The sequence below is a fragment of the Panthera onca genome, chromosome E1 (assembly GCF_046562875.1).
Source record: "Panthera onca isolate mPanOnc1 chromosome E1, mPanOnc1 haplotype 2, whole genome shotgun sequence".
In the NCBI taxonomy this organism is placed as follows: Eukaryota; Metazoa; Chordata; class Mammalia; order Carnivora; family Felidae; genus Panthera; species Panthera onca.
Window position 1 is genome coordinate 10,472,095 of NC_138352.1, and position 125,438 is coordinate 10,597,532.

General features: G+C 54.6%; 4 protein-coding genes and 1 long non-coding RNA gene across 23 annotated transcripts; 3 read left to right on the top strand and 2 right to left on the bottom strand.

Moving 5' to 3' along the window:
• Positions 1-26,592: 26,592 nt before the first annotated feature.
• Positions 26,593-28,424, bottom strand: LOC132687330 (uncharacterized). The gene is made up of 2 exons (XR_013552203.2): positions 28,337-28,424; positions 26,593-28,042 (listed from the first exon to the last, which is right to left on the bottom strand). It is a non-coding gene; the product is annotated as an uncharacterized LOC132687330 (long non-coding RNA).
• On the top strand, positions 27,986-61,771 carry TMEM94 (transmembrane protein 94). 13 transcript variants are annotated; one of them, XM_060645398.3, is made up of 33 exons: positions 27,986-28,121; positions 37,899-38,028; positions 38,363-38,472; positions 47,280-47,399; positions 47,729-47,856; positions 48,064-48,200; positions 49,885-50,087; positions 50,462-50,613; positions 50,990-51,092; positions 51,315-51,401; positions 51,676-51,792; positions 52,104-52,160; positions 52,416-52,520; positions 52,663-52,827; positions 53,049-53,258; positions 53,712-54,027; positions 54,757-54,930; positions 55,326-55,428; positions 55,553-55,770; positions 56,475-56,653; positions 56,743-56,881; positions 57,141-57,256; positions 57,385-57,484; positions 57,737-57,845; positions 58,041-58,230; positions 58,456-58,533; positions 58,822-58,907; positions 59,169-59,250; positions 59,494-59,642; positions 59,732-59,826; positions 59,935-60,028; positions 60,211-60,381; positions 60,548-61,771. In XM_060645398.3, exons 2-33 carry the CDS (start codon positions 37,935-37,937, stop codon positions 60,618-60,620), a joined length of 4,260 nt encoding a protein of 1,419 aa, XP_060501381.1. In that variant the 5' UTR covers positions 27,986-28,121; positions 37,899-37,934; the 3' UTR covers positions 60,621-61,771. The 13 variants fall into 13 exon arrangements, with proteins under 13 accessions (XP_060501381.1, XP_060501383.1, XP_060501382.1 ...); XM_060645400.3 differs by having other exon boundaries at positions 53,115-53,258; positions 56,472-56,653; XM_060645399.3 differs by having other exon boundaries at positions 52,663-52,815; positions 56,472-56,653.
• Positions 61,581-75,180, bottom strand: CASKIN2 (CASK interacting protein 2). Of its 4 annotated transcripts, none has more exons than XM_060645411.3 (20): positions 75,036-75,180; positions 73,345-73,458; positions 69,162-69,213; positions 68,533-68,630; positions 67,990-68,135; positions 67,795-67,890; positions 67,578-67,708; positions 67,293-67,401; positions 66,891-66,999; positions 66,552-66,646; positions 66,103-66,364; positions 65,862-65,983; positions 65,710-65,770; positions 65,541-65,632; positions 65,226-65,336; positions 65,046-65,147; positions 64,795-64,933; positions 63,154-64,629; positions 62,842-63,064; positions 61,581-62,416 (listed from the first exon to the last, which is right to left on the bottom strand). In XM_060645411.3, exons 2-20 carry the CDS (start codon positions 73,436-73,438, stop codon positions 62,326-62,328), a joined length of 3,609 nt encoding a protein of 1,202 aa, XP_060501394.3. In that variant the 5' UTR covers positions 73,439-73,458; positions 75,036-75,180; the 3' UTR covers positions 61,581-62,325. The 4 variants fall into 4 exon arrangements, with proteins under 4 accessions (XP_060501394.3, XP_060501393.3, XP_060501395.3 ...); XM_060645410.3 differs by having other exon boundaries at positions 73,345-73,887; XM_060645412.3 differs by lacking the exons at positions 73,345-73,458; positions 75,036-75,180 and adding an exon at positions 69,318-69,453.
• A 1,000-nt stretch (positions 75,181-76,180) lies between these two features.
• TSEN54 (tRNA splicing endonuclease subunit 54) lies at positions 76,181-83,729 on the top strand. The gene is made up of 11 exons (XM_060645395.3): positions 76,181-76,311; positions 76,437-76,601; positions 76,703-76,766; positions 76,850-76,933; positions 77,256-77,354; positions 78,377-78,429; positions 79,932-80,033; positions 80,252-80,895; positions 82,194-82,254; positions 82,607-82,723; positions 83,239-83,729. The coding sequence occupies exons 1-11, from the start codon at positions 76,262-76,264 to the stop codon at positions 83,387-83,389; spliced, it is 1,590 nt and encodes a 529-aa protein (XP_060501378.1). The 5' UTR covers positions 76,181-76,261; the 3' UTR covers positions 83,390-83,729.
• A 1,076-nt stretch (positions 83,730-84,805) lies between these two features.
• On the top strand, positions 84,806-119,789 carry LLGL2 (LLGL scribble cell polarity complex component 2). 4 transcript variants are annotated; one of them, XM_060645390.3, is made up of 26 exons: positions 84,807-85,015; positions 96,491-96,585; positions 106,094-106,191; positions 107,414-107,495; positions 107,789-107,904; positions 108,344-108,502; positions 110,241-110,403; positions 110,546-110,678; positions 110,992-111,046; positions 111,643-111,797; positions 113,899-114,116; positions 114,189-114,256; positions 114,403-114,556; positions 114,646-114,750; positions 115,140-115,432; positions 115,534-115,684; positions 115,999-116,149; positions 116,782-116,898; positions 117,022-117,188; positions 117,585-117,849; positions 118,120-118,273; positions 118,529-118,557; positions 118,809-118,856; positions 119,050-119,092; positions 119,219-119,280; positions 119,450-119,789. In XM_060645390.3, exons 2-26 carry the CDS (start codon positions 96,511-96,513, stop codon positions 119,455-119,457), a joined length of 3,069 nt encoding a protein of 1,022 aa, XP_060501373.2. In that variant the 5' UTR covers positions 84,807-85,015; positions 96,491-96,510; the 3' UTR covers positions 119,458-119,789. The 4 variants fall into 4 exon arrangements, with proteins under 4 accessions (XP_060501376.1, XP_060501373.2, XP_060501374.2 ...); XM_060645391.2 differs by lacking the exon at positions 84,807-85,015 and adding an exon at positions 96,187-96,288; XM_060645392.3 differs by lacking the exon at positions 84,807-85,015 and adding an exon at positions 96,238-96,338.
• The last annotated feature ends 5,649 nt before the right edge of the window (positions 119,790-125,438 follow it).

Below are 125,438 nucleotides of genomic sequence, written 5' to 3' on the forward strand. Positions count from 1 at the left end.
GCCTGCCAGGTCCCAGCGATGGAGCGTGGAGGAAATATTCAGTTGCACCCTATGCAATGGAAACCCTACTTCCCTGGAGCCAAAACAGAAATCAGGAATGAACAAGACTCCGCTCCCCTCTCACTCTTCCTGACCCCCAGATCTGTAACCACAAGTTTCAACCCCTTGTGGTTACCAAAGGATAGAAGTAATATTTTCCCGTTTATTTAATAAACCCCAAAGCTGCATCCCCCCTCCCTTTTTGTGTGAAACATGCCTTCCGTCTCCGCTAGACTCTTCTTTTGGTTTTATGGCCTGAGGGCAGAGCGTTATGGAACTTATCCTCTCTTCTCAAACTTTTTCAGATTGACATGGTTCCACTGCAAGGTTTGTGGTGTCCTCCCTTCTGGCAAGGATCCTCGGTGTCTGAACATTTTGTCTCAGGAGCCTAGACGTAATAATGCACGTAGTGTGTTTAAGTCAGAGCCTGGCCCTCAGTAAGCTCTTAAGAAATGTTCACTGTTACCGTTATTACTATTATTGTGGCATCTGGACCATGACATTAAGATAATAGTTGGGACTGAGAGGAGCAAGACTGGTTGCAGGGATTCATTGTCACTGCAAAGCCACTCCCAATGTGGCCAGACAGCCCAAACTAGATTGTCACCGGGAACCACTCTCCCTGAGCAGTTCAACCACAGATGCCGTTTACTGGTTGTGTTTTGTATGACAACTAAGGGTTTTAACTGGCAACTCGAATAATGTCAACTCCATGGCTCCTCTAACCTTTCTTATTATCAGCAATATAGTCAGGAAGAGACACAACTTGAACTGAGCACCAACTACGTTTTAGGAGCTTGGCCCATTTTATCTATGAGATAAGCTATCTTATTATTTTTTTAATTAAAAAAAATTTTTTTTAACATTTATTTATTATTGAGAGACAGGCTATGAGCAGGGGAGGGGCAGAGAGAGAGGGAGATACAGAATCTGAAACAGGCTCCAGGCTCTGAGCTATCAGCACACAGCCCGATGCAGGGCTCAAACTCATGAACCACGAGATCATGACCTGACCTGATGTCAGACGCTTAACCGACTGAGCCACCCAGGCGCCCTGAGATAAGCTATCTTATATAGCATAGATATTTCATCTATGACGGCTTTAGAGCCCTCGGCCTTAAGAACGTGGGGTGTTATGAGGACTAGTTGATAAAGTGCATTTTCTTGCTTTCTTTAGGCTCATTTCATTTGGAAGAGGATTGCTTGTAAAGTAATTCTAATGCTTTTTGTTTTTCCGGTTTCTCCTCCTCCTCCTCCACCTCCTCCTCCTCCCCCTCCTCCACCCTCCTCCTCTTCCAACTCCTCCTCCTTCAACTTTGTCTAGCTGAGGGTTTTATGAGACTTTATCCTGTCACAAAACACAGGGGAAGTTTACTGATGCCCTCCTGTTCTCCTGCTCTGAGCCCCAAAGAAATAAAGCAACTCATTTCAAAGTCTTGCTGGCAGCCTTTCTGGGGCTAGGAGTCAACTGCTGAGTTCCTGAGTCTTTGGCTCTGCTCAAGAAAACAAACTTCCATCCTCTCCCAAGTTAACACGAATATTTGGGCTTTAGGAACATGAAATCTCTGTAAGCATCACCGTGAGCTAAGATCAATATAAATACCAGAACTGCCTAGAGACCAGAAGGGAGTGTCTTTATTCACTCACTCCGACATTTCGGAAAGTCAGAAAATCTTTTGCTTTATAAAGCTGTGCTTATACACACACAGGCCAAAGATGAATTCAGACAAGTGGCTCCAAAGGCTTGTAGGATGCAGGGAAAGAGGATGCTTGTAGGAAGTGACAAATAGATGCCACCTCAAGGATCCTTCCCTATGTTCTGTGGAGGGAAAGTTCTTCAGGAGTCCCTGGCCTGTTTCGGAGGCCCTGAAAAGGAGAGAACACGCAGACCTGAACCGAAGGAGTACCTGAGGGGTTAGAAATTGAATGTAGATGAAAGATGAAGGAACTTGGATGGACTTTCACTTAGAATTAAAAGGACAGGAATCCTGGGTGGCTCAGTCTGTTAGGCATCCAACTTCAGCTCAGCTCGGGATCTTGCGGTTTGTGGGTTCAAGCCCGCGTCGGGCTCTGTGCTGACAGCTCAGAGCCTGGAACCTGCTTCAGATTCTGTGTCTCCTTCTGTCTCTGCCCCACCCCTCGCACTCTGTCTGTCTGTCTCTCCCTCTGTCCCCAAAATAATCAACATTAAAAGATTTTTGAATTAAAGGGACAAAAGCTAGTGTCTTCAAGCACACAGAAGACGATCACCACTATTTTCCTTACATACTGGCTACCAGAGGAACTGCAGCTGTAGCAAACTGGGGTTAGATCCAAGTGGGAACTTCCTGACATAGAGTTAAGTACTGGAATGTGTTGCCAAGGTCACAGAATCTCTTTCAATTGGGGTGATTAAATACTCGTTTGTTTGACAGAAGACTGAAGGCAAGTGAGTGAGCTCTCTTAGCTCTATATATACACACACTCACCCTACTAACAGTGTGGCGACAAATAGCCCTGTTTATCCAATAAACAGGTGCATCTTAGGACTTGGGCAGGTTTAAATTCACCAAGTCGACCATGGATAAATATAAGATCTTTGGATTTTACGAAAAGAGACACCGGACTCCAGCAGGCCAGGGAGAGAAGGAAGGGATCCCTGCTCGTTCCACCCGGCCTCTGCCCATTGCCTTCTCTGACCCGTGCTTCGGACCCCCCCGGCAGCTGAGGGCAAAGCTAGGCTACCTCAAGTATCTCTGCCCAGGAGGAAGGCAGAGACCCTAAGCCCTGGGGGAATGTCAGCAATGTGGGCTTGGCAAATGCGGAATGTCGGGAATGAGTCCACAGTGCAGAGTTCAGATCCCACAGTGTGGCTTTGCCCTGCCCTGACGTCCTCCACCGCAGATGAGGGGCTCTCTGCTCTGGGAGCTACGAATCCTGCTTCTGAATCATATTGCTTTTCTGAGCCCATGTGTCTTATTATAGCTAGAAAGACTTTATCCTGTCTGGCTCAGGCTGCAGACAACTAGCTATACTGTCAAAATACTCCCTAAGCTTGGGATCCAACAAGACCACACAGACAGCTGTCTTTATTATCAAACTGTTCTGCCTGGTGTTTAGCAAGGTATTCCATTGCAATGCTCATCAAAACGAATTTCACTCAACTGGGGTGTAAGGTTGGCTCAGTCGGCGGAGCGTGTAACGCTCGATCTCAGGGTTGTGAGTTCGAGACCCACACTGAGTGTCGAGGTTACTTCAAAAAAATTAAAATCTTGGGGCGCCTGGGTGGCTCAGTCAGTTGACTGTCCGACTTCGACTCAGGTCATGATCTCACGGTTCATGGGTTTGAGCCCCACATCGGGCTCTGTGCTGACAGCTCAGAGCCTGGAGCCTGTTTCGGATTCTGTGTCTCCCTCTCTCTCTGTCCTTCCCCTATTCACACTATGTCTCTCAAAAATAAATCAATGTTTAAAAAAATTTTTTTTAATTAAAGTCTTAAAAATAATCCGGGGTGCCTGGGTGGCTCAGTCAGTTAAGCATCCAGCTCTTGGTTTTGGCTCAGGTCATGATCTCACAGTTTATGGGATTGAGCCCCTCAATGGGCTCTTCGCTGACAGCATGGAGTCTGCTTTGGATTCTTTTTTATTTTTCTCTCTCTAAAGAAATAAGCTTTAAAAAAATAAAAACAAAAATCTTAAAAAATAAAAATGAGGGGCGCCTGGGTGGCTCAGTCAGTTAAGCATTCAACACAAGCTCAGGTCATGATCTCACGGTCCGTGAGTTCGAGCCCCGCGTCGGGCTCTGTGCTGACAGCTGGGAGCCTGGAGCCTGCTTCGGATTCTGTGTCTCCCGCTCTCTCTGCCCCTGCCCCACTCACACTCTGTCTCTGTCTATCCAAAAATGAATAAACATTAAAAATAAATAAATAAGTAAATAAATAAATAAATAAAAATAAAAATGAGGGGTGCCTGGGTGGCTCAGTCGCTTGAGCGCCTGACTTTAGCTCAGGTCATGATTTCACGGTTCATGAGTTCAAGCCTGGAATCAGGCTCTGTGCAGACAGCTTGGAGCCTGGAACCTGCTTCGGATTCTGTGTCTCCCTCTGTCTGCTCCTCCCCTGCTCATGCTCTGTCTCTCTCTGTCTCTCAAAAATAAAAATAATAAACATTAAAAAAATAAAAAATAAATAAAAATCTTAAAAAATAAAAACAAGGGGCATCTGGGTGGCTCAGTCTGTTAAGTGTCCAATTCTTGACTTCAGCTCGGGTCATGACCTTGTGGTTTGTGGGTTCGAGCCCCACATCGGGCTCTGTGCTGGCCATGTGGAGCCTGTTGAGATTCTGTCGCCCTCTGTCTGTGCCTCCCCTGCTTGCTCTCTCCCTCTCTCAAATAAAAATAATAAAACTTAAAAAAATAGATAAATAAAAACTAATGTCCCTCACAAGGAATTTTTTCAATAATGACAATTTCTGGGAGGATTCTCAGGAAACTTGTATATTAGCTGCCTCTGGAGAGGGGACCTGGAAGAAAGGGACAGGGCTGGAAAGGGACCTGTTTCTCACTGTCTACCTCTTTGTTTCCTTTGAGTGACTTAAGTTGCATGTATTACCTATTCCAAAATAAATGTGATAATTTTTTAAACATAAGGTTTGTAAAATTCTGTGTGGAATTTAACTTGGCTCCTTCTCTTCCAAAGCAGGTTTTTTTCCCTTTCTTATTCAGCTCCCCATTTCACTGACGGTCACGACAGCCACATCCACCTGGTACCGACCACTTACTATGTACTGAGTGCTGTGCTCAGTATCTCCTGACCATTACCTCGTGATGTCGCTTAGCAAGCTAATGAGAAGGTTCCCTGGTTTTCCAGCTTCTACGGATGAAGAAACTGGGGCTTAGAGAGGTCCCGTAGCCCGTAAGTATCAAATGTAGAATTCAAATCTGGGCTTATCTGGCTAGGCCCAACACAACCCCCAAACATCCTGCCTCAGTAGCAATTAGAACACGGAAGTATAAAGTGCATCAGACATATTGGGGGGGGGGGTGCCGTTGGGTGGTTCAGTTGGTTGAGCATCCCAATTTTTGATTTCGGCTCAGGTCATGATCTCAAGGTTCTTAGAATGGAGCCCTGCATCAGGCTCTGCGCTGACAGCATGGAACCTACTTGTGATTCTCTCTCTCCCTCTCTCTCTACCTCTCCCCTGCTCATGCACACGTGCTCTCTCTCTCTGTCTCTCTATAATTAAATTAAAATAAATAAATAAATTAATTAAAAAATATTTAAAAATATTGTGAACTTTCTCACAAATTCCTTTGTCAGCCAAACCCTTAAAAGGCACAAAAGTGATGAAAAGCATTTAATGCACATTTTTTCCCTGATAGCAAAGCTGGGTTTTTCAGTACCTGTGCCTTTTCATGTTGGGGGCACATCATTCTGCATGATAACTGACTAAGCCGGCTTATCGAAGTATGAGGCCTCTGATCCCCCCCAGCTAAACCCTGAGCGAGGGCCCTCTCAGCGGGACACGTCATAAGCAGCATTCAGATGGGAAAGAGGACACTTTTGGTCTGAGTTAGAAGACACCACCAATAGATACACCAGCTCTATTTCTGGTTTAAGTGGGGAAAGCTCTGGGGTTCAGAGCAAAGCTGTGAGAATCTCCGAGGCCCCTTGAAAGGACAAGTCCCTGCCTTACTGGCAGTTTCTATGGACACAAGAAGAAAGGACAGGATTGCAATGAAAAATAAGTAAGCAGCCAGCAATTTGAGACAAGGCTGCAGAAGGCCAGGTGGAAAAACAGCTGATAATATATCACACGCTCTCATGAAGGCCCTGCCGCCCAAAGATAGAAAAGGGCTTTTATAAACAGTCATCAATTATTTCAGGTTTGTGCGGTAAAAATCAAGGCAAGGATCTGGTCATCGTCCTTAAATAAACATGCCTTCCTTCATGCAGCTTATTCACATAGTTAGAAGGAAGATTTATGATATACTTTAGACTTGGCAGTTCAAAAGCATCTTCACATACAGTATCTCATGCGATCAGGCAAGGGTCCTCATTCTCCCCAGTGCTGGGGTCCACCAACTTCTGTCTCCACACCCGCCCCCAACAAGCAACCACGTTAGGCATGCTGCCTTTATTTAAAAAAATTTTTTTTAAATGTTTGTTTATTTTTGAGACAGAGAGAGACACAGCATGAGCAGGGAAGGGGCAGAGAGAGAGGGAGACACAGAATGTGAAGCAGGCTCCAGGCTCTGAGCTGTCAGCACAGAGCCCGATGTGGGGCTCGAACTCACGAACTGTGAGATCATGACCTGAGCTGAAGTCGGACGCTTAACCGACTGAGCCACCAGGCACCCCTGGCATGCTGCCTTTAAAGAGCAGACCTTGGGAAGCAGCAGCAGGTGAGGTTCTAGGTCTACAGGTTCTAAGGTCAAGTGTTTGGGGCTGTATCCTTGACTTTAATTTGTGGGTTTTTTGTTTGCTTGTTTTTGTTTTTGTTTTTAGACAGAGAGAGAGCACACGAGACAGGGAGAAGGAGGAGAATCTCAAGCAGGCTCCATGTCCAGCATAGAGCCCAGCGGGGGCTTGAACTCACGACCCTAAGATCAAGACCTGAGCTGAGATCAAGAGTCAGACACTTAACGGACTGAGTCACCCAGGCGCCCCTCGGGGCCATATACTTGATTTTAAACAATGTGGCTTGAGGTGATTCAGCGTTGGCACTGGAACAAAATTTAAGAGAGATTTCTCCCACCTTCCTTTTCAAAGTTTGCACTTATGACGTTCTTGCAATTAATCACTTCCAGGTACAAGCAACCACCCAAGTGAGCCATGTGGCTGAGAAGCACAGGGGACAGAGACAAGCCTGAGCCATGAGACATGTTCTTCCCCAGTGCTCACACTTCTCTGCCCAACAAATCCCAACAGACTCCCTGGGAATCTGGCTCCCAATTAATAGTTAAGACTTCTTGGGGTGCCTGAGTGGTCAATCGGTTGAGTATCTGACTCTTGATTTTGGCTCAGGTCATGATCCCAGGGTCGTGGGATTGAGCCCTGAGTCGGGCTCTGTAACTGAGCTTGGAATCGGCTTAGGACTCTCTCTCTCTCTCTCTTTCTCAAAAGAAAGAAAGAAAGAAAGAAAGAAAGAAAGAAAGAAAGAAGTACTAGACTTAAAAAAATAGATAGTTAAGACTTCTAGAAACGATAAGAGCTAATGGTAGGCCATGACTGACGGAGAGTTTGTAGGAGAGAGCAAACCTTCCCATAAAGCGGTGTTTTAAACCTTTTCAGGATTTCATTGTTTCCCCCCAAAGAAAAAAAGTAAATTGAATTCAAATAATCCTTAATGAGGGAAATTAAATACCAAGAAATGAGATTTTGTTGGGCAGAAATGAGCTTTGGAGGCTCACCAACAATTGGAATATGTAGTTTTTTTCATCTTCTGAAAACCAATTTTCTTTATTCCCCTTTAGGGGCAATATTAGTCCTGTGGAGAGAATGCATTTCATAGAGGAAATTCAAATGTTTACCTTTTAGTGATATATTTTTTTCCTGGATGGCCATATCTGCATTCTTTCTTCTTCTTCTTTTTCTTCTTTTTTTTTTTTTTTTGAATTTTAATTTTAGTTAGTTAACATACAGTGAAATATTGGTTTCAGGAGTAGAATTCAGTGATTCATAACTTAGGTACAACACCCAGTGCTCATCACAAAGTATTCTTCTTTTAATGTTTTTTTTTTATTTTTTTATTTTTGAGAGAGAGACAGAGACAGAGCGCAAGCAGGGCAGGGGCAGAGAGAGAGGGAGACACAGAATCTGAAGAAGCAGCCTCCAGGCTCCGAGCTGTCAGCACAGAGCCCAACACAGGGCTCGAACCCATGAACCGCGAGATCATGACCGGAGCCGAAGTCGGACGCTTAACCGACTAAGCCACCCAGGCGCCCCACCATGCATTATTTTTAACTAGAAAATTATGAGCTATACCAAGCAACTAGTATTCTAATGCTGAATGGAAAATGAAGTTTGTATATTTTTTCTTGTTTGAATTTTTCTTTCTTTCTTTCTCCTCCCTCCCCACCCCCGCAAGGTAAATTTGGTCTTAATCAGTTTTTCAGTTTCCAAATCTGAAGCTTACATATCAGCAACATTGGCCAAATTGTAACTCTGCAACCCTGGAATAGCCTGGCATGGCCTGGCTGTTTATCAAGGATGAAGAAAACATACTGTACCTTCAAGTTCAGCTTGGATTTTCCCTTCTAGTCCAGAAGCTGGAAGGGCACGTTCCAAGTGGCTGGGATCCCCAGGCGGCTGTGCAGCAGGCATCTGCCCCCTATAGAACCTGCCCCTCCCCTGGAAAACTCAGAGGCCAGTGGAGAGGCGCTTTAAGCCCACCCGCTGAGGGAAGGGTGTGATGAATGACAAGCTTAGGACTTTATTTTCAGCCTCAACCCACAGCCCACTTATTGTGTGATCCTGAGCAAAACCATTTAGCGTGGTTGTCCTACCATTTTGCCTTGGAGAATATGGCTACGATTTTGCGGACTGCGGCCCATCTCGCGGGGATGTCCTAGGCAGAAGGGAGGTAGGACCTCAGGAAGCAGCTGTGAGAGGACCCCAAGGAAAGGCAGTGAGTGAATTCAAGGCTTTATTACGAGAACAGCAAACAGCTCTGAACTTCAGTCCAATAAAGACGTTCAGGGAGCACGAAAGTTTGTTTGGCGCTGAGTAACACACTAACCACACCCAGGATAAAATCTAAACACAACCAAGGCAACAACCGACATTGGTTGGCCTTTTCACTCAAGATGAACTGCTCAGCTGCAGGGCTGGCTTCTGAACACGCAGAGTGTTGTCCCAGCGAGGCCTCCGGTGTTTATTAGCTGACATTGATCACACAGCCATTACTGCACCCACAGGCCCCCGAGGCTGTCCCCCTGAGGTGGGGAAGATGGTAGTGTAGAAGGAGAGGGGACAGCTGAGTCATCGGTGTCACCAGCCCGGCAAGGGACTTCAGAAGAGAAACCGGAAGAATCTTAGGTGCTGTCCTCTGGCAAGTCCCGAAGCAATCCCCCCTCAAACCTTTCTGCTCTTTGTGTGGGGCTTGTTGGCCACGCAGTTTCCACAGCTAACTTCCATTCATCTGCACGCCCTGAGACAAGTTCCCTGGGGGAGAAAGACCCATCTCTCTGAGCGGACACAGCCTCCAGGGCTGAGGGGCTGGAAAGGGGGTGCACGCATGAGCTGAAGGGCTGGGAAAAGTACTCATGAGACTTCTGTTACACTCGATACCTAAACTGACCAATTATTATTATTATTTTTTAAAGGTTTGTTTTTATTTCTGAGAAAGCGCAAGTGGGGGAGGGGCAGGGAGGGAGGGGGACAGAGGATCCAAAGCAGGTTCTGCACTGACAGCAGTGAGCTGGATGCGGGGCTCGAACTCACAAACTGTGAGATGGTGACCTGAGCCGAAGTCAGACGCTCAACCTGAGCCACCCAGGTGTCCCCTTAAAGTGACCGATTTTGGGGCGCCTGGGTGGCGCAGTCGGTTAAGCGTCCGACTTCAGCCAGGTCACGATCGCGGTCTGTGAGTTCGAGCCCCGCGTCGGGCTCTGGGCTGATGGCTCGGAGCCTGGAGCCTGTTTCCGATTCTGTGTCTCCCTCTCTCTCTGCCCCTCCCCCGTTCATGCTCTGTCTCTCTCTGTCCCAAAAATAAATAAAAAACGTTGAAAAAAAAAATTAAAAAAAAAAAAAAAAGTGACCGATTTTTTTAAAGTTTATCTACTTATTTTGAGAGAGAGAGAGAGTAACTGCGAGCCTGGGAGGGGCAGAGAGAGAGGGAGAGAGAATCCCAAGCAGACTCCACTCTGTCAGCACAGAGCCTGATGTGGGGCTTGAACCCGCGAACTGTGAGATCATGACCTGAGCCGAAGTCAGACGCTTAACCGACTGAGCCACCCAGGGGCCCCAAAATGACCTATTTTTAAACATAGGAATATTCTATTCCTCTGTATTAACAGCACATCCAGACACTAACCAGTCCCCTTGCAAATTTCTGCCCTTGAACAGAAAGGGCCATGGATGAAAGGGAGCAGGTGAACTGATACAAACTCATGTCTCCCTTTAGAAAAGGAAGTGACATCAACCTTGTCGGGGAATGACCTGACATAAGGAATCTACAACTGGCAAGGGTTTTTCTTCTGGGGACATTTTCTGTCATTCTCAGAGGCAATCCCTCACCGCTCGGGTTTTAGGTCACCCAAAAAGGCAGGCGGGTGCCAACTATGCAAAGAATCTCAAGACTGATGTTAACACCAAACTGGTCTTTGATTCATAGGATCCTTCACTACAGGAGGCTCATTAGAGAGGCATTTAAGAAACTTGTCTCTAGGGGCGCCTGAGTGGCTCAGTCAGTTAAGAGTCCAATCTCGGCTCAGGTCATGATCTTGAGGTTTGCAAGTTCAAGCCCCACATCAGGCTCTCTGCTGTCAGTGTGGAGCCTGCTTTGGATCCTCTGTCCCTCTCTCTCTCTCTCTCTGTGCTCCTCCCCTGCTTGCTCTCTTTCTCTCTCTCAAAAATAAAAAAAAAATAAATTAAAAATAAATTAAAATAAAAGAGACAAACTTGTCTCTGTATCCCACATGACCCAGCAATTTTGCTCCTAGGTAATACCCAAGAGAAATGAAAACACACGTTCACACAAAAACTTACGCACAAATGTTCACAGCAGCGTTATTCATAATGGCCAAAGAAAGTGGAAAGAACTCAAACGTCCGTCAATGAGTGAATGGATAAACAAAATGCAGTCTATCCTTAGACTATTACTAGTTATTATTATTATTTTAAATTTTATTTATTTTTGAGAGAGACAGAGCGCGGGTGGGGCAGGGCCAGAGAGAGAGGGAGATACAGAATCCGAAGCAGGCTCCAGCCTCTAAGCAAGCTTTCAGCCCAGAGCCTGATGCAGGGCTGAAACTCATGAACTATTAAATCATGACCTGAGCAGAAGTCAGATGCTCAACCGACTGAGCCACCCAGGAGCCCCGGAATATTACTGGCAACTAAAAAGAATGAAGTACTGGGGCACCTGGGTGGGTCAGTTGGTTAAGCTACTGACTCTTGGTTTTGGTTCAGGTCATGAACTCACGGTTCACAGGTTGGAGCCCCGCATTGGGTTCTGCACTGGGAGTGCAGAACCTGCTTGGGATTCTCCCTCTCTCCCTCTCTCTGCACACCCCTCCCCACTCACTCTCTCTCTCTCTCTCTCTCAAAGATAAATAAACATTTATAAATAAATAAATAAATAAATAAATAAATGGAATGAGGTACTGATACATGTTATAATGTGCATGAATCCTGAAAACATTGTGTTTAGTGAAATAAGCCAGTCACTAAAGATCACGTGTGTTCTATGAATCTACTTATATGAAAAGTCCAGAATAGACAGTCCATAAGATAGGAAGTAGATTAGTGGTTGCCTGAGGCTGGAGGAGGAGGTGGAGGGAAAATGGCCATGACTGCTAGGGAGGATAGGGTTTCTTTTTCGGATTCTAAAAATGTTCTATAGTCACTTGTTAGGATGGTTGCACATATCTATCAATATACTAAAAGCCACTGAATGATAACTTTCTTCATTTTTAATGTTTATTCATTCTGGAGAGAGAGAGAGAGGGAGAGAAACAGAGTATAAGCAGGGTAGGGGCAGAGAGAGAGGGAGACACAGAATCCATAGCAGGCTCCAGGCTCTGAGCTGTCAGCACAGAACTCGTGAAAGTGAGATCATGACCTGAACCGAAGTTGGACACTTAACTGACTGAGCACCCCTACTTTATTCATTTTTATTTTATTTTGTTTTATTTGAGAGACAGAGAGAGAGAGAGAGAGAGAGAGAGAGAGAGGGAGAGAGAGAGAGAGTGTAAGCGGCAGAGGGGGCAGAGGAAATCTTTTTTTTTTAATTTTTTTTACTTTTTTACATTTTATTTATTTTTGATAGGCAGAGAGAGAGACAGAGCACAAGTGGGGGAGGGGCAGAGAGAGAGGGAGACACAGAACCCGAAGAAAGCTACAGGCTCTCAGCCGCGGGCACAGAGCCTGATGCAGGGCTCAAACTCACAAACCGCGAGATCATGACCTGAGCCGAAGTCGGACGCTTAACTGACTGAGCCACCCAGGTGCCCCTAGAGGGAGAGGGGGGAGAGAGAGAGAGAGAGAGAGAGAGAGAGAGAGAGACAGAATCTTAAGCAGGCTCCACATTCGGCACAGAGCCTGACATGGGGCTTGATCCCACGACGCTAGGATCATGACCTGAGCTGAAATCAAGAGGCAGACGCTCGGGGCGCCTGGGTGGCTCAGTCGGTTAAGTGTCCGACTTAGGCTCAGGCCCTGATCTCATGGTTTGTGGGTTCAAGACCCGCATTGGGCTCCATGCTGACAGCTCAGAGCCTGGAGCCTGCTTCAGATTCTGTGTCTCCTTCTCTCTCTGCCCCTCCCCTGCTTTCGTTCTGTCTCTCTCAAAAATGAATACATGTTTAAAAAAAAAGAAGTCAGACACTGAAACGACTGAGCCACCCAGGTGCCTTTGAATAATATACTTTAAATGGGTGAATTGTATGGTATGTGAATTATATTTCAGTAAAGCTGTTAAAGAAAGAAAGAAAGAAAAGAACCTAGCCTCTAGAGCCAGACTGCCTGGTTGGAACCTGGCAAGTTACTTGGACCCTACGGGCCTCATTTTTCTCATCTCTGAAGTGGAAATGATAGTATTTCTAGCCTAATAGGGTTAGTATGAGTTATGTAAAGCATTTAGAAGAGTGCAGAGTACATAGTAACCCCGCATAAAGGTTAACTATTGCTGACACTGTCATCGATCCCGTGTGTCCCCCAGGGCATCACCCAGCTGGTTGAGAACTATTCAGGAAAATGAATCGGAAGGATGCTTAGTAGTCAGTACTCAGTACTTGGTCCTTAATGCTTAGAAAGCACGAAGTCAGAAGCCGGTGGATATTCTTGTGGGTTACTTCACAGCCTTTGGAAGGCCCTTATGCACTCATTAGTCAAAGTCATCGAATGCGGGCTGGGCACTAAGTGTTGAGAAGATAGTAATGATCAAAATAGATACAATTTTCTGCTCACAAGGCCATTCCAGGAGTTCCAGCAGCGGAGTGACATGATCTCACTTCTGTCATGAGGAGGTCCCTGTGGCTACTGGGCAGAGACTGGGTGGGGGGAAGCTGGACAAGCAGCAGGAACTGAGTTTGGCAGTGAATCATGGCAGCCGGACGGCAGGTGCTAGCAGTGGCCTGGACTGCGCTGGTAGAGTTGGGAGTGAGAGAAGTGGACAGATTAGGGCTGGGGGCACCTGGGTGGCTCAGTCGGTTAAGTGTCTGACTCTTGATCTGGGCTCAGGTCGTGATCTCTTGGTGGTGAGGTCAAGCCCCACGTCAGGCTCCACACTGAGAATGGAGCCTGCTTGGGATTCTCTCTCTCTGCCTCTGATCGCCCCCTCTTAAAATATATAAATAGGGGCGCCTGGGTGGTTCAGTCAGTTAAGCGTGTGACCTCAGCTCAGGTCATGATCTCCCGGTTCGCTAGTCTGAGCTCCACGTCGGGCTCTCTGCTGTCAGCACGGAGCCCACTTTGGATCCTCTCTGTTCCCCTGTTTCTCTGCCCTTCCTCCACTCGTTTTCTCTCTCTCTGTCTCCCTCAAAATAGTTAAATAACTTCAAAAAAAAAACGTTAAAAAAAGATTAGGGCTGTAATTTGGAGTTAGAGTCCACAGAACTTGCTGGTAGTTGAATACAGATAGTGAGGAAAGGGCAGGACTCAAACCTGACAGGTTGTGGCTGGAACAGGTGAGTGTTTGCTCATGCTGTTTACTGCAAGGGGGTGGGGGGGAAGGAAGCTGTTCCAGGGAGAGGCCATGAGCATGTTTTGGATGTTCCAAGTCTGAGATGCTTCTTAGACCTCCGGCAGGGGCAGGGGGAGATGTCAAGTAAGCAATTGGCTAAGTGAATCTGGAGTTTAGGGGAGAGATTAAGACTGATACAAGGGGGGCGCCTGGGTGGCTCAGTGGTTAAGGGTCTGATTTCAGCTCAGGTGATGATCTTACGGGTTCGTGAGTTTGAGCCCCACATCGGGCTCATTGTTGTTAGCACAGAGCCCACTCTGGATCTTCTGTCCCCTTCTCTCTGCCCCTTCCCCACTTGTGCTCTCTGTCTCAAAAATAAATAAACATTAAAAAAAAAGACTGATATAAATGTGGATAGTCCTCAGAATATATCCAGCATTCAGGACCAGGGGCTTAGAGAAAAACCTGAGCAGAGAAGAGTGGAGGCCCTCCTCATGCCAATATCCAGAAGGGGAGCCAGCACGGGGACTAGGGAGGGGTGAGCAGTGAGTGGGAGAGGAACCAGAACAGAGCGGTGACCTAGAAGCAGAAGGAAAGTCTTATTAAAAAAAAAAAAAAAACTTTTAAAAGTTTATGTATTTTGAGAGAGAGCGTGAGCACAAGTGGGGGAGGGGCAGAGAGAGAGGGAGAGAGAGAATCCCAAGCAGGCTCCGCACTGTCAGCGCAGCGCCCAATGTGGGGCTCGAGCTCCCAGACTGTGAGATCATGACCTGAGCGGAAATCAATAGCTGCTTAACCGAATGAACCATCCAGGCCGTCTTTCTAAGAGGGTGAGGGGTGGGCCCAGAGTACCGTGTAAGTTTCAGGAAGCTTGTCTGTTACCCTGAAGGAGGGGCGGTGACTGCTCACTGACAAAGAGCACTTCTCTGCAGGAGGTTTGACTGTTTCCTTGATGCTCTGCATCCTGTTCGACTGATGTAGCCTGGTCATGGTCACTTCTGGTCCCGGCTGAACTGCATCAGGGATTCTCCCACAATCCCACTGGAGTGGTGCCTCATCCAACGGCACTGATGGAGATGTGAAACATCCCTTGCCCCTGAATTTTCTCCAAACCAACCCCTCACACAGGCATCTATCTACGTAGATGTCTCCACTGAAGGGTTGGGGAGGTGTGGGGATTTACATTGTAGAAACACAACCTTAAATTCCTATCAGGGACATTTTTTTTCCTGAAAGTCCCTTGCTGTTTCCACAGTTCAGGCTCCAACCCCCGGCCACATTGCTCAGCCTTCCTCTCTGCTCTTTCCTCTCTTGTCCAGCTCCAGATTTTTGGTTCGATTTTCAGTGTAGAACATTTGGGTGCACTCTCTTACCACTTCGGCGCTTGCAGACCTAGGCATTTGGGGCCTCATCTTTCCTTAAAACACATATCAAGTCTTTTCCTAAGCAAAGACAGTGTCCTCACTATCATTTTTTGTGCTACTCTTGGGACACAAACGTATATGTAAACAACCACTCTGATAATCTGCAAGGAACTAAAAGCAGAAGGGCACTGTCTGTGCTCCCAGAGGGCGTAAATGTAGTTAATGAAATTGTCTTTACACCCAAGTGCTAAGAAGCAGTGTAAAAAATGAGTCCCAAATGCCAGGCAGAGAAGTCTGGAGCTGGTGTTTGGGAAATAAAGTGCTGGAGAAGGTTCCTGAAGTTGGGGTGGGAGGTGAGGATGGCTGGCTCCCTGTCTCCATGGGCTCCTCTTTCTAGTTTCTTTTTGTTTTTGTTTTTGTTTTCTGAGAGAGAGTGTGTTTGTATGAGTGTGAGCAGGGAAGGGCCAGGGGGAGAGAGAGAATCTTAAGCAGGATCTGTGCTTATTGTAGAGCCTGACGAGGGGCTCGATCTTACAACCCTGGGATCATGACCTGAGCCAAAATCAAGAGTTGGACGTTCAACTGACTGAGCCACCCAGGTGCACTGTCCTCTTCCTAGTTCATTTTCCACTAATATATCTTTCTTCTTCCCAAGCCTATCTTTTTTTTTTTTTCTTTTAAGTTTTATTTAAGTAATCTCCACATCCAACGTGGAGCTTGAACTCTTGACCCCAAGTTCAAGAGTCACATGCTCTAAGACTAAGCCAGCAAGGTGCCCCTCAAGGTGCCCCTGACTGTCTATTCTCCTTCGTTATGTATGTATGTATGTATGTATTTTAATAATTTATTGTCAATTTAGCTAACATACAGTGTATACAGTGTAGTCTTGGCATTGGGAGTAGATTCCCATGATTCATTGCTTACATACAACTCCCAGGGCTCATCCCAACAAGTGCCCTCCCCAATGCCCATCTCCCATTTTCCCCACCCCCCCCCCCAATCCCCACCCCATCAACCCTCAGTTTGTTCTTTGTATTTAAGAGTCTTTTATGGTTTCTCTCTCTCTTTGTTTGTAACTTATTTTTCCTTCCTTTCCCCTATGGCCTTCTGTTAAGTTTCTCAAATTCCACATATGAGTGAGAACATATGATATCTGTTTTTCTCTGACATATTATTTTACTTAGCATAATACCCTCTAGTTCCATCCATGTTGTTGAAAATGGCAAGATTTCATTCTTTTTCATCTCCGAGTAGTATTCTATTGCATATATATACCATATCTTCTTTATCCATTCATCACTTGATGGACATTTGGGCTCTTTCCACAATTTGGCTATTGTTGATAGTGTTGCTATAAACATTGGGGTACATGTGCCCCTATGAATCAGCAGTCCTGTATCCTTTGGATAAATTCCTAGTTGTGCTATTGCTGGGTTGTAGGGTAATTCTATTTTACATTTTTTGAGGAACCTCCACACTGTTTTCCAGAGTGACTGCACCAGTTTTCATTCCCACCAACAATGCAAGAGGGTTCCCCTTTCTCCACATCCTCGTCAACATCTGTTGTTTCCTGAGTTGTTCATTTTAGCCACTCTGACCTGTGTGAGGTGGTATCTCAGTGTGGTTTTGATTTGTATTTCCCTGATAATGAGCGATGTTGAGCATCTTTCCATGTGTCTGTTGGCCATCTGGATGTCTTCTTTAGAAAAATGTCTATTCTTGTCTTCTGCCCATTTCTTCACTGTATTATTTGTTTTTTGGATGTTGAGTTCGGTAAGTTCTTTATAGACTTTCGATACTAGCCCTTTCTCTGATATGTCATTTGCAAATATCTTCTCCCATTCCATTGGTTGCCTTTAGTTTGTTGACTGTTTCCTTTGCTGCGTAGAAGTTTTTATCTTGATGAGGTCCCATAAGTTCATTTTGCTTTTATTTCCCTTGCCTTCGGAGACCTGTCAAGTAAGAAATTGCTGCGGGTGAGGTCAAAGAGGTTGTTGCCTGTTTTCTTCTCTAGTATTTTGATGGTTTCCTGTCTCCAATTTAGGTCTTTCATCCATTTTGAATTTATTTTTGTGTATGGTGTAAGAAAGTGGTCCAGTTTCATTCTTCTGCATGTTTCTGTCCAGTTCTCCCAGTACTATTTGCTGAAGAGACTGTCTTTTCCCTATTGGCTACTCTTTCCTGCTTTGTCAAAGATTCGTTGGCCACACATTTGTGCATCCAACTCTGGGTTCTCTATTCTATTCCATTGGTCTATGTGTCTGTTTTTGTGCCAGTGCCATACTGTCTTGATGAGGACAGCTTCGTAGTAGAGGCTAAAGTCCGAATTGTGATGCCTCCGGCTTTGGTTTTCTTTTTCAACATTACTTTGGCTATTTGAGGTCTTTTGTGGTTCCAAACAAATTTTAGGATCGTCTGTTCTAGCTCTGAGAAGAATGCTGGTGCTATTTTGATTGGGATTGCATTGAATGTGTAGATTGCTTTGGGTAGTATTGACATTTTAACAATACTTGTTCTTTGAATCCATGAGCATAGAATGTTTTTCCATTTGTTTGTGTCTTCTTCAATTTCTTTCATAAGCTTTCTATAGTTTTCAGTGTATAGATTTTTTGTCTCTTTGGTTAGATTTATTCCTAGGTATTTTATGGTTCTTGGTGCAGTTGTAAATGGAATAGATTCTTTGATATCTCTTTCTGTTGCTTCATTTTTGGTGCACAGAAATGCAACCGATTTCTGTACATTGATTTTATATCCTGAGACTGCTGAATTCATGTATCAGTTCTAGCAGTTTTTTGATAGAGTCTTTCGGGTTTCCACCTAGAGTATCATGTCATCTGCGAAAAGTGAAAGTTTGACTTCTTTGCCAAAATGGATCCCTTTGATTTCATGTTGTTGTCTGATTGCTGATGCTAGGACTTCCAACACTATGTTAAACAACAGCGGTGAGAGTGGACATCCCTGTCGTGTCCCTGATCTCAGGGGGAAAGCTGTCAGTTTTTCCCCATTGAGGATGATATTAGTTGTGTGCCTTTCACATATGGCTTTTATGATGTTATGTTCCTTCTATTGCGACTTTCTGGAGGGTTTTTATTAAAATTTTTTTTTAACGTTTATTTATTACTGAGAGACAGAGAGAGACGGAGCATGAGCAGGGGAGGGGCCGAGAGACGGGGAGACACAGAATCCGAAGTGGGCTCCAGGCTCCGAGCTGTCAGTACAGAGCCCAAAGCGGGGCTCCAACCCACAAACCGCGAGATCATGACCTGAGCAGCCACGCAGGTGCCCCCTGGAGGGTTTTTATTAAGAAAGGATGCAGTATTTTGTCAAATGCTTTTTCTGCATCAACTTCTCTATTTAAAAGTGTTGGGGAGGGGTGCCTAGGTGGCTCAATCAGTTAAGCGTCTGACTCTTAATTTCAGCTCAGGTCATGATGTCACCGTTCTTGAGATGGAGCCCTACGTTGGGCTTTTTACTGGAAGCACCGAGCCTGCTTGGGATTCTCTCTCTCCCTCTCCACCCCTCCCCAACACAAGCGCACGCTCTCTCTCACTCCCTCAAAATAAATAAACATTTTTTAAAAAGTGTACTTTAAAATATATAAAAGTGACAGGGGAAAGGGTGTTTTCCTTTATCTTCAGAGAGTTAATACTGGCTCTTCAGAAAACGGCTCCAACCTCCTCTAGAAGGACTTTCCAAAACAGTCCCTCCACGAAATGCTACAAGCTCTCTGACCACAACAGGCAAGCTAGGTTAGGCTCAATTCCTATCGATGAGCAGTGAAATATGGCTCCTATTCTGGAAGATTAAAAATAGCTGTTTTGCAGCATGCAGAAGACCTGGATGTCAGTGAGATGCTGTTTAGTTATTTCTGGAAAGCAAAGAAAATAGAGGCCCCTCCTACACTGAATCCCAAAGATCAGTGCAAGGTGATACACTAATGGCATCACGGACATTGTGAACCAGATCATTCTTGGGTGGGGGGGCTGTCCTGTGCATTGTAGGGCATTTAGTAACATTCCTGGCCTCTATGCACTAGATGTCAGTAGCAGTCCCCAGTTGTGACAACCAAAAGTGTCCCCAGACATTGCTAAATAACCCTAGGGGCAAAATCGCCTCAGTTGAGAGAGGAGATTGTTTTGTATACATATACATATACCTTTGTCTCTTATTTCTCTCTCTCTCTCTCTTTCTCTCTCTCTCTCTCTCTCTCTCTGCCTTATTGAGGTAATGTATTTTTTTATTGAATTAATTTAAATACACTAAAATACACAGATTTTTTTTAAGGTAGGCTCCGTGCCCACCGTGGAGTCCAACATGGGGCTTAAGGTCACCACCCGGAGATCAAGACCTGAGCTGAGATCAAGATTTGCCTGGCTCAGTCAGAAGAGCATGAGACTCTTGATCTTGGGGTTGTGGGTTTGAGCCCCACACTGAGTGTAGAGATTACTTAAAAATAAAATCTTTAGGGGCACCTGGGTGGCTCAGTCGGTTGAGTGTCTGACTTCGGCTCAGGTCGTGATTTCGTGAGTTTGAGCCCCACATAGGGCTCACTGCTGTCAGCCTATCAGCGCAGAGCCTGCTTCAGATCCTCTGTTCCCCTCTCTCTGCCCCTCCCCTGCTTGTGCTCTCCCCAAAATAAATAAATATTTTTTAAAAAATCTTTGGAGGCATCTGGCTCTCTCAGTCAGTAGAGCACGTGACTCTTAATCTCACGATTGTGAGTTCAAGCCCCATGCTGGGCATACAGCCCACTTAAATAATAATTTTTTTTAATCTTAAAAAAAAATAAAAGAGAGAGAGGTGCCTGAGTGTCTCAGTCTGTTAAGCCTCTGACTTCGGCTCAGGTCATGATCTCATGGTTCACGAGTTCAATCCCTGCTTCTGCTTCTGTGCTGACAGCTCGGAGCCCGGAGACTGCTTCGCATTCTGTGTCTCCCTCTCTCCCTGTCCCTTCCCTGCTCACACTCTGTTTCTCTCTCTCTCTCTCTCTCTCTCAGAAATAAACATTAAAAAAAGAAGAAGTATAATCAACATTCAGGCCATTTCCAGTTCGCAGTCACCACCCCAGAGGCCTGGCCCTGGCATCTGCCCCCTTTCTCAGCCTCTGAGCCATTTCCTCATGGCTTTTTCCTCCCCTGCTATCTCCTTCCATCCCTTCCTGCTGTGCTGTCGGAAGCCCTTGTGTTTTTGTGAGGAAAATCTCCACCAGACTCAGGATCTTCAAAGGACCCTCTTGCTATCTGCTTCCTTGCTCCAAGGAGTGACCTTCCCATTAAAGGGTCATTTTTCGGGGCGCCTGGGTGGCTCAGTCGGTTGAGCGTCCGACTTCGGCTCAGGTCATGATCTCACGGTTCGTGGGTTCGAGCCCCGCGTCAGGCTCTGTGCTGACGGCTCGGAGCCTGGAGCCTGCTTCGGATTCTGTGTCTCCCTCTCTCTTCTCCACTCATGCTCTGTCTCTCAAAAATGAATAAACGTTAAAAAACATTTTTAAAAAATAAATAAAGGGTCATTTTTCCCACGGTCCCTGATCAGAAGAAGCACTTCTGCCAAAGCCAAGTACCTCGGGGCTGGGAAACAGCAGCCCCGTTTTCCCTGCTTTTGTGCCTAATTCCAGACCATTCCCTTTTTTCCTCATGAAAATTCCCTTTCAAAGAGCATGCCATCTGGCAATCATCTGTGACCCCACATGTTCCAGTCTGCTCCACGCTCTACCATGACCCTGTTTGGATAACCCATCCAATTGCTTAGGCTATTCTTGCTTTTTCCCCCTTAAAAGAATTGAGATCCAAGTGGCATATAACATTGTGTAAATTTAAGGTGTACCCACCCACCCACAGCTTTGGAACTATTTCCTAAAGTTGCATTACCATGGAAAGAGATAATCAAGACAGAGAGTTGATCATTTCGTGGTCAGATTGGCCAGCAAAAATATTGTAACCATGTACGATGCAATGCAAAAAAAAAAAAAAAAAAGTATAAACATACAAATTTCACCATAGCCTCAGCGTTATTAAATTTTATTATTATATCTAATAGGTGAGAAATGGCACCTGTGTGTTACTTTTATTTATTTATTATTTTAATGTTTATTATTTTGAGAGAGAGAGACAGGAGCGGGGGCAGGGGAATGGGACAGAGAAAGAGGGAGACAGAGAATCCCAAGCAGGCTCCAAACTGTCGGGATGGAGCCCGAGGTGGAGGCTCTAACTCATGAACCGTGAGATCATGACCTGAACTGAAATCAAGAGTCAGATGCTCAACCAACAGAGCCCCCCAGGCGGCCCTGTGTTTGTTTTAAGGTAATGTTCTTTGCTTATTAGTGAAATCGAACCCTTTCCCCCCAAAACTAATTCCTAATATTCAGTTTCTTCTTCTGTAAACTGTCCTCTCACGTCCTTTGACCCTTTGGTCCACTCTTCCAAAGAGCCTGGAAGTGCCTGGAGGTCTGTCTGAAACTTCAGAGCAATAGAGGTACTTAGCGATTGGCAGGATGTGGACCCCGCCATTGATTTCTGACAAAGGACTCTTGATTCTGATTGCGGTGTTTAGCTCAGTGGAGTTAAAAGAATTTCAGCCCAGAGATCTTCGACCATCACCATCTCATGCTGCCACCTTTAAACAAATGATTAGGTGGAAAGGCCAGGAGGAAGGATGTTCTAGCACAGGGGGAGGGGCTTGTTCAAAACCTGCATCAAGTCCTGCGGAGTCACCCCCGTTCTCTGACCCAGGTCTCAGATCTGCATCTAAATTTTTTCTCTGACCCAGGTCTCAGATCTGCATCTAAATTTTTTTTTTAACGTTTATTTATTCTTGAGACAGAGAGAGACAGAGCATGAACGGGGTAGGGTCAGAGAGAGGGAGACACAGAATCCGAAACAGGCTCCAGGCTCTGAGCCGTCAGCACAGAGCCCGACGTGGGGCTCGAACTCACGGACCATGAGATCATGACCTGAGCCGAAGTCGGACGCCCAACCGACTGAGCCACCCAGGCGCCCCTCAGATCTGCATCTAGATGAAGTGAAGTCTCATAAACAGTCAGAATTGTTTCCTGGATGGTGCTTCTTTGTTCTGTGCTTTGCTCTCAACTGGCTGTTTCGAGGCATCTGGGGCTGAGCAGAAGTACCTTGCCATTAGAACTGATGCCATGTGAGGTCCAGCATGTAGAAACCTAGGTATCATTCGTCCCTTTTTCTCCTCGGACCTTACATCCCATCGATCACTACCTTTTGCCTAGCCTACCTGCTAAATATCTCTTGAACACATCTACCTCTTGCCACGCCGGCTGCTACCCCCTTAACAGGGGCTACGTTGAACAGATTACTGCCAAGCCTTCTCTCTAGGTTTCTCCAAGCTGCTGTTGCTTCTCTGCAATCCGTTCCCCACTCAGCAGCCGAAATGAGTATTTTTATTTTTTTAATTTTTAAAAATACGTTTGTTTATATAGTTTTGAGAGGTAGAGAGAGCACAAGCGGGGGAGGGGCAGAGAGAGACACAGAGGGAGACACAGAATCAGAAGCAGGTTCCAGGCTCTGAGCTGTCAGCGCAGAGCCTGACGCAGGGCTCGAATGTGTGAACTGTGAGATCGTGACCTGAGCTGAAGTCAGATGCTTAACCGACTGAGCCACCCAGGCGCCCCCAAAATGAGTATTTTGGTAAATGCCAATTGGACCGTGGTACTCTTGTTGTTCAACTCTCTTGTTGAAAACCCTCCAAGAGGGGTGCCTGCTTGGCTCAGTCAGTAGAAGAGGGAATTCTTGATCCCGGGCTCGTGAGTTCGAGTCCCACACTGACTGGAGATTACTTACTAACCCCCCTACCAAGAAACCGTCCATGAGTTTTCCAGAGCCCTTAGAATAAAGTTCAAAACCGGCAGCGTGTTGCATAAGACCCCGGATGAGCTGCCCCCCGACACCTCTGGCTTTGTCTCCACCATTTCACTCTCCCCCTTCCCTGATCCAGTCATGCAGGAATCCCCTTCAGTTCCTTGGTCTCATACTTCCTTCCTCAGGGCCTTTACGCCTTCCACCTCTCCCTCTGAGATGCTTGTTTTCATTCCCTTTGTCTGGCTAACTTGTCATCCTTCAGATTTCAGCTTCAACGTTACTTCTTCAGGAAAGCCTGCCCCAGCCAACCGAGATGTTAAGATGCCATGAGAGATGCTTGTTTGCAGCACTTTGCACACTTGTGATGAAGTAATTATTTCTTTAACACCTTGTCTCCTCCACTAGAATATTAGTGACTTGAGGGTGGGATCCTGTCAGTTTTCTTCACCACCGTATGCCCAGCGTCCAGTTCCGGTCCTGGCACATACAAGGAACTCAGCAAACATGTGCTGACCAATTGGCAGGTAGGTCAACATAGTATGATGTCGTTGGTCAGTTTCAAGCTGAGGTTTATTTTGGGCTGATTTGAAACATGTTTCTTAAATTCAAATTACACTGAAATGTTTAGCTCCATCTCTTAAATATTCCACAGGGTCGCAAAATGAATGAAGCAGTGATTTTCTGTTGGCTATACTACCTAAGGTGAAGTCACTAGGTGTTACTACTGGCTAGTATAACAGAGACATTGCATCGCAGAAGGAGAAGGAGCTGGGGCGCCTGGGTGGCTCAGTCAGTTAAGCGACCAACTCTTGATTTTGGCTCAGGTCATGATCTCCCGATTGGGGAGACTGAGCTCTATGTCGGGCTCTGTGCTGACGGTGCGGAGACTGCTTGGGATTCTTTCTCTCCCTCTCTCTTTCTACCCCCCACCTTCTCAAAATAAATAAATAAACATTAAAAAGAAAAGGAGGGGGGAGCGTGGGTGGCTCCATGGTTAAGCATCCGACTTCAGCTCAGGTCATGATCTCACAGTTTGTGGATTTGAGCCCCACGTTGGGCTCTGTGCTGACAGCTCGGAGCCTGGAGCCTGCCTCAGACTCTGTATCTCCCTCTTTCTCTGCCCCTTCCCCACTTGTGTTGTGTCTCTCAAAAATAAAATAAAACATTAAATAAATAAATAAATAAATAAAGGAGAGGGAACTTCCTGCTGGCAGATCCATCCATATGGCAGAGTGTCACATAGGACAGACCATGGAGTATGGAAGGCTTTCATCCTTTCTCCTTCTCTTTTCCCTCTACTGCCTCTCCCCTTTTGTTTTAAGGAGAGAACTATGAGTGTTTATACAGCTGGGGGGAAAGAACTGAAAGGAAGCAACTAAAAACGCAAGAGAGACAGGATAATTGGGCACCAGCTCATTTATTCCACAAGCATCAGATGTTTATGGTTAAACAAAGCCAGGCACTTTGTTAATCAATACTGACACACAGATGAGTAAGACACAGTGCTTGGAATCAAGGGGATCACAGGAAGAGAAATGTCACATAGATAATGCTATTAACTATACGAAACCTAGCAATGGGCATATCCATTCTTTACACAGAATTATATACAAAGAAATGTTAGCTGGCACCCAGAAGTAATCACAAAGCAACTTCAAATATTATTGTATTCTCTTGAGAAAAATGCCAAAGGGGGAATTCCATACATGGTTCACAAGAAACCTTCTTAAACTCCTATTGTTCATTTCTCTTTCCCTCCTCCTGTCTGTTAAGGAGGACTCTGTCTTTACCTATTAGGTTCCCAGATCATTGCATAGTATCGAATAATAGGGGAAGGCATTTTACCTATTCACCTAAGGTATTTCTTTAAAAAAAAAAATTTTTTTTTTTAGTGTTTGAGAGAGACAGAGAGAGAGAGAGAGAGAGAGAGAGAGAGAGAAGCAGAGCATGAGCAGCGGAGGGGCAAACACAGAATCCGAAGCAGGCTCCAGGCTCTGAGCTGTAGTCCCAGAGCCCAATGTAGGGCTCGAACTCGAGAGAACCATGAAATCATGACCTAGGCCAAAGTCGGATGCTTAATCGACTGAGCACCCAGGCGCCCCATCTAAGGTATTTCTCACTCTGCCCTAAAGCTTCTCTCTTCCGTCGCTCCAAACTTCTTCTACCTCTTCTAGAATCCACACCACCTTGGCTCTTCTCTTCGCTTGCTCCTCCCCTCTTTTAAAACCGTCTGCTCTCATCATCTGGTAACTCCTCTTCCTATCCAAACTAAACCAAGTCATTCAAGACTTGGCCCTTCTCAGTCCTACCCTTCTCCTATTAATCTACTGCTGGGCAATGATCTGGGAACCTAACAAGCACAGACAGAATCCTCCTTAGCAAGCAAGAGGAGAGAAAAGAGACTGGAAATACTCACGCATTATTATTACTGTTACTGTTCTTATGAATTGTAATTTCTTAGTTGAAATATAGCTGACACTAGTGCATTATTATTATTTCCTGTGGTATGTGAAGTGATACGGTTATCTAGGGGCATTCGGAACAAACAGAGCAGGACCATCATCATAAAGGATGATAGGGAGTTAGCCAGGAAGAAAGGCGGTAAGAGGCATTTCAGGCACAGTGAACAGGATAAGCTAAGGGCTAGGGATGGCAAATAGCATGTGAGGCTGGGGTAGAGGAAGGGACTGAGGATACAGATGGGGAAAGGAATAGGGGTCTCTCTTTTTTGGAGGCACGTTGAGAAGGAAATAGAAGTAGTTGGAGTAGATGAGAAATGGCCAACTGGAAGGCCTTGGTTTCTTCATCTAGGTTATTTTGGAAAGGAGACAGAGGAGGCTCCAGAACAATGAAGGGTTGGTACAGCTGCCTGATATTGCTAGACAGCCATCAAGACATGACCACCTTGACCTCAGAGCTGCCAAAAGTCTTGCCAGGGTGAACTTAGATTGGGTCCACTGGTATGCTTTGGCTTGAGTGATTTGATTTACTTCTTCAGCAAAGTTTTACGGCTGGGGGTACTGACAGAGGGAATGGTCAGGGGGTAAAAGGAGTATAGCACAGACCCTGAAACTGGTAGGTGCACAGTTCAAGTTTGTTGGGTGATATTCATAAAACACAGTGGAGCAGAGAAACAAGTGTGGCTAGAGGAGACAGGGGTACAAGGTAGAGCAAGGCACGATGACTGTGTTACATTTGTTAACTTTCCAAATGTAGCCACGTAAACCTTCTGGGATGAGGTGGAAAGACGTAAGGTATAGGCAATTGGCTAGTCCAATTCAGCAAACATTTACTGGGCACAAGCTCTGAGTAAGGTGCTGTGGGGACTGCCAGGGTAAGCCGGCTGCCTTCAGGGAGCTTCAGATCTTACAAAAATAGTGCTGTACAAAGCATTATTTTTGTAAAGGCGTCAATGGAGACACAAAGAGGCATAGCACTACACAGAATTTCAATGACCAAAAAAGTCAGGAAAGGCTTTGAGGCAGGGAGCATTGGAGGTGAACTTTCAGGATGTGTGTATATTTGAAGGTTGGCTTTATTTAAGGTAGAAGGGAATCTTTAAAGGGTAGGGAAGCTCTTGGGTTAAAGAGCAGAGAGGTGGGATGGTCTCAGATGCATTTTAAGGATGGAGAATCTGGGGTGCCTGAGTGGCTCAGTTGGTTAAGTATCCAACTCTTATTATTATTTTTTAATTTTAGAGAGGGTGTGGGGGAGAGGGGCAGAGGGAGAGAGAGAGAACCTCAAGCAGTCTCCAAGCTCAGCATGGAGCCCAACTTGGGGCTTGATCCCATGACCCTGGGATCATGACCTGAGTGGAAATCGAGAGTCGGACACTCTACTGACTGAGCCACCCAGGTGTCCCAAGCCTCCAACTCTTGATATCAGCTCAGGTCTTCATCTCAGAGTTATGCGTTCAAGCCCCACGTTGAGAGCCTAAAAATGGATGCTGAATCTATGCAGCTGCAGGATTAGATTGGCCTGTGGGGAATTAGCCTGGTAACCTATATCTGAGTTGATTTATGAGGGGCTTTGAATGTGAAGCAGAGAGATACAGACTTTGTCTATAAGCAAGGATAAACTGCAGAAGATTTTTGTGTGCAGAACGGTAACATAATTCAATCACTGTCTTAAGCAAGGGCTAAAACAGTTGAAACACACATGATTAGGTACCAAAAGGATACCTTTTTGAGAAGGGAGGTTTTAATTACATAATTCATTAACAGGGGAAAGGGGCTCTTACTTCCCAGGGCCAGTCATGACCCTCTTCCGATTTTATAAACAGATTGAAAAACAAAACACAAAAAAACTTAAGTCTCCAGACTTCCATCTCTGGGAAAACAGAAGTAAATACTGACACAGGCTTGCTTTGTTTTCCCAAGAGAGCTCTCCTAGACGATTTCTCTCATTATCTAGGGGGAAAAAAATTAACTTGTTTTTCCCTTTAGAGTACAGCTAAGCTGAAGGGAAAACTGATGTATCGCCTTAGATTCTCCAGCTTTGGTTTGGCTGCAGTATTAGTCTCTGAGCCAGGTGTTCAGCAACAAGAAGGGAGCTTACTTAGAAGAAGTAGGAGACGCGGGTGCTCTGCAAAAGGGCTGATTTTAAAAAGAAAGAAAGAAGGCGGCTGGGGCGGGGCTCTGTCCATCTTTTTTGGATAATTACGTAGGAAAAGTAATTGAGGTGGAAGCCGTGCCCTCGCCTCTAGTCAGGACCTCTGAACCTGAAAGCGCCAGAGCAACATGCCCAAGGAGGGACAGGGGTTTCCTACTCTCCCGCCCGCATCACTCGGCGTTTAATTCCGCCAGGCTCCCAGAGGGACGATTTTAGCTACAGTCTAGCGTGCAGTGCAGCCAATAAGAAGCCAGGAATCTCCACCCGTCTCGGATTTCAACCAATCGGCGTCCAGAACTTTAGCTTGCTAGCGGCGTCCCTGTTGTCCGAGAAAGGAGGCAAGCCCCCTTAGAGTTGCCAGCAACGGACATGGCCGCGGCCCCTGGAGGAGGGGACGTGAAGTGAGGAGGGGGCTGGGAGGGAAGAGGACGCGAGCAAGGAAGACAGCCCCCTGGGCCCCGGTAAGTACGAGAAGGCCAGTGGCCCGAAGCAAGGGGAGCAGGGAAGCAAGGGGGCGTGGGGCTCGGCCTTCGACGTCCTCTGGATTCTTGGCCAAGGAGAGAGGAGTCTGGGGTCTGCACCCAGGAAATGGCCTCGGGGGATCTCTTCGAAGGGGGAGTCAAGGGACGGGCTCTTGCCTCTAGCCCCTGGCCATTTCCTTTCCCCAGGTGCTCACACTTGTCCTTGGTCCTGGCTTGGCCTCTTGGGGGTCCCGCGTCAGATCGAAGCCTCCTGCCAACAAAGAACCCTGCCCCAGGTTTCTGGTGGCTGGGCCCTGGCGCAGGGGGGCTTCCAGCGCCGAAGCCCAGTGTATTTACAGGCCTCTGGGGGCCCACACCCCCAGCCCCAGTTCAGACCGTTGTCCCCGCTGCGCGCGCTCTCTGCTGCCGCCCGGGCCCTCGTGCTGACCGCGTCCCGTGTCCAGGTGGATGGAACCGGATGGGGCTAAACCCTGAGCGGCGACGGTGCAGTTTGAGCATGCCCTGCCTTTTTTTTTTTTTTTTTCTTTTCTTTTCTTTTCTTTTCTTTCCGTCTTTCCAGAAACGTTTAAAGACTCCTTAGAAGCAACTATAGGAACACAGTACTTGCCATCCTGCAAACCGACTGCTGTGCTGTGCCCTCCTTCCCCTGCCGCACACCCCAGAAGTCCAGTCTCGCAGTCCCTCTCGTGCCACGGCGTGAGCCCCTGCCGGGTGCCCGGTGCCAGATGCCAGGGAAACCTTGCCCTTTCATTGGTGTGGAACCACAGGCTGCACTTTGGCGTGTTCGTTGATTTTGGTCACGTGCTGCTACATCCCACCCTCTCTTCCGAGTTTTTGTGTGGCTCTAGGGAAAAAAAAAAAAAAAAGGAAGAAGCCTTGCACTGAAATCTGTTTCCCTTCAGGCATGTAATTTTAGCTTTGGAGATGTTAGTTTTCTCATGCTTTGTTCACACACTCAGCTTCAGTGACATCCTTCAGTTATTCCCCGGGCACCCTTCGACGACGGAAGTGGGGAAGGAGGAGCTGTAATGTTTTTATTTTACAAATGTGGAGAGTAACTTTTGGGAGGGGCAAAGGGGCGGGGCCGGGGTCACCTGGAGCCAGGACTGGAACCCTGAGGTCCAGATGCTTCAGTTCTTTATCCACTACACCAGTTGTTTCCTAGGTGAGAGTGAGAAATCAAGTTCCTTAACTTCTCTGAGCTTCTTGCAGGGTGATGGAGGGCCTTAAACGAGAGAGTATACGGAGGATCTCTATCGATAGGTGTATATGGCATAGGTACCAGCGCTTACTAGGTTGTTAATACACGTTTGCATTTGTTATTTGTAAGTAACCAACAGGTAGTTCACTGGCGGATTTCTTGCATTAATATTTACTGTGGTCTTTCTATATGGGGCCAAATGATTTCAGCGATTCTCAGTTGAGAGAGCAGGAAGGGATGGAGGCAAAGCATCTAACCTCTTCCTCCATTTTGGCGGAACTGTTGTGTTATTGTAGTGTTACTGACAGGGATATGCCTCCTATAAGAAGAACAGTGTAGAGGCAGAAAGAGGTTGGGAACCACTGCAGAAGAAATACTACTGTGGTATGTCTCTGTGGTAATCTTGGCAAAAGAAGGGCTGATCTTCGTATTCCAACAGGTGGTTTTAATTTTTTTTTTTTTTTAAGCAATGGCACAGATAAGGCACATCATCTGAAGAGTCAAATAAAAATGGTCCATGGGATAAAAAAGTTTGAAAATCACTCTAAAGATCAGAACACATCAGAATGTAGCCTATTATGAACCCTGGAACAGGGGCAGCGTGTTCAAATAAAATCCACAAATTATCTGCAAGTCTTATATTGGCTGCCCTGTTAGCTTTAACATCCTTGCTCACTGGTTCTTTTTGTTAGAACTTCAAATAGAGAAACTGGTGGATACCACGGAGCCGCTTCCTTGACCGGGGAGGTGAAGTACAAACCATCCCCTTGATAATCAGCCTCCAAACAATTGAGAGTTAACTGCCCTTGAACTCCCCCCCACACCCACCCCTACCCTGCCCCTTGTTTGTGGTGACCCGACATCAGAAGATTAGACCGGGAGAACCAGGGCTGGGCGGTGAGATGGAAGAAAACAGAAAGCCCTTCACAATTCTATTTTGAGAAGTTGCTAGGGAGTGCCAGCTCCAAGTGTTGAGAATCAGCCTTTTGGAAAGCTTAACTCCTGCTGAACTAATGAGAAGTGAAGGTCACAGTACTTTGGTTCTGTCCCACTGCCCTTTCCCTAAGGTTGGGCTTGGGAAACGGTGTCTATGAGGAGGGGGAAGGGCGCTAATGTAAATACTACCTAAACCCAAGGCTTTACTGAACCTTACCTGGTGAGTTGAGTCTGAGCTCTTACAATAGTGAGTTGGAAAGACACAAAACCTCTAAACCCATTCCTGGTGTTCCAAGTGAGAAAGTCCCAGGTCACGGTTGGCACTTCTCCACTGGTAAATGTGTGTCAGTATTTTTTATCTTGTTATTGTGTCAGTGTCGTTTCCTTGAGACTGTCTTTCTTTAGCTAAAAGCTAGGTTCCTTTAAAAATATTGTTTGAACCCTGGTTTCCAAGCCTGGATTTGTTTGTAGTAGCACAGGTGAGCTAAAGGGTAGGTCAAAGCTGTAACAGGAATGTTTTTCTTCCGGAACTGACCCGCCAGCCAGAATGTGTGGTTTGGTGATCAGGGGTTTGTATAATAATAAGCTTCGCCTGTGGCTGCTGAGACAGTAGTAAACAGTATTGGTCACATGGTGTGGCAAGTAGGGTAAGGTCCAGATTTAAACCGGCCTGATGCCTGCCTCAAGCTCGGCACATTTCACGCTGATTGCTTTGGGTTTCCCTAGCTCCAAAGACCAAAGTGGTGGGGGAGTCAGGGGTGCCCAAGGGAAGGAGACCCTTCCAGGGCTTACAGCAGCCTTTGGGAAACCAGACATCTCAGTGTAATTATATGAACCCAGTTGTTTTTTTCTTTTTAAATGTTTATTTATTTTTGAGAGAGTGAGCAAGAGAGTGGGGGAGGGGCAGAGAAGGAGGATCCAAAGTGGGCTGTGCACTGACAGTAGAGAGCCAGAGAGCCTGATGCAGGGCTTGGACTCGTGAATCTTGAGATCATGACTTGAGCCGAAGGCCGACACTTAACTGACTGAGCCACCCAGGTGCCCCTGAACCCAGTTTTATTAATTTCAGGATCCTTTTGAAAAAGACATTCATAATAGCAATATTCCTTAGTAGGGAGGTGAACAGAAAACTATTGGGAAGTACTTGGAAAAGATATATACTGGAGAGAAAATCAAAGATGTGTTTAAAAGAGCATAAATATCCCTGAAGTTGACATGGAACTCAAAAGGGGGAGTATTGCTTAGTAACATAAGCCAGATCCAATAGCAAAATCAGAATCAGAAGTTGGTGGGGGTTTTTTTATTGTGATAAAATCGATCATTTTACTTTTTATTTTTTTTTAATGTTTATTTTTGAGAGACAGTGCACGTGCACATGTGCACACACATGCATGATTGGGGGAGAGGCAGACAGGGAGAGAGAGAATCCCAAGCAGGCTCTGTGCTGATATGGGACTTGAACCCGAGGCAAAATCAAGAGTTGGATGCTTGGGGCGCCTGGGTGGCTCACTCAGGCGTCTGACTTCAGCTCAGGTTATGATCTCATGGTCCATGAGTTTGAGCCCCACATCGGGCTCTGTGCTGACAGCTTTGACCCTGGATCCTGCCTCAGATTCTGCGTCTCCCTCTCTCTCTGCCCCTCCCCTGCTTGTGCTCTGTCTCTGTCTCTTTCTCAAAAATAAATAAACATTAAAAAAATTTTTTTTAAAAAAAGGAAAGAAATCTAAACCAAAGTCACAAAGATTTTCTTTTATGTACTTTTAGAAATTTTATATTTTTACATTTAGGTGTAGGATCCATTTTTACTTAATTTTTGTATATAGTGCAAGCTGTATTTCCAAGTCCCTTTTTTTTTTTATCTCAATGTTCAATTTTTCCAGTATAGTCTGTTGAAAAGACTTTTCTCCACTGAATTGCCTTTGCAGGCTTCTCAAAAATCAATTGACCAAATATATCTGGATCTATTTCTGGATTCTCTATTACCAGGCCAATACCACACTGCCTTGATTGCTGTGGCTTTACAAACCTTGAAGTTGGATGGTGAAAGCCTTCCAAACTTTGTTCTTTTGCGGTAGTCTAATGTGAATGTCTCTTATTACAAGTAAAACTGAGCATCTTTTCATATGTAGAAGCTGCTGGATTTCTTGATCTCTCAGGGTTAGAAGACATTATAAAAGGTTATTCCTTTCTTATTTGCTCCCTGATGTATTTATTATCTCCATAATTTCCCAGCCTCTGCTTGGATCCTTCTGGTGCTGGGGAGCTCGTTGCCTTTCAGGGCAGCCTGTTCCATTTTTTTATACAGTTCTAATTATGTAAAAGATATCGCTCATGTTGAGTCCCAGTCTGTCCCCCCTGGAGTAAGTCTGGCCCTCCATTCATGTGGCAGCCATTGTGCCCTTCTAGACGGCTCTTACCAAGTGTGCTTTGGCCAAGTGGCTAATCCTTTCCAGCATTTCTCATATCAGAATTTCCTCAACCTTTCTGCTGCTGTCAGAAAGCTCCCCACTTTTGTCAGTGTGCGTGATGGACAAATGAACAAAATATTCCAGGTGTGCTCTGATAGGTACAAAAATCAGACTTACCTCTCTGTTTTTGGGGGATGTGGCATGTTAATTAATTAACATGTCTGTTAATGCAGCCTAACTGTGAATGAGCTTGGGGTGGCCATGTCACCTGTATTGAAATTGCACTTAATTAAGCCACTTTGAGTAGTTTTACACAATAGTTTTTGATGTTTAGTTATTTTTGAGAGAGAGAGGGGGCGGGGGTGGGGGAGGGAGGACAGAGGATCCGAATCAGGCTCCAAGCTATGAGCACAGAGCCTGATGCAGGGCTCGAACTCATGAACTGTGAGATCATGACCTGAGCTGAAATCAGTAGCCAGCCGCTTAATCAACTGAGCCACCCACGCGCCCCTATACAATAGTTTTTGAACCTAAGCGTAGGACATAATATCGAATCTATTACAGTTAAATTAAATCTGTTAGGTGCAGCCTGTTGAGATCTTCTTGGATCTTGACTTTTATCTTGTTTCCAGATTTATGCTATCTGAGATTAGCACACCATCTGTTTTCTCACCCAAGTCATTGATAAAAATATTGATTAGGATGCCACCAAGGAGAGAACCCTGAGGCTTGTTATTAAAAAACCTCCTTCCAGCTGAACATCAATCCATCAGTTAGTACCCTTTGGGCACAGCTATTCAGCTGAATACAAGTCCCCCGCATTGTGTTTTCTGGGTGTTGGGTATGGCTAGAGTATGAGCAGAGCTAATGAAGATTGTATTGGAAGGGATTAGAAGGACAGCCAACTCCTCAGCTCGCCCTCCACCTGAACCTTGGGCATCCACTTAGCTCTTTTTGATGCTGGATCTGAACTTGGCACCAGGAAGCATCCGTCCCTTTGTTTCCATGGCTACTATGCTGCCTTTGTCTAGATACTCGTCATGGCAAACCAAAATTACTGTAATTTTCGTCTACCTCTTCTGCCTGTAATTTCTTTCCCTTCCTCCTCTGATCCGTTCTCTACCCTCTTAAAATACTGGGACCTGCTCAGAAACCTTCAGCGACTCCCCAGGGTCACTTTGTTTTGGCCTTCAAGCACCTATGCATTTCAGCTCCTGATTCCCCTCTCTATGTGGCCTTTCATTTCTTCTCTCTTACTTAGGTCTTCTGCTCTAATCGAACAGATCAGATCACCATCTTTCAAAAAGGCTCTGTCCATTTCTTCCTTGGTGGCTTTGTTGAGACTCCTTGTTCTCCCTCTTCTCACCCTTAAGCTTTCCTGAGTGCACCACTTGGGTCTTGGCTTCTTCCAGGAAGGGATCCCTGGCCCCGCCAGCCCCCATTTGCAATTCTCATTTGGTATTTCAACGCCAGTGTGAATATTTAGTTATGTTTTCTCACAATATTCAAAACCTGGCTATAGTATAAATCCCTCTATGGAAGGGACCATATCTTATACTTTTGTCAAAGCAGGACCATTCCGTACGCTTAGTAAATATATACAGTTATTATGTGCAGTAGGCATTTAATAAATGTTCACGTCCCTCATCAACCCTTCTCTTTTATATCCACCATATCTTGTGTGTGCTAGGCATTTTAGAGCTTGGTAGAGCTGATTAGTTGGATCTCAGATCCCACCTTACTTTTTAGAAATGAACTCTACTGACGCAATATTTCCACAAGATAGGATGCACCTATTTAAGTATGTAGTTCAAAGAGTTTTGACAAAACTATACACCCTCGTCACTGCCACCCACAGTCAAGATATTGAACAAAAGACCCCTGTGCCCTTTGCAGTCTTTCCCTCCCCATGACCCTAGGCAACCCCTTCCCTGCTTATTGTCACCATAGATTAATTTCACCTGTTCTCAATTTTATATAATGGGATCATATGCTATGTGCTCTTTTGTGCTTCTTTCACTCAGCAAATGTTTTTGAGATTCAGCCACATTGTTGTATGTGTCAGTCACTCCTCTGTTTGGTCACTCCTTCTGGGCAGAATTCCATTGTATGGATATACCACAGTTCATTCACATGTGAACAGACATTTGGGTTGTTTCCAGTTTTGGGCTATTTTGAATAAAGATGCTATGAACATTTGTATACAGTTCTTTTTGAAGAAGTATGTTTTCATTACTAGGATATATAGTGAATGTATACTTAACTTTCTTAGAAACTGCCAAAATGTTTTCCAGAGTGATTGTACCATGTTACATTCCCATCAACAATTTATGGGTTCATATCCTCACCAACACTAAATATTGTCAGTCTTTTTCATTTTAGGCATTCCAATAGGGTATGTATGGGTATTAATATTGATAAACATGAATATATTAATATAAATTTTAACATTTAATTATTTAAACATTAAATGTTAATATTGAGTCTTCCAATCTATGAACATGGTATATCTCTCCATTTATTTAGGTCTTGAATTTCTCTCAATAGTGTATAGGCCATATATAATAATTTTTAATGTTTATTTATTTACTTTTGAGAGAGAGAGAGAGAGAGAGAGAGAACAAGCAGGGGAGGGGCAGAGAGAGAGGGAGACAGAATCTGAAGGAGGCTTCAGGCTCCAAGCTGTCAACACAGAGTCCGATGTGGGGCTCAAATCCACAAACTGTGAGATCATGACCTGAGCCGAAGTTGGATGCTTAATTGACTGAGCCAACCAGGGGCCCCTTACATATATATTTTAAAAAGTCATCCCTAAGTATTTTGTGGGGTTTTTTTTTGGTGCTATTGTAAGTGATATTGAAAGTGTCCTATTTTTCTATATTTCATTATAGCACGTACAAATTTAATTTATATTTGTATTTTGTATTTTGACCTGTATCTTGTAACCTTGCACACTTATATGTTCTATTCCTTAGAATTTTTTCATATATTATCTAGCCTTCTGCAAATAAAGGCAGTTTCACTTTACAATCTTTATGCCTTTCATTTCTTTTCCTTTTTTTTTTTTTTTTTTTTTTTTTTTTTTTTTTTTAAGTAAGCTCTAGGCCCAGTGTGGGGCTTGAACTCATGACTCCGAGATCAAGAGTCGTACGCTCTACTGACTGAGCCAGCCAGGCACCCCTGTTCTCCTTACTTCTGAGTCTTTATTCTTCACCTAGGTGGCACTTTGTTCATATTTCTTATTTCTTGGTGATAGTAATGGCAAGTATTTATTAACACCTACCATATGCTAAATACTGTACTAGACCCTTTGCGTATAATATTTTATGTAATTCTTGTTCCTTCTTTGTGAAATAGGCATCATTCTATGAACAAGGACCCTGAGGCTCAGAGAGACAAGTAATTGGCCAAGGTGATTTGGCAGTTGATACATGTTGGAGCCAGGATTTGAACCAGGGGTATTTGGCTTTGAAGCCTGTGCTTTCTTTCACATTGGACGAGGGGTAGAACTGGCCCTTTAAGGATCTAGCTGCTGGTTTCAGATCAGGCAGTTGAGGACCATTCTTTCCCAGAATCCCATGTATGGAGTGATGGGAAAACAGAGGCTCTTAGAAAAATGTCCTGCTCCTGGCTGCCCTCTCTGAACACTGTGGTTCCAGCTGGCCGCAAAGTTATTTCACTCTCGTCGTGTTGGCAGAAGGAGTTAAGCACAATCCCCATCTGGCTTCTGGTGCCTTGTTTTGTGTGGCAGCTACCTCATCCAGCCCCTGCTGGGATGGGGCGTATGGGGAGCTTGCTCTGTACGCTGTACTCGTAAACATGGCCTGGGCTGCGTGAGTCAGAGCGGCCTTGGGGAGACGTGGATTCAGCCGCTCAGGATCCCATTTCAGTTGGCTGCCAAGGACCAAATGTCACTGCACTGCGAGGCCACTTCCAGTGTCACTGTCTGTCTCTGACCCTCTGGGGCTGGCTCACTCGGCTCTGAAAGCCTCGGCTGCAAAGACAGGCGTAGGGAGAGGTGTGGAAGCACAGACGCGTGAGGTCAGCCCTGGTGCTGCCATGAGAGGAATCACACGGGGTCCTAGAGTGGAGTGGGTGACTGCAGAGCCTAGGCCTCCTGGCTGGGGTCCCCTGGACACAGCTTTTTTTTTTGTTTCTAGACAGCTCTTTTATGGATCATTTCTCCCAGGCTCTGACCAGCTCCTCTTAACAAGGCTTTGCTACAGGCCCCAGAAAGAACTGCCCTAGTCAGCAGGTTGGTGCTTACTCCACAAGGAGTCACTGGGCACCGAACCAGATTACTCAGTAGCACCCTACCCAAACACTCCCTGGTCTGAAACCTTTACAGTGTGCCAGCTGCCAGGATGGATGGGTGACAGTCAGGGGTTGTGTGGGGAGATAGGGCTAGCCTTCATTTTCCAGATTGTCGTCGAGATCGGATCACCCGTCCTGGTAGGTGTGTGCCCGGGTGCCCGTTGAGCGCTGCCCTATCAGCAAAGCACACGAGAGGTTCGGCTACGTGACACGTGGGCACGTGTGTGTGGACACGTGTGTGGGCATGTATGTGCGGGCATACATGTACGTGGCGGGGGGCGTGTTTGTGGGCATGTGGGGGGGTTCCGGTTACCTTAATGCTCACTTTTATTTATTTATTTGTTAAAAAAAATTTTTTTTTTTTAAATCTTAAGTAGGTTCCATGCCCAATGTGGGACTTGAACTCACGACCCTGATATCAGCAGTTGCATGCTCTACTGACTGAGCCAGCCAGGCGCCCCCTAACTTTTATTTATTTTTAAAATGAATGAATGAATGAATGAATTTCCCTGATCTTTTTTTTTTTTTTTTAAGGGTTTATTTATTTAAGTAATCTCTACACCCAACGCGCGGCTCGAATTCAAAACTGAGCCAGCTGGGTATCCCTCATCTTTACTTTCTAAAAAGCTGAGAAATCAACGTTTTTCCTGCTTGCCGGAAGTCTGTGAGTTAGAGTACATGCGGAGCAAAACATAGTGTGCCTCCGAAAATGAGGGCTCACAGAGGGGAAACTTCACCCCTCCGGCGTGGCCTGGGCAGGACCGGCCGGGCTCTGGTGCCCGGGGGTCAAGTCTTTCCCACGTAGTGCTCTGTTGTATAGACGACACCGTCGTGTTTCTCAGTAGCTGCTTGTTCAACAACCTGGACTCATGGGATCTCTTCCGTCTTTCTCCCCAGATGCCATGACTGTGACGGAGTCACTGGGCCTTGTACATGCTGGGGAGGAGCCTTCCTTTTGGGGGTGATCACATTCATCTGGGCATGCCTGCAGTACTCTGGGCCCATGGATCTGAAGGAGAAGCACGTGGTAGGCCATGCTCGGTTCCCTTATGGGTATTGTCTGTGTGCCTCTGTTGGACTCTCCCTACTTGTGTTTGCCTGGGGGGTCCTCACTGGGGGAGGCTTTAAGCCAAAAGTGACAGGGGGTGTGTGGCTCTGAGGATTGGGGTACGGGATGGTGACCCCCCCTGAGAGGGTGCTGTCGCTGGGCTGGGAAGCGCTCCGGGAGCCGGGAGCACAGGACAAGGGGTCGACCAGTTAGCGCAGCGGCATGGGAGCAGGTTTCTGATTTGGGTTGGCGCCAAGCCAGTCTTCCACTTCTTGCCCAGGGGTGTGTAATTTCGTTGGTTTGCTCTTTGTAGGGCTCTGCCCCAACCTGCTGAGCCATGTTGAGTACTGTTGGGCACCCTCTCTGTGGTTAGAGAAGAGCTCCCCAGTCAGACTCCAAACACAGCTGCGTAACCAGCTGGAGGTGAGAGCCAGGAGGCCCAGGCATCTGCGAGGTCGGCCCCCCCCTTCCTCCTCATTGCCTGACGCAGGTACACCTCCCAGCCTCCAGGTACACTGCCTTCTCCTGGCATCGGTCTGCCGTCGATCAGAGTATCCCTCTCCCGTGACGGAGACCACCCCGGCAGAGGGCCTTCCGTCTCTTGCCTGGACTTCTGCCACAGCTTCCCACGGGTCCCTCTGTCTCTGATCTCCTTCCTCCACTTGCTGTCAGACGAAGGTATCCAGAATGCAGAGATGGCCTTTTGTCCCCTCTGCTTAAAAGTCACCAGTGGGTCCACACCACCTGCTGAAACCTTGGGTGTGGTGGGCAGAGCCCTCCGTAATCCACTGCTGCCTGTTGGCCCAGTGTCCCTAGCCTCCCCCGCCGTGGTCTTTAGCACTAGTAATTCTGAATGCTTCAGAGTTTGGGCACACCGTCCACGTTTAGGCTCCTATTTTTTTTTTTTTTTCCTGACAAACTCCTGCTATTCTTTCTTCAAGAGCCATCACCTTCTCCTGATAAGTCCTCCCTCCCCTCCAGAGGACCCTCTTTCCAGCAGTCATAGTCCCTCCGCCACTGTGCCCACCACACGGTATCGAAACAACCTGTCAGTCCCACTTGATCCCAGTGTCCCTGGCTCCTAGCATAGAGCCTGGCATGCAGCAAAGGCTTAGGAAATATTTATCAGCTTGAACTTATGGATAGTGATCTTCCTGCCAGAGAGATCTTGGAAGGTCTGGAGAGGGAGCTGTGGGTCTGCACGCTGGGTCCCTGGTGGAGCCTGGCTGACTGCTGGCTTCACATGCCTCTGGGCCAGCTGTGGAAGAGCTTGTAGGCCTGAACTTGAAGCAGGTATGTTCAGCGTCCTGTTCACAGATGCCTCTGGCTGCTCTCCAGGGGTCCATCCTAGTAGGATTGGCACAGAGGGAAAGCTACTAGCCTGGCTGCAAGGGTGCTGTATACAGCTGTAAGAGCTGTGCACTGTTCAATTCCAGGGAGCACCCCCTTGAAGCTTTGATATTGTGTGATATGGTGGCCTGCCTGCGTGAGGCTGAGTGTCTCAAAACAGAGGACGGTGTTGTCCTCTGGTTCCAGCGTGTTGCTGAAACACCAGGTTTCTAGTGAGTTGGGGAAACAAAGTTCTGTGATCCAGCCAGCGGGCTGGCTTCTCTCTCGAGCCTGAGTAAGAACACTTGAGAGCCCAAGATGGTTAGGTCTCAGGGGTCATTTTTCCTAGAGAATTTTTCTTTATTCTCGTCTTTGTCCTTCTGGAGAGATGAGTCCTGTCCTAGAAACATCATCAGCTGCATTCATGGAACCCTTCCTTTGGGTTGGTGGAGCTCTAGGCCGTGGGGAGGTAGCCCCTGGCTTGGAGACGCTTACAGTCCAGCTGAGGAACTGACAGTACAAGCAGTTAAGAAATAGAACTGGACATGGTTTCTACCGGAGGCGCCTCCTCGTGAGTTGTATACATGGGCTTGTAAAGATCACCCCGGGTGGCCTCCAAGAGTCAGGGCTTCTCAGAGGCATGGGAACAAAGAGAGCTGGATGGCAGAGGTTGATGGAAAGGGCCCGTCGTCCCCTGGCTGTAGCCCAGGATCAGCTTGGCTGTTGCCCGTTGATTTTTTTTCTCCCCCCGCTCCCCTTCATGACCTACTGGTCCTCATTGTCCCCGTCAGAACCTTATCTCCTCGGTTCCGGGTCCGCTGTGGAGGAGGTGCTGTGGCAGTGAGCGCCTGGGCTTCTGTTTCTTGGGTGCAGCGATCCCTTTTCACTTGCTGAGGCTGGCAGTGTGGGAAGGGGCGGGGTGGGAGAGGGCCTCATTGGGGTCCCGCTGAGCCGCTGGCTTAGACCCTATGAGCTGTTCTTTCCAGGGCCCAGCGCACAGCAGGGAGAGTGCTTGCTTAGTTGTGGTGCCCACAGAGCAGGGCCCTGGCAGAAAGCAGAAAGGGAAAGTGTCTCCTGGGAGCAGGGGACAGGGGGATGCCAGCCTCTTCCTGGCGGTTTGCTAAGGCTACGGCCCACTGCACTGCTGCCTCCTCCACCCCCTGGCCTGCACCTCGCGGAGACTTCCCGCCCTTAACCTCTGGACTGCCTGGCCCCTCCTTTTCTGCTCCTGTTCAGATCTGGATTTGGCAGAGGAGGGGGGGCGGGGAGGGGGCTGCGCTGGGTCGGGGGAGGAGAGAGGCGGACTTGAACTCAGCCGAGGCTCTCTCTTCCCCTCCCTGCAGCTGGAGATGGTGTTGTTGGTGTTGTTGGTGTTGTCTAGGAAACAGGGCCCTGGAGAAAAGTGTTCAGGCTCTCTAGTTATTGGACCTGTTGGGCTGCTTCGTCTCCCTTGGGGTTTTACAGCCCCTTCCTAAAGGTGGCCTGGACGCAGGCCGAGAAATTTGCGGTCCACTCCCAAGGCCTTTTGAGGGTCTGCGCTGAGAGCTGCCCGTGTGTCAAATTCGGGGGTCCCAGTGCTCGTGGAGCCCCAGATCACTGGCTGGGAGATGAGGGCCCATGTCCGCAGGGGTCTCCTGTCCCAGAAGCTCTTTGGCAGGTATGTCTAAATGTGACTGCGTGATTATCAGCTGCTGGCCCATCTCTGCTGTTGGGGTTCCTCGCCCCAACCTGGTGGGAAGGTGTTAGGTCTTAGGTATTGGAATCCTCAGAAGCCCTTCCTGTCTGCTGGCTCCTCCCCCTTCAGCTGGATTCTCGCACTGGATTCTTCCGCCTGATTCCGGGCCCCGTGCTCTGCCTCTTAGAAGCCACGGCTCCAGGCTTCTCAATGGCCTGTCCTTCCCCTCCACACGGATGTGCTGCTATTAATAACTGGCAAGTCCCCCCTCCCCTCCTTCCTGCAGCTAGAACTGTGGGAAGAGCTGTTGCTGGCGTGGCTCCATTCGGGGAGTCTCTGAGCGTTTCGGGGGAGCTCTCATGGATGGCGGGCGCCCACCTTGCCCAGTGAGTTGGGGGCCAAGGAGAGGTGGTCCGGGGGGAGAGTCCAGGTACCCCTGGGGGCCACGGTTGCCCCCAGGTTCCAGCAGCCACCTCCTGCACGGCCTCTCCTCCCCATGCATGCACAGCCCCTTGGCCGTGGGTGCCCCTGCACTCACCCCTCGGTGGCCTCTGATGAATGGACCAAGCTCCTGGGCATCTGGCAGAGCATCTACAAACTTTCTCCTCTCAGCCCGGCTCCTCCCTCCCCCCTGCTCGCCTCTCCCTCCCTCCCACGGCCGCTGTTGCAGCACTGCCTCCTCCTCCCTCCCTAAATCTGCAGCGTGACTGGAAATAGGCTGAATTAATCAGCAGGCTGAAGCTCCACTCTGCACGGATCCGGATCCGCTGCGGCTCCGGCTCCTAGCTCCCCAGCCCTCGCCTCTCTTTCTCTCTCCTCTCACCCTCTCCCTCTCCCCCTTCCTGTCTCTTCTCCTCTCTGCTTGAGGGTGGTGGTGGAAGTTCTGTAGTTGACTTCTGTGGCTCAGGCTCTCCCCCATGCTCTTTAAGCAGACAGAGCTATGGATGCCCCATCGGGGCAAATGCACCAAAGTGAGTATATGCCAACTTGGTTTTATATTTCTGTTACAAACGCCTTGTTCTCTGCTTTGGGTGCACGGCTTTGACTTAGCAATTTGCGCCAGTCTTGAAGATGGGTGCCGAACCGCAGGCAGCTCAGATTATGAGGTAGCTGGGACTGAGGAAGGAGGCTGAGAATGGGAGCCACAATGCCCGTGTGTCCAGGGAGCTGCCAGCCAGGCTTCCGAGGCACCCAGAGTAGGACTGGAGCTGAGTGTCCCAGTGGGGCATCCTATCGAGTTATGCTGGGACCTGGGTCTCCATGCACAGGTGACGGGAAGCCCTGGGCCTGGAAGCCACCCCTCCTTGGGGCCAGCAAGGGGGCTTTTTTTTTTTTTTTCCCCCCGGATCACATGGGTCATTGAGGTAGGAGCAACCAGGGCCAGGCTGATTTCTTCCTCAGTCTGGGTGGTCGCAGGAGGAAGAAGATGGGTTGATGGGTCGAAGTGCCAAGGTCAGCATGCGCCCGGAAGAGGAAGAAGCTGGGGGCTTTGCTTTGCCTGGCTGAAGACAAGGCTGATTTGTGTCTGGCCATGCTCAGAAGAGATTTATCGTGGCTACTAAAAAGGACCAGCTTCAGTGATTTAGGCACTATGTGGGTCCCCTCCCCACCTGCACAGGCTAAGAAAGCTGTGACCTGGGGACTTGGTTCAAGGGCCAGCCAGTTCTAATTAGTGGCTATCTGCTGTTGTCAAGGCTAAGGGTCCCCGTCTATGTTTGTAACCTATCTACCTGAGCCTCTGGGACCTGGTTTCTGCTCCCCAAATAGGTGGAGTGGGAAGGAAAAGAGCAGCTGTGTGGACCTATGAGGAGTCCTGAAAGGACAAGGGCTGGGGGCCGGGGACTTGTGGCTCCGGGCCACCTGGGAAAACTGACCGAGGTGGTGCGGGAGAGCTCAGGGGTGTTAGTTCTGGAAAGGCTTGTTAGACTGACCCAGATGCTCTGCGTCAGGCCCTGCAGATCTGGTCCTGTTCAGTAGCGGGTTTTTTTTACAGTTCTGATTTGATGGATAGAGTCCTTTCCCCACCCTTCCGCTCCTTTAAAGCCCCATGCCCTCCCCGTGTCCCCCCTTTGATGACGGAGCAGGCAGGAGAAGTCCAGCTCATGAGGGGCATTTGTGGCCAGCATCCCCTGAGCCTGGGTTTCGTAGGGGCTCAAGCTACTCTGTTGGGTCCACTTGAGTCTGACATTTAAAACGGCGGGATGGGGTTGCTTCTACCTGTAAAGCATCGGTGTGAGTGGGGAGGCAGGAGCCTGCCTCTGGTGTAGAGATCTCGACCAGCCATCCTGCCTCACCCTGGGAACGTCTTGGGAGGTGTCTGGCGGTGGGGCGGAGTGGCAGATTTTGAGCATCTGGAAGCAGGAAGAATCTCTTACTCCCTGTGGGTACTTAAGGCTGGGGCAGCTTTCTTGGCCCTGTGGACAAGAAAAGCAGACCTTCGGGTGGCGTGTGTACGAGTCAGGTCCTTCTTTCTCAAACCAACCATACGCATCCGTGTACAGGGTCCCCCCCTGGCGCCCAGGCTCACTCGTGTATTGAGAAAGGCCGGCGGGGCCAGCTCGCGCGTGGCCCTTTCTTAATTTCCCTTGAAGATGCCCAAGTTCCGCCAGGTTCCTCGGCTTTGGCTCTCACGTTGCAGCAGGGAAGGTGCCGTGAGAGAAAACTGATTTTACCTGCAACCGGGACTCTCCCGCTGGAGACAGGGTGAGGTGTTGCTGTTCCGTGTCAGCGAGGGGGCCATGGCATTTAGATGAGCGTGGCTGGGGCCAGGCAGAGGAGGCTGGCCCAGAAGGCTGTGTCCTCGCCCCAGGGCCTACCTGTACGGGCAGGCACTTTCTTCGGGAAGCATGTAATTACAGAATGGCTACTTTTCCCCTGCTGTGCTGTCTTTAATCGCCAGTCTGGAGCTGGTGTTCCTGGCCAGACACAACATGCGTGGGCAGACACACACAGTCCGTTCCGCAGGCCTCTGCTGGCCCTGACCCAGGAGCACTTTGCCCTCTGGCCCATACCTCCCACACCTGGAGACGCCTGGAGAACAGCAGTGTGCAGGTCCCAGGAAGCCGGGTGCAGAGAGAAAGGGAATCAGTTTCTGGGTTGTGGAAGGGGAAGCCCTGGGTTTGGGGGCACCTAGCATGAGGCAGCGGATGTCAGGACAGCCACAGGGCAAGCAGAGGGGAACTGCGGGTGTCCAAAGTCTAAAAGCCTGGCTGGAGGAGGGGTGCCACCCTGGTTCCCTGGTTGCTCCTCTTAGCCCTTGCCTGCCTTCCTGAGCATGGTCCGCCTCCCAGACCCAGCAGCTTCCCATGTGCCCTGCAGCCCCCTGGGATTTATCCAGCCCTCCCTCTGTCCTGCCCAATCCCCATCTCTTTGGCGGGCAGCCTTTCTACCTCTGCAGGCCAGCCCTTCCCTGCCTCCGGGAGGTTTTCTCACTGCAGCGTTCCTGGAGGCCCTGGCCAGTCCATCTTGGGAAGCTTCACGTCTCCCCCTGCGGAGAGGGAGCTCATAAAGCTCCTGGGGGAGAAGTGGGCAGGGGTGGAGGGGTGGTGTGGGAGGCCCTGTGTACCCAACTTCTTCTTCCCTGGCCCAAATCTTCTTCTTCCCTGGCCCAGGCATCACGCCCTGGGCCAGTCCCTTAGACATGAGAAGGCCTCGGGTCTCCTTTTCCTTTCTTCCTCCCCTCCCCCACCCCCGTGCAGGAGTCAGGGAAGCAGATGTACAGACCTCAGCCTTACCTGACACTCATTTGTCCTGGACCACGGCTTTTCAGGAAGGTCCCAGGATCTCTGCCAGAGGGAGGTGGATGCTCTGGAGTATATATTTACCCTTGCTAGGGTACGGGCCCTCTGCCCAGAGGGCCATTTCTTCCTGAGCTGAAATACCCAGTTATCCCCTCTGGGAAGAAGCAGCTCTTATCTTCATAATCCCCCAAAGCCAGCATGGAGAGTGGGGATTAGGGGAGATTTAGGCAAGGGATCTGGGAAGTCTTGGGGCCAGGTTTGCTCTGGAGCCCGTCCTCATTTCTCGGACTGAGAAAGCTGGCAATGGGCCAGTGTGGGGGCTCCACTCAGGTGGGTCCTACCAGGGCGGGTCTGCAGCCGGGGGACACTGCCCCCATGCAGCATCCCATTCTAGTAATGGAGACGTGTGTCCTGTGAAGGACGAGGCTGCCAAGGAGAGGGCTGGATATGGAGACAGGCACAGAGGAGGAAGTCTGGAACATTAGTGGGCAAAGCCAGGGCAGACCCCAGGGAAGGCGGGTGTGGAGTAGGGGAGGGCAATGGGCCGAGGCAGCCAGGGCGTCACCAGCTCAGCCACCCTTGATCAAGACTCAGTAGATGACCTCAGTCCCTTTCTTGACGCCCCAAGTCTAGGGCTTTGCTCCTTTTACTCAAGAACCTTTCCTGGTGGGAGCTCACACTGGTGCTCTTGGGATGGCCCTGGGAAAGACCCAGTTCTCCCCCAGCCCTCCTTTCCCCGGGAGTGTTCTTTTTCCCAGGACCCCCGACCGGGGGATCTGTGCATCAGATTCAATGGGTGCACCAATCCCAACTTCTGAAGTTTTCATTCAGTGGATTTGGGTGGGACCTGGGCATCCACCTTTTTAGAAGCTGCAGGTGTTTCTGCTAGAGATCCCCGGCTGACAACCCCTGATGGAGATGTCACTGGGATCCCAGAATCCATGCGTGCATTCATTCAGCAAGTGTTCACTGAGCTGCTGCCGTGTGCCAGGCCCTGTCTTAGCAGTTGGCTGCAGGGGTGTGTGGAGATGGAAGAATTCAGACCTGTTTTCAGGGAACTGACAGCCAGGTGGGAGAGCCAGACAAGTACATCTATAATGACAGTTCTCCATGACGCAGACTGGGAGCCAGGTTGTCCAGTGTGCTATTGGAATACAAACCTCTCCTGTAAGTGCAGCCCTTGGTTTTGGGAAAATTTCCCAGAGCAGGTGATCTTTGAGCTCAGTCTTGAAGGGGGAGTAAGAGTTGTCTGGGGCAGGCAGGGTGTTGTTGGTAGGAAAATGCAGAAAGGTACTCGCCCATCAGCTAGGAGAGCATGGCTTGCGTCAGGAGTGGAAGAAATGCCGGAAAGGGGACTGGAGAACTAGCAGATCGCAGATCATGCTTTGGAGTCTGGGCTTGATTGGCAAGATAAACGCGGTCAGTTGATCTGATGTCTGCTACTGTGGCTGGATGTCACAGTTGGTTTGGAAAAGGTAGAGACTGGAGAGGGGGAAGGGGAGGTAGGGTTGGGGGGAGGGGGGGTCACTGCAGGAGCTGTGCTGTCTGGGCCCGGAAGGGCCACATTCCAGGGTTTTGGATGAAACCACTCCTGGGCCCTGTGAAACAGCAGTACAGCAGTTGAGTAAACAGGCCAGAATTCAGGGCAGTGGTCAGGCTAGAGGTAAACTTCAGGAATTGTAAGCTTGGTGGTGATGAGCAACTACTCCATGATGGTGGCTGAGGTTGCCCTGGAAACTTATATGAATTTGTTGAGATGCCTTAGGGTGGGCTGTGGGGTTAGATGGACAGGAAAGAAAAGCCAGTCAGAGAAGGAGAAAACAGGAGCGAAACCCAGGAATGGGGCTGTCAATAAGAAGAGGCCAGGCTGGGGTCACACAGGACAACGTGGGTGGTCCCCAGTGTTGCCCAGGACCACCCCCATCCGTGCCCCGTTCCACCACCCTCGGTGACGTGACAGTCGTCCCTTTCCTGGGAGCAGCTGTCTTTTGTCTGAGATTGTGTCCTTCCCGATGCTGGAGCATCCTCCCTTCTGTGAAATGGTGGAAACAGAAGATCGTGGGTTTTTTTCTTAATGCTTTTACTAGGAACAATGAAGAGACAGCGTCTCTTTGTTAGTTATCCTCTCCCTGCTTAAAAACACACTATGTTTCGGCCTGTGAAATATAAAGACGGCAGCAGAGGTAGAGGGGAGGTGAGGGGCCAGATCGGTGCGAGGGGTGGGGAGATGCTGATGGCCTTGGAAGGTGGGTTAGGAAACCCTGAGTAGAGAGAGTTTCGGGTCTGTTTCTGTTTTAAACTTGGCCTTGAGGAGTAGGGGATTTTTAACGTGGTGATTTGAGCCAACACCCTGAGGGCTGGGACTAGTGGAGGAAGAGGAGGGAGGATTCAGGGGGGAGGGATGAGGGAAGGCCACTCCAGGCAGTGACTGGGGTGGGGGTGGGGGTGCCCAGAGAGATGCTGAGGGCCTTCTGCTTCCCTCCCAGGGCGAGCCACCCTTGGCCCTGGGCCTGTCCACCCGGAAGGCCCTCAGCATCCTGAAGGAGCAGCTCGAGGCGGTGCTGGAAGGACACCTGAAGGAACGGAAGAAATGTCTCACGTGGAAGGTGAAGGAAGCTTTTTCACAGGGAGCCCAGAGCCTGAGTGGGATGGCGGAGAGGCGTGGGAGGCCCGTGACTCTCCCGGTGACCCTGGGCTGCCTCGCAGACTCATGTCCTGGGTGCACTTGGCGCAGGAGCCCGGGAGGAGACCGAGACAGCCCTGGGGGTGGGGGGGGGCGGGCAGGGGGGGGCGGCCAGTCGGTCGGAGGGCTGGGGCAGGATCAAGCAGCTGTGGAAGGTGGCCAGATTCCAGTAGGATGCTGCGTCCCGGCTCCTTCCCCGGGCCCTCGCTCCCCGCCGCCCTTCCTCACCTCCTCACCTCCTCACCTCCTCAGGAGATGTGGAGGAGCAGCTTCCTGCACCACAGTAACCGCTGCTCCTGCTTCCACTGGCCGGGGGCCTCGCTCATGCTGCTGGCGGTGCTGCTGCTGCTGGGCTGCCACGGGGGCCAGCCGGCGGGCAGGTGAGCTCCCTCCCTCCTCCGAGCCGCCCCACCCCTGCCTCAGGTTCAGCATGTCTGCCCCCCACCCCACCCCCAAGTCTGGGTTGTTAGGAATCCTCAGTCCCTTGGCTGGCTGCTGTCAGCACCAGAACCAGACACGCTTTCCAGAAGGGACCGGGGCGGGGCGCCCCTCTCCCTGCTAGAACCCCCTTCACTCCTTCCTGCCAGCCACGGGGCCGAGCTGGTGAGCGCCTCGGCGCTGTGCCTCCTGCTCCTTCTCAACCTCATCCTCATCGGGCGGCAAGATCGGCTGAAGCGCAGGGAGGTAGAGCGGAGGCTCCGAGGGATCATTGACCAAATCCAAGGTGAGGCCAAGGGTCAGGCGTGCCGGGCGGGAAAGAGTGCCCTGTGATGCGTCGGAGCCCTGTGAGCTTTTCTCCCGAGTCCCAGCCAGGAGCCCGGCACACGGGTGGTCAGCATTCTGGCGGCTGTTGGCGTCAAGAGAGTGAGAAGGCTCACCTGCCCTCTTTTGAGCAGGACAGTGATAGCCAGGGACAGCTAGGTGCATGCAGGTGGTGGCCTGGGCACGGCACGCAGGCTTGCTAACGGTGGGAGACTAACAGAGAAGACCCTCTCTTGGCAGGAGAACAGTGAGATTTTTCCCTTCCACGTCTGTCTTGTCCAGTGGTACTGGGCCAGGGCAGGTGGGAAGATGGGCCGGAGAAGTCTAAGACCTGCAAGAATCAGGGGTGGGGGCCCGGAGCCGGGAGCCCCAAATGGAGCAGCCCTGATCCTAAAGAAGGGAGTTGCTCAGTCAGATTTCTGCTTGTCCTTTCATTCAGGTAGTGGTTACGCCCCAGCTATGGATCAGGGGTGGTAGGTTCTTCTGAGAGACGGTGGTTCCCACTTCCCAAGGGCATGTGGTCTTGTAAGAGAAACACCTGTTGTCTGAGACCTTTCTCTAACTGTACTGGGCAGCAGACATTTGAATGCTAAATGAGGGGATGCCTGGGTGGCTCAGTTGGTTGAGTGTCTGACTCTTGATTTTGGCTGAGGTCATGATCCCAGGGTCATGGGATCGAGTCCCGTGTCGAGCTCTGTGCCGAGCATGGAGACTGGTTAAAATTCTCTTCCTGTCTCCCTCTGCCCCTCTCCCCCACTTGCATTCTCTATCTAAAATAAAAAAAAAAAAATTTAATTATTATAAATAAATAAATAAATAAATAAATGCTAAGTGAGAAGACGTTGCTTCATTCTGAAATGACCAATGAGTTGCAGCCTTGTGCCAGGGACAGGAAGTGACTGAGAAAGATGGGCCCTGCCCTCCGAGAGCTTAGTCTCTTGCTCAGGAAGCATCCATGGCTCCCTGTTGCTCATCAAAGCATCCCAGAAACTCTGGCCCAGGCTCCAACCTTCCTCTCCAGCCTCTTCTCCTGCTACTCACCCTCACGTGAAAAGTACTCCCCAGTCCTAAAACCACTGCGGACTTCCCTGCTTCTGTGCCTCCATCCTGCTGTCCTGCCTGCCCTGCTCCTCCCTCACTCGGCTCTAACTGAAGTTCTTGCCCCTCCTTCAGGACCCACCCTTTTGCCCTGAAGCCACCTCTGATCACATCAGCTCCTCTGTGCTCCCTGCAGCACTGGGATCTTTCCTAACACTCTGAGCACATGCTTGCCTTGCTTTGGTGTTATCTGCCCACATGCATCTCTCTTTTCGGTTATGGCTCCTCAAGGGCAGGGACTGTGTCTTCTTTGATCTTTGCACCCCTCAAAGCCCTCGGCCATGGTTGTGAAATGTCTTTGAATGGAACGGGGCTACAAAGAAGAAGAGCTTCAGGTGTTCAGAGGCCTTGGCGGTGCCTGGGCTGGAGCGGTGGGAAAGGCTTCACAGGGGAGGTGACCTTGGGCGAGTCGGAGTGAATGGTGTGGGTTGCGGCAAACCTTCTGGGAAAGGAAGGAGAAAGAAGGCCGCGCTCCATGGTGTGTGCTGCTGGGTGGCTGGGGTGTGGGGCTGTGGGTGAGGTGCTTTTCCTCTTTCCATTCTCGTCAGATGCGCTCAGGGATGGCAAGGAGATCAAGTGGCCGGATGCCATGTACCCAGACCTCCACATGCCCTTTGCACCATCCTGGTCCCTGCACTGGGCGTACAGAGATGGACATCTGGTCAACCTGCCAGTTAGCCTGTTGGTGGAAGGAGACATCATAGCTCTGAGGCCCGGCCAGGAATCGTTCGCCTCTCTGAGGGGGATCAAGGTAGCTCAGGACTTTTCTCCTCCCCTGGAAATGCCGTGGGAGCATCCACAGGCAATGGTGGGAGGGCCCCAGGGCTTAATCCTGAAGCTTCCTGGCCAGCTCACGGGCTTCTTGGCAAGGGCTCTTAGGAGAACAGAGAAGGGCTAGAATATTTTTCTCCTTCTTGGCCTGTTCTTTCTTTTCTCTGCCCCTTAAGCTTGTGGGAATCCAGTTCCACAGCTGCCCCCAACCCTCCGCCCCACAGCTGACTCTTTGCTAACTGATGGTCCCTAACCCAATGAACTGCTTCCATTTAGCTGGAATTGTCAAGGAAGGGTGGCTTCCGAATGAACCTGTTAATTGCCCTCAACCTCCTCCCCCTTCCTCCCTGGCAGGATGATGAACACATTGTCTTAGAGCCCGGAGACCTGTTTCCCCCTTTCTCTCCACCCCCTTCCCCCAGGGGAGAAGTGAAGAAAGGGCCACAGAACCCCCAGCAGCACCGACTCTTCCGCGTCCTTGAGACCCCTGTGATTGACAACATCAGGTAGGGTTGCTGCCCTGCCTTCCTTCTGTCCCCTGACTTCTCCTCGTCCCTAGTGGCTCTGTGAGCTGGGGGCAGGGGGTGGGTGACGAGGAGCCTTGTTTACGCTGAGGTTCCCTTAGGGCAGGCACCTCTATGGGGTCTTTTCTTTAGTGTCTCATGAGCATTCCTAGACTGGGTGATTGTTCCTCTCCCCCCTGTTGGAACTCTGAGGGGACGGCTCTGGAGGCTGCCCCAGACCCCTCTCTTGGGGGGCGGGGGACTTGGTGGGGGACAGGGAATAGGAGAGATTGCCTGACTCAGTGATGCCCCGTAAAGGTGCATGTTTCTGGCCTCTTCCTGAGAGTTTGCACAACTGTAGGGTCACCCCTTTCTGCAGGTGGTGCCTGGACATGGCCCTGTCCCGCCCAGTCACTGCTCTGGACAACGAGCGGTTCACGGTGCAGTCGGTGATGTTGCACTACGCTGTGCCTGTGGTCCTGGTGCGTGAGGCGGGCCGCGCGGGGCAGGGGAGAGGGCCAAGGAAAAGGGGGAGCCTCAGGGCCAGATTCAGGTGAGCGTGTGAGTGAAGACAGGGATCCCAGCGTGAGCTGGCCAGTGCTGGGGTTGGGGGCGTGTGAGTGGGCAGAGGAAAGGGAACCTTAGAGCCCGAGTGTCTCTCTGGGTGGCGGGGGCTAAGGCTGCACCTCTCCTGTGCCCCAAAGGCCGGCTTCCTCATCACCAACGCCCTGCGCTTTATGCTGAATGCCCCTGGGGTCACGTCCTGGCAGTACACCCTCCTCCAGCTACAGGTAACCCCCACCGTATCCCGACTGTCGTGCTTTGCACTTTCTGTGGCGCCTGGGTCCCCTCACGGCGCCCTGATTGTTCCTTCCTCTCTGTGGCCCCAGGGTCCCTCAGGCTTCAAACTTAAGAATGCCTGCTTTCCTTCTTCTCTTCTTGCCCTGGACAGCTGTCCCTTTCTACTCAGGGAATGGCTTCAGGGCCGGGGAAGCCCTTCTCTCCCTCCCTCCTTCCAGGCCAGCAGCTCCTTGGGAGCCTTCAGTGTGGTTCGCGCTTTCCCAGGTGAACGGCGTCCTGCCCGTCCTCCCCCTGCTCTTTCCAGCCCTCTGGGTTCTGGCGACCGCCTGTGGAGAAGCCCGCGTCCTGGCTCAGATGAGCAAGGCCTCTCCCAGCTCCTTGGTAGGTTGTTCCAAGGCATCTGGAGGACAGTGCGAAAAGAATACAAACCAGGAGCAAAAAGCGGGTGCCCAGCGAATGGGTGCAGACTGTGGGCCCGGCATGTGGGCAGGACTTGGGCAGCTCTCCAGGCCAGGCCTGGGAGAGGCCAGTGAGCGTCTGTCCTGGCGCTCAGCAGACAGGGGATTCGGGGACTGCCCGGGTGTCCTTTACCAACGGCGTTGGGAGCCTTGCTGGCGTGGGGCCCCCCACCTTCCAGCTCGGAGGCCTGTGTGAGGGTGGCCCCCTGAGCCGGCTCCCTCTTCTCTGCGCAGCTGGCCAAGTTCTCGGAGGACACTCTCAGCAGCTATACAGAAGCCGTCTCCTCTCAGGTATGCTCACCTGGGACACCTTTGGTCCCAGGCCTCCGTAGGCACCGACCTGAGCTCCCTCAAGCTGGCCCCTTGTGGAACCCGGGGGCTCCCCTGCCTTGTGGCCATTGAGTCTCCTGTCTCATGAGGGCAGTGCGCTTTGCCCAGACAAATGCCTCTCCAACCCCAACTTCCTGGCATCCCTGCACTGTTTCCTCTGTTGGCCCCAGAGGCTATCTCTAGGGAAATAATGCTGGACTTTGCCTCTTCCGCCAGGAAATGCTACGCTGCATTTGGGGTCACTTCCTGCGGGTGATCCAGGGGACGTCGCCGACGCTGAGCCATAGTTCCAGCCTGTTGCACAGCTTGGGCTCTGTCACGGTGAGGCTGGGCCCCGTGGGAGGACCCCGCCTCAGCTGGCCTGCCGCCTGGCTATGTGTGGGGTGCCTTTCTGCCACTTACGTGGACCCTGGCAAGTTGGGGAATGCCAAGCCTCCTTCCCGATTCCTGTCTCTCCCTGCAGGTCCTATGCTGTGTGGACAAACAGGGGATCCTGTCATGGCCAAACCCCAGCCCGGAGACCGTGTTGTTCTTCAGTGGGAAGGTGGAGCCCCCACACAGCAGCCACGAGGACCTAACAGATGACCTGTCCACCCGCTCCTTCTGCCACCCCGAGGTAGAGGAGGAGGTATGGCCGGCTCCCGGGGACCCAGCTCTGGGCCCTGCCGGTGGCCTCGGGGAGGGTGAGGCTAAGAGGGAGAAGGACGGCTCGAGCACCATTAGGATCTGCTGGGCAGTTGAGGCGGAGCCCCCACAGCCAGCAGTGAAGGGACATAACCGCCCTGCCTCCTTGGTCTGTGGCAGCTGTTGGGACCCCAGTCCGAGGCCTGTGCTCCTTGTTCTCTTCAGCCCCACGAACGAGATGCCCTCCTGGCTGGCTCCCTGAACACTTCCCTGCACCTTTCCAATGAGCAGGAACGCGGTGACTGGCCCGGTGACGGTCCCAAGCCCCCTGAATTCTACTCTCACCACAAAGCACACGGCCGCAGCAAACACCCATCCGGCTCCAATGTGAGCTTCAGCAGGGACACAGAGGGTGGTGAAGAAGAGCCTGGCAAGGTGAGAGGAAGCTGGAGAGCAGCCGTGGGGTGTCCCGGCCTCCCTGCCGAAGAGGCTATGGGGCGCAGATGTCACGGCCTCCGTTCCCAGGCCACCAGGCTTGGCCAGGCAGGGCCGCCTCCCAAGGCCTCACCTGGGACCCTTCCGGGAAGTAGGCCCTTTCTCCCTTTCTGGATTTCGCAGATGGTAATTGGTCGGGGCGAGGCCCTTTCTCCTAGTTACCACCTTCTAAAGACAGAAAGCTGGCGGCTTCCTCTAAAATATTTCCACCCGCCTGAAAGAGATCCTTCATTGTTCCCTCCCTGGCCTGGGTACTGCCATCGTTGGGGATAGCTACTAGAAGCAGCTGAAGGCCAGCAAGGGCAGGGAGAGGGTGTCGGGGAGGGATGCACAGAGCGTGAGCACGAACCCTCCAGTCTGACGCTGTCCTCTCCCCTCCACGTTTTCCTTGAGGCCCAGCCCGGGCTGGAGGGCGAGCCGTACGAAGCGGAGGACTTCGTGTGTGACTACCACCTGGAGATGCTGAGCCTGTCGCAGGACCAGCAGAACCCCTCCTGCATCCAGTTCGATGACTCCAACTGGCAGCTGCACCTTACCTCCCTGAAGCCCCTGGGTCTCAACGTGCTGCTGAACTTGTGTAACGCCAGCGTCACGGAGCGGCTGTGCCGGTTCTCAGACCACCTGTGCAACATCGCCCTGCAGGAGAGCCACAGCGCCGTCCTGCCCGTGCACGTACCCTGGGGCCTCTGCGAGCTGGCCCGCCTCATAGGTACGCTGGCCGGTGCTTCCGAACCTGCTGGTGCCCCGTGGCCGCATGGAGAGCGCCGTCAGCCCTCTTAGCTTCTTCTTTTTTTTTTTTTTTTACTGTTTATTTATTTATTTATTTTTATTTAAAAAAAAATTTTTTTTTAACGTTTATTTATTTTTGAGACAGAGAGAGACAGAGCATGAACGGGGGAGGGTCAGAGAGAGAGGGAGACACAGAATCTGAAACAGGCTCCAGGCTCCGAGCTGTCAGCACAGAGCCCGACACGGGGCTCGAACTCACGGACCGCGAGATCGTGACCTGAGCCGAAGTCGGACGCTCAACCGACTGAGCCACCCAGGCGCCCCTATTTATTTATTTTGAGAGAGAGAATGCAAGCAGGGGAGGAGCAGAGAGAGGGAGAGAGAATCCCAAGCAAGCTCCGTGCTGTCAGCACAGAGCCTGATGTGGGGCTCGAACTCATGAACTGTGAAATCATGACCTGAGCCAAAATTGAGTCGGACGCTCAACCAACTGGGCCAGCCAGCGCCCCAGCCCTCTTAGGCTCTGACCACCCCCTTTAGCCAGGCACCGTTCGGCAGTGCTTCCTCATCTCGTCTGGGAAAGTAACCAACAGAGGGATGAACAGGGGACAGGAAGCAGCCCAGCCTGACTGGGCTTGTCTCCGTGCCAGGGAGGGCGGTGCAGGTGCTTCCTCCCGGACACTCTGAGTTGCTATCCCTCCCCCTGCAGGCTTCACTCCTGGGGCCAAGGAGCTCTTCAAACAGGAAAACCACCTTGCACTCTACCGCCTCCCCAGTGCCGAGATGGTGAAGGAAACCTCGCTGGGAAGGCTCTCCTGTGTCACCAAGCGGCGCCCCCCCCTCAGCCACATGATCAGCCTCTTCATCAAGGACACCACCACCAGTGAGCCTTCCAGGCTTGGCCAACATCAGGCCAGACCTTCCTGGAGCTTGGCAGGGCGGAGCTTCTTTTAGGCATCCCTCTTTAGGGGCAGCCCAGGCAGATGAGCTCTAGATAACGTCCCGAGTCTTCTTTGCACGTGGCAGGGATTGGATTTGGGGACTGGGGCTGGGATGGCGTGGCCACAGGGGCCGGGACTGTTTGAAGGACGGGCGGCCTAGTGTCTGCATCACAAGCCCGGCACCTCCCACACAAGCCTGGGGCATTGTGTGGAGACCCCCAAGGTCTCCTTAGCACCCTTCTCGAGGATGGCAGGGTGTTCCCTGAGTGAGTGAGCCGGGAGGAGGGCAGCGGTGGCTTGGGGCACTCACGGCTCGGCCTCTTCCTCCCTGCCTCAGGTACAGAACAGATGCTGTCCCATGGCACGGCGGACGTGGTCTTAGAGGCCTGCACAGACTTCTGGGACGGGGCCGACATCTACCCTCTTTCGGGTTCTGACAGGTGGGTGAGGAGGCACACGCCAGTGCTGGTCGCAGACCGCCCTGCCATCTGCCTTCCCGCCGGCCCACGGGCAGGGGGGCATCTCGGGACTGCTCGCCTCACTCCTGCCCTGCTTCCCTGGCAGAAAGAAAGTGCTGGATTTCTACCAGCGAGCCTGCTTGTCTGGCTACTGCTCTGCCTTTGCCTACAAGCCCATGAGCTGCGCCCTGTCCTCTCAACTCAACGGCAAGTGCATTGAGCTAGTGCAGGCGCCTGGCCAAAGCAGCATCTTCACCATGTGCGAGCTGCCCAGCACTGTCCCCATCAAGCTCAGCACCCGCCGCAACAGCTGGAGCTCTGACGGTACCGTGCACGTCCGTCCCTGTGGGGGCCCCGAGTGGGGAGGGCTTCCGGAGGGCCGTGGAGTCCATCATAGCAGAGGGGACAGTGGGCGCAGCATCAAGGTGGCACTCACCGCCTGGTGATGTGGGCCAGTCCCTTAGCCTTCTCGTGGATAGGTAGGTGCTTGCTCTGGTCTCCTCTCCTCACAGGTTTCTTGTGACACTCCGGTGGGATACTGGATAGCAAAGGGCTTTCTTTGAAAGTTATAAAATAGCAGTATTTATAGAACATTGGCCTTACTTGAACCAGACAAAAGGCCAGGTCACAACCCTGCTGAAACAGAGGGACTCAGAGCCACCCTGCCCCTCCCCACTCCACCAAACAGACAGACTCACAGGGGTCTTATGACCCAAAAGACCATGAATTGAGGCCATTGCTGAGAGTGAGGGCAGCCCCCTAGCCTTGGACCAGGGCTGGACTCTATCGTTACTCCTGAGGATTGTCACCTGACTGATGAGTACCTCTCGTTGTCTTTTCTCCTGTGTCCGTTGGCTCCTTTGTATGTCTTGGCTGTGTGTGTGCGTGGCTGTGTGTGGTCCCCCGGGGCCCACGTGCTCATTGATTTGGGTGTGGCATCTGTGTGTGTGGCCTGGGCCGCCTCCTGGAATCTGCTGGTTCCTGGGTGTTCCTGGCCGGGCTCTGTGCCTTGTGCCTACCTGAAGAAGGGATCGGGGAGGTGCTGGAGAAGGAAGACTGTATGCAGGCCCTGAGCGGCCAGATCTTCATGGGCATGGTGTCCTCCCAGTACCAGGCCCGGCTGGACATCGTGCGCCTCATCGACGGGCTGGTCAATGCCTGCATCCGCTTCGTCTACTTCTCTTTGGAGGATGAGCTCAAAAGCAAGGTGGGGAGAGCCACCCCTCTCTGCTGCCCCTGATGCTTTCTCCCATGGGCTTGTGGGCCCATCTGTTCGTGGCCATCTGCCTTTTGCAGGTGTTTGCAGAAAAGATGGGCCTGGAGACAGGTTGGAACTGCCACATCTCTCTCACGCCCAATGGGGACATGCCTGGCTCTGAGATCCCCCCCTCCAGCCCTAGCCATGCTGGCTCCCTGCATGATGACCTGAATCAGGGTAAGGGCGAAGTTTTGTGGTGGGGACGAGATGGGTGTGGGCACTTCTCTCCTGGGAGCTACAGCTAGAAAGAGCCTCCGTAGATCCTTCCTGATAAGTACATTCCCTCGGAAAATGGCTCTCGTCTCCCCGCGGTAACAACAGTTGACAGCGAAGGAGAGGAGACCCAGATGCAGGAAGTTCTCTGCCATCTTCAGGGCAAGGAAAGGCCCCCAGAAAGGCTGACTCCAAGGTGAAGGACAGGCTTTCATCTCCACAGTGTCCCGAGACGATGCAGAAGGGCTCCTTCTGATGGAGGAGGAGGGTCACTCTGACCTCATTAGCTTCCAGCCGACAGACAGTGACCTCCCCAGCTTCCTGGAGGACTGCAACCGGGTATGACGGCAGGGTCTGTGCCCCTTCACCCCCAGAGGTAGCTGAATCGCTGGCCCCGAGAAGGGGGGCAGGGAGGGACGGACCCTTCTCCCCAATCCTGAGGCTCCTGGCATCTCTGCTCTCTCCAGGCCAAGCTGCCCCGAGGCATCCACCAGGTGCGTCCCCACCTGCAGAACATTGACAACGTGCCCCTGCTAGTGCCCCTGTTCACCGACTGTACCCCCGAGAGTGAGTACCGTAGAGGAATCTGGGCTGGACGAGCTGGGGAATCCAGGGGGCTGGAGCTGTGGGTGTGCCCTTTCTAGGGAGTCAGAAGTGACAATCGTTCCATGATATTCATCCTCCTGGGGGTAGGATTGTCCCCAAGAGGGGCCTGCTTCCCCTGTCTCCTGCTCTCCTGCCCCGTGGGTCTCTTCCCAGAGCCTCACACAGGGCTCCGCCTACCTGACTCTTGTGCCCCCTGACTGCACCCCACCCCAGCCATGTGTGAGATGATCAAGATCATGCAGGAATATGGGGAGGTGACCTGCTGCCTGGGCAGCTCTGCCAACCTCAGGAACAGTTGCCTTTTCCTCCAGAGCGACATCAGGTCAGGATGACATCCTAGAGCGGGGGCTTACACGGGCTGGGGCATGTTCCACGGCTGATCTTGCCCTAATTGGGACCGAGGGACCTGGACATGGTGGAAAGAGAGGGAGCAGGTGCTTGCCTAGTCCTATGGGCGATGGGATGGGGTCTTTGCGGAGTGTTGCTGAGGGGTATGCTTTGCCCCTGCGCCGAGCAGCATCGCCCTGGATCCCCTGTACCCATCCCGCTGCTCCTGGGAGACCTTTGGCTACGCCACCAGCACCAGCATGGCCCAGGCCTCGGATGGCCTTTCTCCCCTGCAGCTCTCGGGGCAGCTCAACAGCCTGCCCTGCTCCCTGACATTTCGCCAAGAAGAGACCATCAGCATCATCCGGCTCATTGAGCAGGTGGGGGCTCGGGAAGGCGGTGGGACGTGGGGCCTGCATGGGGTGGGGAATAGTGACACAGGCTCCACCTGGGCTCCCTGGGGCAGATGTACCTGCAAGAGAGCCTTTCCCGGGCACTGTTATTTGCCTCCACCCTTTCCTAGCAGGAGCATCTGGGGCATCTGGCTCTTGGCTGAGATCTGTCAGCTGTAAGCCTGGCCACAATCTGTCCCTCCCGGTCCCTAGGCTCGGCACGCCACCTATGGCATTCGCAAGTGCTTCCTCTTCCTGCTGCAATGCCAGTTGACTCTCGTGGTCATCCAGGTGAGGTGGGGCCGGCACAGGCATTGCCCCTCCCCCGCCCGCTTCCCCCCGCCCAGGGCCAGTTGAGTCTGAGGTGGCAGTTCCGGGGGATGCGGCACAGCCTAGGGGCCCCCGAGCCTCTGTGAAACCCCTGGGCTTTCGGTAATGATCCCATCAGCAGAATAGTGGCCCCTGTGGCCCCGGCTCCCCTGGGCACCTCTCTGGGCACAGGGCCAGGCGGTCCTGGGGCTCCAGGCATCACACTGTTCGCTAGAATCTAATCATGCTTCCTGGGCTCTCCTTGTCCAGTTCCTGTCTTGTCTGGTTCAGCTGCCACCGCTGCTGAGTACCACTGACATCCTGTGGCTGTCCTGCTTTTGCTACCCTCTGCTCAGGTGAGAGTCATTCTGCCCCTCCGTGCCCAGGCAGGCAGGGTTGGGATATCCCCGAGCAGCCCCAGGAGCCCGGGTTCCGTGAGACCCGCTTAGTGCTCACGTCTCCTGGTGCAGAGGGCACTGGGGGGCTCTCTCTCCTTCGTCTTATCCCATCTGCTCAGACCTCCCCTCGCGTCCCAAAACTCCCGAAAGGCTACCCATGTGGGAATCGGGGGACAGAAGGCCACAGTTGCCACGCTTCACCAAGTCCCTGCTTTTCAGCATCTCTCTGCTGGGAAAGCCCCCGCATAGCTCCGTCATGTCTATGGCCACGGGGAAGAACCTTCAGTCCATTCCTAGGAAGGTGAGCCACGTGGAGCCCTGTGAGCCTGGGCCTTTCCTGAGGGACGGGTGCGTGGAGGGGACGGGGCCTCGGGGGAGAGGTAGGGGCCTCCATCAGGACTTCCGCCAACCGCAGGGGAGGTGGCGGTGTGGAGTGGGGAAGCGTCCTCCGCGCCTGGGCCTGCCCGTGTCCTGGAGGGCCCGCCGCGCCTGGTGCCGGAGGGGCCGCTGCCGTGGGGGTGACCGGCCTCCCTCTTCTCTGCAGACCCAGCACTACTTCCTGCTCTGCTTCTCGCTCAAATTCAGCCTCACCGTCAGCTCGTGCCTCATCTGCTTTGGCTTCACGCTGCAGAGCTTCTGTGACAGCTCCCGGGCCCGCAACCTCACCAACTGCTCCTCCATCATGCTGGGCAGGTGGGTCCTGACCCCACCCCCCCCTCGCCCGCCCCCTGCGCACTTTCCCGGGGCCCAGAGGGGGCTGAGTCCACCCCTTGCTTTGGCAGTCATGCCGACACAGCTCCAGCCTGGTTTGACGACTTTGCCAACGGGCTGCTGACGGCTCAGAAGCTCACGGCGGCCCTGACCGTCCTGCACACGGGTGAGAGGCTCCCAGGGAGGGGGCCGGTGGCGGCCGGTGGGGCACCCCGGGGGCAAGGCCTCAGCCGGTGGGAAGTCTAACACCGCCCGCTGGCCCTGTTTTCTCCAGTCTTCATTTCTATCACCCACGTGCATCGCACCAAGCCCCTGTGGAGAAAGAGCCCCTTGACAAACCTCTGGTGGGCCGTGACGGTGCCTGTGGTGTGAGTATCTCCGGGCGGAGGTGGGGGAGGGGCAGGGGACTTTGGCAGAGACTAGGGGGCTCGAAGGCAGGAGTTGAGCCAGAGGTTGAGTGCTGTCCCCCTTGAGCTACTCGTACTGGGAAAAGCAGGGCGGGAGGCAAGAAGAGGCAGGTTCACGCAGGGCTGTCACTTCCCCCCTGCAGCCTGCTGGGGCAGGTGGGCCAGACGGCAGTGGACCTACAGCTGTGGACGCACAGGGACAGCCGTGTCCACTTTGGCCTGGAGGACGTGCCTCTGCTGACATGGCTCCTGGGCTGCCTCTCCCTGGTCCTTGTGGTGGTCACCAACGAGATCGTGAAGCTGCATGAGATTCGGTGAGCTGCCAACTGGGCACTCCCTCCAGGGTCAGGCGCGTTCCCCAAGCCTGTCACCTCCCGGGCACTTGCCTGCTGCCTGGACTTCCATCCTTCTCTGGGGTCCTACCCTGTTCCCGGTCTGGGGTTCTGCTCTAACCTGTGCTTTAATCTCCTGCCCCACCAGGGTCCGGGTTCGCTACCAGAAGCGACAGAAACTGCAGTTTGAAACGAAGCTGGGCATGAACTCCCCCTTCTGAGCCATCGGCCACAGTGCCCATAGTTGCCCTGGTCCTGGGGCTAAAGCCAGACCAGTTTCTGAGTCTGGGGAGTTGGTATCGGGAAGGTTTCAGGGTTTCCTCTTGCGCCCCATGGCACTGGAGGCCCAGCTCTGTGTCAGACCCAGCTGTCATCCTGCCCCCTCCCCGGGGCTTAACCGTGGAGGAGCTGGTGAGCCATGGCCTCGGCATCAGGCCAGTCTGGTCTTGAATGTATGACCTAGTGCACTTAGTAGAGGGGCCCTTAGCCCCCTCCACCTGTGGGCTGCCCCCCTCTTTAGGGGCTCTTAACCCAGGGCCCTCTGCTCTGGGGTCTCCGGGCAGAGCCGTGAACTGTGGGGCCAGGACCTCAGTGGTAGCAGCCGTGGGAGGTCCAGACAGGCCACTGTCGAAGGCAGCGGTGGTGGTGTATCCTCCCTGCACCCCAGCCTGTCTTCCTGGGGCAGGAGCCTGGACGTGGTTGAGTGTTTCCCCTCCCTCCTTCTACGGGGGAGCCTCACGCTCAGACCTGAAGATGAAGAGCCTGCCCCCCCCCCCGCCCCCGCCCCCGCCTGGCCCTGACCCCTCTTCCTGTGCTGCCTTCAAGCTGGCCTCGAGCGTCAGTCTTGGGGATGTGACCCAGGGCTCCTTTTAGCCCCCTGCCGTAGTTCTCGTGTGAGAATGTTTTTACTGGTGTATATTTTTTACTGGAAATGAGCCTTTTAGGAATGAATGTAGACTGGTTTGTATTAAAACTTGTAAATTGCCTAAGAAAAATCTGTGGCTGGTCCATGAGGCAGCCACTAAGGGGCCCGCCCAAGACTTTGGCTGGTGAGGGAGCCCCGAAAGCGAGGGGAGGGCCCGAGCCTTCCTCCTTCCACACTGGCAAGAGCCCTCAGGTCTGGCTCAGGTGAGAACCCTGGGCTCCGAGGTCCACGGCACAGATCCAAACACACAGCCCGATCACGTGGAATGACACTTTCATTGGTGTTAGTTGGGAGAAGAGGTTAATGGTTACAGAGCCGGGGCCTGGGCCAACCAGATCAGGCTTCCGGCCCCGAGGTGGGCAGTGGGCACTCTTGCTGTGGTTCGAAGCCCCTTCCCTTGTGTCCTCTCAGGTGGTTATAGATAGAATAAATTCCATTTAAAATATATGCATTTCTCTCTGCTTAAAAAATAACATTTACAGTTGAAAAAGTTTGGACTTTGGGCATCTGTCAATCCCACTGCCCCCATGCCCGCCAGCTTTTCCTCACTGAGGGCAGGCAGCAGCAGGAGCAGGGGCTGGCCTGGGCACCGCCACTGCCGCTGACAGCAAGCCCCTGGCTGCCTATTTCCATGTCCTGTGTATACCTGTGGGAACTGGGTCAGACACACAGCTTTCTCCAGCCTTTTAGAGTGCCAGGACAGCACGGCACAGCAGGCGTCAGTAGGTCCTCGGCACAGACACTTGAGACATTGGAGGTGGTAGGAGGGCGGAGGAAGCTCTTACCAGGGTCCCTGTCCACGGGGGCAGGGCTGTCTGGCCAGATGACACAGCGGGAGGGAGCCCTGCTGACATGTGAGGTTCTGACAGGTCCCCTCAGCCTGTCATGAAGACCGCCCCCTAGAGCTGCAGTGCTGAAGGTCGCTGGCTTGGAGCAGCAGGGGGGACCCTGCTGGGGGCAAAGGCAACAGACGCTGCACCGCTGACGGCTGCCAGAAAGTCTCAATCAAGCATGGCATCCAGCTGGTCAGCCAGGGCATCAAACATGGTGCTGATGTCATCCAGAATGTGCTTGGTGGAGGTGCCGGGAGGGCTGCAGCGGGGGAAGGACTGGTTCAGATCAGAATGCACCCTGCTGGCCCTGGGCGGGCAAGGGGCTGTTCCTGAACACCTGGCTGGTGCCAAGCACTTTGTGTGCCCCTTGCTTCTCCCAGCCTGCTGAGGCAGCAGGCGCTAGTGTCCATTTAGTGAGAGCTCCGGGGCCCAGGAGGAAGTGCTGTGCTCAAGCTCGCGTGCCTCTAAGCGATGGCCCCCAGGATTCCCCCCAGGTCACATCTGGGGAACTTAAGAACCAGGGCTCCTCCTGTTTTAATAGGGGTCGCCCGGGCCTAAGGATCTGTATGGGACCACGCCCCCTCCCACATTCCCAGGACCCCGGGGAAGAGGATTCAGGGGGAGCTGTTCCTTCCCTGCAGCCTTCTCTCCCTCCCTGCCCACCGGGCACCCAGCACCCCTCACCCTTCTCGTTCCTCTGTGCCAATGCTCTTCTCTGCGGCCCTTAATGCAGCCGCCAGGGATGAGCTGGTCTGTTCCAGTCTCTGCTGGGCCCGGCCAGAGCCCACGGCTCCAGTGCTCTCTGGCCTTGGAGGGGGCACGGGGCGGGGGCCAAGCCGAGGAGCCAGCTTAGGACCAGAAAATGCCAGCTGGGTGCAGGCCACAGACACAGGCTTGGGGGCTGTTCCTGCAGAGACAAAAAGGTTGGCCGTGACTTGGCTGGGCTTGACACAACCCTTGCAAACACTGCCCCCTCCTGCAGACCCTGCCTCGTACCTGCACCCGGCACCTTGATGAGGGCAGCGGGGGAAGCTGGGGGCTCGGTCTCCCCATGCCGCCAACTGCCCGCCGAGTTCTCCAGAGCAGGCCCAGAGCAGGGGGGAGCAGGGGGCTGGGCTGGGGAGCCGGAAGAAAGAGGGGCTGGAGCTCCCTGAGTTGGAAGGCTGCTAGGGTCAGGCCGGGGAGGGCTGGGAGAAGCTGAGGAGGGGGCCTCGCCGGGGGTCTGGGAGGGCAGGGGGGCAGCGGGGCTGGGCGTGGCACTGGCCACTCCGAAGGCCAGAAGTGCCGTCTGCAGCGGCTCTCTCTCCCGGCATTTGGGCCTCCGCTTAACAGTGTCTGATTCTGTGAGGTTGAAATCGAGGCCAGCGGGCACAGGCGTCTCCCGGGGTGGGGGGCCAGCGGGCTTCGGCCGCTGTTTGATAGTCAGGTTCCCCTCCTCGGCAAACGGGAGCCCTTCTCCTGAGCTGCCCCGAGATGGGGGCGTCCCCTCAGGTCCTGGCTCCTCCTCCTCTGTGTCCGACACGGGGCCAGCTGGGGCAAGTGGGCCGGGGGGCTCTGATGGGCCAGTTGGTTCACTTAGTGTTCGCCTTCGGGGCACAGAGGCCCCCTCCTTGGGCCCCGGGCTTCCGTCTAGTGGAGGTGGCTCCGTGGTGGGGCCAGAGACAGAGCTGAGGCGTTTAGGGGGTGGGGGTGGGGGGCCTTTGCGTCGGGCACGAAGGGCAAAGGACTGGCTGCGGGGGGCCCCTCGAGCTGGAGTCGGGCTAGGGCTGGTCCGAGCTAGGGCACTGCGTCCCGGTCGCCGAGTGAGGGTGGCGTAGCTCCCCAAGGCACTGCCCACTGGCCCTTCAGCCTCTCCCTCTGCTTCCCCCTCGGTGGGGCCGGGGCGGCTTAGGCTATGGGACCGGCGCTTGGGCCGAGGTGGGTCTGGAGGAGTGGCGGGGGGACCAGCCAAGTAGGAGAAGGCACGAGGTGCACCAGGAGGTGGCCCCGGGGCTGGGCTGGAGGGTGAGCCCTGGGGATACATAAAAACATAAGGCGGGGGGCCTTGACCAGGAAGTGGGGAACAAAGCTTCGGGGGCCGCTCTGTGCCCTCTGGAAGGTTCCTCTCCTGTGGGGTGCTCGGGTCTCCACCACTGGGCTGGGGGGCCGGCTGTTCCTGGGAGTGACCGGACCCTCGTGAGCGTGCTCCAATGCTCTCCTGGCTGGGAGAGCGGGCAGGGGGCAGGGGGAGGGGCTCGGGGCCACCCCCAGCCATGGCTGCCTGTAGCTCTGGGCTCAGCTCACTGCCCTGAAAGGTGAGGAGGCGTGGGCCAGCTGCAGCCGGACCGTCCCCGTTCTCCAGCCCCTCAATGGCCATCAGCTCCGGGCCTCTGGCTAGACGGCGGCCACCTTCAGCTGGGGCCTCCCCCTGCAGTAGGCCCCGCCGAAGCTCGGCCAGCCGTTTCACTCCCAGCATAAGCTTCTTCTGATGACCTGAGAGGGGACGGGTAGAGGCAACAGGGTTAGTGGGGGTTACAAAGGGTCACCTTGGTCCCCCTGGGATCCCATTCTCCCTTCTGGGCCTGACCCCTGAAATCTTTTTAGAGACCCTGGGAGGCACGTGGGGGCCCGGCCACAAGGCCCCAGGGCAGTCCTCACCGAGCTTGTTGACCCCGATCTCTTGCAGCTCCTCCCAGGTGAGGTCGGCCACCAGCCCCATGGAGTCGTAGCCACTGCTCACCAGCTGCTTGTGGTACTGCGGCAGCCCCAGCGCGCACAGCCACTCCAGCAGGTCCGCCTGGAAAAGGACCCCAGTGGAGCCGGGTCCCCAGCCAGCCTCAGCCCCCAAGCCAGGAAGGGCCCACACAGCCATGGCTGAAGGTGGGTGCCGGCACCAGCCACCTGCTTACCGGGATGTAGTTGGGCAGCCACTCGGCGATGCTGAGCTGAGCAATCTCCGAGGCGATCTTCTTCCTGTGCCCAGGCTTGGTGACCCCGATGGCCGTCAGGTCCTGCCACACAGACTCGTGCCGTTAGGCCCCCTCCGGTACCCACTGGGCCCTCTGCTGCCTTCCTGCTGTGGCACCTACCTCAGGCGTCATACGGCTGATGGTTGGCACGTCGTAGCCGGCCTGCAGGAAGTGGGCGGTGTAGCCTTCCAGCTGGAACTCACTCAGCCAGTTATGAATGGCCTGCGCATCCTGTGGCGGGCGGGCAGAGAGTGAAGTTAACAGAGCGGGGTCTATGGAGGAAGAGCCGAGGCTGGGGCCCAGCCATCAACCCCAGCCTCCCCTCGGGGCCCGGCCAGAGCAGGGACTTGAGTCCATACTGAGGCCCATCCCACGCCGGGCCCACAGCCCACTTCTCATGCGGGGGTGGTGGTGGGGGGGGGGGGGGTGTCACACCTTCCCCTCCAGCAGCTGCTCCGGCCTCACGTCCTGGGTGAAAAGCTGTTCCCCAGAGTGGTAGTTGACCAGAGGGCGGTGGCTCAGGTTGTCTTCAAGAGGGAAAGAAATGGAATCAGGGGTGGCAGGATGGAGGAGTGCCCGCCCGGGTACCATTTACCCTTCCTACCTGCCAGGGACGGGGGGTGCAGTCCTGGCAACACCTGGTCCTCTCCGGGGGAAGGCAGTGGCTAGAGACAGGACAGGAGCTACTCAGCACGTCGGGGAGCTGACAGCGGGGCGGAGGGCTCTGTCCTAGCCCCAAAGCCCCCTCCCTCCTACCTGAGCATTCTCAATAAGAAGGCCGGTGCCATGGCCGTTGGTGCCCTCGGAACTCTGCCCGCTGCCGGCACTGCGGATGCTGCCCACGCTGCCCTCGCTGCCCACGCTATTCCTGTCACCTGCTGCAGGGGCACAGGCAAAGGGGTTAGAGCCCCAGTTGGCCTCACCAACAGCTGACTGGCAGCTTGCCAAGACCAGACACCCACCCCAGTGCCCAGCATTGCCCTCTGGGAGGATGTACCTGGGCTATCTGGGCTGAGGCCCACCCGAGGGAGCTGGCCATAGGTCAGAGAGTGCAGGGGGTCATCGGCAGGGGGCTGCTGTGTCCGAGAGAAGCCTGGGCGGAGGGGGGTGGGCACCGATGGGAGGCGGGGCGCGAGGATGCCCACTCGCTTGCTGACCACCTCCACGATGCCTGGGGGGAAGTAGCCCACACGGTCCGTGCCCCTCTGGCTCTCATGGATGTGGCCCTTCCAGCGGCCGTCGGGATGTTGCTCAAGCACCTGAGGCAGATGGGGCATGGGGGGGTGACGGCATCGATCACTTCCTGCACCAAGCAAAGGCAGGCAGCCAGCCCTATAGCCATGGTCCAGCTTTTCCTTTCCCCGCAAGGAGCTGATGCCCAAGTGCACCCACAGTTCTGCCCTTCCTGCCAGCATCCGGCCCAATCCACCTGTACCGGGGCCTCACCGTGATGACATCCCCTGCCCGGACATTGAGAGCAGTGGGATCGTGGAGGTTCCAGAAGTCCTTGAGCGCTCGGACCTTCAGGATCCCCGAGGCCTCTGAGAGAAGATACAGGGCTGGCATCATCTGAGGGTCCTTAGGGTGTCTTCCCACCCCTCCTGTCCCTTTCACGACCCTCCCCCGGGTTCCCGTTACAGCAGTCCCCTGACCAGCCCTAGGTTTGGGGGTGTGGCATCTTGCTCCTGGGACACTGCTCCTGCTCCACTTCCTCGTACCCACTGGAGTGGCTCTGGCCACCCCCTCCCCCAACCCTGGGCTGGGTCTCCCCTCACACACACTCACCACGCAGCAGCTGCTTGATTTCTCGGCTGGCCTGGGAGGTGGTGAACTGATTCACAATGTCCAGCGCCGTCTGGTTATACGTGTTCCGAATGTTCACATCCACCCCGCCCTGGGTGCACAGTGTGAGCACACACTAAGAGCTTCACTGACCACCTCCCCCAGTCCTCGTGACTACCCAGGAGGCGAACGGTACCCACTACTTTCGAATTTTACAGACGAAGAAATGGAAGCTCAGAGATAGGATCAAGGACGAACTCAAGGTCATTCAGCTAGTGACAGGCAGAAGTGGGGCTTGAACCAGGGCTGTCTGCTTTCCAGTCACAAGGCCACTGCTTACCCAAACACCACCTTGTGGGTGGAGACCCCCTCCCGCGTGCGGGCTGCCTGGGCGCCCACACTTACCTCCAGGAGCAGCCGGACTACCTCGGTCTTGCCATACAGCGCAGCCTCGTGGAGTGCGGTGCCCGTCTTGGTCTGGCGGTTGATCTCGATCCCAGCTCTCAGGAGCTGCCTGTGGCGTAGGGGGGTGGTGAGTCACGGGGGTGGTGGGGGCAGGGGAGGAAGCAGACTGCCCCTGGCTGGGAGAGTGATCCAGAGCGAGAGTGAAGAGGGCGGCAGGGCACCGAGGGGACATCACCCATTCCACAGGAAAGGGATGAGGAAGTGGGGGTGGGGGGCGGTGGGTACCTGATGACCTCCCGGTGGCCGTTCTTGGCAGCCAAGTGCAGGGGCGTGGTGTAGTTGGGGTCGCACGGGTCCTTGGCCTCACCCTCCAGCAGCGCCACACACAAGTGACTGTTCAGTAGTAGCTGGGCCACCTGCAGCAACCAGCACCCAGGTTGGGCTTCCTCCTGAGACCCCACAGATGCCCACGCCCTGGCACCCTAAGGGCTACAGGCCTCACCTTAAGTCGCCCAAACTCGCAAGCCAGATCCAGGGGCGTCTTCTTTGCCTTGTTGACCAGGCAAGGGTTGGACTGATGCTGGAGGAGCATTTCTGACTGGGGTGTAGGGAGCGGAGTGAGGCGTCGGGCCTGGCCAGCGCCCCCCACCCCCACGCCCCGGCCCCAGCGCCCCTGCAGGCAAACAGGCTCTCATACCACTTCATAGTGTCCGTACTGGGCAGCCAGATGCAGCGGGATCTGCCCGTCCAGCGAGGCGGCGTTCACGGCCGCGGAGGCCCGCAGCAGCAGCCTCACGGGCTCCAGCCGGCCTTGCCAGGCTGCGTAGTGCAGTGGGCGCATGCCTGCAAGGAGGGAAGGCGGATCGGGGGAGGTCCTGGGATGTGGTGGGGTCAGGGGAGGGAACTGAGCAGACTGGAGAGCCACCCTAGCTGCAGGGGGAGACGGACCCAAGGGCGGGATGCTGGTCTGGTCAGGGAAGTGTCTGCTTGCATGGGGCTGAAGTCAGAATCCCACCTTGCCCACCATGGGTGATTCCTCACGACAGGAAGGTAACCTCAGCCTCCTCATCTGGAGAATGGGGTGTTAGTACCACCCACGACCCCAGAAGGCTGTGAAGATTAAAGAGGTCAAGCATCTGCAGGCCAGAGAAGCTGTGCCAACACGTATTAGCATTGCTAGAGCGTAGCAGGAGCGAACTCTGAGCACAGGGTCTGGCTAGGGGACACACCGGGGTCTCACCATTGCTGTCTTTGATGTCAACGGTGGCCTGAGCCTCCAGTAGCAAGGCTATGAGCTCCAGGCTGCCCCCCAAGGCGGCATGATGGAGGGCAGAGAATCTGGTGTGGTGGGTGGGACACAGGGCAGGGGTGTTAGCGAGCGGTGCCCCACCCCCCAAATCCTGGTCTTCCACACCAGACTCATCCTGGAGGCTGGCAGGGATGAGTTACTTGCCCACTGTGCCCCCGCTCCCCCACCCTGCCAGCCCTGCCGTGGGAGCGCAGAGCAGCGGGCTACAGCATGAAAGGGCTCAGTGTCTGGGCTGAGAGGCCTGTTTGTCTGGCCTCCCCCCCCAGCCAGCCCAGGGGAGGGGGCCGTGGGAGCAGGAGCCCGAGGGCTCCTACCCTCTGGGGAGAAAAAGGGGGCCTAGCAGGAATCTGACCCAGGAGGCCCCTCAGAGAGGCACCAGGGCTCCCTCCCCTCACTCAAGGATAGCTCCACAGGCAGGAGGGTGGGCAGGAACCAAAGCTCTCAGCAAACACCATTCAAGGGCCAAGTTTGAGAGGGGAAGGGATTCTAGGGCCCAGGGCTTTCCCTTTACCCCTCCCCCACCCCCACAGCTCTCGAGGGGGACAGGGGCTCACACTCACCCATCAGCATCCTGGTAGTTGACGTTGAGTCTCTTCGTGGAGCCGAGGAGCTCTGGGGGATCAGAGCAGAAGGCATCAGGACACGTTAGAATGATCCGCCCTTACCTGCATCCTAACCAGCGCTCCCACCCCACCCTGCTCCCTAATCCAGCTGACCTCTTGGTGTGCAAGAAAGCACCTGCCCCATGGCCCTTCTGTGATCCTGTCCCTGTGGTTCCCCACCCGGCCGGCCAGCCCATCAGCTTGAGGGCACCCAGTGCAGGGAGCTGCTGCAGCAGTGGCCTGGCTTCCCTGGGCCCCCAGCCCAGCTTGTTTATAGAGCCAAAGGGGGCGGGAAAGGGGGGGACTGGCATGCCGTGCCCTCAATGGACAGGCCCACGAATGCATGGTTAGCATTCCTGCCTGAAAGGGCCAAGGAGTGTCTCATTGTCCCACTGGGCCGAGGGGGGCTGCGAGAGAAAGGAGAGGGGCACTAGATGCTGGAGGGTTGCGGGGCAGATGCCAGGAGTGGGCCCAAGCCCGGGGACATCCCTGAGTGGAACGTGGTGAAGAAGGTGGCATCAGACAGAACCTGCGCTGTGCCCAGCTCTGCCATGTACCGGCTGTGAGATCCTGAGCAAGTCACTTAACCTGTCGGGCTTAGTGTCCTCGTCTGTAAAATGGGCCAATCACAGAACCGGCTCACCAGGGTTGTGAGGATAATGCCTGACCCTCGTCTGCACGCCAAAGATGGGAGCCGCTGCCCTTTAGGGCTCCTTACACGTTAGCCATCATGGCCCACATGCCGTCCTTCAGCAAAACTGGTACAGTCCCCCCACTGGCTCCTGTCAGGGAGATAACTGCTGATTCTGCACCCACAGGCTCCCCAGCAGAGATGTCCACGCCCCGGGCACAGGGCTCTCTACGGGGTGGTGGCCAGAGGAGCCAGGGGCACGGGCAGGCCGCTGGTTCATCCCTGTCAGGAACGGTGACAGGATTCAGGCAGGTGTGCTCCTGGCAGGGGCCAGGACACAGGAGGGGGCGGTCCTTGAGGGGGAAGGGGAATGTCTGTCACAGGCGGGCCCCTGCCTCCTGCTGGAACCCACCCTTGCTGGGAAGGAGGAGGCCTGGCTCAACCCAGGCTGGGCAGGGTGCCAAGCATGCTGGTCCAGGCCTGCCCTCCAGGCCCTGGTGGGCCCCTGAATACCCCAGCAAGACAGGGCTTCATTCCAACAGGGAGGGATCGACGCGATAGTGAGGAGCATGGGATGGGGAGAGAGGGGACCAGCTACGTCTAGGGCTGAGCCGAATTAAGCTATGTACTACGCAGAAAAGGTAAATACAGAGCTGGGCAGTGACAGAAGGGGAGAAAGGGTGGGGCTGCTGGAAAGAAACATAGGCCTCCCAGCCTTCCTCGAGGCCCCTTGGAAAGCCCTTGTCACACAGAACCATTCAGGGCAATGGAAAGGAAAGGGGCTTTAGAAGCAGGAAGTGTGTGGTCCAAAGTCTCCCCCTTACTGGCTGCACGACCTTGGCCAGCCAGGGTACCTCTCCGAGCTTTGGTGAAGACAACGAGGTCAGCGGGGAGGACACACAAAAAGTCCCTCCACCTGCTGCCAGCCTGGAGAGTCCGGAATGGGGCAGCTCAGTGGTGAGATACAGCCCCTCCGGGGAGTGGCAGGACAATGTGACAGGAGGGACAGGAACAGGGGCAGGGGCAGGCTGGGTGGCTCTGTTCTTTCCAGAACAATGGCCGGAAAGGCGGTGGGGGAGAGGCTCAGAGTGACTGGGCTTGGGACCTTGGCTGGAGGGCGGAGGGTCCTGGTTCCTGGCAGTGGCTCCAGGCACTTCCCCTGCATCACAATCTTCTTCCCCGGCCTGGCTCTGGGGGTAGAAGGGTCACTCCTGATTTAGGCTCAGCCAGAGGATGTGAGCTCACTGGGCCACCCTCAGCCCACCCCATTTCCTCTGGCCAGAGAAGGAGACAGCTCAGAAAAGGGAGCAGGGGAGGGAGAGAGGGCAGGGGTGAGGCCAGGGCAGCTGCTCCTCTCTCCTCCCAGCCACCTGCTCCTTTAAGAGGACCTGGGAGGGCAGGGAATGCCAAACCACCAGTGACCAGATATCAAATGGAGGAGGCTGAGGGAGCACCTCTCTTTGGCCAGCCAGAAGGTTCTAGCCATCCACCAGAAGGATAAAGGGGAACCCTGGCACCTCCCTTTCCATCAGTTTCCTCTGCCTCACTGTGATATGGAGTAGGAGTTCCCAGCCTCCCTTCTGAGAACTGTTTTAGAGTCACCTGGAGACCGTTTTGATTTGCAGAGTCACAAGAGCTCTAGGATGATTCTAACTCTGAGGAAGAACAGGGAGTTGGCACTTTCAGAAAAACCACTAGGTAATTCTGATGGGCAGCTGAGTGCAGGAGCGAGGAGGGAGGACAGGGACCCTGATCTGCCACATAATGTCTGTGTGACCTTGGGCAAATCACTGAACCTCTCTGAGTGTCAGTTTCCTTATCTGTAAGGTAGATGTAGAAATACCCATCTCACAGGGAATTGAGGGATTATAACATCTCATAAACTGTGGGGTCTGCAAGCATCACCTTGTGATCTCCTTTTTGCACCAGATTTCCTAGCTTCTCAGAGGACTGGGAGGGGAGGCTCAGTGCCAGGGCCTCACAAGGAGGCCCAGGACTCTGTCACTCTGTGGCCATGCCTACATTCTGTACAAGTCTCCTTGGGGGCTGAGAGAAGGGATCTCTTCCCCCATTGGCATTTTCCCCGGGGCGGGGCACCTTCCCGGGGCCTAGGAGTCTGGCTGTGAGGTTCCCGCCACCAGCCTCCAGACCCCACCCACTTGCCCTCCCGAGGGCCTCACTTTGAGGCCCCAGAGCTGTGAGGCCAGCAGCAGCTCAACCAAGGCCCTACTGGGCAGGTCGCCAAAAACAACACAGAGGTGAGGGGAGGAGGGGGAGTGGTTCCCACTCTCGGGCCTCCAGGGCCCTCCCAGGACCTCCTTAGCACCCTCCTTCTATCTGCTCAACCTGCATCTACTTCCCCAGGGCACAGAGACCACCCGCTGCCAGCGCCCCCCACCCCAGCCACCATTCCCATCTCCCCATACCTTGGGTCTCCTGCCCTAGTGTGCAAGTGGGTGCACATACACGTGTACAACTCCCAGGCCCTTCAAATCCATCCTTCTGGCACCCCAAACTCCCAGGTGTGGGTGAGGATAATTATATGTCTTCACATAGTCTGGGGGGCCCCTTCCTGTGCTTGGGGCTATAGCCCCGGCACTCTGAAGGAACCTTCCCACACCCAGCCCCAGTCTGGTGGCAGGGGCTACCTCCTGCCCCTGCTGGTCTAGGAACACAGAACGAGTCCAGTGTCCTCCTGGGGCTGCGCAGAGAGCTCGCCCTGAAGTCCAGAGGTCCACTCTCCTTGGAGGAGTGGGGTGGGGAGGGGTCTCACCACAGAGGTACCCAAGAGATGGGGCTCAGGTGTGGCCACCCATGCATAGAGCCCCTGTAACCCCGTCAAGACTAGAGACCCAGGCTTTGGAGAAACCTCTAGAAAGTTAGCTTTGGCCACACACACACCCCAGGGGATACAGACAGATAAGTCCAGGGGAAAGGGGCTTTAGCAAGAGCTGAGATAGTGGTGAACCTTGTTTTAAAGCAGTAGAGATCTCTTTTTAAAAGCTATCTTACAGGCATCCCCACTATGCTGACATAAATGCAGAGATGCAGTTGCTGAATTGGGGGATGGGGCTGAAGCTCTAGCTATTCAGTCTTTCCCAACCCACTGCCAGAAATCTCGTGGCTCCTCTTCAGAAAAACCACCTGCTAAAGGCAACTCCATGAGGGCAGGAATTTTGGTCTGTTTCATACACTGCTGCAGCCCGGTGTGCCTAGAACAGAGCCTGGCACACTGTAGGCACTCAAAAAACCCTTGAATGAATGTATTTCAACCCTTTTACTTTACAGGTGAGAAAACTGAGGCCCAGAGAAGTTAAGTGATTTGCCTAAGGTTACACAGCAAGGGGTGACTCAACTTCCTCTCTGGCTCTCTCACAGAGGCATTCCTTATACAGAATAAGACGGTCCTCCTACTCAAGTCCCCAGATCACAGTGATCCCCAAGCCTCTCTCTGAGCACACAGGGGAGGGTCTCAGCTAGACAGTCACCCCCCCACTCCCAAGCACTCACTTGTTTTTGCAGCCTTGACTTTAGCCACCAGTTTCTGCACACCAGTCACATCTCCATTCTTGACAGCGAGGATCAGGTCCTGTTCACGACCCATTCTGGTCCCTGGGCTGGGATCTGGGATCAGGAGTCCAGGGCAGAGGCAGGAAAACTTTAGGTCTAAGCCAAGGTCTCAGGGTACCATGCTTTGGCCCTTTGGAGGGCCAGGTGTCCTGGGGGAGTGTGTCTGGTGTCCCAGGCAGTGGGCTTCTTGTTAGGCACTGATGGGTACTCCCTCAAGGTGTTTCGTGAGCTGCCACCACAAGCAGGAAAACCGATCTCTGAGGGGGTGGAGGCTGCGTGGAAATCTGGACAGATATCTGCTTGCAGCGTCTGACGGCCCAGGGATGGGCTGGGGCTGGGCACGCCGATCTTCCCAGTGTGGCTCAGGAGCACCGGCGCCCACCCAGAGAGCAGCCAGCATTCCCTCGGGCCTCGGGCAGCAGCAGTGGACAAATCTCAAGGGTCTGGAAAAGGTGCAGTGCCTCTGCTGAAGGCGGGCCAGGCCTGCAACGGTCCCAGAAGTGGGGCTCAGAAGAAGAGGAAGACAGGGCTTCCAGGGAGCCCCCAAGCCCCCCTAGCTGCCCTTTTGAGTCAAGGAAGGGCCAAGCCACTCAAAGCGGGGAGACAGCTGCCAGGCATGAGAGCAGTATTTGGGGGAAGGAGGTGACTTTCTGGGAGGGGGAGGCTGAGTCACTGAGGCCCCAGGGCACCTGGCAGCACCTCAACCTGGGGGCAGGAGGGGCCCTGGCAGCACGACACACTCGGGCAGGCTGGGCCAGCAGCCTGTTCTCCACAGCCTGGGGCTCTGACACCCACAGACAACTGGTGGGCCAGGAGGTGGAGCCTGGAAGGGTCAGGCACAGGCAGGCGTGCAGGGGTCACTCCCTGTGGAAGGTGCCTGCCCCCAGACTCCTCCCAACCGAAGCTTTACAATAATAGCTGGATGCCCTAGCCCCAGGCTCTTTATGAATTCAAAGGGTGGGGTGGAGAGCTTATAGCTCCCCATTTCTGGCCGGGGTCGGCCTGCTGGACAGGGAGGCTTTACAGCACCTGTTGCTGACCCATCCTCAACCCTCGCACGGGATGAGGAAGCAGCTGGGCAGAGAACAGAGACAAGAGCTGGGGTACTGTTTGCAAATGGGGCTGCCTGGCCCCCCAAGCCTGAACCTGAGGCCCGGAGCTCCGAATTCGCTGCAGAAAAGCTTACGTCAGTTTTCGGTGGCCAGGAATTTGTTGCCCAAGTCCTGTGGCATGAGACCCGCGCAGGCCTGGGGCCCTAGCTGGGGTCTTCTTACTCCCAGAACGTCCCAAGCCCAACCCAGATGGCACTCCTGCTCTTGCCCGCAGCCGACATGGGAGGAGGGCGCCCCTGGTAGAGCTTGGGGTCGGGCTGGCTCCCCCGCCCCCCGGAATGCCAGTTCAGCGCCGCGCAACCCCCCAACCCAGCCCAAGCCAGGCCGACCCGGGGAACAAAGCGGCGGGAGCGACCGGGAGAGCCAAGCGCCGAAGGGATTGATGCATGAGGACGGAACACGGGCGCGAGGAGAACGGAAGGAGCAGAGAGACGAAGGCGCCCGCCGATCGCGAAAGAAAAGTTAGTTTGCGCCCGCCCTCAAAGGTGCTGACCACCAGCGCAGGCCCCACAGTCTCACCTCTCCCAGCTGCCCCGCCGGGGGTCCGGCTGGCCTGGCTCAGTCCCTGGCACTCTGGACCGTAGCTCCCACTGCCCCCCTTAGCCCCTTTCTCCTCCTTCTCCTCCTTTTCCAAGGCCGGCTCGGCGCCTCCCGCAGGAAATCCCGCCCCTCCCCCCTCCCTCCCGCCGGATCGGGAGCAGAGGGACCGTCCCGGCCGCGCAGTCGGACTGTCAGTCAGAGCCTGCGGCCCCGCCCCCATCCGTGCCCCGCCCCGCCCCCAATAGCTTTCGTCCGCCCTGGGCACGCTAGCCCGGTCAGCGCATGCGCCCAGGTGAACGGGCCGGGGAGGGGTGAGAATGCGCGCCGCGGTGTCCCTGTTGCGGAGCCGCTGCCACCTGGGGCCCTAGAGTTCAGACCTAAGGGCGAGATGCCCTGCTTATGACTGGGTGGCAGAGAAGACGTTATGTGAAGGGGTCTAGAAACCGAGATGTGGGGACCCCACTTGGGAAGCCCCCTTCCTTTTCGCCCTTCGCCCCTACTGGGACTCCCACGGTGACCTCCGCCCACGGCCAGAGTCGCCGACTCAAAGTCGCTGGTTAGAGCAATGGTGCCACCTAGCGGACCATGTCGGAGAGGCGCACGGTGGCTGTTGCAGGGACCCCAGCCTCCAGGAGGTGCTAATGACGGGCCGGAGTGGCGCTTCAGCACCATCGTGGGCCGGACAGCTCCTCCCGCCCCCGGCCCTGGAAACCCGGCTTCTGAGCCCCTCGGAAGGGACCCAATGGTAGACCAAGAAGGAACTCCGAACCTACCCAGACCGCATCTGACAGCCCACGATGGCCAGTCTACGAGGCTGGAATGCGAGAACCCACAACTCTCCCTTCTCTAAATCCTTTCTTCCCTCCTTGTCCAGCCTGAGTGGTGGAGACTAAGCGTCCCAGGGCTAAGGAGGGGAAGATCATTTATCCATACTACACTCTCAGACGCCGGGGTCCTCAATTTTTACTAGAGAGGAGCCCAGGGCAGGGCTGGGGAGGAGAGGAGCTCCTACAAATCCAGAAACCTGCAATCTCTCTGTCCCCGGAATCGAGGCACAAGTTTATTGGCAGCGGTAAGACAGGAAGGTGGGAAGCCGGTTGGTTGAGCCCGCAGCGGTGGCAGGATCCGCGGGCGCTAGGGCCCCGCGGAGATCAGGCGGTGGGCGGGCCGAGGGCGGTGCGCGCGCAGCCGCAGACCTCGGCCCGATGGAGCCCGAGCCCGCCGAGGTGGAGGTTCCCGCCGGGCGCGTGCTCAGGTGCGTTCTGGCTCAGGGAGGCGCGGGTCACGCGGAGAGGGCGTGGGGAAGGGGGACGGGAATCCGGGACGGGACCGGGCGGCCCTGACTGTGCGCCGCTGACCCCACGTCCCTTCCTTCCCCAGTGCCCGGGAGCTCCTCGCCGCCCGCTCGCGGTCCCAGAAGCTGCCTCCGCGCTCGCATGGGCCCAAGGACTTCCTCCCCGACGGCTCGGTGGCCCAGGCCGAGAGGCTGCGCCAGTGCCGCGAGGAGCTGTGGCAGCTGCTGGCGGAGGAGCGCGTGGAGCGCCTGTAAGGGGGACGGGCCGGGGCGGGGCCGGGGCAAGCGGGGCGGCCGGACCGCGTAGACTGCGCGGGTGGACTGAGACCGACTCCTCCCTACTCTTCGCTAGGGGCAGTTTGGTGGCTGCCGAGTGGAGACCGGAAGAGGGCTTCGTGGAATTGAAGTCTCCAGCGGTGAGCTGCCGGGCTCAGGGAGAGAGACCTGCCTTCTCTGCCTTTCTGGCTCCTTTGTGACATTTGCTCTGGGTCCTACACAGGGTAAATTCTGGCAGACCATGGGCTTCTCAGAGCAGGGCCGGCAGCGGCTTCACCCCGAAGAGGCCTTATATCTGCTGGAGTGTGTGAGTGGGGCCCCTGGGGGGTGAGGGAGGGTTGGGACCAAGGAACCCAAAGGACGTTTTTATTGGAGAAAAAGTGTAGATGCAGCGGAGTATTCAAGAAGCTTGTAACCTGAATTCCAGAGCCGGAGACAAGAATACCGTGTAGAGAACAGGGATTCCAGTCCAAAGCAGTGGTGCTGCCCTCCTTTCCCAGTTGGCCATATTCTTGCTGTGTGATGCTGGGGGCGGGGAGGGGAGAGGGTGCCCATATATCCCAGCCTGGAAGTTGCCCCACTGGGCGTGCCACCACAGCCACAAGGTGAGCTGTTGACCCCACTTCCAGGGCTCCATCCAGCTTTTCCACCAAGACCTGCCACTGTCTATTCAGGAGGCCTACCAGCTACTGCTGAGTGAGGACACCATGACTTTCCTGCAATACCAGGTATCTGCCACCCTCTCCCAGGAGAGGAGTCACCCATCCACCCAGTCAGTGAGGATTTGTAAGTACCCATGAGGTTCTAGACAGGACAGGTGAGGGCTCTGCTCTCATGATGCTTGCATCCTAGTGGCAATGGGTAACAAGTGAGCAAATCAACTGAACGATTTGACTTCACAGAACCAAAGGCTAGGAAGAAGACAGAGCAGGGTAACAACCCAAGGCTAGAGACAAATGTGGACATCACGAGCACATGGACGGTGTTTAAAACCACAGGGCTGTATGGGAGTGTAGCCAGAGTAGAGAGCTGTCTGAGACCTGGAGCACTCCAGTGTGAGGAGATGGGGTGTGGGGGCGGGGGGGGGGGGTGGGGGGAGATAGAGAACCAGAAACAGGGACTGAGGAGTGTCTGACAGCCCAGGAGAAAAACCAGGAGGGGTGGTATCATAGAGGCCGAGAGAAGGACAAAGTGGGTGGCTGTGGTGAAGGCTGCTGAGAGATCAAGCAGGATGGGGGCACTCCTGTATACATCTCTCTGATGCGGGCATTAGAACACAAGGATGGACGTGGGGTTCTTTACCAAAAACCACTCCTACTGTACCCCTGTCTGTGGAGGTGTAGGGCTGAGTGGCAGGGGTAGGGGGTGGGCTGTCTACCACCTTTGCCACCTTCTTGTTCCCGTTGTAGTCAGGAGCTTCACTCTGGACAGCTTTGGTATCATAACGTTCTAGGGTGTAGTTCATTTCCTGCTTCATCAGCTATTGTTTTTTGGGGATTCCACATTTAAATCAAGAAAGTGCTAAATGTTATTTGTGCCCAGAGTAAGGTAAGCAAGAGACAGGAATTCAGAGACTGAGACCTTCGTTTGGGGAGGGTGTGTATAATGGAGTATGGTCCAACCCATGCCAGGGTTTGGAATCGGGGTGTGCAGGAGGGGCAGGGGAGGGGGGTGGGGAATGGCTCCCGATTGGAGGAACCATTTGGTGCTTTCAAAAGTGGACGTCTGATCTTTACTTGTTCTCTTTGAGGTCTTCAGCCACCTGAAGAGACTGGGCTATGTGGTTCGACGATTCCAACCAAGGTAAATCCCGATCCCATCTCCCTCCCATTTGTTCTAATCCTGGGACCTGGTAGACAAGCCCCAAAGTGGAAAATGGCCTCTCCTTGGCTGGAGACATGGGCTCTGTTGGAAATGCTCTATTGAGAGGCGCGTTGGGACAAATCTGGGTCATTTCAGCTTATCCCGGGCTATCACATTGAGCCCCATCTTCAGCCTGTTCGCTCCACAGGTAACAAGTGAACACTTGCAGCTCACGACAGGTCCCTGGCATGTAGCTGTAGCACCAGAGCAGTGCCTTAATCAGGGTGCGAGCACACTTGATGAGGGCGTGCCTGAATGAAGGACCAAGTGAGGAATTAACGGTTGAGTTGGGTCTCACATACCTTTTGCCAAGTTAGATGTTCTTTCTTTCTGGGGCCTCTAAAGATCATCACCTTAGTAGCCCAGCATTGCTAAGAGTCATAGAGATGATCAGCCTTAGAGTGGAAACTGGTACAGCCTTCGCTGATTCACAGTACGTCGCGAAAGCTCTGGGACAGCCATGTCCTTTCGTTCCTGAAAGTGGGATATATCCTAAGGAAATAGTCACAGATGTGTGCATAAGTTCACCTGCGAGAATGTTCAGTCATTTGACAATACTTGTCGATCGCTTGCTGGGTGCCAGGCCCCGGCTCATTGCTGAAGAAAGGCAAAATCACTGCCCCCACAGAATTTGCATTTAGCGGGGACCTTACATGAAGCATCATCACTTTGCAAAATGGTGAACTTGGAAACATCCTGTGAGTTCAACGGGAAGGCATGGTCACACAAATTATAGTTTATCCTTTAGAGCGGCACTGTCTGGTAGAACTTTCTACGGTGATAAAAACAGTCTATGTCTATGCCATCCAATATATGTGGCTTTGCAACTGTGGGACTGAATTTTTGTCTAGTTTTCATGGATTTAAATTTAACCTTAATGGCTCCTTGTGCTAGTGGTGGGTGCCATTTGGACAGTGGAGTCTTAGCGCCATAAAAAATCATGGCAGGGAAGAATGCTATAGTGGTAAGGGGCCGTGTCTGTAATATATATTCTTAAGTATAAAAAAGACTAAATAGCAGTATGTTAGTACAATGTCATTTTTTGTAGAAAAAGACATATGGAGACAGTATGTGTGTTACAGGGGTATCTGTGGTTTTGTTCATTTTTATCTTTCTGTATTTTCCAAGTTTTCTAGTTCTCTTGGTTTTTCTCACCAGTGATTAATCATTTATTGCTGGCTCTGCAGGAGCCCGGGTTCCAATAAGTCTCTGTTCAGAGGTGCCATTGGTGAGACCCAGAGGCCTGGGCAAAGATGCATGGGCAGGCCCTGTGATTGCCCCCATTCAGCTCGCTTGCAGGTCTGCCCAGGGCCTTTGCCCTGGCGTGTGGCTTTGACCCTGGCCCACCGACTTGTTCCTCTGGGCCAGTGCCTCACAGATTCCACTGGGAACTCCAAAGTGAGGAAGTCGGTCTGTTGCCTACCCAATTCTCAACCCCACAGCTCCATCCTGTCCCCTTATGAGAGACAGCTGAACTTGGATGGCAGTGCCCTGTGCTTGGAGGATCGGAATGGCAAGAGGAAGAGGAGGAGCTCCAGCTCTCGGTAATGCTCCCCATGTGGCCACACACCCCCCCAGGGAGTTCTGGGGAGTGGAGCTGTTGAGGGAATGCTCATTTTAGGAACCCTGGAGAATGCATTGTCTTAAGAGCTGGGTTTGGGCGGCTCCCTCGTAGGACCCTGGAGGCAGTAGGCGTGCGTGGGACATGTGCACTTCAGCAATCAGGAGCAGATGTGCTGGATTTCCTCCCCACGTCCCTCAGGTCCATTAATAAGAAGGCCAAGGCCCTGGAGAATCCCCTACAGGGGGTGGATGAGACAACTGAGAGCCTGACAACCTCCAGCCCACCTCCCTGCAACCAGAACAGCCGATGCCCAGAGGAGAAACCTCAAGAGTCAAGCCCTGTAAAGGGTCCAACGGGTCCCTCTCTGCTTTTGGGAGCCCTGGAGCCCTGGCCTGGCCTGGCCAACGAGGGGGGTGGGTGCAGCCAGCAGAGTGGCAAAGTAGAGAATGGGGTCAAGGGGGTTCGTAAGCCACGCTGGAACTTTGAGCAGATTTCCTTCCCCAACATGGCTTCAGACAGCCGCCACACCCTCCTGCTGGCCCCAGCCCCAGAGCTGCTCCCAGCGAACGTCTCTGGGCGGGAGACAGATGCTGAATCCTGGTGCCAGAAGCTGAACCAAAGGAAGGAGAAGCTCTCCAGGCGAGAACGGGAGCAACAAGCAGAGGCCCAACGCTTCCGGGAAGATGTAAACGCAGATCCCGAGGTGCAGTGCTGCTCCAGCTGGCAGGAGTACAAGCAGCTGCTGCAGCGGAGGCACCTGCAGAAGAGCCAGAGCCGCCCCGCACACCTGTGGGACCAGCCGGTCCACCCCTTGCTGAGTCCTGGCCAGGCAGACTCCCCAGGTACCCCCTCACCCTGCCATAGCCCCACAGGCCCCTGGCAGCTGAGGCATCCTAACGCTTTGAAAGGGGGTATGGATTGACCACGACTAATTGAGGCTTAAGAAAGATGGGACCGAGAGAGCTGTCAGTGGAGTGGAACCCACAAGGACAGTCTGTTCTGGAAAGCAGCAAAAGGACCCACGTGGGAAGGTTTGGAAATGGCAAGTCTGTGTCCGGGGAGAGGCCAGGAGGAATGAAAACTACAACTAGGGCCTTAAAAATAATAAGATGCACGTGGATGGCTCTGCCACCAGCTAGCTGTGGTCCCCTGTTCTCCCAGCTCTGTTAGAGGAGAACAAGGAGGTGCCATCTTGGCCAAATAAAAGGAAGGCTTACTGTGTATACCCTGCATGTTTAAGGACAGGGAACTAAGCACTGGGTGTTGTATGTAAGTGATGAATGACTAAATTCTACTCCTGAAGCCAATATTACACTATATGTTAATGAACTAGAATTTAAATAAAAACTTGAAGGATAAAAATAGGGAACTGACAGGGCAACAACTATATTAACAGATTCAGGAGACTGTGATCTTTTATAAGAACATGGGAGATTCCAAGTAACTAGATTAGGTTTGCCAGATGCGTTCAATTTGACTTTCAGATAAACAGCTAACTTTTTTTTAGTATAAGTATATTGCAAATATTGCATGAGACATACTTATAATTTAAAAAAAAAAAATCTAAGTCCGGCAATCGGAAACTAGATGGCACATTCAGAAATGTCAGAGGAGGGGCGCCTGGGTGGCGCAGTCGGTTAAGCGTCCGACTTCAGCCAGGTCACGATCTCGCGGTCCGTGAGTTCGAGCCCCGCGTCAGGCTCTGGGCTGATGGCTCGGAGCCTGGAGCCTGTTTCCGATTCTGTGTCTCCCTCTCTCTCTGCCCCTCCCCCGTTCATGCTCTGTCTCTCTCTGTCCCAAAAATAAAAAAAAAAAAAAAAAAAAAAAAAAGAAATGTCAGAGGAGTCTGTGGATGGTGGACTTCTCTCCCCAGCACGTTGTTTTCTTTTTTTTTTTAATGGCTATTTATTTATTTAGAAAGAGAGAGAGAGAAAATGTGTGCAAGCAGGGGAGGGGCAGAGAGAGAGGGACATACAGAATCTGAAGCAGGCTCCGGGCTCTGAGCTGTCAGCACAGAGCCCAATGTGGGGCTCAAGATCATGAACCGCGATATCATGACCTGAGCTGAAGTCAGACGTTTAACCAACTGAGCCACCCAGGCGCCCCTCCAACATCTTATTTTGACCTTATGTCCTTACAGCCACAGTGCTTCAACAGATCTCTGTGCTGCAGACCACACACCTCGCCGATGGAGGTACATGGTGAGTTTCCAGGTGGTGCCTGTCTCCATAGCACCTTGGCTGCCAGCAGGAGTTGGCAGCTGGGATTTGACTCCTAAAGTTGCGCATGAGCTGGGGGATCATTCCAGGGACCCTTAGCCTGGCTGATATTCTAGGGGAGAGGGAGGGATGAGTGGCAAGAGGTAGATTTAGCCCGAGGGTTGAGATAGGCAGCTGAGCCTCCCTCTGCCTAAGTGGCACCTCACAGCAGGCCCTCAGTTCCCCCTGGAGGAGGCCTCTTCCTGGAACTGGAGGAGGAAAAGCATGGCATGGAAAGGAAAGGGGGAGGAGTAGGAGATTCCCTGTTTCTTAAGGTTTCTCACTCTGTCTTCAGGTTGCTGGAGAAGTCTGGAGGCTTGGAGATCAGCTTTGACATTTACCAGGCTGATGCTGTGGCCACATTCCGAAAGAATAACCCTGGCAAGCCCTACGCCCGGATGTGCATTAGTGGGTATGAGACCATTGAGCCCTACCCTCAGGTTACTGCCAGTTCTCTTGTAAACCAAGTGGACGTCCTCTCCATGTCCCTGGGCAGTCTGGCAATCTGAAAGAAACCAGAGGTCCAGAGAGCTGTGACTGACCCAGGGCCACACAGCCAATTAGTACTACAGGAACTGGAGCTTTCCCAAATCCTCAGCCCTTATTCCTGGCATTTTTGGTAGTCTCTCTCCTGTGCCAATTTAGTGCAGGGCTCACCCAGTAGGAGGGATATGAATCAGAGGGATTCACAGGCTAAGAGTGGTGAGAACCTTACTTTTCCTAGCTCCCTTATCCACCCAAGGCCCTGGGTTGCTCTTGGAGAACTTACCAGAGCTATGCAGTTTGCAGACAGGAGAGTCCAGCGCCAGACTTCTTGTACCCCCAACTCCTGTCTTACCATCTCCCTTCCCTGGCAGCCTCAGAGGGCTGGGTCTCAAAGCTTATGGTTGCCTATGTCTCTGTCTCAGTCTAACTTTATCCCTACAGATTTGATGAGCCAGTTCCAGATCTCTGTACCCTCAAGCGGTTGTCCTACCAGAGTGGGGACGTTCCTCTGATCTTTGCCCTGGTGGATCATGGAGACATCTCCTTCTACAGCTTCAGGGACTTCACGCTGCCCAGGGATCTGGAACACTGATCACACCGCTCTGGCAGGGCTTGGGACCTGCCCTGGGGAACCTGGACTGTCTACTCTCAGGGACCATCTCAGCTGCCTCCTATACCCAGACGCTGACCTGTAGCTTCAGGAGCTAGTCTGGGCCTTGGCCCTGGGTGTCTGATGCTTGCAGGAGAAAGATGCCATGCCCCCTACCTGGCTTCCATAGCCCCATGCCTGAGATCGCCGCCTTGCAGTGATCCCCTTGGAACTCAGGACTAGATTTCAGAGACCCAGCGGGGTGGGGCAGAAGAGAGGACTCTGTGCCTTTAAATGAGAGGGTGCCTGCTTCGTGCGATAAAGCCAAAGCCATTAAAAAATAGATCCATTTTCTGCTGTGACTGGAGATAGTGAACAAGTCCCCAGCCCGATCCTGGGAGTGCAGAACAACACTCCCTCTCCCTCCATCCTGTGGTCTGTGGGAGCTATCCCCCAAGGCTCTCACCTCTGCTTTGCAGACCCACAGAGAGCGAGGGCTTCTCTGGTGCGGAAGCAAAGAGAAATAGGAGGGCAAGAACGCCACCGCGCACCTTTGTCAGGGCCTGTGCAACCAGGGGACGGGAAGTCACAGACCTAGTCTTTTCGGCTTACTGCATGGCAGTCCGTAGAGGGAGGCTGGCCTCGATGGAGCCTTCCCTGAATGCAGCCACATCTGGGCAGAAGGGCGGTGGAGAGGCACCATATCCATGTGGCTTGAACCCTGGCGGCTTCGAGTCGTGCTGTGTGTGGAGCGTGCCATTCGTGTCCCCGGCCTCCGCGCCCCTTCCGTTCGCCCCTCCTCGCTCCAACCCGCTCCCCCTTTGTGCTAAAAACTCTGGTCAATGTTGCTGTCTGTCCCTTGGGGCATCGGACACCGTCCTGCCTCAGCAGCAACTCAGAAGACGGGGGTCCAGGCTTGGGGCCCGCTCCGAGAGGAGGCGCCTCGCGGCGACACCCCAGTCCCCGGGCCACCACGCTCTAGGGCCCCGAAAACTGGCCTCCTGTCCGCGGGTCACCGGCTCTGAGTGGGCTGGGTGTTCTCGGGAAGAGCCGGCCTGGCTACGCCCCTCCCGCAGCCGCTTAGGGCCGGCGTGGGGGAGGGACGGTTCCTTTCTGCGGCCCCGCCTGGGAGGTGACTAGGACACCGGCGCGTCCCAGGGACTATTTCCTCCTCCCGGACGCGGCAGGACACTGGGCGCGGCGTGCGTCGTGAGTCCAGGTGAACGCAGGTGAGGCCGGGGGGCGGGCCGGCAACGCCTCGTGCATATTCACGCGGGCCGCGGTCCCGCCCCCCGCCTTCCCCCGGGACGTGGATTGGCCAGAGAGCGGCCACCGCCCGCCTCCCGAGGGCGCCCTCGCTGCACTCCCGCCCCGTCGGCGCAGAAATTCAGGGGGCGGGGCCAGTCCCGGGGGCGGGCCGCTGGGGCCCGGCGCTCGCGGCCCTGCAAGCCCTCCCGGCTCGCCCTTTATGTAAATAGCAGCGGCTCCGCCCCCTGCTCGCCGCGCCGGAGGTGAGCAGGAAGGAGACGGCAGCCCAGCAGCCCGTGGGCCGGCGGCGGAGTGAGCGGAGCCGGCGGCGGGAGCCGTGGGACGCCGAGGCCTCGGGCGGGGGCCGGCCTGGGGCTCCAGGTGAGGCGCGGGCCCGGAAGCACCTAGCCGGGCCCGCCCCCTCGGGGCGCCCTCCACTCGGGGCGGGAAGGCTGGGGAGGGCCGGGACCCCTGGTTCCGCGGAGCGGGGCGGGGAGAGCTGTACAGGTCCGCTCGCCTAGCCCTGGATCCCGTGGCTCCGTTCGTCTGGGAGAAAGACACCTGTAGGAATTGCGGCTGGGAACTTTTTCCTGCCTGAGCCGCGTGCGTTTCCCCGATTTGAGCTTTGGAATTGCCCAGTAGCGTTGGCTTGGGGAAGCGGGGAAACAAGTGCCCGGCTGGGCTGTGAGTGCAGGAGGTCACCGCCGGCGGGGGTGGGATCCCCGGGCCTTGGGCCCCACGTGCAAGGCGCCTGGCCCAGGAGGCCGGCGACGCGCGTCTCAGGTAGCCCGCTGTCTTCGAGCAGCGGCCGGAGCACGTTACCTCGGCGGCTTAGTCCCTGCCCCTGCCATCTGGGCCCACTCCCGGCCGGCCCTTTGTGCCTCCTAATCCCCGGACGCAGGAAGCCCGCGGGAGGGACTTCGGTCTCTGGGCCTTTCTCCGCGTCTGGCGGCTTTGGACACCTTTAAGGGAACGTTTGGAGATCCAGTAGGTTTTCCACAACGACGCGGGTGGGGTTGCGTTGCGATACGTCGGGACTTGGTGAGGAGTGAAAAATATGGTCTTGCCAAAGCGTGCAAAGTGTGCTCTCGGTTTGCCCCCGCTGGACACTTTGTACACACGCGCAGCTTTGGCGGTGAGAACTGACTAACCGGGAGAACCGTGGCGTGGCCCCCTCGGGCTCTCACCTGAGATACGAGGAGCTTTGGGTGAGGCGGCGGGCCTTGGACTCCGGGCCCCTTCCCGTGGGGATCATGTGCCAGATGCAGGGCGTCTGAACCGGGGCTCTTGGGATCTTACGCAGAGTTTACAACTCAAAGTCCTGTCAGGCCGCAGAGGGGATTGTGAACAGGGAGGGGAGCTGGGAGGGAATGAATGTCAGGGATACGGGAACCCCCAGGTGGGAAGAATGAAGAGGTAGTCTAGAATAGCTGTTGCCCAACCCGGGGTCACAAGGGCTTTCCAGGAAGACAGTCTGTGTCTGTGTGAGCTGAGGCATTGGGAAGGGTCCTCGGACACATGGTCCTACTTCTTTATCTTATCTGGTTTTCTTAAGCGATCTGCCCACAGTGCTTACCTATGGCAGTCAAGACTCTAACCCAGCTCTGGGGGCTCTGACCACTGCTCACTCCTCTTCTCCAAAGTTAGACTAGGCCAATCTCTGTGGGGGCCGATGGACAGTGTTGCCAGTGTCTGAGGTCAGCCTGCTTCCCTACTGTTCCTTGAGTCAATGGAGTGTCCCCTTTGGTGGCAAAATGATACAATTTCAATAACTTCATAATTTAGCACTTAGGAACTTTTGAATACAATGGCATTAAAAGAATAAAAAGGCCCGTAATCCCAGATGAACGGTTAGTTTAAAAAATTAAAAAGGCAGTAGGAGCCTGGGACACCTGGGTGACTGAGTCGGTTAAGCGTCCGACTTCAGTTCAGGTCATGATCTCGCGGTCAGTGGGTTCGAGCCCCACATTGGAATCTGTGCTGACAGCTCAGAGCCTGGAGCCTGTTTCAGATTCTGTGTCTCCCTCTCTCTCTGCTCCTCCCTCTCTTGTGCTCTGTCTCTCAAAAATGAATAAATGCTAAACAAAAAATTTAAAAAACAAAAAGCAGTAGGAGCCCATTGTGGGGAAAGTAAAATGTTTTAGAAAGTGTAAAATAGTCTACGGACATAGCGCCCGATCTCGTCTTATCTCAGAAAGTGTGAAATAAGAGGCATAACTCCCTCTTGCCTCACAGTCTGTTTCCTTAAACATGGTGTTAAGTTTTAGTGTCTTTCTGGACAGCAGGTGTAGTTTTGGATCATGCCTTGCTGATTTCTTGCTACATATACATAATCTTGGCTCAGTCACTTAACCATGCCACGCCCCAGCGAGGCTTGTTGACAGGAGAATGAAAAAAATGTCACGAACACGCGTGGCCTGGTTTATAGCAGGCATGGGGGTGTGTGTGAGCTGCTTAAATTCCCCCATAAAGCATAAAAAGCGTCACTTGTGGGCCTCCGGGCAGACTCCTGAGCCTTTTGGACATGCTTGATGAGTTGTGAGGGGATTCAGCTTCTTTGTCCAGACGTCAGCTGAGAAGTCCTGATTTTTTTTTTAAATATTTTATTTTGGGGCGCCTGGGTGGCGCAGTCGGTTAAGCGTCCGACTTCAGCCAGGTCACGATCTCGCGGTCCGTGAGTTCGAGCCCCGCGTCAGGCTCTGGGCTGATGGCTCGGAGCCTGGAGACTGTTTCCGATTCTGTGTCTCCCTCTCTCTCTGCCCCTCCCCCGTTCATGCTATGTCTCTCTCTGTCCCAAAAATAAATAAAAAACGTTGAAAAAAAAATTTAAAAAAAAAAAAAATATTTTATTTTATTTCTTTAAATTTTCTTTTAACATTTATTCATTTTTGAGAGACAGGAAGGGGCAGAGAGAGAGGAAGACACAGAATCCGGAGCAGGCTCCAGGCTCTGAGCTGTCGGCATAGACCCCAACACAGGGCCCAAACCCATGAACCATGAAATCATGATGTGAGCCAAAGTCAGACGCTTAGCCACCCAGGCGCCCCAAGAGATCCTGATTTTTGAAAGCCTCTGGAAGTCAGAACTTTTAAAAAGCAAATATTGTTCCTTGAAACTAGGGAGGCAGAGGGAGAGGACAGTGGCCTCTTCTAACTTCTCACCTTGCGTTTCTGTGGCCCTTGGTACTTCCCCCTGCTTCCTGGAAAAGCCAGAAGTGAGGCATGGTAGCCAGACCCCAGCTGGGGGCCTTTCCTGGGAGGAAGAGGGTATACAATCTAATCTTTTTGCTCAGCAGAGGGCTTGGCTGTATACGTTTTATACCCCTTGGAGGTGGAGGGGGATCAATCACATTCTTGTGTTGCTCTGTTGTCCTTAAGGAGCTTTAACTCCATGGTGCTTTCTTTCAACTTCGTTTAGGAAAGGGGTGTCCTTCTGGCTCCTGGCCCCAAGTCTCTGTGTCTGTCCCCCACTCCCAACCCCCCCCCCAGTTCCCTCCCCCCTCCCCCCTCCCCCCATAGAGGAAGTGGTACCTGGAGCTAGAAAGTGTGGAGCTCCTACAGTCTGTAACACGCCCCCACCCTCCTATCCCGTCTGCATCGAGCATACCGAGCATACCGGGCAAGAGTCTCTGGAAACCTGTGGGGTTCCCCAGCCTTCCTGGTCCTTCCATAAGTGTGAGGGGCAGCTGTTGAGACACCTGAGTGGAGGCCCAAGAGGCCCACGGTCCCTGCTCCTGGGTTGGCTGCCGTGAGCGGCACTGGCCACCTGGACTTCCTTCTGAGTACTCAGCACCGAGAAGCTTCTTATCTCACCCAGGCGATATCACAATCAGGGCTCCTCCTGGGTCGAGGCATGCCAGGTCTGTTTGGCAACTCTGTTTTCCCCTTCCCAGGAGCAGTCTTCAGGGAGGAGGAGGGTATGGGGCAGGAGAGGGGTGTCCCCCGGGGGCCATCGGTACGGCTTGCTCTTTTGCACTTCTCCAGCTTTGGCTCCCGGGGTTCCCCGGGACACCCTCCCTTCCCTGTGCCCTGGCACCGTGGGGCTCTGCTCAGCTCCCTTTGAGGTGACCTTCCTTCCCCGCCCTGCCTCTCAGAGGAAACTGGTACTTTGAAGAGTCACCCTACTCCTTCCCCTTCCCAGGAACCACAGTGAATTCTTGAGCTAGGAGAGGCTCCTCTGGGCGTGGGGACAGGGAAGCTGCTAGGTACCTGACTCTACCCTTAAGGAATTCAGCAGAGACTAGAGCCTTCTCTCAAGACACCTGACTCAGTGTTCCCAGGGTTTGATGAGAGGGACATCTGGGCACAGGACTATTTGATTCTAGCAAATAATATTATTCTTGGAGCCTCCTTGCGGGGTGTCTTGGAGCCTTGGTCTGAGGCAGGACCCACAAAGGTATCTCCAGCAGGGTGCCAAGCATGATGTCTACATGACCCTGGCCTTGGCCCAGAGACTCGAGAACAGGGTGGGGAAGTTCCCTGAGGGACCCTGTGGGACCCAGTACTCCTTGGGGTCAGTGGTTCCCAACTAGAGAAGACCTTTGCCTTGTTGATCTCTATTCAGTCCTAGCTGTTTACTCATTCAGGTAATAAGTATCTACTGGTGCCTCTACGTGCCCAGAGTGGTTTAGACACCAGCCATTAACCTTACACAAAACAGAGATCTCTGCCATCCCAGGACTCACGTTGTAAAGGGTGGGGAGCGTGAGTGACAGAAAACGAGCATAAGTAATAAAGTAAGTGTTAAAAGTTGATTCGAATTATTTAGAATAAGAACAAAAGTAGGGGATTGGGACCACTGGGGTGGGGGGGTGGGTTGCAACTTGGAGAGGTAGCGAGGGCACCCGTTTGAGCACAGACTTGCAGGAGGTGAGGGAGTTCTTCAAATAACATCGGAGCGTCTTCCATGGTGGGCACTGAGCACTGGGGATCCAGCCATGGACAGGACAGGCGTTGTCCCTTTCTCCTGGAGCCGACCTCTCTTGGAACCTCCTTGGGTCAGCTGTTCAAGGTTTGAGGCAAGCAGGAGGCTGTGGAATGGGGCCTGAGAGGATGAGGCAGGCCACCTCCCACCCCAGAATGGCTGTCCACCTCCTCCCAGAATGGCTTTCCTCCTCAGGCTTGGCCAACTCCAGTCTGTCACTTCCTTGGAGAAAGTCTGATGTTGGGTTGCAGAAAGGGACTGAGGCCTCCAGAATGGGGATGTGTTCAGGGAATGCATGCATTTCGACTTCCCACCCCATCCTCTGGGAGGGAAACCCTCTAGGAGGAGCCCTGGGTGCGGCAGGAAGGCCCTCCCAGGATTGTGGGATTGGCCTGTGGCTCCTTAGGATGGGGTTGGGGGTTGCGACTGCTCTGGGCCCAGCCGGGGAGGCTCTGGCCACTGACCCAGGTTGTCCCATCCAGGCTTTGCCCTGCACAAGGGCTCTGAACTTGGCAGACAGAGTGGTGCAGTCAGGTTAGAGCTCAGTTTGGGGCTGGTACTCTCACTAACTGCTTGGGTTTGATATCTCTCCGAATGGGTTATTCCATAAGTGATAGAGTTACATGTGATGATGCAGGTGGAGTGCTTCCGATGGTATCTGGCCATGGTTTGGGTCTCGATCCTTGTTATTACCTAACACCAGCAGTGACAACCCTCTGGTTTCTGTCCCCTCTCTGGGTGTTCTCCTTAGTCCCACCTCCCACCTAGCCCCGCGCCCTTTCAGCCAAGGTGTGGTTGCTAAGCTGCTGGCCAGGGCACTGTCTGGTGCCTCTGGGAGATTGGGTTTCCCTGGGCAACACGGACGCCGGCAAAGCAGCCTTGGGTATCTCAGTTGGCACAGACAACTGCCCCAGTCGGTGAGAGCCCTGCCCCACCGCTCCCCTTGGTAGGAGGTTTACTCACACCCGGCAGACGGAAAGACACAGCCACACGCGGGCCTCACACAGGATGTCGTTGTCGCCCTCGTGGGGAAGGAAGGGTAGCCTCTGCAGCAGCCGGGGGCTGTGGGGAGCGCAGACAAAGGGGAAAGGAGAGAAGAGCTTGGGACTCCAGCTCATGCTGTTTGCGCTCCTGGAGATGGGGAACTCAGCCAGGTGCTGAGTGTGGCTACCGGGGCCTTCTTTCCCTCGGGCCTAGGTGTCCAGAGCCCTGCCCCTGGGCATAGCCTCTCTTGGCAGATCACTGGAGCTGACCAGGCTGTTGAGGGACCTTCTCAGGTCCCATCTCACACGTTCGTGACAGACGGGCTTAGCTTGGCCAAGCCTCTGCCTCTGGGCAAATGGCACCTGTGTGGGGTGAGCAGTCTGGGCTGGGACCCCCTTTTTCCTCCCTGCGAGCACAATCAGATCTGCTTAGAGATAGGGGCCAAGACAAGCCTGCCCCATTCGGTTATTTTGTCTCTGCCTCTCCTGGTCTCTTTACTGAGGTCCTGAGATGCAGGGTTCATATGCATCTCAACGGTGGCGTCTCCCCCAAGGATGGAAAGGGAAGCCGGGGTGTGATTTGCCAAAGAGACCACTCTCCTGTCTTTTCTAGGGTGTGCATCAGGTGTGGGGAGACCAGTCCTGGCCTCTGGCATGTTTCATGGCCGGTGGCAGTGTTGGGTGATTTGAGCAGCAGGAAGGGAAGGAAGGGAATCACCAGGTCAGCTGCCCACAGGGAACTCACAGGCTGGTTCCACACATGAGGCAGAGACCTGTGTGGAAAATGGGTAAGAATCAGCCCCCGCCCCCCAACCCACACAGCTCAGCCATCAGTCAGCAAGCTTCACATGGCCCAGCCCCAAAGCCTGAGTGCCCGCACCCAGTGGAACAGGGGGCAGAGCCAGGAGGGATGCTTGGAGTTTAGTGCCGTCAAGGACAGAGAGGGCGACAGGCAGGAACTGACACTGAGGCTGGGCAGTCTTTAGGAGTTCAGGGGATGGAGGTGTTTCTCCTTACAAAGCCCCCTCTCCGGGGTTATGCTCTGGCCATGTGGCGGCCCTGGTGCAGGGAGCCAGGAGGACACTCAGAGCTTCTTACACGTCTCCAGTGACTGCCTCAGTCTCTTCTTGGCCTCCCCGTTGGGCGTGGCCTGTAAAGTAGTAACGTCCTTCACCCCCAGGTCCCGGGACCCAGAAGCCCAAGGTCATCCAGCTGGTCCCACCCGCCTCTCTCTTCTCCCCTGTTCAGGTTAACATGGCTGGAGAGGAGCCCAGCCCCCAAGAGAGCAGGAGTGATCCCACCAATGGCACTGAGTGCCTCCTGTGAGCTTAGGGGCCCCCTCATACCTGACCACTCTCTGGGCCTTCGCCCCTTCTCACATGTGATCCTCTTAACTGCCCTGCCTGGGAGGCAGATAAACCAAAAGAAGAAAAAAAATCTCCACTAATCCCATAACCCTGCCAGTGTGTTGTCTACTTACGTAAATATTTTTAAGAGTCTACCTGGCTCTCGGGTACATCGTGTGCACGTTTCCATGTCCACTGTCTTCTGCCCCTTACTGACTACACGCCTTCCATCGTGGTGCTGAGCACACTTCACCCGCTCCCCGTTGTCAGCCCCTTAGGTGGCTCCTGATTTTCCCTGAGAGCTTAATGACCAGCACAAGGCTGGGGAGAACATTTGAGGAGCTAAATGGATGCCCTTGTCCATGGTGGTTTTAGGGATCGTTTTAGCATAACGTGTGGTCAAGCCTTCAGGGCGGAGGGGGAGAATGGTCAAGATGGGTTCAGAAAACGCTTTTTAGATGATTTTTGATGTGTTGCACGAGGGACACGAAGGTTATTTCAGATGAAAGCACACATGGAGACCATAGTGGATGGAGCTTGGGGTGGGGGGCTGAGCAGATGGGTTGGCCAACACAGGGCCACGTGGGGTGGGGGAGGGCAGACCAAGGCAGACCCTGCCCAGGACTGTCAGCCGGCTCCCAGTGAACTAGGACTGAGACTCTCCTCGGTGGCCTGCCAGGCTCCCCTTTCTGACCCACTTCATCTCTCCTGTTGCCGGTACTCAGCCCCTGTGCTTGTCTTCATCCTCCTGGAAGATGCAAGCTTGTTCCGTTCCCCTGACACGCCCTGCACCTTACCACGGCTGACCACTTCCTATCATTCAGGTCTGGGTGGAGACGTTTCCACCTCTGCTCGTTCAATTTAGCAGGGGCGCTGCAGTGAAAAAGAGGGCAGAAGTCCTGAGTGAGAATGAGAAGGCTCATCCTTGTGGAGGGCTGCCCGGATAACAAACAAGATTAGTAGGGAGACTGTTTTACTGTGACCAGTGCTAAGGAGCAAAGCAAAGCTGGGAAGAGAATGTCCAAAAAGGGACATTTAAGTAGAGGGGAGGGAGCGGGTGGGCTATGGGCTATCTGGAGGAAAAGCATCCCATGGCAGAAGGAACAGCAAACCCACAGACCCAGACGCGGGAACATTCACTGAGTCCTTCCAACCACCACACCCTGGTCACTCTGTCTTGTCCCCTTCCTTCGTTTCCTTGTTGACCCTGCTCTCTATCTGAAACTGTCCCGCTGACTGATTTGTGAACTTGTGAGTCATCACGGTCTCCCCTGCAAAGATATCAACTTGGTGACATAAAGGATCATGTCTGTCTTTGTCACTGTTGTGTCCCCAGCCCTAGGACAATGCCTGCTCCCTGCCAGCAGACCGGTGCATCCCCCTTTGCAGATGAGCTCGCTGGGCCTGGAGAAGCTACCTTGGGAGGCCACCCAGCTTGGAGGGGCTAAGCTATGGTGGTTGAGCCCTGGCTGTTGGTACCAAGCCCTGGCTCTTTCCCTTACGCACCCCCCCCCACCCCACCCCCACCCCCGTTTCCCGCCACCCAGGAGTGTGGGCTGAGTAGGTAGGGTCTGTTCCCATACCATGAAGCTCCAGGTCTGGGTTCCTGAAGCTTCTCTCTGGAGAACCCGCTAATCGGGGGTGAGGGGAGCTGAGGGTTTGCCTGGAGGTGTAAATCCAGCCAGTCCCAGACCTGTTCCCTTTCAAGAAGGGGTGCGCTTTTTATGCCTTGACCTGGGCAGTTATTTCTGCGTTGGGAGCAACGTTGAGGGGTTGGCTGGAGTGAGGAACAGACGTGGCTGTTGGTCTTGGTCCTGGCTCCCCCCGCCTCACCTGCCCCCTTCCTTGAGGTCCCAGCCCACTGTGGAGCAGGTGGCACCTCGCCAGCACCTCACAAGCAGCAACCAGGCCCCAAGCCCCCGCCTGCATGGTTGGCTCTGAGCTGAAGGCACGTGGGAGTGTGTGTGTCTGCATGTGGCCGTGCCTTTTAATTGCAGGGATGTAATTAGGCACCCTCTGTCCTGTCGCATCCATCCTTCCCTGCCTCCCAGAGTCCTTAGATTTGGAGTGTGCCAGACCTGGGGGCAAATCCAAGTTCTGCTGGTTTCTCCTCAGCGCCCTTGAAGCTCCCCACCCTCTGTGGTCTTCATTCCCTTGTCTGCCAAGTGGAGATATTCCACTCAACTTCAGGGGGGCTCGTGGAGGGTGAACAAACATCCGGAACGAGGTTTAGGTGTACCTTGTACAAAAGTGCAAAGGAAAGGAAGGGTCAGGACATGTACCGACATGCCACTGTGCCTACGAGTAGTGGGATTTCGGGAGGATTTTCTCCTCTGGGTTGTTTTTTTTTTGTTGTTGTTGTTTTGTTTTACAGTGAGCAGGGATTACTTGAGCGAACTGTTTAAAAAGTAATAAAAATAACACGTAGGAGTCTGGTATAGCGCCTGGTATGCAGCAGATGTTCTGAGGGGCATTTGGGTGGATGGCATGGCAACCATCTCCCACCAGTCTCCACATCCTGTCTGCCTCCCTCCTCCCTGCACCTCGTCCCCCTGGGTCTGTGCCGTGTCACCCTCGAGCCTGTGTGGGTCCTTGGCACAGATGGCCCTGTGCCCTCTGGTCCTGACCCCACAGCCGGCATGGATCCTTCAGGGCAGAGCCCAAAGCAGCAGACCCTGGAGTCTACAGGCCCCTCTCCTCCTCCAGGGCACCTCTCCCAGCTTCCTCTGGCTTCTGACCCAGTGACCTAGGCCCAGGCAGGGAGAGCGGACGCCCCCAGGAGCCCGGAGCGGAGCTGGTGCTGATTTATGAGCTTGTGCCGCCCTCCCCCACAGCTGGAATGCGGGGCCGAGGCTCAGCTGTTTGTCCGGGAGGCCCAGCAGTGTTTTCACGCTCGGTCCCCAGAGCCTCCAGGACTTACCTATGTTTCTTCCCTGACCTGCTCTGGGCCTCGGGTCCCGTGGGCACCTGGCAGTTTCCCGGCTACCTGCGGTGCCGTAGGGAAGGGGGGCACCCCATTCTGCCCTGGCTTCCCCAAAATGTGAAAAGGCCCAAACCTCTCACATCCACCCCACCCCCTCCTGCAAGTGGCGGTCTTTGTGGTGCCCCAGAAGGTGATGGCCCTCGGGGGCTGGTCTTTACCTGTTCCCAGCCGGGGTGGTGTTTGGATTGCCCCAGGATGTGTGTCTATGCCAAGTGGGGTGACCCCTCCCAGCATAGCCAGCCCTTGGTTGCTCTGCCAGAAGACCACCACCGCTGCCCCCCTCTGCCAAGCACTTGCCTTGGAGGGAGCCCCCAGTCTTGGACCACACAGGGTCCTTTCATATGCAAAGCCCTGGCCTGATGGTTAATTTTTGTCACCTCCTGAGAAGCCAGAAACTAAAGGGCATCCTTCAGGTCTCAGATCCTTCTTTTCCCAGTCTGGGCCGGGGGCTTTTCCCAGTCAGATCCCCCAGTCTGGGCCAGGGGCTGCCCTCAACCTGCACCCTGGCCTGGTGCCCCCTCGCAGGGCACTCACTCCACATGCTACACTGGCCTGTCTTTATCTGCACCTCCTCCGGTGCAGGGGCCGGGTCTGCTTAGTCTCTTTATAGTGTCCAAGTAGGCCTGAGCCCCTGTGTTCCTGAGGACGGGCCTTGGTGTCCTGTGGTCAGTGGGAGGCCGTGCTACTGGAAGCCGGAAACTGAAAAGAAGATGATCCTTCTCCCTTCCCCCAAGGATGATCCAGAAATAGTTGCCCTCGGATTGGGAATGCATTCTACATTCGGATGGCTTGGGCCGATGGGTTTGGGGCCTTGAGCTGGTTTCTTTATTGGGAACAGATTTCTTCTGATAAGGCTCCACTTAGGCCCATGGGAAAGGGAGTCACGGTGCACCCCATTAGAGCCCAGGGGAGCTGGGACCGGGGTGGACAGAGATGGGGGGCGGGAGGCATGCAGCCGGGAAGCCCAGGGCGAGGGCTGCGGCTTCCGAAACCCCAGTGGCCTCTGACTGTGTGCCCTGCACGTCACCCACTCAAGCTCCTGCCAGTCGTGGTGGGAGAGGCTTCCCTGCGGTCAGCAGGAAGGGTCTGCCCGGGGGGTGCTGGCCCCCAGAGATAGCTACCGGGCCTCTCTCCTGCCCCTGTTTGGGTTCTGGTCTGGGAGCCCTGGCGGACAGCCTTTGTATTTCTGCCTCCCAACTGGCTCTCGTGAGAGAGGCTTGGGAAGTTTCCCTTTCTGTTTAGCTGGGCTTTTATGGTTTTTCAGAAAACAGGTTAACAATTAAGCTAATTAACCTCAGGGCCTCCACTCCTATAAAGCCAGGTGAAATGGCTTCCTCCCCCAGCTTCTCCCGCTGGCTTTATAAGGCCACAGGTGGCCAGGAGCAAGCGTTAGAGCTTCAACCAGCCCCGGACCTCCAGGTACAGAAGTCCCTGAGGTCCCTCGACTGTACTTTGCAGATGGAGCGAGGGTGCGCAGGAGGGTCGACGGTGAAGCCGCTGTGGGCCTGGGGAGAGGGGCTGGGCCCGGCCAAGCTGGGGCCTGGGAGCCAGGATGGGCGCTGGGGCCGGGGCTGTGCGTCTGCCTCACCCTGGTGATCAGTGGCTCCTCCTCTTTCGCTAGGAGGCTGCACACCAGGCACGATGAGACGGTTCCTGAGGCCAGGACATGACCCTGCGAGGGAGAGGCTCAAGCGGGACCTTTTCCAGTTTAACAAGGTAAGGGGAAGTGGGAGAGGCGGCCAGGTGTTTATGGCAGGCACCATATTGTCCACCCTCCACGGGCTGGGGCACTCACCTTGCCTTTACCTGGATTAAGGTACTTCAGTCGGTGCTGCCTGCAGTCCCTCTTGGGAATCTGACTCTGGAAGTGGGGTCTGGTTGGCAGGCTTTCCTGGGAAAGGGCAGTGGGATGCCCAGGCATCAGGACTCCCTGTCCCGAGTGCCCTTGGCCGTGTGACCTCTGCAAATCACCCTGCTTCGTCTAGCCTTAGTTTCCCCACCTGTAAAATAAGGATAAAACAACCTCTCTCCTCACGGTGCTGTTGAGGATGCTTAGGGACAAGAAAGGTGAAAGGAGGCTGAACCCTGCAAGGTGTAACTATGTTCCCATGATGCCAGGTCCCTTGGGCACTGACCACAGGCTGTGGCTGTCCCCTTTCTCCTCACGTTGCCCCCAGAGGAAAATGCAGCTGTCCCTGTAGGCCCAACGCAACAGCTCTTTGTGGCAGCTCTAGGCCTGGGTGAGCGGGGAGAGGCGCCTGGGACAATGTGCCACAGCTGGCATTTGGCTGCCCCAACCCCAAACCTGCTGCTCCTGAGGTCCCAGAAGCTCCCCAGGGCCTCCCCAGGGTGGCTGGTGCCTGAGAAGGCCAGAGCTGCCCTGTAAACAGGAGGAGCACAACGTGGTTTATTGGCTCTGCAGCCACCTAGCAATCTGCTCCTGTTTCGGGGTAATTAGCCTCTCTTATGTCTGCTTTGATCTGGGCCCGTGGCCTGCGAGCCTGAGCTTCCCTCTGCCCCACCAGGTGGACTGCAGGAAGCGGAGGACCATGGTGCTCTGCTCCTCAGGGGCGCCGGGACCCCTCTGGGATGTGCTGATGGACGGGGCTTCAGATCTCACTTGGCCACTTAGCACTTGGGTGACCCTGTGCCTGTCACCCACGTCGTAGACATGTTACAAGGATTATATGGAGTTAAATAGTTTGTGGTCCAGGAACACTAGCTGCTGTCTGTCTTCAGAGGCTCCCTCCCAGGGAGAGAGAGTTCCCAGGGGCTTGTTTGAGGCTGGTGGCAGTCCCCACGTGTCCTGCCATTTTCCTCTGATTTTCTTGACCTGTGGCAGGTGTCACGATGGAGCTTTGCTGTGAGGCCACCCCCCTGTGGGATGAGGGCTTCCCTAAACGAGCACCTCCTCCCACTGTCAGAAGGAAGCTGTGGGCAGGATTTTTGGGCCATGGGAAACGGGGTACAGGTGTTGGGAATGTGGGATCTCGGGGCCCCTGGGGGCCTGCCACCCTTGGTTCGAAGGAAGTAACCCGTGAGTTTGGGGGGGGGGGTCTCAGAACATCAGCACCCACCTCGGGGCTTGGGTGACCTATGTATGCCTCCATTGCCCCTGATGACACTGAGAGATCTCACACCCCAAAAAGGTGGCCAATTCTAGTAGAAACCGGACAGACAGGCTCAGCAGAGGGAGGAACCCCTGCCCCAAGTTCCAACTGTGTGTTGGGGTGGGGCTGGGGTGGGGCTGGGGCAGAGAAATCATCTCCCCCCCCCCCCACCCCCAACCAGGGCCCCACAACTGGTGGCCTTCAAACTTGGCTGCCCCATCCCCTAGGCCTGGCTGGGGAGAGGGAGAGAGGAGGCTCCTTGAATCCCTTCCTCCTTCCATTCACTTGCTAGAAACCTGCCCTGAGCACTACTACCCAGGGCTGGGGCCATGGGGATCTCAGATAACATCTTTGCCCTCCAGGACTTTTATAGTTTGGAAAGAGGGAAGGAGCTGATGGTCTGAAAGAAATTCCACTTCCTGGGACTAGAAGAGGAAGGGGGAGGGGGGGGGGGGATGTGGGCTGGTTTAGTCTCATCTAGACACTGAGTGAGTGGTGGACCCTGAAGGGTTGGGAATGGGGGATGAGGCCAGATCCTGGAATATTTGGAAGCCTGGGTGGTCCCACCCATGCCAGCCCTTTCCCGGCCCCAGGCTTCCCTGGAGTCAGCTTGAGGGAGCCTGGAACCTGGGAATCTAGGGCCCAACACACCATAGCTGTGGTGGGTTTTTAGCAGGACAGTGAGCGATCCCATTTACAGTTTAGAAAAGAACTTTTTTTTTTTCTCAGAAGAGTATTGCAGTGATTGGATGAGGCCTGGGCCGTTGGAGGAGGGAGGGGGCGCAGGTGTGAATAGAACAGGGCTTCTCAACCTCCTCCCTCTTGACATTTGGGGCTGGCTATGTGGTGAGAACAGTTTAGCAGCATGCCTGGCCCTGCTCTCCCAAGATGTACAGCCAGAAATGTCTCCAGACACTGCCCAGTGGCCCCTAGCTGAGGACCGCTGGATTAGAGAACTATTTAGGGCATGAGGCCTGGTGCTCAATGGGGGTGTAGGAGTCAGGGGGGCAGGGAAGGGCGGTGGGTGCCCAGCGTGACTGTGGGGGTGCCATCCCGGGCGGTTAATGGTGCCAGGCACTGGGGTGGGGAGCCCAGGAGAGGTGAGGAGCAGGTTAAGGGAAAGTGATCCGTTTAATTTGGACAGAATAACAATGGTTATCCATTTATTGAGAGGCAGTTTGGTCCAGGGGTTAGTGGTGCCAGCCCCAGAATTGAGTGTCAAGGTTCACCAGGTGGGTGACCTGGGGCAACTCACTCATCTGTCCAGGGAGACGACAGGAGCTACCCCAGAGAGTTGGTGGGAAGGTTAAATGAGTTAAGGTCTAAGTTGCAAGGCTGTGCGTGGCTGGTGGCTAGGGATTCGGAGCACAGCTCTATGGGCCTTCTCTGGCCCGAGACTGAGTTTGGGGAACCTTGGAAGCCTTGGGTGTCCGCATACAGGGGGATGGATACACAGAGCTGGAGTTCTGAGCCTTGGGTGGCCCATCAGTGCAGGTGTTATTAACACGGAGGTGAGGGGCCCTCTGAAGGGTGCCTACGGCTGGTGCAGCAAGCAGTGTGCAGACCAGACTGGTGGTCTCTGGGAAGGAGCTGTGCCTGCGGATGGATTCTCTGAACCTTCAGCCAACCAGCTAAGGGGCTGGGTGGTTCCGTGGTTAGGGGCAGGGAGGCTGGAGCCAGATGGCCCGAGTCGAGATGCCAGCTGTGCTGCTTTCTCACTAAGTCACTGCAGACACGTACGTTACCTACCCTCTCGGCTCCTCAATTTCCTCATCTATAAAGCGGGCATCGTAATAGTCTCTACATCCAGGTTGGCACGCTAAGCAAGTTAAATGGCTTTGAATGGTGCCTGGTACACAGTTGGTGCCTCACCCCATCCTCGTGACCGGTGCCTCACAGCTGGTGGTGTTCCCATTCTGCAGGTGAGAAAACTGAGGCCTCTAGGGTTTGTACAGCCTGAGTATATGGCAAGTGGTAGCGCCGGCTGGGAACCAGGTCCCCCCGGTTCCATCTACCTACCAGCTGGCCCCTGAGGGTGGCGGCCTCACCTCCCAAGCCTCAGTTTCTTTCCCCTTGACCTAGTCTTCTGAGCCATCGAGGACAAGATGAGGGGACTGTGGAGCCTGCTGGACATGTCAGTGGGGAGGAAGTGATGCCAAGGGGACAGAAACTTCATGCCATAGTGAAACTCCTTCCTTGGAAATCACTTGAGGCCCCTCCCTCCCCTGGTGAAACCAGCCGTTGATAACGGCTCTGCACCCTTCCTGCCCAGCCTGCCCACACTCCCCCCACCCCCAGGCCCTGAACAAACAGTGTGTTCCTGACCGGCTGCCCCTGTCCAGGACCAGGTTGTTTTGTCTTGGCTTTTTTGTGGCTGGGCCCCTGGTGTCAGGTGACAGCCACACAGGGAGGGCCAGGTTGCTGCCACCACCAGGAATCTGAGCTGACCACACCCAGTACAGGGCAGTGCCACCCAGCCCAGCGGCTGGGCGTGACCCCTCTGGCCCTAGACAGCCCTCCTTCCAGCCCCCCAGCAAGATCCTAGGCCCTGGATCTTGGCCGGCGTCCTCCCTCACTGAGGACAAGATGAAGGGGCCCCACTGTCTCTGACCAACAGCCTTTGCTCTCTCCCTTCCGAGAACTTGAAATGGGGTCCTGGAGCCAGCAAGAGACAGACGGGGCTTTCTTCCCCGCACTAGGCTAATGTTGCAGTTTGGCGGCTCCTACAAATCTCTCCTTTCCCAACTGCCGTCAAAAGAGTTCATTGTTCTCTCCTCCCTTGGCAGAGGTCACCTGAGCCAGGTAGCAGGATGAGGGCAGGGCCAGGTAGGCTGGATGCTGAGCTCAGGAGGTAGGGGAGGCTGGCATCAGTGGCTGTCAGGCTTTGGGGCAACCTCCCAGCTTGAATTTGAGCTGGAGGCCTCTGCTGTCCTAGGCTGAGGCCCCTTCCCACCCCTTGTCCTGGGTGGAGGGATGATTCAGGGCTGCTGTGTGCCTTGGCAGTCCCACAGCAGGGCACCCCTGGGGCTGAGTCCACTTCCTGTGCCCCGCATCGACCTTGTACTCTGCTGGGGGGCTGCGTCTTTAAAAGCTGTCAGGGGCGCCTGGGTGGCTCAGTCGGCTAAGCCTCCGACTTCGGCTCAGGTCACGATCTCACGGTAGGTGAGTTCAGGCCCCGCGTCAGGCTCCGTGCTGACTGCTCGGAGCCTGGAGCCTGTTTCAGATTCTGTGTCTCCCTCTCTCTCTGACCCTCCCCCTTTCATGCTCTGTCTCTCTCTGTCTCAAAAATAAATAAAAACATTAAAAAAAAAAAAAAAAAAAAGCTGTCAGAAGTTGGGGGATGGGACAGCCAAGGAAAGGGGAGGCCAGGCTGCTCTGGGTTTCTAGCTCCTCCCTAACTGACCTCTGTCCTCTCCCCAAATCCAAACCCCCTCTTTCCCCATTCCCAACAAGACCCCCAGGCCTCTTGGAACTGGTCTGGGGCCACACCTCCCCCCCCTGCCTGCACTCAGGTTTGCAGCCTCCTTTGGGGATTTGTGGGCTTTATTTGCAGGTTTGCCTCTCTTCCCCACCCCTCCACAGACCTGGGGAATCCCCTGTCCCCACACTAATTACATTTGAACCTACTCTCTTGGTCCCTGCCCAGGTGCGGGCATCATGATGCTTCCTCCCCTCATTTTGTTCTTGAGGGAGCCATGATCCCTTGAGGAAGGTATCCTGAAGAATTCCAGGGACTGATGCCTCAGGAGGAAGGCAGGCTCTAGGGGGCAAGGCCTTTGTGCTCTGGGGGGTGGGCTGAACCTTCCAGCCACCGTCTTCTTGAGGGTTTTGTTCAAGCTGCGGGTGGTCCTGCTCGATGCAGTCGTAGGTATCCTCCCATTTATCAGACGTAAAATGAGGCTCAGAGAGGCAAAGAGCTCACCCAAGTCCCAAGGCATTTTAAGTGGCAGAAGGGGATTCAAAGCCTGCTGGGCCTGACTCAGTCCCCATTTGTTCATTCTTTCTTTTTTTGATACGTATGTATGTATTTATTTTTATTTTTATTACTATTTTAACTTACATCCAAGCTAGTTAATATACAGTGTAACAGTGATTTCAGGGGTAGAGTTTAGTGATTCATCACTTACATATAACACCCAGTGCCCACCCCAACAAGTGTCTTCCTTAATGCCCCTCGCCCATTTAGCCCATCCCCCTACCCAACACCCCACCTCCAGCAACCCTCAGTCTTTTCTCTGTATTTAAGAGTCTTTTCTGGTTTGTCCCCCTCCCTGTTTTTATATTATTTTTGCTTCCTTTGTGTTCATCTGTTTTGTATCTTAAATTCCACATATGAGTGAAGTCCTAGGATATTTGTCTTCCTCTGACTGACTTATTTCACTTAGCATAATGCACTCTAGTTCCATCCATGATGTTGCCTTTCTTTTTTTTTTTTTTTTTTTTAAGTTTATCTTTTTTGAAAGAGAAGAGAGAAAGAGCAGGGGCAGAGAGAGAGGGAGAGAGAATCCCAAGAGAATCCCCGTCCTAACACGGGGCACGATCCCACGAACATGAGATCATGAACCTGAGCTGAAATCAAGAGCTGGATGCTGGGGTGCCTGGGTGGCTCAGTCAGTTGAACGTCCGACACTTGATTTCGGCTCAGGTCATGATCTCACAATTTGTTGGTTCAAGCCCCGCATTGGGCTCTTCGCATGTGGATCCTGCTTGGGATTCTCTCTCCCTCTGCCCCTCTCCTGCTTGTGCTCATGCACACGCACGTTCTCTTTCCCCCTCTCTGTCTCAAAAATAAATAAGCCTAAAAAAAAAAAAAAGGTCGGATGCTTAACCAACTGAGCCACCCAGGCGCCCCAGTCCCCATTCTTTCTAAACCAGCTTATGGAAAAGAAGGTGGAGACGAGAGGCAGTAGAGAGAGGTGGTGGGAAATGAGAAGTGCAAGAAACTGAAGGCTGGGTCCAACCTTTGTCTCCCTCCAGATTAAGGAAAAGAGACCCACCAGCAGGAGTAAGTCAGGTGGGATGTAGGAGAACTTCCCGCCGGTGGGTTGGTAGGATAACGTGTGGCTGGAGAGGCTAACAGAAAAAGAAAGCTGCATGCTGTTTTCTCTTTGGCTTGACTTTCTTGCCCATATCCTGAGGCAGAATTGTCTAGGGCAGCACCTCAGCCCAACAGGTGTATAACATGAGCCACATGTGTAACTTAAAATGTCCTAGCAGCTGCATTACAACAGTTTTTAGACAAGCGAGATTAACTTGATAATATATTTTGTTTTTAATTTTTTAAAAACGTTTATTTATTTTTGAGAGAGAGTGCGTGCACACACATGACAGAGTGTGAATAGAGGAGGGGCTGAGAGAGAGGGAGACACAGAATCCAAAGCAAGCTCTAGGCTCTGAGCTGTCAGCACAGAGCCTGATGTGGGGCTTGAACTCATGAACCGTGAGATCATGACCTGAGCCAAAGTCGGATGCTTAACCAACTGAGCCACTCAGGCGCCCCTGATAATACATTTTGTTTATTAACTCAAAACATCCAATATTGTTTCAACATGTAGTCAATAGAAGTTAATGAGGGTTTTTCTAGGTTTTTTGTTAACACAAAATCTTTGAAACGCCAAGTGTATTTTACACTTACAGCATAGTTCAATTCAGACACAAAATTTTCTTTGGAACTGTGTGCCCTGTACTTAGAGTTTGGGAGATTTGCATCTTGGTCTGCCTGACTCCAGCCCCTGTTCCTTTAGAACCCAAGAACTCACCTGGAAAGTTTTTCAGTGACTGAACTGTATGCCCATTCTTAAATTTAAATTAATTAAAGGGTGCCTGGGTGGCTCAGTCAGTTAAGTGTCTGACTTTGGCTCAGGTCATGATCTCGTGGTCTGTGGGTTCAAATCCCCATTTTGGGCTCTGTGCTGACAGCTCAGAGCCTGGAGCCTGTTTCAGATTCTGTGTCTCCTCTTTGCCCTTCCCCCGCTCGCACTCCATCTCTGTCTCTCTCTCTCAAAAATAAATAAATGTTAAAAAAAATTTTTTTTAATTAATTAAAATGAAAACTTCTGTTCCTTGGTGGCACTGGCCACATTATAAATGCTCCGTATCTCCGTGCAGCTCACAGCTGTCCTACTTGGCAACGCGGGTCTCCTCCTGGGCACAGGGCTCCTTCCTGCAGGACTTTTTCCCCAGACTCCTCCAAATTCCAGAGGCTTTGGCCTTGTGTTCCTGCTGATTGGGATGATCGAAAAATGCTACCGTCCCAGGAAACTTTTCTCAAGCCCTGACTGCTGATTTCCTGAGGCCCCAGCAATCTGAGACTGGCTGAGGCCGGAAGGGGGCTCTGGGCGAGCTTGTCCCCGCAAACACCATCACATGCCCTGCCCCCCACCCCCTTTTCCTGGGAAATGTTTACATTCCAGACACTCTGCTATCTCCCCAAGGCTTTTCCAGGCGCTGCATTTTTTACATAGCTGAATTGGGACCTGGGCTGGCTAGGGGGGCTCCAGCTGGGTCACTTCTGCTCTCCAGGCCATCCCTTCCAGGTATAGCCATTTGTAGGGCAGACTAGTTCCTGGCAAAGAGCCAGACCTGGGGGGCCCTTCCACTTATGTGTCCCCAGAATAGAGACTCCGTGGAGCTCTTGTTCCTGGCCTGCCCCAGCTCAGGGCCTCCTCCTGTGAACCACCATCCTGGACTGGATGAGCCAACAGGCAGCATTGAGTTTACTAAACTATCATGCCCACCGTCGTCAGGACTTCTCCTTTTCTGCTCCTTTGAGGCCTGATGGGACAGCCGAGGGAAGCCTAGAGGAGGACCCTGGGCCTAAGGAGAGCCGCCTGACTGGTACAACCTTTCTCTTCAGGGCAGAGTCTCCATTGCTTTAAAAAACGAAAAGTAAAGCAGCTGGCTGGCATCCTTTGCCCTGCTCTGATCTAGCTCTACAGGTTCGGCATCCCCTGGGGTGGGAGGTGGGGGGTGGGGAGGGCTGGTGGAGAAAAACAACCAAAAACCTTCCTGAAGATGGTTTATCAACCCAGATCTGTAGTGTATACACCCATGCCTTTTAAACCTGGAGTTCCAGAACTGGAACCTCTGCCTAAAGAAATACTCCAAGTTGTAAGCAAAGGTAGGAGTCCAAGAAAGGTCGTCAATGCAACTGATTGGCAACTGTAAAACCCGCAGAAACAAAGGTGTTCAACAGCTAAAGCCTTGTGAGTTAGGGCACCTTTATGTAGGGAATAGTCCTTAGCCGTTTAAAAGTCACTTTAGTGCCTTTGACGGTTTGGGCCCGCTACATACAGGAGGACAAGTGGGCGACAAAGCTATGCATGTCCGTATATATCCGTGTGGCACAACCCCAGTCAGGTCTTTGTATTAAGTAGAGACACACACGTGTATAGTCGCAACACAAAGACTCACAGATGTTAGCAAGGGTCACTTCTGGTTGCGGGAGTATGGGTGATTTTTGTGTTCCTTTTCAAACTCCTTCATATGTCCCAAGTTTTCTATAATGTGTATTACTTCTATAAGAAGAAATGAGCAAAAGCATGTGTCTGCAACAAAACTCTAGAAGCTTCTTTTCTGGAAAGATAGTGGAGAGACCTCACGACAGAAAGACTTGCGAGAGAGCAGGTGTTTGGCCCCGGAGGAGCCTCGGATGGCCCAGAGCTGGGACAGGCTACTGGGGGGTTCTGTCTAGCCCCTGGGACTGCCCCAGACCTGTGGTACAACCAGGCTTCCCGAGCCATCTGGTCCATTGTGGCAGGCCCCCCCCCCCCAAAGCTTCCCTTACCCCCCACAGGAGGACTGGGTCAGTCACCCACAGTATGGGTGGTGGAGGAACCAAGTCAGAGTTCCTGGAAAGCATCGAGTGGCCAGTGTGGTGTCGGGGGAGAATGCGCTCCCAGGGCTGGCCCCAGGGCCTAAGACTGGGTCACAAACGGGTCTGGGATTGACTCAGCACTCAGGTATCTGGGTAGGAACCCGAACGTGACTGAATTTCTCCTTCCTGCTGGAGGTGGCTCTGTGCTGCACTCCTCTGTCCAGCCCTGGTGCCCCAGCCGTGGCGGGGCAGAGGGGACATGTCTGCAGGTTCCATCCCCACATGGTTCTTGTTGCAGACGGTGGAGCATGGCTTCCCACACCAGCCCAGCGCCCTTGGCTACAGCCCGTCTCTGCGCATCCTGGCCATTGGCACCCGCTCCGGAGCCGTCAAGCTGTATCCTTTCTGTCCTCCCAGCTCCCACCGGGGGAGGGGCCCTGGCGTTGGCGGGATTCAAACAAAAGTCAGTTGTAGATGACCCCTCCTGGTACTGGGATGTTCCCTCTTGGGGAACCCTCTTGCGTAGCCTCTTGAGAGTCAGCCCCAAATGCCGGAGGTGGAGTCAAGTTTTTTGTTTTGTTTTCCTTTCTCCCGCTTAGTAGACCCGGGGTAGCAGGCCCAAGGTGCCGTCCAAACCAGGGTGTCCTTGGGTTTGAAGAGCAGTGCTAAGCCTTCCAGATTCTCCCCAACCGTGCACACCTGCCATGTACACACAGGCACATCAGAGAGTAGAACTGACTCCTGGTTGGCAGGACATTGGTCTGAAAGGGCCACATTTTATCCAAAGCATTGGTTCTGGGCCACGGGGGCCTCTGCGTTTCAGAGGCAAGCCCGAGGGTTCCAGGATGATGAAGGATCACCGCTTGGGTCCTCTGGCCTAGACTACAAGTCTGGGAACTTCCCCAGCCCCAAATCCCCCCTGAGTCCCTAGAGTTGAGCCAGTTGGGACATGGGAGTACTGGGAGATGGGGAACCACCCATGGGGAGCCTGGCTGGAGCCTCCAGTGAGGCTGCGGCTCCCTCCTGTTCCTCTTATGCAGCAGGGGCGGGGGAGGCGGGGACACCTCTAGCGGGCTGGCCTAAGCTGGAGGTGGCGAATAGCACTCCCTCGGCTGGTTAATCATTGCCAGGCTACAGCCACATCCTGGTTACCAATCCCCGGTGCCACAGCTGCTGGGGTGGACCCATGGGGGTGCCCTTTTTCTCAGGTGCCACCTTGTGGTAGCTGATGGGTTTGTTGCAGCTCAGGTGGGGCGGGGGGCACTGTAGGAAGCAGCCCAACAGTTACTGGGATAAATCTTCACCATCCTGGGGTGTCTGCCCGCCCCCCCCCCCCCCCCCACACACACACACCTGCCTGGCTGGAAAAGTTCTCCCTGGTTGGAGCTGGCTCCACCTCGGGGTGACATCACCGCTGGCCAAGGGCCCTTGGGCCAGGGCCACTGCCGTCTCCTCCCAACCCAAGGCCCCGGTCACTGCCGTCTGGGAGGAGGGCAAGCCCTTCTGTGACGCTGAGATATTTACACTCCTTGCCACGTGGGCCCAGAGGTCCTGGCCCTTGGGCAGGAAGGGGTGGTGTCCTGCCTTCTGGAGCTTTTCCTGAGCCTGCCACTCGTAGCTATGGTGCCCCAGGGGTGGAGTTCATGGGTTTGCACCGGGAGAACAACGCTGTGGTGCAGATCTACTTCCTACCTGGCCAGGTGAGCGGGCCCTCCGCATCCTCCTACTCTCACATCACCTGGAAGGGGTGGGGAGAGGCAGGCGTTTAGTAGTCCTGGGTTTGGTTCTGATAGGAGGGCCTGGGACCACCTCCCTTCCCCCAGCTGCGGTTCACAGACCACCCTAAGAGCAGCCAGGGGGCTTCTGGTTCTGGGGCTCCCTGAATCAACCGGCGCGGGGTGGGCCGCCCCAGTGTGAAGGGCCCCAGTGAATGCTGGCCCTCCCTGGTTCGCGACACCACACACTCCTGGTTCCTGTCCCCTTCCCTCCCTAGTGCCAGCTGGTCACCCTGCTGGACGACAACAGCCTCCACCTGTGGAGCCTGAAGGTCAGAGGCGGGGTGTCAGAGCTACAGGAAGATGAGAGTTTCACGCTGCGTGGCCCCCCAGGGTAAGGACCTGGTACCCGTCTTCTCCCGGCCGGCCTGACCGGTGCACCCAACTCCTGGGTGGAATCACCCTGTGAAGGTCCTGTGGAGCCCTTGGTGGTCCTGGCAGTTGTTTGAGCCAACACATCCCCACATGCGGGTGCTCTGGAGGAGCAGGGCCCTCCACGCCTACACCGTCTGCACAGGAGGCTCTGGGGAGTTTTTTCTGCCTCCTAGCCCACGCTCTCTACCATCTATCTTCTGTCTTGGCAGGAGACACTCAAAATGTTTGTCCTGGCCCAAGACACCATCAGACCCCGATAAAGGACCTCACGGGCCCGCTTTCCCCAGCCACGGCCTTTCCCAGGACTGCCGAGGGCAGCCGGGAGTCGGGGATCCTAACCCCGGGGTCTCCCCTGCCTGAGTGGCAGCCAGCTCACAGGCAGCCATTCTCGTCCTCAGGGCCGCCCCCAGCGCCACACAGATCACTGTGGTCCTGCCTCATTCCTCCCGCGAGCTCCTCTACCTGGGCACCGAGAGTGGCACCGTGTTTGCGGTGCAGCTGCCGGCCTTCCGCACGCTGGGGGACCGGACCATCGGCTCGGACGCTGTGCTGCAGGGGTGAGCTGGACACCTTGTTGCCATTAGGAAGCTGTTCCCTCCAGCTGAGCGCGGCCTTCTCCCTCGAGTCCCAGTAGTGTCTCGGGAGCTCATAATTTCTCTCCTGGGAAGTCTACGGGGAGGGGAGAAGAGACCCTCAGCCCCCAACCTGTCCCCTAACTTGAGACTCTCGCCCCATGATGTGTTAGCACCATAGCACTCTGAGGAGTCTTGGGGGTAACCTGTCATTTCATTTAAAGGTGAGGAAAATGATGCTCAAAATGATTTCGTAATGTCACCAAGTCTCAGTCCAGCAGTCTTCACGCTGATCATGTGAATTTCAAAACCCCAGGGGCTCCGCAGGGGGGCAGGTGGGGCCCAAACCTCGTGTTGCCACATCAGGTGGGGCAACTCCTGGTGAGATTTATGTTTTGGAGTCTGTGCTAAGTTTTCGTTTGCATGCAGGCCCCATGGCCAAAGCTCTTGGACAGCCATAAGCCTGTAGGTTTCTTCGGATCACTCTGGAGGCTTTGCTCCATAACGATGATGTCAGCAACAGAGAGGGAGTCAGATCAGGTCTGGGTGTGGAGAGAGGGTGCCAGGGTCCAAAGGAGGAGGAGACGAAGCACTGGCAGTGGTGGAATGTTTTGCCATTTCACGGGACAGAGAGGAGGCCGGGGTCCTGGGATGTGGGGCTGCTTCAGACTCAAGGGAGCAGGACCCTGGTCCCGAAAGGACTGGCCTTCCAACGTGCTCACATCGCTCAGGGCCCACTGTCCAAGGAAGAGTGTCGCTGGGTTTGGGAGGATTCCTACTTGGGGCTGGCTCCGCCTGACCCCAAACGTCTGTCTTTCCCACCCGGCAGGGTAGCGTCAGGGCAGCACGACCACAGTCAGAGCAGGACTGTTTGCGGGTCAGCAGGCATGGCGGCTTCTCAGCCTGGGTGCCAGGCCAGGACAGCAGGAGGACCTGTTCCTCACACGTGGCCCTGCCGGCACCCACCTGACTCTGTGCTGGTGGGAGTCTAGTTGCCGGGGGGCCTCCCCCAGCCTGAGTACCCCGGGAAGCCCCTCCTGCCAGTGTAAATCCTGTTCTAAATGAAAAGAGATTTGGCTTGGGTTGGCAGAGAGGGGTCCAGGTGTCTGTGTTTCCTGCTCTCCCTCTTTGGTGTGGGTTCTTAGTCCGTTGCCTGCCACCTCGTGGTCTTCTGTTGGCTTCAGCACCTCCAGACTTCACGTCAGCATTCCGGGCCCAGAGAAGGAGGAGGGGGACAGGGCTCAAGGCCAGACCGACCTAATGTAGGGAGTTTTATTTTGTGGGTTTTAAAAACTGTTTCCTTATGAAATACCACTTAGTGCAGAAATGCACTAAGTATGAATGTGCGGTTTAATGGATTCTTGTAAAGTGAGCGTCCCTGCAGCCACCCCCTGGACAAAGAAATAGAACTTAGCCAGCCTCCCAGGAGCCCCCGCTGTCCTTCCCAGTCACGAGTCCCTCCTTCCCCCGAGGTAGCCACCGCATCAACTCTTCTGGAAGCCACTGCCTTGCCTTTCTTCATAGTAGTGTAACCGCCTGCGTTTGTGGATGGATATACAGGATATATAGGTTTCTATATATCTTTGTCCTCTTGTGCGCATGGCTTCTCTCTCCCTGCGATCTTCCCACGCTGGCACTTGCACGCGGTGAGCAACTGTGCCACATGCTCCGTCCTGCCCTGTTGGTGGCAGCAGCGTGGGCTCACAGTGCTTCCCTCGGCCAGGTTGCCCGAGGATGCCCGCCACCGGCGGGTGTTTGAGATGGTGGAAGCTCTGCAGGAGCACCCCCGAGACCCCAACCAGGTCCTCATCGGCTACAGCCGCGGCCTCATCGTTGTCTGGGACCTGCGGGGCAGCTGCGTGCTTGGCCATTTCCTCAGCAGCCAGGTAGGCGGCGCCTGGGATGGTGGCGGGTGCCGCGTGGCGCTCTCAGGCCCCCGAATCACCTAAAGCCCTTGTGCTGAGACCTGCGGGTACAGGACCACCACCCTGACCCCAGCCTGCGCGCTTTCCCTCTCTCCCTCTGAAGCAACTGGAGAACGTCTGCTGGCAGCGGGACGGCCACCTGATTGTCAGCTGCCATTCTGACGGCAGCTATTGCCAGTGGCCTGTGTCCAGTGACACCCAGCACTCGGAGCCCCTGCGCAACTGTGTGCCTTACGGTCAGTGCTCCGTCCGCCTAATGGGGCCTGGCCCTGCCCTGTCACTTGCAAAGCGGTGTCCTCTGTTCCCAGTCTGTCTTCCCCACATTCGGGTGTAGGTGCCCAACTCCTAGAAGCAAAACTGGGGCCCAGAGAAGTGAAGGCTCTGCCCAAAATTGTGCAGCAGATTTTCAGATGCCCGTCATGGCTTTCTCGAGGGACTGCTCAGAGCAAGACTCCTATGCAATCTGCTGCATGGGTATGGGCATGAAGGGTCTGGGCCCTATGGACATAGGGGTGGAGGGCCCACTCAAGCTGGTTCCTTGTCTTGTAGGTCCTTTTCCTTGCAAAGCTATTACCAAAATCTTCTGGCTGATCACCAAGCAGGGGTAGGTATCAGTGCTCTGTCCTCCCTTTCAGCAGCCTTCCGAGGGACTACTCTGGCCTCTGCTTGTGGGAGGCGGTGTCTAGGGAGTGCCTTGGGGGTCCCACATCGGTGTCTCAGATGCCAGCAAAGGGAGAGAGGGCTATTCATTCATACCTCTCATGGCTAATTCCTGAGCAAACATTTCTGACCTTTCCCTCCACCCTCCCGGAAAGATGATTCAGATCAGCCGTTTTCAGACTCTGTTTCAGCAGGAGACCTGTTTCTTCAGAGACATACAGGGAAACCTGATGCATAAACAGGAGTAGGGTGGGCTGGGGGTAGAAGCCGGGGTAAAGCAGGAGTGGCTACAGAGGCTCAGGAACCCCAGCCTGGGTGCCCCCACCTCACCCCCAAGTTCTCCTGGGTTATTGCAGTCAGGAAGAGAGGGCGGTCCACCCCACCCCTTCTGGGGACCTTGAATGAGCACTTACTTTGAGACTGGCTCCCTCCCTGGTCCTGCCACTCTGGTCCCTGGAAAGTCTAAGCTGCCAGCTCAGCCTGTGGCTGAGGTACTGTTGGGAGCCCCAGCCCACCCCACGGCTCTTCTGTGCCCGCCAGGTTGCCTTTCACCATCTTCCAGGGGGGCATGCCGCGGGCCAGCTATGGGGACCGCCACTGCATCTCGGTGGTCCACGACGGCCAACAGACAGCCTTCGACTTCACCTCCCGTGTCATTGACTTTACTGTCCTTGCCGAGGCAGACCCTGCTTCAGGTAGGTGGGCTTGGGAAGTGGCTGAGGGGATGCGGCCTGTCCATTTCCAAACGCACCACTACCTGAGCCCCTCAGCCCCCCTGCACCCCTCTCAGTGCCTTTCCCTTCCCCTGCTTGTGGCTTCATCCTTGCTGGCCACACCTCCCACCTGCTCTGAACCCTCTTCACCCTTGCACGGCTCTGATGGGACTGAGCCCAAGGCAGGAAGATCTAGGCTGTGGGGCTCAACAGCTACCTAGCTGAGGCAAAGAGGTCCCGGCTTAGACACGCGAAGCCCTCCCATCGTGGGGTGGGGAGAGTGGTGCCGTGTGGGGCCTCCTGGAGCTGGGCCAAGACAGCAAAGCCCTGAGTCAGCCTCGTAAATTGGTGACAAGCAAGACCAGAAAGGGCGATGTCGAAACCTGGAGCGGAGGCCTGGCGGGAGATTCCCAGGAGGGCGGGCCTCTCCTCCAGGTGAGTCCAGCCTTACGAGCCAAGGCCTCCAGGTGAGGGGCTCGGGCCTGCTCCGGACACCCTGGGCTGTATTCCCGTGCATCCTCAACACCACAAGGCTACTTGCTTTCCCTCCTTTCTCAGCCTCTTCCCTCCTCACGCCCGATGCAGGATGCCGGGGGTGGGGGGGGGGGTGGGGGGGGGGGGGGCGTCGATTCTTTAGGATTTTCTACAGAGATGATCATGTTCTCTGTGAACAAAGACAGCGTTACTTCTTCCTTTCTGACCTGTGTCCCTTTTATTTTCTTCTCTTGTCTCCCTGCAGTAGCTAGGACTTGTAAACAAGCAGAGAGAGGGGGCATCTGCCAAATTCCTGATCTTAGCAGGAAAGCTTCATGTTTCGCACTATTATAGTCACATGAGCTGTAGCTTTTTTGTGGATGATCTTTACCAAGTTGAGGAAGTTCCCCTCTCTTCCTACTTAGATTTTTTATCATAAATGGGTGTCAGATTTGTCAGATATTTTTCCTGCGTGGATCAATATGATCACGTGTTTTACTTTAGCCTATTGATGTGATGGGTTCCGTTAACTCATTTTCATGTGTTGACACAATCTTGCACACCTGGGATAAATCCTACTTGGTTGTGGTGTGTGATTTTTCTCTATATGTTTCTGGATTTGGAGATTTTTTTTATTTATTATTGATTTTGGGGAGAGAAAGCATGAGTGGGAAAGGGGTGGGGGGCAACGTACAGAGGATCCAAAGAGGGCTCTGTGCTGACAGCAGAGGAACCATGAGTTCACGACCTGAGCCAAAGTTGGACACTCAACCGACTGAGCCACCCGCTGCCACTGGAGCTCATTTTTATTTGTTTGTTTGTTTGTTTGTTTGTTTGTTTAGAGAGGGAGAGGGAGAGAAAGAGGCGGCCCAGGTGAGCAAGGGGCAGAGAAAGAGGATCCCAGGAGGGGCAGAAGGAGAGAGAGAGAAGTGGGGCTCCTGCTCACCGGAAGCAGGCCTTGAGCTCACCCCGAAGTGAGGCTCAAGTGGAGCTTGTTTTTAAAATTCCGATTCTGGGGCACCTGGGTGGCTCAGTCAGTTAAGCATCCGACTCTTGGACTCTTGGTTTCGGCTCAGGTCATGATCTCGCGGTTTTGTCAGTTCGAGCCCCACATCAGGCTCCAAGCTGACAATGCGGAACCTGCTTGGGATCCTCTGTCTCTGCCCCTCCCCTACTTGCACTATCTCTGTCTCTCTCAAAATAAATAAATAAACTTAAAAAAATTTTTTTGTAATAAAAATGAATTAATAAAATAAAATGCAGATTCTCCAGGGGTGCTTGGGTGGCTCAGTCAGTTAAGCGTCCGACTTCGGCTCAGGTCATGATCCCACGGTTCGTGGGTTCGAGCCCCGCGTCGGGCTCTGTGCTGACAGCTCAGAACCTGGAGCCTGCTTCGGATTCTGTGTCTCCTTCTGTCTCTGCCCCTCCCCTGCTCTTACTCTGTCTTACTGTCCCTCAAAAATAAATAAATGTAAAAAAAAAAAAAAAAAAAAATTTAAAATGCAGATTCTCTGACTCCAGCCCTAGAGCTTAAGATCCTGCAGGGCTGGGCTGGGGCAAACTGCTTCCTACGGTTCCTGCAGCCCCTGACCCTTGGCCTGTCCCCCAGCCTTTGATGACCCCTACGCCCTGGTGGTGCTGGCCGAGGAGGAGCTAGTGGTGATTGACCTGAAGGCGGCTGGTTGGCCACCAGTCCAGCCTCCCTACCTGGCCTCCCTTCACTGCTCTGCCATCACCTGCTCCCACCACGTCTCCAACATCCCCCTGAAGCTGTGGGAGCGGATCGTCGCCGCTGGCAGACAGCAGCACACACACTTCTCCACCATGGTAAGTCTGGCTCCAGCCCTGGCCCCACCTCGGGCCAGGCTCTCCCATGGACTTCTTGGTCTCATTCTTTAGGAGTGGCCCATCGATGGTGGTACCAGTCTGGCCCCGGCCCCTCCCCAGAGGGACCTGCTGCTCACAGGGTAGGTGACTTTCATGGCGCTCTCCTCCTGCCAAGTAGAATACGCGGGGTGGGAACAGACCCCAGAGTGGGTGCGTGCCAGTCCCGGGCCTCCCGGGCACCCCTGGCCTGGCATCCCTCACAACTGGCAGGTGGCTCCGCCCGCAGGCACGAGGATGGCACAGTGCGCTTCTGGGACGCCTCCGGTGTCTGCTTACGGCTACTCTACAAACTCAGCACGGTACGGGTGTTCCTCACCGACACAGAGCCCGGCGAGAACCTCAATGCCCAGGGCGAGGATGAGTGGCCCCCGCTCCGCAAGGTGAGGCCGGGAGCCTGGAAACCAGGCAGGGCAAGGACAGGCTGGATCTCGTGCTTATGGCCACTCATGGACCTCCTCTCCCTTGTCAGGTGGGCTCCTTCGACCCCTACAGTGATGATCCGAGGCTGGGAATCCAGAAGATTTTCCTCTGCAAATACAGTGGCTACCTGGCTGTGGCGGGCACGGCAGGGCAGGTAGCAGGCTGGGCTGGGGCAGGGGGTGCAGCTAGGAGGAGTAATCAGGGGACTTTGGGCGGTGTCCAAGGATTGGGGGGCAGCAAGGACAGACACCAGCCTCCTGGGCACCCACTGAAGAGGTCGCCAGGACCATCACCGACTCTTGTGGCTCTTGTGCTTTTCCCAGTGGATAGAGGTTGCCTGGTCCCATTAGAGACAGGCCTCTGGGATGATTGTTTCTCCTCCAGAAACCAGGATTAAGGGCCAGGGATCGGGAAAGGCCTTCCAGCTCTCCTTGGGCCCTAGGCTTTCCCACTCTCAGGGTCCCTGTGGTCCCGCTATTCCTTGGTGCTGGGCGGGGGGTGGGGGTGGGGTGGCTCAGCCCACCTGCCCCCCCCCCACCCCAGGTGCTGGTGCTGGAGCTGAATGACGAGGAGGCGGAGCATGCCGTGGAGCAGGTGGAGGCCGACCTGCTGCAGGACCAGGAGGGCTACCGCTGGAAGGGCCACGAGCGCCTGTGTGCCCGCCCGGGGCCCGTGCGTTTTGAGCCCGGCTTCCAGCCCTTCGTGTTGGTGCAGTGCCAGCCCCCGGCCGTGGTCACCTCCTTGGCCTTGCACTCTGAGTGGCGGCTCGTGGCCTTTGGCACAAGCCACGGTTTTGGCCTCTTTGACCACCAGCAGCGGCGGCAGGTCTTTGTCAAGTGAGCAGCCCTCCCGGGGTGGCCAGGGCCTGAGTCTAGGGCTGGTGCTGGGCAAGGACCCTAGGGCCCTGGCAGCACTGATGTCCTGATGTTCCCCCCAGGTGCACGCTGCACCCCAGTGACCAGCTGGCTTTGGAGGGCCCCCTGTCCCGTGTGAAGTCCCTAAAGAAGTCCCTGCGCCAGTCCTTCCGCCGGATACGGCGTAGCCGGGTGTCAAGCCGGAAGCGGCGGCCAGCTGGTCCCCCTGGGGAGGTGAGGCCGAGACCGGCCACGAGCCCGGGGCGGCTGGCAGCAGGTCCAAACTAGCCCTCCCTCCCCCGTGGCTTTGGCTGCAAGCACCGAGCAGGCTCACGTCCTGCCCCGCTGCCCACTAGCTCTGTGGCCTCGGACACACACACGTTGCATCTCTGGGCCTCAGCTTCCCCAAATGTAGAGGGTTAAGTCTTCAGTTAGTGTCACCAGGTGGGCGGTGGCCATCTTCCCCCAGCAGGACTGGTGCTGGGCAATCGGATCCCCCCAGGAAGGGGAGGCCAGAGTCCCCCTCAGCCTGACCAAACCCACGGCAGGTGCCGGAGGGAGGCGCCAGGGCTGAGCGGACGGGTACGCAGAACATGGAGCTGGCCCCTGTGCAGCGTAAGATCGAGGCTCGCTCAGCAGAGGACTCCTTCACGGGATTCGTCCGGACCCTCTACTTTGCTGACACCTATCTGAGGGACAGTGAGTGGCCAGCCTGAGGTGTGGGGGGCCCAGGAGAGCACCCTTCGGCCCGAGGGCGTGTTGGAGGCTGCTGTCCGGCCTGGCTGGGAGCATGGGGAGACCCGATCCTCTGCCTGCCTCTTTCTCTGCCGTGCCTGGGTCTCCAAGGCAGGTTGCCCTGGCTTCGTACTCAGGCTCCACCACTCTAGAAGTGTGACCTTGGACATGTCACTTAACCTGGGGTCAGCTTCTCTCCTGTAAAGTGGAGGAATATCTTCCTCCAAGAGTGCCTGCTAGTACCCAGTGTGCCCTGCAGAAGCTCCCTGCCGCCCGCCCACCGGGGCAAGAGTGGGGTGGGGGTATCTGCTGCTGTATCTTCAGGGCTGAGCTGTCCCGGGTTCAAGACCACCTGTGCCTGGGTCCCTTAGCGGTCAGAGAGCCTTCCCAGCTCTTCCCGTCTATACCCCCAGGAAATAGGCAGGGCCCACAGCCATTCCGTTTTACAGAGGAGGAAACAGGCTTACAAGGTTTGCTAACTTGACCTTGGGGTCACACAGGTTGTGAGTGGCAATGCCGGGACATCAGCCCAGGTCACCTGGCTCCACCTGACCCCCGAAACTGTGGGTTAGATATAAACCTTTGCTTCCTGGCAGGCTCCCGCCACTGCCCCTCGCTGTGGGCTGGCACCAACGGTGGTACGGTCTATGCCTTTGCGCTGCGTGTGCCCCCCACCGAGCGGAGAATGGATGAGCCCGTGAGGGCCGAGCAGGGTGAGTGCTGGGCAGAGGGAGAGCAGAGGGTCCTTATCTGCCTGGGATGGGGTGGGGTGGGGTGGGGTCTGTAGTCTCACCCTCCCCCCGACCATCAACCACCACTTGCCTCTCTCCCTGCAGCCAAGGAGATCCAGCTGATGCACCGAGCGCCCGTGGTGGGCATCCTGGTGCTGGATGGACATAGCGTCCCCCTTCCTGAGCCCCTGGAGGTGGCCCATGACCTGTCAAAGAGCCCAGACATGCAGGGAAGCCACCAGCTGCTTGTGGTGTCAGAAGAACAGTTCAAGGTGTCGCTTGGATGGAGGCGGGGCTCCCTGGGGATCCCTGGGACATCCGGGGAGTGCAGATCCTGGGCACAAATGACAGTGGCCGGGATTCACTTAAAGTTGTATTTGCAGCTGGTGTGTGACAGACTACCGAGGCACCGAAAAGGAGAGGGGTGGAGATCCCGGGCCCCGGGGTCAGCACGGGGGCACCGAAGCGGGACCTGTGTCAATAGGGGGGACGGAGAACACAGACATGGAAATAAGTAGCCCTGGTGTCCCTTCCCAGTCAAAGCGTAGTGGCCGCATGTCCGAGCACTGAGCGGGCACAGAGACTGGGCGTTCGTTGCTGGGGAGCAGGGCCCTGTGACGGCACCAGGCACGGAAGCCATGGGTGTGAGCCGCGCCCTGTGCCCCCAGGTGTTCACGCTGCCCAAGGTGAGCGCCAAGCTGAAGCTGAAGCTGACCGCTCTGGAGGGCTCGCGGGTGCGGCGGGTCAGCGTGGCCCACTTCGGCAGCTGTCGAGCCGAGGACTACGGGGAGCACCACCTGACTGTCCTCACCAACCTGGGTGACGTCCAGGTGGTCTCGCTGCCCCTGCTCAAGCCCCAGGTTCGGTACAGCTGCATCCGCCGGGAGGATGTCAGCGGCATCGCCTCTTGCGTCTTCACCAAATACGGCCAAGGTGGGCACAGCGGGGGCGGGCAGGCGGGTGCGGGCAGCCGGGCCCCCGGGGGCGGGGCGGGGTGGGGACTCCCACTGCGCTGCCAGGGGCTGCTGGGAAGGGCAGCATGGGGTGTTGCGGCCGAGGCCAGGCTGGACTGACTGACTTCGGAGAACTTTTGAGGGAGGCCCCCGGCCCCTCGTTCCTCCTGGGAGGAGAGTCCCGTCAGCTGCTGCAGGGCCTGGGAGCCGTGGGCTGGCCTCACCTCCAGGCTTCTCCTTCCCCCCGCAGGATTCTACCTGATCTCACCCTCAGAGTTTGAGCGCTTCTCTCTCTCCACCAAGTGGCTGGTTGAGCCCCGGTGTCTGGTGGATTCAGCAGAAACCAAGAGCCACAGCTGCCCCCGCAACGGATCAGGCCCAGAGAAGGTCTCAGGCCCAGCCAGGTCGGTGAAAGGACAGGTGGCCTTTGCCCTGGCCCCTCTCCTCTGAGCTAAGCCCACCCTCCTGGCTCTGGCTCGCTGCCCCCCTTCATATGCCCCTCCCTCTCATGGAAGCTGCCATCCAGGGCAGAGCTTGGTTTATCACCCTGGCTCAAGGTGAGCCAGGTTAGTTGACCTCATTTTTCATGGGATCAGGGCTTTCTGAGCCGGAATGGGGAGCCCAGAGACTCCCAGTCCTCACCATCTCTCTCCCCACAGGAACTCAGGGAGCCAGAGTGATGGAGAGGGTAAGACAGGGTTCCCTGTGCCCAGGGGTGGGGATGGGGGTGGGGGGCAGAGACATTGTGATACTTAGGCCCAGACCCAGACCGAAGGGGAAGGAAGGGAACCCCAGGCCAGCAGGTGGTATTGGGGCTAAGAGTAGAGACGGCATCACTTCCAGTCCTGGGTTCTGGGCTCCGGCACTGCCGCTCTCGTAAGGAGGGAGCTGGGGCAGAGGAGGTCTCGGGGCTCGCCTGACCTGGCCCCTGCCTTTCAGAGAGGAGGCCTGGCCTGGTGATGGAGCACGCTCTGCTCAATGACGAGAGTGAGTTGGGCAGGAGTCGGTGGGCCGTCATGAGGGATGTCCCGAGGGAGGCTTGGAAAGCCAGGGTGGAACCGAGGGCCGTTACTCTGAGGGAGGCAGACCTGTCCGACACTCCACCAGTAAAAGGGGGAGAAACATTTGTGTCTGGCCCGGCTTCTGCCGGCCTCAGCAGGCCTCTTCCCCAACCCTGCAGGGGTCCTGAAGGAGATTCAGAGCACACTGGAGGGAGACCGAGGGTGAGTTCCTGCTCGGGCCTGCAGGGGTGGACCCTGAGGTGCCAGGAGTTCTCTGGGAATAAGGGTCCTCGTCTGGTCTCCCGGAGGTCCCCATGGATGGTAACTGCCCTGTCTTTGCCCGTGCAGGAGCTATGGCGACTGGCGATCTCAGCGAGTGGCCACGGGTTACAGCCTCAGCAATGGGGGAGGTAGGGGCTCTGGGCACCGCTGCAGGGCTGGGGGGCGGCTGGGAGGGTATGCCTCCTAGTTGGGGAGGGATAGGAGAGTGAGCCCACACACGCCCCTGGGTGGGGGACTGAGGCCCCCCGGCCTGCCCAGGAGGCCCCCGAATTGCCACTGCTCTGTGTCCTTCCACAGCGGAGTGAGCAGGTCGCGGGTCCAGGCTACGCGACGAACACACACTACTGAGGGCGCTTCCTGGGGCGCTGCCCCCCCGGCCCCGGGAGGCCCATGAACTGGGCTGTGCCAGGGACTGGAGCCGACCCCAGTGTGCACCCTGCTGCTGCTCTTGGCCTCGGAGAGGAGGGACCCCAGGGCCGTGGGGCTGCCCCACCTGGGCCTTGTCTGTCTTGGTTCTTTTGTCAATGTTGCACAGTTTTTTCTCCCTCCCCTTTTTGTAGTGGGCTGGGTTTTAAATTATAAATTTTAACTGCCTCTGGGTGAAAAAGTTTTTAATAAACACCTTATTACCTCTTCACTGGACTGGTCCAACGACTGACTTTTTTAATTGTGCAGAAATTTTCTACATAGACACAAATGATTGGTAGCGGTCCCTTGCCTTTGCCCCTGGGGTCCAGTTGCTGGACCAGGCTGGTACTCCGGAGAGTTAGTTTTTTAAGCTGTTGAGTCAGAGCAAACTGTGTCTGTTCGTATCTGAACACTATGTCTTCTGTCTTTGGAAACGAACGGCCAGAGTTAACCACCCTGAGGGTGCATGGCTGCATCCCAGGGTCGGGGGCAGAGGGAGTCCCCTTTGACCGGCCTTTGCTTGCTGTCAGAAGGGGGAGACACTCACAGTACCTCAGACCTGGTGGCTTCTTCCAGACTTCAGGGAAGGACTGTGGGGTGCTGCTGAGGTCAGAGGCAGTTCCCAGAAGTGAAAGCTCTTACCCCCAGATGAGGGGCTGGATCAGACCACTGTTATGGTCTTTATAAGCCAGGGGGTTGAGTCTACTTGATTCTACTTCATTCACTTGTCTTTGTTGAGTACCTATTATATGCCAGGCGCTTGGGATCAGAGGTGGCCAAGATAATGTTCCTGCCCTCTGAGGCTCACAATACTAACAAGGGCAGGAAATCTTAGGATGCAGGCAAGCTGGGGGCCTGTGAGAGATGCGCCTGGGAAGGTGATGTTAAGCTGGGGCAGGGACGTGACCAGGAATGGGCTGGGTGCTCCGTTCTACACAGAGGATAGAGGGGCAGGCAGCACTTGAACTGGTCGGCCTGCTGTGGGATTGTGTTAAGAGTCGAGGGTAGCTGGCAGGAAGTGTGCCAAAAATGAGACCACCAAGTGGCCGGGGCCAGACTGGGACCTCCTAGAGCCTGGCGAGGGTAAGGGCACTGCTATGTGCCACCGGAACCCACGTGGCCTGTTGAAAGGACATGGATTAGCGCACAGGGCAGAGGAGGAGTCCAGGCCCAGGTCCCTGGATGGATACGCCATGGGAGAACCCTACCCATCACCCTCCCGCCAAGCATGTGCAGCTCAAGAATCTGGATTGTGTAACTTGGGTCACTCCAGCTCTCCTGTTCTCCTTAGAAGTGGGGGTGAGGGTGGCACTTACTGAGAAAGGAGTCCCAAAAGCCACAAGGAAGAGGGGGAGTAGTTGCCCCAAAGGGAAGAGGAACACAGACCATGGTCGCAGAAGCAGTGGAGAAGGGATGCTGGGTAGATAAGAAGACAAAGCTACAGACAGTGGGGAGTGCTGCGTACCCTGCAAGACAGTCTGGACTTGATCCTGAGACTCTGGAAGCACCTGAAGGGCTTTGAGCACAGAAGTTCCATTATGAAGTCCATTCTTCCAAAGACCACTGTAGTTTAAATCCCAGCAAGTTCCACTCGTGTGACAGGCACATTGCCTTCCTGTTCTGCATCCCAGTTTTTTCTGGGGGAACGGGATGATAAGAGTATCCCCTCACGATCTGTTGTGAGGTTCATGGGAGTCCACGAGGTTCAGGGTTTCATGACGGGGGTGACCCTCTCTCAGGGTCAGGGAGAACATGCTAGAATGCACAGGATCTTTATTTTTATCATAAAAGAAATTAAGCCTTGTGTATATCCTGGACTGGCACTCGGTCCTCAGTCTTTCTGGAGAGCTGGACAGCTACACACACACACACACACACACACACACACACACACACACACACACAAGTATCAAGACTCTGAAAATGGATTTACCTCTGCCCTCATTCAGGATGAGCATTGCCTTAAGTACTTTGGGCTACAAAGTATTAACTAATGTTGGTTGTTCGCCTGTTTTGGTTCTAGGAAAATATTCTATTGGGAGTGTGAGATCAACAATTTTTATTGATAGGTGTGCACAAGTGGAAGAGTTTGGCACTGTCTAGAAAGTGGATTAATGGAAGCTCAGCCGGCATGGAGGGAGGTTGGAGGGCCCTGCAGCTTCTGTCCAGGGGGAGGTGGCCATAGTGGCCAAATGGAGATACTGAGGGGTTGGGTTGACCAGGGCCACTGCCAGATGGAGAAGGTGAGTGGCAGAGGTCACTGCTGACACCAAGGGCCCTGCCGATGTACCACAGGCAGCTGGGCACATGGTCTACAGACTTGGATCTGAGGGTCTTCGACATCGACAGGTGGGAGACTTAAGTGTTCACTTAGACTTGGAAGTCAGGCAGACCCAGTCCTCAAACACTGGCTTCACCTGTGACCGACTGTGCGACCTTGGGCAGATGACCTCACTCTTGTGCTCTAGTTTACTTACCTATAAAACAGGGCATAATCGTAGGGCCTGCCTCAGAGGGTGGTAAGGATTAAATGAGAGTCTGTAAAATCGCTCGGCACCTTAACACCCAACCAAAGGAGGTGAAAGTTACCAAGTTACGGTGGCTGGTGGTAGGGGCCGGTGGCTGGTGGTAGGGGCCGGGAGAGGAGGAGACGGTTCCGGAGGGAGGGAGGGAGGGAGAGTGGAGCATGGTCAGAGGAGGACTCACACAGACTGGAGGAGCAAAGCAGGTGAAGGAAAGAATGGGGAAAGTGGGAGCCAGAGGTGAAAGCTGGGCTTGGAGGGAGAGTCCCCTCTCCCTGGGAGGCTCTGGGAAGACAGCTGGCCACACCCACGGAACTGAGTGAGCTACAGGCCCCGGCCTGGATCAATAGGGCAGAGAGGAGGGCACCAGGAAGGCAAGAGATTGGAGATACATCAGATACGTTGTAGTGGGCCAACGAAAGTCAAGTTTACTGCTGATGGTAGCCCCTCACACCTGTTCTCCAGCGGGCCTTGGGAGCCAGACTGCCCGGGTTGGCGTCCCACCTCTGACCACCACTGACACTTGGCTGTGTGCCTCAGTCGCATCAGCCATAAAACGGGAATCCTTAGGGCACCCACCTCTTAGCATGCTTCCAAGAATTAAATGACTCCATAGTAAAGTGTTTAAAACAGTGGCTGGCATATAATAAGCCCTGAAGTGTTAGCTCTTTGCTGATACTATTGAGGCCAAGGGGACGAAGGAAGGAGAGTGGGTATCCCTTAGAGTCCCCAGGATGATGATCCAGACAGGCTCATTGAAAGGGGGGCAAGCAGTGAAAGGGGAGCAGAGCACGTGGGTCCCTGCAGCTTGGCACGGTGCCAGGCTGGCCTGGCTGGCAGTGCCTCACAGGTGGCACAGTTGCCCCGTCCTCGGCCTTTGATGCTGAAGCGTCTCCTCTTTCCTGGGCGGCCTCCACTCCTTTGTTGGTCTAAGGGGTCAGGACCCCGCGGCCAACTGCATAATTAATGCTCTTGAGTAAGGCTGGAGCCCCCAGGGGGTAGACTGCCAGTAGAGCCAGAGCAGAACGGGTGTGGGTGCTGCCAAGAGCTGAGGGCACTGCGGGCTAAGGTCTTCAGGGCGAGGACAGAGACTCCGAGAAGCCCCTCTTCACTGGGCCCACCATGGGTGGGAGCAAGGGCAAAGCGTCCCAGCGCCAGGAGGGCCCCAGGAGGCCGGTCGCAGGGGAGCAGGAGTCCCGGTCGGGCAGCGCCCACTGCGCACCCAGCCAGGAAAGCGGACAGGGTCGCGGTAAGGCCCGAAGGACCAGACCGGTCTTGGAACCGGTCACTGCGGGAAGCCACAGGACCCACGCTGGCCGCCGGAAGCCCACCGCAGAGCAGAACGGAGGCTGCAGACGGTCAGGGGCTGGGCCGCCAGCAGAGGCCCAGGGGAGACTAGGCAGTGCGCGGCGTCGGGGACGCGGATCTAAGGAGAGCCGCGAGCCCCGGGAGGACCGTGGCGGGCGCCTGGAGGAAGAGAGTCTCTCCCGAGAAGGGACAACGAGTGAGCTCTGCCGCCGCAGGAGGAGAGGAAAAGGGCGGGGACCCTCGGCTCGGCAGGGCTGCCGGGAGACTCGGAGCCTGCATGGGGACACGTCGGGTGGAGACGGGGGCAGCTCTTGCCCGGACAGCGAAGCCCGCGAGGCCCAGGAGAGCGACAGCCAGAGCACTGGGGCCCCAGAGCTGCGACCCAAGCCGGAGCAAAAGGACACGGTCCCGGGAGACACCCAAACCGAGTCGGAGCCAGAGCTGGAACCCGGCGAACGCCCCAGCAGCGACGGCGGGGGCAGCGCTGAACCCCGGAGCCGGGAAGGGCCGTCGGGGGTGGGACCCCAGGGAGAGAAGGAGGATTCCGGGACAGACACGGAATCGAGTCTGGAGGGGGCCGGACCTGGAGGGGGCCCACGGACAGCCCCAGGAACGGCGAGCCAGGCCACCGAAGCCAAAGAGACTAGGCCGGGCGAAAAACCCAAGGCCCCCAGCCCCCTCGAGGGCAGCCCAGAGTGCGTCCCCCGGAGCTCGAGGGCTTCTCGGGACCCCGGGCTGGCCCGGGACACAAGAAACAGCGAGGCGCGGCCAGAGGCTGAGTCGCAGGGAGCCGAGCCGGGAAGAGCCGAGGCCTCCGGGACTCGGCGCCTCCAGGTCGGAAAGGCGGTGGGGGAGGTGCAAGTGGCGGCAGGTGAGAGCGAATCTGGGGCTGGAGGGGGAGACGGGCCCCGGGACCCAGCGCCGCTGGCCGCCCTCGTGGCGCTCCGCAGGCTCCGCGCGAAATCCCCGGCAGGCCCCGCTCCCCAGGCCGCCGCTTCGGCTCCCCGCCGCGCCGGCCTTAAAGAGCGGCTGCGGCGCGTGGCGCGCGCCCTGGGTCTGCTGCGGTGGCTTTGGCTGCGGCTGCGGCGGCCCGAGGGCGAGGGCCAGGGGGCGGGGTCGCGGGCGGCCGGGGGGCGGGGCCGCAGGCCGGGACCGAGGCGCCGTCTCGCGCTGCGCCTGGCGGGCGTAGCGAGACTGGGGGCGCGGCCCAGGCTTCCCCCTGGCGGCGGCTCGAGCTCCCCACAGCCTTCGAAGAGCCCAGCTCCCGAGGACCCTTCTGAGGATGAGGACCGGACTCCGGATCCCAAGTTCGCGGTCGTGTTCCCCAGGAGGCACAGGACCGGGAGGGAGTCGAGCAGTCGGAGCTCAGAGGAAGCGTCCGCGGACGCCCCAGCCCGGGGGGGACGCGTTTGGCCTTGTGAAGGGGCTTCGGGGGACAGGGAGGGGCGCAGGGCGAGTGGAGAAAGTGTGGCCGGGCCCCGCCGGGGCTCTCTCCTCGGCCCTGCTCCCCGCGACGAGCCCCCACTGGACGAGAGCGGCTCCAGCAGTGAAGCGGGGCCGGAAACCTTGGAGGCCGAGGCTCCGGTCCACTGGACTCAGAGCTCGGAACCCCGCGAGGACCCCGGACTTGACACCGACGACGCGCTGCTGCCTCGACTCACCTTGGAGACCCACCTGCGGTGGGAGAGAAGCCCGGGCCCCTGCGGGCCTCCGAGGGGGCGGTGGGTGCCAGAAGATGAGGCTGAGGAGGCGCTGGAGAGGGACCTGGAGCTGAGCCTCGGGCCGGGCCTGGAGGTACCGCCCTCCCTGGGAGCGGAGGGCAGGAGCCTTGCGGAAGGCCTGGAAGACACGGACGACCTGGCTCGGCTGCGGTGAGCAGGCGCAATTCCAAACCTGTCCTGTCTGGGTCAGAGTTCCTCATTTGTCACCCCTACCTCCATTTTTATAAATTGTATCCTTAGACGGTATTGTAACTTACAAAAGGTCTTCCCGCGGGAAGAGGCGGGCGAGGGGTGAAAATCAGGTGCCCCCGCCTGGGACTTTCTTCT

Excerpts from the sequence above, each read along its gene's own strand:
- LLGL2 (XM_060645390.3), top strand. The coding sequence starts at position 96,511 with ATGAGACGGTTCCTGAGGCCAGGACATGACCCTGCGAGGGAGAGGCTC. Across the intron at positions 107,496-107,788 it reads TCTACTTCCTACCTGGCCAG|TGCCAGCTGGTCACCCTGCT; the intron begins GTGAGCGGGCCC and ends TTCCCTCCCTAG. Across the intron at positions 116,899-117,021 it reads GCCCGTGAGGGCCGAGCAGG|CCAAGGAGATCCAGCTGATG; the intron begins GTGAGTGCTGGG and ends CTCTCCCTGCAG.
- CASKIN2 (XM_060645411.3), bottom strand. The coding sequence starts at position 73,438 with ATGGGTCGTGAACAGGACCTGATCCTCGCTGTCAAGAATGGAGATGTG. Across the intron at positions 64,630-64,794 it reads GATCGGGGTCAACAAGCTCG|GTCATCAGAAGAAGCTTATG; the intron begins GTGAGGACTGCC and ends GTCCCCTCTCAG. Across the intron at positions 62,417-62,841 it reads GGCACAGAGGAACGAGAAGG|CCCTCCCGGCACCTCCACCA; the intron begins GTGAGGGGTGCT and ends CCCCCGCTGCAG.
- TSEN54 (XM_060645395.3), top strand. The coding sequence starts at position 76,262 with ATGGAGCCCGAGCCCGCCGAGGTGGAGGTTCCCGCCGGGCGCGTGCTC. Across the intron at positions 77,355-78,376 it reads TGACTTTCCTGCAATACCAG|GTCTTCAGCCACCTGAAGAG; the intron begins GTATCTGCCACC and ends GTTCTCTTTGAG. Across the intron at positions 80,034-80,251 it reads AGGAGGAGCTCCAGCTCTCG|GTCCATTAATAAGAAGGCCA; the intron begins GTAATGCTCCCC and ends CACGTCCCTCAG.
- TMEM94 (XM_060645396.3), top strand. The coding sequence starts at position 37,935 with ATGCTGGGGAGGAGCCTTCCTTTTGGGGGTGATCACATTCATCTGGGC. Across the intron at positions 51,093-51,314 it reads ACGCTGTGCCTGTGGTCCTG|GCCGGCTTCCTCATCACCAA; the intron begins GTGCGTGAGGCG and ends TGTGCCCCAAAG. Across the intron at positions 57,846-58,040 it reads TTCCTCCAGAGCGACATCAG|CATCGCCCTGGATCCCCTGT; the intron begins GTCAGGATGACA and ends TGCGCCGAGCAG.